This window comes from Stylophora pistillata, unplaced genomic scaffold, assembly GCF_964205215.1.
Source record: "Stylophora pistillata unplaced genomic scaffold, jaStyPist1.2 SCAFFOLD_51, whole genome shotgun sequence".
Classification (NCBI taxonomy): domain Eukaryota; kingdom Metazoa; phylum Cnidaria; class Anthozoa; order Scleractinia; family Pocilloporidae; genus Stylophora; species Stylophora pistillata.
Genome location: NW_028290757.1, coordinates 17,842 through 156,931, shown reverse-complemented (window position 1 = coordinate 156,931; position 139,090 = coordinate 17,842). Strand labels below are relative to the sequence as shown.

The following is a 139,090-nucleotide window of genomic DNA, read 5'->3' as shown; positions in this document are numbered from 1 at the left end:
TGGCAAAGATGGGATACGTTGGCAGGGAGGCTGAAACTCACTGAGCTTGTAGTCCAGCGGGATGGGTATTACGGCGCACAAAGCGCGCGTCTCAAACAATAGGTACGGCCGCGTGGCAGCCCGCAAAATCCGAGAAAACGCGCGCTGGTGGCATGTTGAGAGCCCTGGCAAAGATGGGATACGTGGGCAGGGAGGCTGAAACTCACTGAGCTTGTAGTCCAGCGGGATGGGTATTACGGCGCACAAAGCGCGCGTCTCAAACAATAGGCACGGCCGCGTGGCATGCCCTCAAAATCCGAGAAAACGCGCGCTGGTGGCATGTTGAGAGCCCTGGCAAAGATGGGATACGTTGGCAGGGAGCCTGAAACTCACTGAGCTTGTAGTCCACCCGGATGGGTATTACGGCGCACAAAGCGCGCGTCTCAAACAATAGGCACGGCCGCGTGGCATGCCCGCAAAATCCGAGAAAACGCGCGCTGGTGGCATGTTGAGAGCCCTGGTAAAGATGGGATACGTGGGCAGGGAGGCTGAAACTCACTGAGCTTGTAGTCCAGCGGGATGGGTATTACGGCGCACAAAGCGCGCGTCTCAAACAATAGGCACGGCCGCGTGGCATGCCCGCAAAATCCGAGAAAACGCGCGCTGGTGGCATGTTGAGAGCCCTGGCAAAGATGGGATACGTGGGCAGGGAGGCTGAAACTCACTGAGCTTATAGTCCAGCGGGATGGGTATTACGGCGCACAAAGCGCGCGTCTCAAACAATAGGCACGGCCGCGTGGCATGCCCTCAAAATCCGAGAAAACGCGCGCTGGTGGCATGTTGAGAGCCCTGGCAAAGATGGGATACGTGGGCAGGGAGGCTGAAACTCACTGAGCTTGTAGTCCAGCGAAATGGGTATTACGGCGCGCAAAGCGCGCGTCTCAAACAATAGGCACGGCCGCGTGGCATGCCTGCAAAATCCGAGAAAACGCGCGCTGGTGGCATGTTGAGAGCCCTGGCAAAGATGGGATACGTGGGCAGGGAGGCTGAAACTCACTGAGCTTGTAGTCCAGCGGGATGGGTATTACGGCAGGCAAAGCGCGCGTCTCAAACAATAGGCACGGCCGCGTGGCATGCCTGCAAAATCCGAGAAAACGCGCGCTGGTGGCATGTTGAGAGCCCTGGCAAAGATGGGATACGAGGGCAGGGAGGCTGAAACTCACTGAGCTTGTAGTCCAGCGGGATGGGTATTACGGCGCGCAAAGCGCGCGTCTCAAACAATAGGCACGGCCGCGTGGCATGCCTGCAAAATCCGAGAAAACGCGCGCTGGTGGCATGTTGAGAGCCCTGGCAAAGATGGGATACGAGGGCAGGGACACTGAAACTCACTGAGCTTGTAGTCCAGCGAGATGGGTATTACGGCGCACAAAGCGCGCGTCTCAAACAATAGGCACGGCCGCGTGGCATGCCCGCAAAATCCGAAAAAAACGCGCGCTGGTGGCATGTTGAGAGCCCTGGCAAAGATGGGATACGTGGGCAGGGAGGCTGAAACTCACTGAGCTTGTAGTCCAGCGGGATGGGTATTACGGCGCACAAAGCGCGCGTCTCAAACAATAGGCACGGCCGCGTGGCATGCCCGCAAAGTCCGAGAAAACGCGCGCTGGTGGCATGTTGAGAGCCCTGGCAAAGATGGGATACGTGGGCAGGGAGGCTGAAACTCACTGAGCTTGTAGTCCAGCGAGATGGGTATTACGGCGCACAAAGCGCGCGTCTCAAACAATAGGCACGGCCGCGTGGCATGCCCGCAAAATCCGAGAAAACGCGCGCTGGTGGCATGTTGAGAGCCCTGGCAAAGATGGGATACGTGGGCAGGGAGGCTGAAACTCACTGAGCTCTTAGTCCAGCGGGATGGGTATTACGGCGCACAAAGCGCGCGTCTCAAACAATAGGCACGGCCGCGTGGCATGCCCGCAAAATCCGAGAAAACGCTCGCTGGTGGCATGTTGAGAGCCCTGGCAAAGATGGGATACGTGGGCAGGGAGGCTGAAACTCACCGAGCTTGTAGTCCAGCGGGATGGGTATTACGGCGCACAAAGCGCGCGTCTCAAACAATAGGCACGGCCTCGTGGCATGCCCGCAAAATCCGAGAAAACGCGCGCTGGTGGCATGTTGAGAGCCCTGGCAAAGATGGGATACGTGGGCAGGGAGGCTCAAACTCACTGAGCTTGTAGTCCAGCGGGATGGGTATTACGGCGCACAAAGCGCGCGTCTCAAACAATAGGCACGGCCTCGTGGCATGCCCGCAAAATCCGAGAAAACGCGCGCTGGTGGCATGTTGAGAGCCCTGGCAAAGATGGGATACGTGGGCAGGGAGGCTCAAACTCACTGAGCTTGTAGTCCAGCGGGATGGGTATTACGGCGCACAAAGCGCGCGTCTCAAACAATAGGCACGGCAGCGTGGCATGCCCGCAAAATCCGAGAAACCGCGCGCTGGTGGCATGTTGAGAGCCCTGGCAAAGATGGGATACGTGGGCAGGGAGGCTGAAACTCACTGAGCTTGTAGTCCAGCGAGATGGGTATTACGGCGCACAAAGCGCGCGTCTCAAACAATAGGCACGGCCGCGTGGCATGCCCGCAAAATCCGAGAAAACGCGCGCTGGTGGCATGTTGAGAGCCCTGGCAAAGATGGGATACGTGGGCAGGGAGGCTGAAACTCACCGAGCTTGTAGTCCAGCGGGATGGGTATTACGGCGCACAAAGCGCGCGTCTCAAACAATAGGCACGGCCTCGTGGCATGCCCGCAAAATCCGAGAAAACGCGCGCTGGTGGCATGTTGAGAGCCCTGGCAAAGATGGGATACGTGGGCAGGGAGGCTGAAACTCACTGAGCTTGTAGTCCAGCGAGATGGGTATTACGGCGCACAAAGCGCGCGTCTCAAACAATAGGCACGGCCGCGTGGCATGCCCGCAAAATCCGAGAAAACGCGCGCTGGTGGCATGTTGAGAGCCCTGGCAAAGATGGGATACGTGGGCAGGGAGAATCAAACTCACTGAGCTTGTAGTCCAGCGGGATGGGTATTACGGCGCACAAAGCGCGCGTCTCAAACAATAGGCACGGCCGCGTGGCATGCCCGCAAAATCCGAGAAAACGCGCGCTGGTGGCATGTTGAGAGCCCTGGCAAAGATGGGATACGTGGGCAGGGAGGCTGAAACTCACCGAGCTTGTAGTCCAGCGGGATGGGTATTACGGCGCTCAAAGCGCGCGTCTCAAACAATAGGCACGGCCTCGTGGCATGCCCGCAAAATCCGAGAAAACGCGCGCTGGTGGCATGTTGAGAGCCCTGGCAAAGATGGGATACGTGGGCAGGGAGGCTGAAACTCACTGAGCTTGTAGTCCAGCGGGATGGGTATTACGGCGCACAAAGCGCGCGTCTCAAACAATAGGCACGGCAGCGTGGCATGCCCGCAAAATCCGAGAAACCGCGCGCTGGTGGCATGTTGAGAGCCCTGGCAAAGATGGGATACGTGGGCAGGGAGGCTGAAACTCACTGAGCTTGTAGTCCAGCGAGATGGGTATTACGGCGCACAAAGCGCGCGTCTCAAACAATAGGCACGGCCGCGTGGCATGCCCGCAAAATCCGAGAAAACGCGCGCTGGTGGCATGTTGAGAGCCCTGGCAAAGATGGGATACGTGGGCAGGGAGGCTGAAACTCACCGAGCTTGTAGTCCAGCGGGATGGGTATTACGGCGCACAAAGCGCGCGTCTCAAACAATAGGCACGGCCTCGTGGCATGCCCACAAAATCCGAGAAAACGCGCGCTGGTGGCATGTTGAGAGCCCTGGCAAAGATGGGATACGTGGGCAGGGAGGCTGAAACTCACTGAGCTTGTAGTCCAGCGAGATGGGTATTACGGCGCACAAAGCGCGCGTCTCAAACAATAGGCACGGCCGCGTGGCATGCCCGCAAAATCCGAGAAAACGCGCGCTGGTGGCATGTTGAGAGCCCTGGCAAAGATGGGATACGTGGGCAGGGAGAATCAAACTCACTGAGCTTGTAGTCCAGCGGGATGGGTATTACGGCGCACAAAGCGCGCGTCTCAAACAATAGGCACGGCCGCGTGGCATGCCCGCAAAATCCGAGAAAACGTGCGCTGGTGGCATGTTGAGAGCCCTGGCAAAGATGGGATACGTGGGCAGGGAGGCTGAAACTCACCGAGCTTGTAGTCCAGCGGGATGGGTATTACGGCGCACAAAGCGCGCGTCTCAAACAATAGGCACGGCCTCGTGGCATGCCCGCAAAATCCGAGAAAACGCGCGCTGGTGGCATGTTGAGAGCCCTGGCAAAGATGGGATACGTGGGCAGGGAGGCTAAAACTCACTGAGCTTGTAGTCCAGCGGGATGGGTATTACGGCGCACAAAGTGCGCGTCTCAAACAATAGGCACGGCAGCGTGGCATGCCCGCAAAATCCGAGAAAACGCGCTCTGGTGGCATGTTGAGAGCCCTGGCAAAGATGGGATACGTGGGCAGGGAGGCTGAAACTCACCGAGCTTGTAGTCCAGCGGGATGGGTATTACGGCGCACAAAGCGCGCGTCTCAAACAATAGGCACGGCCGCGTGGCATACCCGCAAAATCCGAGAAAACGCGCGCTGGTGGCATCTTGAGAGCCCTGGCAAAGATGGGATACGTGGGCAGGGAGGCTGAAACTCACCGAGCTTGTAGTCCAGCGGGATGGGTATTACGGCGCACAAAGCGCGCGTCTCAAACAATAGGCACGGCCTCGTGGCATGCCCGCAAAATCCGAGAAAACGCGCGCTGGTGGCATGTTGAGAGCCCTGGCAAAGATGGGATACGTGGGCAGGGAGGCTGAAACTCACTGAGCTTGTAGTCCAGCGGGATGGGTATTACGGCGCACAAAGCGCGCGTCTCAAACAATAGGCACGGCAGCCTGGCATGCCCGCAAAATCCGAGAAAACGCGAGCTGGTGGCATGTTGAGAGCCCTGGGAAAGATGGGATACGTGGGCAGGGAGGCTGAAACTCACTGAGCTTGTAGTCCAGCGGGATGGGTATCACGGCGCACAAAGCGCGCGTCTCAAACAATAGGCACGGCCGCGTGGCATGCCCTCAAAATCCGAGAAAACGCGCGCTTGTGGCATGTTGAGAGCCCTGGCAAAGATGGGATACGTAGGCAGGGAGGCTGAAACTCACTGAGCTTGTAGTCCAGCGGGATGGATATTACGGCGCACAAAGCGCGCGTCTCAAACAATAGGCACGGCCGCGTGGCATGCCCGCAAAATCCGAGAAAACGCGCGCTGGTGGCATGTTGAGAGCCCTGGCAAAGATGGGATACGTGGGCAGGGAGGCTGAAACTCACCGAGCTTGTAGTCCAGCGGGATGGGTATTACGGCGCACAAAGCGCGCGTCTCAAACAATAGGCACGGCCTCGTGGCATGCCCGCAAAATCCGAGAAAACGCGCGCTGGTGGCATGTTGAGAGCCCTGGCAAAGATGGGATACGTGGGCAGGGAGACTGAAACTCACTGAGCTTGTAGTCCATCGGGATGGGTATTACGGCGCACAAAGCGCGCGTCTCAAACAATAGGCACGGCAGCGTGGCATGCCCGCAAAATCCGAGAAAACGCGCGCTGGTGGCATGTTGAGAGCCCTGGCAAAGATGGGATACGTGGGCAGGGAGGCTGAAACTCACTGAGCTTGTAGTCCAGCGAGATGGGTATTACGGCGCACAAAGCGCGCGTCTCAAACAATAGGCACGGCCGCGTGGCATGCCCGCAAAATCCGAGAAAACGCGCGCTGGTGGCATGTTGAGAGCCCTGGCAAAGATGGGATACGTGGGCAGGGAGGCTGAAACTCACTGAGCTTGTAGTCCAGCGGGATGGGTATTACGGCGCACAAAGCGCGCGTCTCAAACAATAGGCACGGCCGCGTGGCATGCCCGCAAAGTCCGAGAAAACGCGCGCTGGTGGCATGTTGAGAGCCCTGGCAAAGATGGGATACGTGGGCAGGGAGGCTGAAACTCACTGAGCTTGTAGTCCAGCGAGATGGGTATTACGGCGCACAAAGCGCGCGTCTCAAACAATAGGCACGGCCGCCTGGCATGCCCGCAAAATCCGAGAAAACGCGCGCTGGTGGCATGTTGAGAGCCCTGGCAAAGATGGGATACGTGGGCAGGGAGGCTGAAACTCACTGAGCTTGTAGTCCAGCGGGATGGGTATTACGGCGCACAAAGCGCGCGTCTCAAACAATAGGCACGGCCGCGTGGCATGCCCGCAAAATCCGAGAAAACGCTCGCTGGTGGCATGTTGAGAGCCCTGGCAAAGATGGGATACGTGGGCAGGGAGGCTGAAACTCACCGAGCTTGTAGTCCAGCGGGATGGGTATTGCGGCGCACAAAGCGCGCGTCTCAAACAATAGGCACGGCCTCGTGGCATGCCCGCAAAATCCGAGAAAACGCTCGCTGGTGGCATGTTGAGAGCACTGGCAAAGATGGGATACGAGGGCAGGGAGGCTAAGACTGACTGAGCTTGTAGTCCAGCGGGATGGGTATTACGGCGCACAAAGCGCGCGTCTCAAACAATAGGCACGGCCGCGTGGCATGCCCGCAAAATCCGAGAAAACGCGCGCTGGTGGCATGTTGAGATCCCTGGCAAAGATGGGATACGTGAGCAGGGAGACTGAAACTCACTGAGCTTGTAGTCCAGCGAGATGTGTATTACGGCGCACAAAGCGCGCGTCTCAAACAATAGGCACGGCCGCGTGGCATGCCCGCAAAATCCGAGAAAACGCGCGCTGGTGGCATGTTGAGAGCCCTGGCAAAGATGGGATACGTGGGCAGGGAAACTGAAACTCACTGAGCTTGTAGTCCAGCGGGATGGGTTTTACGGCGCACAAAGCGCGCGTCTCAAACAATAGGCATGGCCGCGTGGCATGCCCGCAAAATCCGAGAAAACGCGCGCTGGTGGCATGTTAAGAGCCGTGGCAAAGATGGGATACGTGGGCAGGGAGGCTGAAACTCACTGAGCCTGTAATCCAGCGGGATGGGTATTACGGCGCACAAAGCGCGCGTCTCAAACAATAGGCACGGCCGGGTGGCATGCCCCCAAAATCCGAGAAAACGCGCGCTGGTGGCATGTTGAGAGCCCTGGCAAAGATGGGATACGTGGGCAGGGAGGCTGAAACTCACTGAGCTTGTAGTCCAGCGGGATGGGTATTACGGCGCACAAAGCGCGCGTCTCAAACAATAGGCACGGCCGCGTGGCATGCCCTCAAAATCCGAGAAAACGCGCGCTGGTGGCATGTTGAGAGCCCTGGCAAAGATGGGATACGTTGGCAGGGAGGCTGAAACTCACTGAGCTTGTAGTCCAGCGGGATGGATATTACGGCGCACAAAGCGCGCGTCTCAAACAATAGGCACGGCCGCGTGGCATGCCCGCAAAATCCGAGAAAACGCGCGCTGGTGGCATGTTGAGAGCCCTGGCAAAGATGGGATACGTGGGCAGGGAGGCTGAAACTCACTGAGCTTGTAGTCCAGCGGGTTGGGTATTACGGCGCACAAAGCGCGCGTCTCAAACAATAGGTACGGCCGCGTGGCATGCCCGCAAAATCCGAGAAAACGCGCTCTGGTGGCATGTTGAGAGCCCTGACAAAGATGGGATACGTGGGCAGGGAGGCTGAAACTCACTGAGCTTGTAGTCCATTGGAATGGGTATTACGGCGCACAAAGCGCGCGTCTCAAACAATAGGCACGGCCGCGTGGCATGCCCGCAAAATCCGAGAAAACGCTCGCTGGTGGCATGTTGAGAGCCCTGGCAAAGATGGGATACGTGGGCAGGGAGGCTAAAACTCACTGAGCTTGTAGTCCAGCGGGATGGGTATTACGGCGCACAAAGCGCGCGTCTCAAACAATAGGCACGGCCGCGTGGCATGCCCGCAAAATCCGAGAAAACGCGCGCTGGTGGCATGTTGAGAGCCCTGGTAAAGATGGGATACGTGGGCAGGGAGGCTGAAACTCACTGAGCTTGTAGTCCAGCGGGATGGGTATTACGGCGCACAAAGCGCGCGTCTCAAACAATACGCACGGCTGCGTGGCATGCCCGCAAAATCCAAGAAAACACGCGCTGGTGGCATGTTCAGAGCCCTGGCAAAGATGGGATACGTGGGCAGGGAGGCTGAAACTCACTGAGCTTGTAGTCCAGCGAGATGGGTATTACGGCGCACAAAGCGCGCGTCTCAAACAATAGGCACGGCCGCGTGGGATGCCCGCAAAATCCGAGAGAACGCGCGCTGGTGGCATGTTGAGAGCCCTGGCAAAGATGGGATACGTGGGCAAGGAGGCTGAAACTCACTGAGCTTGTAGTCCAGCGGGATGGGTATTACGGCGCACAAAGCGCGCGTCTCAAGCAATAGACACGGCCGCGTGGCATGCCCTCAAAATCCGAGAAAACGCGCGCTGGTGGCATGTTGAGAGCCCTGGCAAAGATGGGATACGTGGGCAGGGAGGCTGAAACTCACCGAGCTTGTAGTCCAGCGGGAGGGGTATTACGGCGCAAAAAGCGCGCGTCTCAAACAATAGGCACGGCCGCGTGGCATGCCCGCAAAATCCGAGAAAACGCGCGCTGGTGGCATGTTGAGAGCCCTGGCAAAGATGGGATACGTGGGCAGGGAGGCTGAAACTCACCGAGCTTGTAGTCCAGCGGGATGGGTATTACGGCGCACAAAGCGCGCGTCTCAAACAATAGGCACGGCCTCGTGGCATGCCCGCAAAATCCGAGAAAACGCGCGCTGGTGGCATGTTGAGAGCCCTGGCAAAGATGGGATACGTGGGCAGGGAGGCTGAAACTCACTGAGCTTGTAGTCCAGCGGGATGGGTATTACGGCGCACAAAGCGCGCGTCTCAAACAATAGGCACGGCAGCGTGGCATGCCCCCAAAATCCGAGAAAACGCGCGCTGGTGGCATGTTGAGAGCCCTGGCAAAGATGGGATACGTGGGCAGGGAGGCTGAAACTCACTGAGCTTGTAGTCCAGCGGGATGGGTATTACGGCGCACAAAGCGCGCGTCTCAAACAATAGGCACGGCCGCGTGGCATGCCCGCAAAATCCGAGAAAACGCGCGCTGGTGGCATGTTGAGAGCCCTGGCAAAGATGGGATACGTGGGCAGAGAGGCTGAAACTCACCGAGCTTGTAGTCCAGCGGGATGGGTATTACGGCGCACAAAGCGCGCGTCTCAAACAATAGGCACGGCCTCGTGGCATGCCCGCAAAATCCGAGAAAACGCGCGCTGGTGGCATGTTGAGAGCCCTGGCAAAGATGGGATACGTGGGCAGGGAGGCTGAAACTCACTGAGCTTGTAGTCCAGCGGGATGGGTATTACGGCGCACAAAGCGCGCGTCTCAAACAATAGGCACGGCAGCGTGGCATGCCCGCAAAATCCCAGAAAACGCGCGCTGGTGGCATGTTGAGAGCCCTGGCAAAGATGGGATACGTGGGCAGGGAGGCTGAAACTCACTGAGTTTGTAGTCCAGCGGGATGGGTATTACGGCGCACAAAGCGCGCGTCTCAAACAATAGGCACGGCCGCGTGGCATGCCCGCAAAATCCGAGAAAACGCGCGCTGGTGGCATGTTAAGAGCCGTGGCAAAGATGGGATACGTGGGCAGGGAGGCTGAAACTCACTGAGCCTGTAGTCCAGCGGGATGGGTATTACGGCGCACAAAGCGCGCGTCTCAAACAATAGGCACGGCCGCGTGGCATGCCCCCAAAATCCGAGAAAACGCGCGCTGGTGGCATGTTGAGAGCCCTGGCAAGGATGGGATACGTTGGCAGGGATGCTGAAACTCACTGAGCTTGTAGTCCAGCGGGATGGGTATTACGGCGCACAAAGCGCGCGTCTCAAACAATAGGCACAGCCGCGTGGCATGCCCGCAAAATCCGAGAAAACGCGCGCTGGTGGCATGTTGAGAGCCCTGGCAAAGATGGGATACGTGGGCAGGGAGGCTGAAACTCACTGAGCTTGTAGTCCAGCGGGATGGGTATTACGGCGCACAAAGCGCGCGTCTCAAACAATAGGCACGGCCGCGTGGCATGCCCGCAAAATCCGAGAAAACGCGCGCTGGTGGCATGTTGAGAGCCCTGGCAAAGATGGGATACGTGGGCAGGGAGGCTGAAACTCACTGAGCTTGTAGTCCAGCGGGATGGGTATTACGGCGCACAAAGCGCGCGTCTCAAACAATAGGCACGGCCGCGTGGCATGCCCTCAAAATCCGAGAAAACGCGCGCTGGTGGCATGTTGAGAGCCCTGGCAAAGATGGGATACGTTGGCAGGGAGGCTGAAACTCACTGAGCTTGTAGTCCAGCTGGATGGATATTACGGCGCACAAAGCGCGCGTCTCAAACAATAGGCACGGCCGCGTGGCATGCCCCCAAAATCCGAGAAAACGCGCGCTGGTGGCATGTTGAGAGCCCTAACAAAGATGGGATACGTGGGCAGGGAGGCTGAAACTCACTGAGCTTGTAGTCCAGCGGGATGGGTATTACGGCGCACAAAGCGCGCGTCTCAAACAATAGGCACGGCCGCGTGGCATGCCCGCAAAATCCGAGAAAACGCGCGCTGGTGGCATGCTGAGAGCCCTGGCAAAGATGGGATACGTGGGAAGGGAGGCTGAAACTCACTGAGCTTGTAGTCCAGCGGGATGGGTATTACGGCGCACAAAGCGCGCGTCTCAAACAATAGGCACGGCCGCGTGGCATGCCCGCAAAATCCGAGAAAACGCGCGCTGGTGGCATCTTGAGAGCCCTGGCAAAGATGGGATACGTGGGCAGGGAGGCTGAAACTCACTGAGCTTGTAGTCCAGCGGGATGGGTCTTACGGCGCACGAAGCGCGCGTCTCAAACAATAGGCACGGCCGCGTGGCATGCCCGCAAAATCCGAGAAAACGCGCGCTGGTGGCATGTTGAGAGCCCTGGCAAAGATGGGATACGTGGGCAGGGAGGCTGAAACTTACTGAGCTTGTAGTCCAGCGGGATGGGTATTACGGCGCACAAAGGGCGCGTCTCAAACAATAGGCACGGCTGCGTGGCATGCCCTCAAAATCCGAGAAAACGCGCGCTGTTGGCATGTTGAGAGCCCTAGCAAAGATGGGATACGTTGGCAGGGAAGCTGAAACTCACTGAGCTTGGTGTCCAGCGGGATGGGTATTACGGCGCACAAAGCGCGCGTCTCAACCAATAGGCACGGCCGCGTGGCATGCCCGCAAAATCCGAGAAAACGCGCGCTGGTGGCATGTTGAGAGCCCTGGCAAAGATGGGATACGTGGGCAGGGAGGCTGAAACTCACTGAGCTTGTAGTCCAGCGGGATGGGTATTACGGCGCACAAAGCGCGCGTCTCAAACAATAGGCACGGCCGCGTGGCATGCCCGCAGAATCCGAGAAAACGCGCGCTGGTGGCATGTTGAGAGCCCTGGCAAAGATGGGATACGTGGGCAGGGAGGCTGAAACTCACTGAGCTTGTAGTCCAGCGGGATGGGTATTACGGCGCACAAAGCGCGCGTCTCAAACAATAGGCACGGCCCCGTGGCATGCCCGCAAAATCCGAGAAAACGCGCGCTGGTGGCATGTTGAGAGCCCTGGCAAAGATGGGATACGTGGGCAGGGAGGCTGAAACTCACTGAGCTTGTAGTCCAGCGAGATGGGTATTACGGCGCACAAAGCGCGCGTCTCAAACAATAGGCACGGCCGCGTGGCATGCCCGCAAAATCCGAGAAAACGCGCGCTGGTGGCATGTTGAGAGCCCTGGCAAAGATGGGATACGTGGGCAGGGAGGCTGAAACTCACTGAGCTTGTAGTCCAGTGAGATGGGTATTACGGCGCACAAAGCGCGCGTCTCAAACAATAGGCACGGCCGCGTGGCATGCCCTCAAAATCCGAGAAAACGCGCGCTGGTGGCATGTTGAGAGCCCTGGCAAAGATGGGATACGTGGGCAGGGAGGCTGAAACTCACTGAGCTTGTAGTCCAGCGGGATGGGTATTACGGCGCACAAAGCGCGCGTCTCAAACAATAGGCACGGCCGCGTGGCATGCCCGCAAAATCCGTGAAAACGCGCGCTGGTGGCATGTTGAGAGCCCTGGCAAAGATGGGATACGTGGGCAGGGAGGCTGAAACTCACTGAGCTTGTAGTCCAGCGGGATGGGAATTACGGCGCACAAAGCGCGCGTCTCAAACAATAGGCACGGCCGCGTGGCATTCCCTCAAAATCCGAGAAAACGCGCGCTGGTGGCATGTTGAGAGCCCTGGCAAAGATGGGATACGTTGCCAGGGAGGCTGAAACTCACTGAGCTTGTAGTCCAGCGGGATGGGTATTACGGCGCACAAAGCGCGCGTCTCAAACAATAGGCACGGCCGCGTGGCATGCCCGCAAAATCCGAGAAAACGCGCGCTGGTGGCATGTTGAGAGCCCTGGCAAAGATGGGATACGTGGGCAGGGAGGCTGAAACTCACTGAGCTTGTAGTCCAGCGGGATGGGTATTACGGCGCACAAAGCGCGCGTCTCAAACAATAGGCACGGCCGCGTGGCATGCCCGCAAAATCCGAGAAAACGCGCGCTGGTGGCATGTTGAGAGCCCTGGCAAAGATAAGATACGTGGGCAGGGAGGCTGAAACTCACTGAGCTTGTAGTCCAGCGGGATGGGTATTACGGCTAACAAAGCGCGCGTCTCAAACAATAGGCACGGCCGCGTGGCATGCCCGCAAAATATGAGAAAACGCGCGCTGGTGGCATGTTGGCAGCCCTGGCAAAGATGGGATACGTGGGCAGGGAGGCTGAAACTCACTGAGCTTGTAGTCCAGCGGGATGGGTATTACGGCGCACAAAGTGCGCGTCTCAAACAATAGGCACGGCCGCGTGGCATGCCCGCAGAATCCGAGAAAACGCGCGCTGGTGGCATGTTGAGAGCCCTGGCAAAGATGGGATACGTGGGCAGGGAGGCTGAAACTCACTGAGCTTGTAGTCCAGCGGGATGGGTATTACGGCGCACAAAGCGCGCGTCTCAAACAATAGGCACGGCCGCGTGGCATGCCCGGAAAATCCGAGAAAACGCGCGCTGGTGGCATGTTGAGAGCCCTGGCAAAGATGGGATACGTGGGCAGGGAGGCTGAAACTCACTGAGCTTGTAGTCCAGCGGGATGGGTATTACGGCGCACAAAGCGCGCGTCTCAAACAATAGGCAAGGCCGCGTGGCATGCCCGCAAAATCCGAGAAAACGCGCGCTGGTGGCATGTTGAGAGCCCTGGCAAAGATGGGATACGTGGGCAGGGAGGCTGAAACTCACTGAGCTTGTAGTCCAGCGGGATGGGTATTACGGCGCACAAAGCGCGCGTCTCAAACAATAGGCACGGCCGCGTGGCATGCCCGCAAAATCCGAGAAAACGCGCGCTGGTGGCATGTTGAGAGCCCTGGCAAAGATAAGATACGTGGGCAGGGAGGCTGAAACTCACTGAGCTTGTAGTCCAGCGGGATGGGTATTACGGCTAACAAAGCGCGCGTCTCAAACAATAGGCACGGCCGCGTGGCATGCCCGCAAAATATGAGAAAACGCGCGCTGGTGGCATGTTGGGAGCCCTGGCAAAGATGGGATACGTGGGCAGGGAGGCTGAAACTCACTGAGCTTGTAGTCCAGCGGGATGGGTATTACGGCGCACAAAGTGCGCGTCTCAAACAATAGGCACGGCCGCGTGGCATGCCCGCAGAATCCGAGAAAACGCGCGCTGGTGGCATGTTGAGAGCCCTGGCAAAGATGGGATACGTGGGCAGGGAGGCTGAAACTCACTGAGCTTGTAGTCCAGCGGGATGGGTATTACGGCGCACAAAGCGCGCGTCTCAAACAATAGGCACGGCCGCGTGGCATGCCCGGAAAATCCGAGAAAACGCGCGCTGGTGGCATGTTGAGAGCCCTGGCAAAGATGGGATACGTGGGCAGGGAGGCTGAAACTCACTGAGCTTGTAGTCCAGCGGGATGGGTATTACGGCGCACAAAGCGCGCGTCTCAAACAATAGGCAAGGCCGCGTGGCATGCCCGCAAAATCCGAGAAAACGCGCGCTGGTGGCATGTTGAGAGCCCTGGCAAAGATGGGATACGTGGGCAGGGAGGCTGAAACTCACTGAGCTTGTAGTCCAGCGGGATGGGTATTACGGCGCACAAAGCGCGCGTCTCAAACAATAGGCAGGGCCGCGTGGAATGCCCGCAAAATCCGAGAAAACGCGCGCTGGTGGCATGTTGAGAGCCCTGGCAAAGATGGGATACGTGGGCAGGGAGGCTGAAACTCACTGAGCTTGTAGTCCAGCGAGATGGGTATTACGGCGCACAAAGCGCGCGTCTCAAACAATAGGCACGGCCGCGTGGCATGCCCTCAAAATCCGAGAAAACGCGCGCTGGTGGCATGTTGAGAGCCCTGGCAAAGATGGGATACGTTGGCAGGGAGGCTGAAACTCACTGAGCTTGTAGTCCAGCGGGATGGGTATTACGGCGCACAAAGCGCGCGTCTCAAACAATAGGCACGGCCGCGTGGTATGCCCGCAAAATCCGAGAAAACGCGCGCTTGTGGCATGTTGAGAGCCCTGGCAAAGATGGGATACGTGGGCAGGGAGGCTGAAACTCACTGAGCTTGTAGTCCATCGGGATGGGTATTACGGCGCACAAAGCGCGCGTCTCAAACAATAGGCACGGCCGCGTGGTATGCCCGCAAAATCCGAGAAAACGCGCGCTGGTGGCATGTTGAGAGCCCTGGCAAAGATGGGATACGTGGGCAGGGAGGCTGAAACTCACTGAGCTTGTAGTCCAGCGAGATGGATATTACGGCGCACAAAGCGCGCGTCTCAAACAATAGGCACGGCCGCGTGGCATGCCCTCAAAATCCGAGAAAACGCGCGCTGGTGGCATGTTGAGAGCCCTGGCAAAGATGGGATACGTTGGCAGGGAGGCTGAAACTCACTGAGCTTGTAGTCCAGCGGGATGGGTATTACGGCGCTTAAAGCGCGCGTCTCAAACAATAGGCACGGCCGCGTGGCATGCCCGCAAAATCCGAGAAAATGCGCGCTGGTGGCATGTTGAGAGCCCTGGCAAAGATGGGATACGTGGGCAGGGAGGCTGAAACTCACTGAGCTTGTAGTCCAGCGGGATGGGTATTACGGCGCACAAAGCGCGCGTCTCAAACAATAGGCACGGCCGCGTGGCATGCCCGCAAAATCCGAGAAAACGCGCGCTGGTGGCATGTTGAGAGCCCTGGCAAAGATGGGATACGTGTGCAGGGAGGCTGAAACTCACTGAGCTTGTAGTCCAGCGCGATGGGTGTTACGGCGCACAAAGCGCGCGTCTCAAACAATAGGCACGGCCGCGTGGCATGCCCTCAAAATCCGAGAAAACGCGCGCTGGTGGCATGTTGAGAGCCCTGGCAAAGATGGGATACGTGGGCAGGGAGGCTGAAACTCACTGAGCTTGTAGTCCAGCAGGATGGGTATTACGGCGCACAAAGCGCACGTCTCAAACAATAGGCACGGCCGCGTGGCATGCCCGCAAAATCAGAGAAAACGCGCGCTGGTGGCATGTTGAGAGCCCTGGCAAAAATGGGATACGTGGGCAGGGAGGCTGAAACTCACTGAGCTTGTAGTCCAGCGGGATGGGTATTACGGCGCACAAAGCGCGCGTCTCAAACAATAGGCACGGCCGCGTGGCATGCCCGCAAAATCCGTGAAAACGCGCGCTGGTGGCATGTTGAGAGCCCTGGCAAAGATGGGATACGTGGGCAGGGAGGCTGAAGCTCACTGAGCTTGTAGTCCAGCGGGATGGGTATTACGGCGCAAAAAGCGCGCGTCTCAAACAATAGGCACGGCCACGTGGCATGCCCTCAAAATCCGAGAAAACGCGCGCTGGTGGCATGTTGAGAGCCCTGGCAAAGATGGGATACGTTGGCAGGGAGGCTGAAACTCACTGAGCTTGTAGTCCAGCGGGATGGGTATTACGGCGCACAAAGCGCGCGTCTCAAACAATAGGCACGGCCGCGTGGCATGCCCGCAAAATCCGAGAAAACGCGCGCTGGTGGCATGTTGAGAGCCCTGGCAAAGATGGGATACGTGGGCAGGGAGGCTGAAACTCACTGAGCTTGTAGTCCAGGGAGATGGGTATTACGGCGCACAAAGCGCGCGTCTCAAACAATAGGCACGGCCGCGTGGCATGCCCGCAAAATCCGAGAAAACGCGCGCTGGTGGCATGTTGAGAGCCCTGGCAAAGATGGGATACGTGGGCAGGGAGGCTGAAACTCACTGAGCTTGTAGTCCAGCGGGATGGGTATTACGGCGCACAAAGCGCGCGTCTCAAACAATAGGCACGGCCGCGTGGCATGCCCGCAAAATCCGAGAAAATGCGCGCTGGTGGCATGTTGAGAGCCCTGGCAAAGATGGGATACGTGGGCAGGGAAGCTGAAACTCACTGAGCTTGTAGTCCAGCGGGATGGGTATTACGGCGCACAAAGCGCGCGTCTCAAACAATAGGCACGGCCGCGTGGCATGCCCTCAAAATCCGAGAAAACGCGCGCTGGTGGCATGTTGAGAGCCCTGGCAAAGATGGGATACGTTGGCAGGGAAGCTGAAACTCACTGAGCTTGTAGTCCAGCGGGATGGGTATTACGGCGCACAAAGCGCGCGTCTCAAACAATAGGCACGGCCGCGTGGCATGCCCGCAAAATCCGAGAAAATGCGCGCTGGTGGCATGTTGAGAGCCCTGGCAAAGATGGGATACGTGGGCAGGGAGGCTGAAACTCACTGAGCTCTTAGTCCAGCGGGATGGGTATTACGGCGCACAAAGCGCGCGTCTCAAACAATAGGCACGGCCGCGTGGCATGCCCGCAAAATCCGAGAAAACGCGCGCTGGTGGCATGTTGAGAGCCCTGGCAAAGATGGGATACGTGTGCAGGGAGGCTGAAACTCACTGAGCTTGTAGTCCAGCGGGATGGGTATTACGGCGCACAAAGCGCGCGTCTCAAACAATAGGCACGGCCGCGTGGCATGCCCGCAAAATCCGAGAAAACGCGCGCTGGTGGCATGTTGAGAGCCCTGGCAAAGATGGGATACGTGGGCAGGGAGGCTGAAACTCACTGAGCTTGTAGTCCAGCGGAATGGGTATTACGGCGCACAAAGCGCGCGTCTCAAACAATAGGCACGGCCGCGTGGCATGCCCTCAAAATCCGAGAAAACGCGCGCTGTTGGCATGTTGAGAGCCCTGGCAAAGATGGGATACGTTGGCAGGGAGGCTGAAACTCACTGAGCTTGTAGTCCAGCGAGATGGGTATTACGGCGCACAAAGCGCGCGTCTCAAACAATAGGCACGGCCGCGTGGCATGCCCGCAAAATCCGAGAAAACGCGCGCTGGTGGCATATTGAGAGCCCTGGCAAAGATGGGATACGTGGGCAGGGAGGCTGAAACTCACTGAGCTTGTAGTCCAGGGGGATGGGTATTACGGCGCACAAAGCGCGCGTCTCAAACAATAGGCACGGCCGCGTGGCATGCCCGCAAAATCCGAGAAAACGCGCGCTGGTGGCATGTTGAGAACCCTGGCAAAGAGGGGATACGTGGGCAGGGAGGCTGAAACTCACTGAGCTTGTAGTCCAGCGGGATGGGTATTACGGCGCACAAAGCGCGCGTCTCAAACAATAGGCACGGCCGCGTGGCATGCCCTCAAAATCCGAGAAAACGCGCGCTGGTGGCATGTTGAGAGCCCTGGCAAAGATGGGATACGTTGGCAGGGAGGCTGAAACTCACTGAGCTTGTAGTCCAGCGGGATGGGTATTACGGCGCACAAAGCGCGCGTCTCAAACAATATGCACGGCCGCGTGGCATGCCCGCAAAATCCGAGAAAACGCGCGCTGGTGGCATGTTGAGAGCCCTGGCAAAGATGGGATACGTGGGCAGGGAGGCTGAAACTCACTGAGCTTGTAGTCCAGGGGGATGGGTATTACGGCGCACAAAGCGCGCGTCTCAAACAATAGGCACGGCCGCGTGGCATGCCCGCAAAATCCGAGAAAACGCGCGCTGGTGGCATGTTGAGAGCCCTGGCAAAGATAAGATACGTGGGCAGGGAAGCTGAAACTCACTGAGCTTGTAGTCCAGCGGGATGGGTATTACGGCTAACAAAGCGCGCGTCTCAAACAATAGGCACGGCCGCGTGGCATGCCCGCAAAATCCGAGAAAACGCGCGCTGGTGGCATGTTGAGAGCCCTGGCAAAGATGGGATACGTGGGCAGGGAGGCTGAAACTCACTGAGCTTGTAGTCCAGCGGGATGGGTATTACGGCGCACAAAGCGCGCGTCTCAAACAATAGGTACGGCCGCGTGGCATGCCCGCAAAATCCGAGAAAACGCGCGCTGGTGGCATGTTGAGAGCCCTGGCAAAGATGGGATACGTGGGCAGGGAGACTGAAACTCACTGAGCTTGTAGTCCAGCGGGATGGGTATTACGGCGCACAAACCGCGCGTCTCAAACAATAGGCACGGCCGCGTGGCATGCCCGCAAAATCCGAGAAAACGCGCGCTGGTGGCATGTTGAGAGCCCTGGCAAAGATGGGAAACGTGGGCAGGGAGGCTGAAACTGACTGAGCTTGTAGTCCAGCGGGATGGGTATTACGGCGCACAAAGCGCGCGTCTCAAACAATAGGCACGGCCGCGTGGCATGCCCGCAAAATCCGAGAAAACGCGCGCTGGTGGCATGTTGAGAGCCGTGGCAAAGATGGGATACGTGGGCAGGGAGGCTGAAACTCACTGAGCTTTTACTCCAGCGGGATGGGTATTACGGCGCGCAAAGCGCGCGTCTCAAACAATAGGCACGGCCGCGTGGCATGCCCGCAAAATCCGAGAAAACGCGCGCTGGTGGCATGTTGAGAGCCCTGGCAAAGATGGGATACGTGGGCAGGGAGGCTGAAACTCACTGAGCTTGTAGTCCAGCGGGATGGGTTTTACGGCGCACAAAGCGCGCGTCTCAAACAATAGGCACGGCCGCGTGGCATGCCCGCAAAATCCAAGAAAACGCGCGCTGGTGGCATGTTGAGAGCCCTGGCAAAGATGGGATACGTGGGCAGGGAGGCTGAAACTCACTGAGCTTGTAGTCCAGCGAGATGGGTATTACGGCGCACAAAGCGCGCGTCTCAAACAATAGGCACGGCCGCGTGGCATGCCCGCAAAATCCGAGAAAACGCGCGCTGGTGGCATGTTGAGAGCCCTGGCAAAGATGGGATACGTGGGCAGGGAGGCTGAAACTCACTGAGCTTGTAGTCCAGCGGGATGGGTATTACGGCGCACAAAGCGCGCGTCTCAAACAATAGGCACGACCGCGTGGCATGCCCTCAAAGTCCGAGAAAACGCGCGCTGGTGGCATGTTGAGAGCCCTGGCAAAGATGGGATACGTTGGCAGGGAGGCTGAAACTCACTGAGCTTGTAGTCCAGCAGGATGGGTATTACGGCGCACAAAGCGCGCGTCTCAAACAATAGGCACGGCCGCGTGGCATGCCCGCAAAATCCGAGAAAACGCGCGCTGGTGGCATGTTGAGAGCCCTGGCAAAGATGGGATACGTGGGCAGGGAGGCTGAAACTCACTGAGCTTATAGTCCAGCGAGATGGGTATTACGGCGCACAAAGCGCGCGTCTCAAACAATAGGCACGGCAGCGTGGCATGCCCGCAAAATCCGAGAAAAAGCGCGCTGGTGGCATGTTGAGAGCTCTGGCAAAGATGGGATACGTGGGCAGGGAGGATGAAACTCACTGAGCTTGTAGTCCAGCGGGATGGGTATTACGGCGCACAAAGCGCGCGTCTCAAACAATAGGCACGGCCGCGTGGCATGCCCTCAAAATTTGAGAAAACGCGCGCTGGTGGCATGTTGAGAGCCCTGGCAAAGATGGGATACGTGGGCAGGGAGGCTGAAACTCACTGAGCTTGTAGTCCAGCGGGATGGGTATTACGGCGCACAAAGCGCGCGTCTCAAACAATAGGCACGGCCGCGTGGCATGCCCGCAAAATCCGAGAAAACGCGCGCTGGTGGCATGTTGAGAGCCCTGGCAAAGATGGGATACGTGGGCAGAGAGGCTGAAACTCACTGAGCTTGTAGTCCAGCGGGATGGGTATTACGGCGCACAAAGCGCGCGTCTCAAACAATAGGCACGGCCGCGTGGCATGCCCTCAAAATCCGAGAAAACGCGCGCTGGTGGCATGTTGAGAGCCCTGGCAAAGATGGGATACGTTGGCAGGGAGGATGAAACTCACTGAGCTTGTAGTCCAGCGGGATGGGTATTACGGCGCACAAAGCGCGCGTCTCAAACAATAGGCACGGCCGCGTGGCATGCCCGCAAAATCCGAGAAAACGCGCGCTGGTGGCATGTTGAGAGCCCTGGCAAAGATGGGATACGTGGGCAGGGAGGCTGAAACTCACTGAGCTTGTAGTCCAGCGGGATGGGTATTACGGCGCACAAAGCGCGCGTCTCAAACAATAGGCACGGCCGCGTGGCATGCCCGCAAAATCCGAGAAAACGCGCGCTGGTAGCATGTTGAGAGCCCTGGCAAAGATGGGATACGTGGGCAGGGAGGCTGAAACTCTCTGAGCTTGTAGTCCAGCGGGATGGGTATTACGGCTAACAAAGCGCGCGTCTCAAACAATAGGCACGGCCGCGTGGCATGCCCGCAAAATCCGAGAAAACGCGCGCTGGTGGCATGTTGAGAGCCCTGGCAAAGATGGGATACGTGGGCAGGGAGGCTGAAACTCACTGAGCTTGTAGTCCATTGGGATGGGTATTACGGCGCACAAAGCGCGCGTCTCAAACAATAGGCACGGCCGCGTGGCATGCCCGCAAAATCCGAGAAAACGCGCGCTGGTGGCATGTTGAGAGCCCTGGCAAAGATGGGATACGTCGGCAGGGAGGCTGAAACTCACTGAGCTTGTAGTCCAGCGGGATGGGTATTACGGCGCACAAAGCGCGCGTCTCAAACAATAGGCACGGCCGCGTGGCATGCTCTCAAAATCCGAGAAAACTAGCGCTGGTGGCATGTTGAGAGCCCTGGCAAAGATGGGATACGTTGGCAGGGAGGCTGAAACTCACTGAGCTTGTAGTCCAGCGGGATGGGTATTACGGCGCACAAAGCGCGCGTCTCAAACAATATGCACGGCCGCGTGGCATGCCCGCAAAATCCGAGAAAACGCGCGCTGGTGGCATGTTGAGAGCCCTGGCAAAGATGGGATACGTGGGCAGGGAGGCTGAAACTCACTGAGCTTGTAGTCCAGCGGGATGGGTATTACGGCGCATATTGCGCGCGTCTCAAACAATAGGCACGGCCGCGTGGCATGCCCGCAAAATCCAAGAAAACGCGCGCTGGTGGCATGTTGAGAGCCCTGGCAAAGATGGGATACGTGGGCAGGGAAGCTGAAACTCACTGAGCTTGTAGTCCAGCGAGATGGGTATTATGGCGCACAAAGCGCGCGTCTCAAACAATAGGCACGGCCGCGTGGCATGCCCGCAAAATCCGAGAAAACGCGCGCTGGTGGCATGTTGAGAGCCCTGGCAAGGATGGGATACGTGGGCAGGGAGGCTGAAACTCACTGAGCTTGTAGTCCATCGGGATGGGTATTACGGCGCACAAAGCGCGCGTCTCAAACAATAGGCACGGCCGCGTGGCATGCCCTCAAAATCCGAGAAAACGCGCGCTGGTGGCATGTTGAGAGCCCTGGCAAGGATGGGATACGTGGGCAGGGAGGCTGAAACTCACTGAGCTTGTAGTCCATCGGGATGGGTATTACGGCGCACAAAGCGCGCGTCTCAAACAATAGGCACGGCCGCGTGGCATGCCCTCAAAATCCGAGAAAACGCGCGCTGGTGGCATGTTGAGAGCCCTGGCAAAGATGGGATACGTGGGCAGGGAAGCTGAAACTCACTGTGGTTGTAGTCCAGCGGGATGGGTATTACGGCGCACAAAGCGCGCGTCTCAAACAATAGGCACGGCCGCGTGGCATGCCCGCAAAATCCGACAAAACGCGCGCTGGTGGCATGTTGAGAGCCCTGGCAAAGATGGGATACGTGGGCAGGGAGGCTGAAACTCACTGAGCTTGTAGTCCAGCGGGATGGGTATTACGGCGCACAAAGCGCGCGTCTCAAACAATAGGCACGGCCGCGTGGCATGCCCGCAAAATCCGAGAATACGCGCGCTGGTGGCATGTTGAGAGCCCTGGCAAAGATGGGATACGTGGGCAGGGAGGCTAAAACTCACTGAGCTTGTAGTCCAGCGGGATGGGTATTACGGCGCACAAAGCGCGCGTCTCAAACAATAGGCACGGCCGCGTGGCATGCCCTCAAAATCCGAGAAAACGCGCGCTGGTGGCATGTTGAGAGCCCTGGCAAAGATGGGATACGTGGGCAGGGAGGCTGAGACTCACTGAGCTTGTAGTCCAGCGGGATAGGTATTACGGCGCACAAAGCGCGCGTCTCAAACAATAGGCACGGCCGCGTGGCATGCCCGCAAAATCCAAGAAAACGCGCGCTGGTGGCATGTTGAGAGCCCTGGCAAAGATGGGATACGTGGGCAAGGAAGCTGTAACTCACTGAGCTTGTAGTCCAGCGGGATGGGTATTACGGCGCACAAAGCGCGCGTCTCAAACAATAGGCACGGCCGCGTGGCATGCCCGCAAAATCCGAGAAAACGCGCGCTGGTGGCATGTTGAGAGCCCTGGCAAAGATGGGATACGTAGGCAGGGAGGCTGAAACTCACTGAGCTTGTAGTCCAGCGGGATGGGTATTTCGGCGCACAAAGCGCGCGTCTCAAACAATAGGCACGGCCGCGTGGCATGCCCGCAAAATCCGAGAAAACGCTCCCTGGTGGCATGTTGAGAGCCCTGGCAAAGATAAGATACGTGGGCAGGGAGGCTGAAACTCACTGAGCTTGTAGTCCAGCGGGATGGGTATTACGGCGCACAAAGCGCGCGTCTCAAACAATAGGCACGGCCGCGTGGCATGCCCGCAAAATCCGAGAAAACGCGCGCTGGTGGCATGTTGAGAGCCCTGGCAAAGATGGGATACGTGGGCAGGGAATCTGAAACTCACTGAGCTTGTAGTCCGGCGGGATGGGTATTACGGCGCACAAAGTGCGCGTCTCAAACAATAGGCACGGCCGCGTGGCATGCCCGCAAAATCCGAGAAAACGCGCGCTGGTGGCATGTTGAGAGCCCTGGCAAAGATGGGATACGTGGGCAGGGAGGCTGAAACTCACTGAGCTTGTAGTCCGGCGGGATGGGAATTACGGCGCACAAAGCGCGCGTCTCAAACAATAGGCACGGCCGCGTGGCATGGCTGCAAAATCCGAGAAAACGCGCGCTGGTGGCATGTTGAGAGCCCTGGCAAAGATGGGATACGTGGGCAGGGAGGCTGAAACTCACTGAGCTTGTAGTCCAGCGGGATGGGTATTACGGCGCACAAAGCGCGCGTCTCAAACAATAGGCACGGCCGCGTGGCATGCCCTCAAAATCCGAGAAAACGCGCGCTGGTGGCATGTGGAGAGCCCTGGCAAAGATGGGATACGTGGGCAAGGAGGCTGAAACTCACTGAGCTTGTAGTCCAGAAAGATGGGTATTACGGCGCACAAACCGCGCGTCTCAAACAATAGGCACAGCCGCGTGGCATGCCCGCAAAGTCCGAGAAAACGCGCGCTGGTGGCATGTTGAGAGCCCTGGCAAAGATGGGATACGTGGGCAGGGAGGCTGAAACTCACTGAGCTTGTAGTCCAGCGGGATGGGTATTACGGCGCACAAAGCGCGCGTCTCAAACAATAGGCACGGCCGCGTGGCATGCCCGCAAAATCCGAGAAAACGCGCGCTGGTGGCATGTTGAGAGCCCTGGCAAAGATGGGATACGTGGGCAGGGAGGCTGAAACTCACTGAGCTTGTAGTCCAGCGGGTTGGGTATTACGGCGCACAAAGCGCGCGTCTCAAACAATAGGCACGGCCGCGTGGCATGCCCGCAAAATCCGAGAAAACGCGCGCTGGTGGCATGTTGAGAGCCCTGGCAAAGATGGGATACGTGGGCAGGGAGGCTGAAACTCACTGAGCTTGTAGTCCAGCGCGATGGGTATTACGGCGCACAAAGCGCGCGTCTCAAACAATAGGCACGGCCGCGTGGCATGCCCGCAAAATCCGAGAAAACGCGCGCTGGTGGCATGTTGAGAGCCCTGGCAAAGATGGGATACGTGGGCAAGGAGGCTGAAACTCACTGAGCTCTTAGTCCAGCGCGATGGGTATTACGGCGCACAAAGCGCGCGTCTCAAACAATAGGCACAGCCGCGTGGCATGCCCGCAAAATCCGAGAAAACGCGCGCTGGTGGCATGTTGAGAGCCCTGGCAAAGATGGGATACGTGGGCAGGGAGACTCAAACTCACTGAGCTTGTAGTCCAGCGGGATGGGTATTACGGCGCACAAAGCGCGCGTCTCAAACAATAGGCACGGCCGCGTGGCATGCCCGCAAAATCCGAGAAAATGCGCGCTGGTGGCATGTTGAGAGCCCTGGCAAAGATGGGATACGTGGGCAGGGAGGCTGAAACTCACTGAGCTTGTAGTCCAGCGGATTGGGTATTACGGCGCACAAAGCGCGCGTCTCAAACAATAGGCACGGCCGCGTGGCATGCCCGCAAAATCCGAGAAAACGCGCGCTGGTGGCATGTTGAGAGCCCTGGCAAAGATGGGATACGTGGGCAGGGAGGCTGAAACTCACTGAGCTTGTAGTCCAGCGAGATGGGTATTACGGCGCACAAAGCGCGCGTCTCAAACAATAGGCACGGCCGCGTGGCATGCCCGCAAAATCCGACAAAACGCGCGCTGGTGGCATGTTGAGAGCCCTGGCAAAGATGGGATACGTGGGCAGGGAGGCTGAAACTCACTGAGCTTGTAGTCCAGCGCGATGGGTATTACGGCGCACAAAGCGCGCGTCTCAAACAATAGGCACGGCCGCGTGGCATGCCCGCAAAATCCGAGAAAACGCGCGCTTGTGGCATGTTGAGAGCCCTGGCAAAGATGGGATACGTGGGCAGGGAAGCTGAAACTCACAGAGCTTGTAGTCCAGCGAGATGGGTATTACGGCGCACAAAGCGCGCGTCTCAAACAATAGGCACGGCCGCGTGGCATGCCCTCAAAATCCGAGAAAACGCGCGCTGGTGGCATGTTGAGAGCCCTGGCAAAGATGGGATACGTGGGCAGGGAGGCTAAAACTCACTGAGCTTGTAGTCCAGCGGGATGGGTATTTCGGCGCACAAAGCGCGCGTCTCAAACAATAGGCACGGCCGCGTGGCATGCCCGCAAAATCCGAGAAATCGCGCGCTGGTGGCATGTTGAGAGCCCTGGCAAAGATGGGATACGTGGGAAGGGAGGCTGAAACTCATTCAGCTTGTAGTCCAGCAGGATGGGTATCACGGCGTACAAAGCGCACGTCTCAAACAATAGGCACGGCCGCGTGGCATGCCCGCAAAATCCGAGAAAACGCGCGCTGGTGGCATGTTGAGAGCCCTGGCAAAGATGGGATACGTGGGCAGGGAGGCTGAAACTCACTGAGCTTGTAGTCCAGCGGGATGGGTATTACGGCGCACAAAGCGCGCGTCTCAAACAATAGGCACGGCCGCGTGGCATGCCCGCAAAATCCGAGAAAACGCGCGCTTGTGGCATGTTGAGAGCCCTGGCAAAGATGGGATACGTTGGCAGGGAGACTGAAACTCACTGAGCTTGTAGTCCAGCGGGATGGGTATTACGGCGCACAAAGCGCGCGTCTCAAACAATAGGCACGGCCGCGTGGCATGCCCGCAAAATCCGAGAAAACGCGCGCTGGTGGCATGTTGAGAGCCCTGGCACAGATGGGATACGTGGGCAGGGAGGCTGAAACTCAGTGAGCTTGTAGTCCAGTGGGATGGGTATTACGGCGCACAAAGCGCGCGTCTCAAACAATAGGCACGGCCGCGTGGCATGCCCGCAAAATCCGAGAAAACGCGCGCTGGTGGCATGTTGAGAGCCCTGGCAAAGATGGGATACGTGGGCAGGGAGGCTGAAACTCACTGAGCTTGTAGTCCACCGGGATGGGTATTACGGCGCACAAAGCGCGCGTCTCAAACAATAGGCACGGCCGCGTGGCATGCCCGCAAAATCCTAGAAAACGCGCGCTGGTGGCATGTTGAGAGCCCTGGCAAAGATGGGATACGTTGGCAGGGAGGCTGTAACTCACTGAGCTTGTAGTCCAGCGGGATGGGTATTACGGCGCACAAAGCGCGCGTCTCAAACAATAGGCACGGCCGCGTGGCATGCCCGCAAAATCCGAGAAAACGCGCGCTGGTGGCATGTTGAGAGCCCTGGCAAAGATGGGATACGTGGATCACTTTCTACACCCATTAAACCACACGACTGTCAATAGAATGAACAATCATTTCAATGTCCTCTTCTGTCAGTTTCGGGAGGTTTTCATGGTTTTCGTAGCCTTTGAAACGGAACTGTCAAAATGCCCCTTTTTTTCGACTTTTTACCTTCTCCAACGCATGCGCATTATAAGGCTCAGTAGATTGAAACACGTGAAGATGTTCCTCTCGACGAGACCTTCCTAACAGTGTATCACATGCTGTGATTCGATGAAATGATGCGTGGCAAGACCTTAGAAACCTGGTAAGCCTAGCACTAACTCTTTGTGGCGGATGGACATCTGATGACAAAATGCACCTAAAATGAAAAGTATGACACGGATTGACGTCAAACTTGCTCCTCGAGATGGAGAGAACGCCATAAGAATCCTGTGAAAATTTCAGAGCTCAACTCTCAGGAATAAAGCTTTTAGCAGGTTTGAGATCAAGCCCTAGTATCAAGGTGAAGTTACAAGTTCAAGTCTTGTGTGGGTGTTATACCTATACCGGACCTTTTTGCTTCGTTCAAAAATGCATGCTTCGCGACGGATTGAGCTGATACTTTTCCCCATAAGAGATCATGCACTTTACAATCTACATGCCAGATTTGGGCAGGACTGAGTTAATTCTAGGGTGATTCCCTTAGACGTGAAGGTGCTAACCCTAACCCCTAGCCTAACCCTAACCCTAGATTGCAACCCTAGCCCTAGATTGCAACCCTAACCCTAGATTGCAACCCTAGCCCTAGATTGCAACCCTAACCCCTAGCCTAACCCTAGCCCTAGATTGCAACCCTAACTAACTGCTGTATCTTAAGGGGTTTCTTAACCTATTGAGTTTTATACATATTAAAGTGTTCCTCTGGCAGAGATCTTCCCAACCATGACTACTTTAGTGTGGTTTGGTGAGATGAAGCTTGACAAACTTAAGGAAAACCACTTTGGTGGACCTCCCCTCGTTTTCGACCTCTTCCGCTGAGCATGCCCATTAAGGAGTTAAGGAGTTTTATACATATCAAAGTGTTCCTCTTGCAGAGACCTTTCTAAGCATGTCTACATTAATGTGCTTTGGGAAAATGGGGCTTGAGAAACTTAAAAAAAGAGCACTTTGGTGGACTTAGACCTCTAGCAGTTTTCTCAATTGATATTGCACTTGTGGCGCCATTACGCAACCCAGGCGAGGCGTGATGTCATCCACTTCATGCCATGATGAGGTGCATGACGTCATACATGACGAGATGCGCACATTTCACTCAAAATTGTGATCTTTTTCTTTCACGCGTGTGGTGCAGTCACGCGTATTTCGTGACGTATGACGTCAGAGTAACGTCAATGACGTCATACTTGAGGAAATACGGCCATCGAAGTCACTATTGTGCTTTTTTTGTGTTTTTGTTCTGTTGTTTTTGTTTCTTTGGTCTTTTCTCTATACGCGTGTATGTCTGTGACGCGTGTTGGGTGACATTTGAAGTCGTTGTGACGTCATTAATGTCACGCTGTCAGGACGTCATGACTTATCCCCTGGGCAGACTTTTGGTAGAAATAGGCAAGTTTTAGGCTAGGGTGAGGGTTAGGGTTAGGGTTGCATGCTATTTTCCAGTTTGAAGGTGATGAGTTGAAGGGTTCCCATGAATATTGTCCAGTTTAGGGCGATACGTTGAATCTACTTACCAAAAGCAAAAAGTTCCCACTTTCCTCCTTCGTAAGGCGTGGACGAAACTCCTTGATGTAATTTGCAAGAACTTTGTACAGCTCGTGGCCAGGCTAAAAAAAGAAGGACAGATCCTTTTTCAGTTGACTTCCCCTTTTTTAGAAAGCGATGGGAAAATTCTTCGCACAGTAATGAGTATGGTGTCTTTGTTCATGTGAAATCGGCAAAATCTACAATGATCCTTCATAATCGTAAGAAAATAAATAAATAACTAGCTACCCAATTCCCTTGCCGGCTGCAACTTGGCAAATGTTAACAACACATGCTGTCCATTTCTTTTTTCCCTTGAGCTGGCATAAAAGCTATATTTTGGAAAGCACATTGTTTGCAAAGACTTTGCAACTGGTACAAATGTTCTTTTCATCAGCGCCACAAGAGCGTTTCGGGCTTTCTTAAAAACTGAGTCCTCATCTCACCTGCAGAGTTAGCTCATCCCGTCCACAGGAGCTTTTGGTTTTGTAATCATTAAAGTGGAGCACAATGGAATCTTCCCTCATCACCAGCAGATTTTGTTCCTTCCGCTGTCGTGCCTCCAAGCTGTCTGGCTCTGTGACAATTCGAAGAGTTCGCATCTCAAGACCCCGGGATGGTGGAATGAAAACATACAGGCTTAAAAGGACCAAGTTGCAGCTTTCCCTGGCTTTCATGTTGACCTCCCAGCTCAATTGAAAGCGTTCGCGTTGGAGTGAGACGGCAGCCACAACCTCGTCCCTAAAAGATTGAACGACGAGGCTGACTTAGAATCAACAAAGAAAGTCCACATAATTGATAGAAAAGTCAAAAATGTTTTTCGTCCTTGTACCTGTAGACACCATTCCTCTACCCCTAAGGTTCAGAGAACATCTCGAGTCAACTTTATCTCGGCTAACTAGGGTAAATAAGTCCCTCTTCATTATGGGTGATTTTCATATAAACTTATTCAATTGTGAAAGTCATCCTGAGTCCAATGATTTCTTGCTAATGCTAAACTCCTTTTCTCTTGTACCTTGCATCTCACAATCAACACGTATTACTTAAAGATCAGCAACCTTCATTGATAATATATTTGCAAATACTCATGCTATGAATGCCATCAGTGGTAATCTAGTCTCTAATCATCTTCCTCAATTCCTGATCGTACACAATCTCAGACTGAATTATTTCAATCACAATTTCATATTTTCCTTGGACTTAAAACTAGGAAGACTGGTAGAATCTCATTCAGTGACAGGACAACATCTGTCATTACTGATGGACTAAAGAATGAAGACTGTAGTGAGATATCTGATTTCACCAATGAACTTTAAGTCAAGTATACAGATAAATGCAAGGTTCTGAAAGCTGAATGCAATCTTGACACATTTTGAACATGAATCAACTAATGTAAGGACTCAAGCAAAGACTAAACAATTGGATTGAGATAAGTACACATGAACCATATTATTCTTGAACTCAAACTGTAAGACATACAATAATAGGTCAAATGTGACATACCAAATCCTCAGTAGAATAGGTCACTACCTTGAGGTTACATGTACTGGAGTTACTTTTTCTGTGACCAAGAGGTTCTGAGCTAGTAAGTGCTGGTCTGGACACTCTGAACTACTGAGTTAAACTAACTAACTGTACTTCTTTTATAAGGAATCGAGCAATAGCAGGAAATTCTCTAGAATTTTGGAAGTTAGGTGTGATCATTCTAAAGGAAATTTATGATGCAAATCCTGTGTGTATGATAATTTGGTTATCATAGGAAATAGTTTCTGAAGATGTAATTCTAAAATTCTAACAAAAAATATTGCAATGTCATGCACAATTGTTAGCCTGCTCACATGTAGACTATATAAAGTTTTAAACTATTATAAAAATGACTTTTCCAAACTCGGTGAAGAGAAATTTATCAATGACTTAATTTTCACGTCTAGATCTGGAATAACATCTCAAGTGATCGTTATAGATGCCAACACTAGATTCAATATTTTGCTATGATCAGATATCTCAACTTGTAAATTATCATGCACCGTGTCGAAAGCTCTCCAAACGCAAAATCAAGTGGTCTACCAAGCCCGGTATCACTAAATGCATTCTTGCCAAAATACAATACAGAGATAAGCTCTATTCCCAGATCTATAGGTGTCCACATTCAAATCCTAATCTGATGTATCTTCGTAAGAACTTCAGCAATAGTGTTGTCAAAGAAAGAAAATTATAGCTAGCAAATCCGATTATTTTAAAAATGACTTTTTGTGTAATAAGATGAATATGAGAAAAACATGGTCTGGAATTAGATATCAATCATCAACATTGGTAAAGTAAAAGCTGATTACATTTCCCAGTATTCTTGAAAGTGGTAAAACTGTTGACAATCCCTGTGCTAGTGCTAACATCTTTAATACTTTCTCTGTGGGAATGTAGCTAGAAAACACTGACAAAGACATTCCATGTGGGAACTGCTCTCCAACTGCTTTTCTGAAGGGCAATTTTCCTGATTCCCCTGTTACTTCAGTTCAAGTTGATTGATACATATCTCAAATGGACAATAACAAATCCATTGGTCCCTACAGTATACCAGTATCATTGCTAAAATTATTAATTTGCCAGTTTACAGGTACTGGCTCAAAAGAAAAAAAGACAACTCACCAGGGTAGCCAGCGATTTAGGGCTTCGAACTCTTCTCGCGACGAAGGCCGTTCTCTGTCGCCTTGCTTTTGAAATATCGTTGCCTGTGCTCTCAACTGACGAATCATTTGTACATCCTTGAAACTGGGACCGTGTTCCTTATGCAGAAACTTCACCGCATAAAGCAGTGAGCTCACGTGGTTTGAAATTGTCGCCGAACTGCATTGCCTCTCGTCCTAGCAACAACATTTGAGTAAATCCAGGTTATTGAAGGTCACGTACAACCAAAAAACAAGTGAGAGAAATTGGCAGAGCTGAGCTGACCGGCGAAGTAGTTCCGGCAGCCATTTTGATTCAAGAGACAAGCATTATGGTCAGCGGTCTAAGGGCGTCATGTCATATTTGTCAAGGTGTCCTTTTTGTCTCAAGCAAGCACGTGCCTCGCCGCGCGAAACGTGACGGCTGCGGGGAGACCAGTAGGGCATTGGCCGAGTTAAAAATATTGCTGACGTTGAACAAGCTGCAAACTTGCAAGACAAGAACGTCTTTTGAAAGCTGGTCAAACAAAAGCAATGAAGCCTGAAAAACTCGAATGATTTATGGGGCACAACGGTTGTATCTTGCTGCACAATTTAAGCCTGAAAATATGGCACAATTTGTGATTTTTCCTTTTCTTTTACCTTTGTTGCCGTCCTATCAGATGGCTTGAGACAGTTTTGCAGTTTTTGTCGGCAAAGTTATTTCCTAAAGGCGACAAGAAACAATTGCCAAAATTCAAATCTGCACTCACCCTGAGAAAGTTGAAATATTGTTCCATGAGACTTAGGCGGAGAAAAACATCTGGTGCTAGGTCCATTCCGAGATATCTCTTCAAAAATCCAAGGTAGCCTTGAGATGAAACAGAAAAACAGAAAATCAGGTCAGGTGTGACGCACGTGTGTGTTGCTTACTTGCTTGCGAGCGAGCGAGATATTTGAATGCGAATAAGCTAGCAAGGTAATTGACTGCGAATAATAAGTGTTCATGTAGTGACTTACACATCATGCGCTCACGCGCTTTGAGGAAAGTGGACTGCGCGACGGCTGCACTTTGTCGTTCAAGGTTCACCGCTCTAGTGAAGTAATTGGAAACAGCATCCAGAAAGACGTCCACATCGGGTGGGATATCTCGCGGACTTAGGGCGTAGGTGAGTTTTTTCCGGGTAGGTGTAGGAGTCAAATGGTGCGGGCTGTCCAATTGGCCAAGGCAATCTGGTTGTGGTGATTTTTGCTGCGTTGCCTGTGCCTCGTGGCTTACAGGCGATAAATTCGAAGTCGAAGTCGAAGTCGGAGGATGTTGCGTGGTTTGATCGTGAAAGTCTAGGATCTGTGATTCGTCGTCGTCGGAAGCATAGCACAGGTCTACGAGAGAGGCCATCTTTTTTTCCCGCTGGTTTTTCTCTCTTAGGATGGGAGAAGAGATTGTTTTAACCCTTGAGTTGTCTTTTGCGGTGTTCAGTCGGCAGCGTTTGGAAGGAATAGAGGCCGATTAGGTGAGATCATGGACTTTTTAAAGTGGGGCTTTGTCGTCCCCTGGGGTTTGACGATTGGACAAAAAGTTGAATTTTTGAGAGCTTAATGCAGGCGCCGCGAGAGAGCTGGGGCTTCCAAAAACTGTTCCCTCAATAGTATAGACAGTGCAGCGCGCGCCTGTCACAGTCTCGTGTTTGTGAAATGCGCTGTTTAATTATGAGAGAATGATAAACTTTGAGGATGAGCTAAAAAGTTGAATTTTTGAGAGCTTAATGCAGCCGCCGCGAGAGAGCTGAGGCTTCGAAAAACTGTTCCCTCAATAGTATAGAAAGTGCAGCGCGCGCCTGTCACACTCTCGTGTTTGTGAAATGCGCTGTTTAATTATGAGAGAATGATAAACTTTGAGGATGAGCTAAAAAGTTGAATTTTTGAGAGCTTAATGCAGCCGCCGCGAGAGAGCTGAGGCTTCGAAAAACTGTTCCCTCAATAGTATAGAAAGTGCAGCGCGCGCCTGTCACACTCTCGTGTTTGTGAAATGCGCTGTTTAATTATGAGAGAATGATAAACTTTGAGGATGAGCTAAAAAGTTGAATTTTTGAGAGCTTAATGCAGGCGCCGCGAGAGAGCTGAGGCTTCGAAAAACTGTTCCCTCAATAGTATAGAAAGTGTAGCGCGCGCCTGTCACACTCTCGTGTTTGTGAAATGCGCTGTTTAATTATGAGAGAATGATAAACTTTGAGGATGAGCTAAAAAGTTGAATTTTTGAGGCCTTGATGCGGCCGCCGCGAGAGGGCTGGGGCTTAGAAAAACTTCCCTCGATAGACTAGAATGAATAATGTATGGCGTGCGGCTGGGAGAATCTGGAGTTTGTGAAAGGCGGTGTTTAGTTATGAGAGAATCATAAAGTTTGATCAGAATTAATAGAGGGAACGGGAAGTGGTTATGAAAGCCGGAGAAGTTCAAAGGATAAGAACAATGGGAGCCCTCTGAGGTTGAAGGTAGAAGTCACATTCAAAACAAGATGGCGCTTGCTATGGGGAGACGATTTGGAAGTTATTTTAGACATTTTAGAAGGTGATGAAAGAGTCAATCAGCAGTTTGTAGCAGCAGTTAAGCAGCATGTAAGTTGCGATTGTGCTAATTTAGGTGTGTAATTTCTTTCTACCGACCCAAAACGTTCGCTCGGTGGTATATTCGGGGCATGGCAAGTTACTGAGTCGAGTCAGCCTTTTAAAAATGTTACAGCCCCAAAAATTGGACTTAGATATACATGTCCTACCTGCAATGACTGATCAGGGTTTTTCTGTAGAAGCTACACTGAATGTCTGGTTTCATATGAGAAGTACTTGCTGGAAACAGCTCACATGGAATTTTATTTATTTATTTATTTATTTATTTATTTATAATAACTTCATTTGCCTAAATAATAAGATAATAATAATAATAATAATAATAATAATAATAATAATACAGACAGATAACAATAGAAATAACATCGAGATGCAAAAAGGCAAAAAGGGTCAAGCCAGAGAGGAACTCAATTCTCATTGACGGCAGCCCCCAGAATAAAAGCAATATGCAATAAAAATAAAACTAAAATGTAAAGGTAAAAATTATTGAAAAAACAAGTTAATTGATAAATGGATATTGGTGCAATATTATTGATATTATTTAAAAATGTGTTCTTTTTTAAACTTACTAGCAGAGCTAGAGCTAACTACTATGTCACTTGGCAAGTCATTCCAGATTTTTATATATTTATACCAAAAAGAGTTCTTGAGGATATTTGTTCGAGCATAAGGCGTCCAGATTTTGACATTGTTGGTAGATCTCGTCCGACTATTGGAGAAAGTTAAGTAATTACATATAAGTCTACTCTTGAAAAACCATTAATGAATTTGAATAATTGCACTAAACTAAGAAATTCACGACGCGAGTCGAGTGTTGGCCAGCCAAGATACTTCAAACGTTCACTATAGCAATATGTTGCACGAATCGTAATTTTTCTTTGTTGGTTGTAGGTCCAGCAACATGAAATGATCTGCAAAGACTGTGTGAACGACACAGCAGTCTTCACCAAGGATCCATTCAGCCTTTGAGCGTCAGCATACTTGCTGAAGTTGTGGCTTCCGCAATCAGGAAATTCAATGAAACTGAATTGTTACAAAAAGCTTGAGGGATGAACTAAGCAAGTATTCTTTTCAACAGCCAGAGGAAAGAGGTTTGGAATTCACTGGTATCAAATCAATGTATGATGGGTTTTTTAAAGAATTGAGACCTGGTGAAGTTTTTCAGAAATATCATGCAACAGTCCCGGTGAAGTCTAGGCAGTTCTTCACTGGACTGTCAAGGAATGCTGCCCCATTATGATGGTGGACTAAAGTTGCCGACTGCCTCATTGCATACTACTGTAAGAGAAGCAAGAACTCTGGTGACAATGATCCCACCACTACAGTACCATCTGAGGGGCAAAAGGGCTGGCTTGCACTACCTAGGAGGTCATGTGCTGCACAATAGTTATTTGTGTGCGAGACACATGCAAGAACCGCTACCGTGCAGAGCCAGCAAGCTATGGCAATACTAAAGGCTGGCAAACTTGACTGTATCAATGATTCAAAGCATGCAAAATCTGATTTCAAGTAATAGAACCGTGGTGGGCTATGGTCAATTACAGAGCCAGCTCCAAGAGTGGTTTCACTAGGAATGGAAACTGTTACAATTATAACTCTCAAAGCTACTAGTGATAGTGATGGATTGATCATAACTGATCAAGGATGTATTGCATGGCATGATTACTTTGTGTGTGTACGGATATGCTCACAATTCTCCTTCCCAAAGGATGTGAGTGAGAAAAACAAGATCGAAATGAAGCACACAGAGGGGAAATTAGTCAGAGTTGCTAATCAAATGAACAAGGGAAGCAAAGTTAAAGTTCTCCATTTCTATTTCACTTACTTTTGTGAACAACAAATAGCAAAGTTGTTTACAACATTATTAAAAGAAGCTAGTTTCTAATGTTTAGTTCCAAACAGTGTGACAATGCCAACTGAAAACTTTCCCATGTGAATGTGGAACTTGGTGTAAATACGATCATAGCTTGTTTGAATGGAATTTGGAGGATTATGGAAAACTACTTATGAATGATTTCATTCTAAAAACGTGTGTTAACCATTGTGTTAATCACTGTTTGATTCTGGAAAAGTGGTCTGTCATCTCATACTGGCATTTGTGGATGGCGTGCCAAAATGTTCTTCTCAATTTCACATTAAAAAAACAAAAAACACTTCCTATGCTTTCTGTCCTCTTACATTTGTTGTAGGACTGCAGAAGCAAGGCTACAACCTAATTGGCATTGTGTAGTTCCAGAAAATGTCCATACTCCGCTTAAAGAGAGGGTTGAAAATTCTTGGGAATGGGGGGAATCTCAAAGGCCAAAAGCCTCAAGGAAATGTATGAACCTTCATTGCAATTTCCAGAGTGTTGGGAGGGGGTCTTAAGAAAAGTCCCCTCTGTGGGGGGGAGGTATGGATAATATTTATAGAAGTACATAGGGCAAAAAAATTCCAACCTCCCAAACGAGGTCTCTAGTTTTAGTCACACAAACTTGACTTTTTCGTTGACCCTGACAAACCTAGAATTGCCATGAAATTTCTAACGAGCAATCTGAAATTCTCTTTCGCTTAAATACGGTAGCATAGCCAGGATATTTAGAAATTCTGTGGCAGTCGTGCTACTACACAGCATTTTTACAGTTTGACCTTTTTTCGGCATGGCCACTTGGCATCGGTAAGCTGTTCCCAAGATTTCTTCCCATCTTTCCTTCCTTTGGTATTGCCACTCTGACATGAAATGGAATGGTGTTACTATTGTAACCAAACTGATGAAGAACTGAAACCTGTAACAAAATGTTGATGACTGATATGGATGATTTAATAACATATGACTTGGAATCATTTGAGTAAGGAGATATTTTAGATTTAATGTTTGAGTTTGGATTTTCTGATTTCAGTATGACTCTTTTTTCATAGATTTGAATGCAATTGCGCTCTGCAATTTTCCAAAAATAATATGTCCAAATCTATTTGCGAAAAAAAAAATAGAAGAAGAGAAGAAAACACCTGTAGATATCAAAAACCCAACCCTTAGAGCAACAATTTAAGATACACACACACACAGTGGTTGTTTTCGTTGTAAAACAAGATTTAATGGAGTGGCTTCAGTTTACAAGCGTCCTCCTGAAATAAAACTAGTAGTAGTAGTAGTAGTAGTAGTAGTAGTAGTAGTAGTAGTAGTAGTAGAATCTTTATTTATACACGATAACAATTCAAGTTAAAAAGCTTGTGGGCTGGTGTACTTAACAAAATAGTATCTAGCCAACTTATGATTATACTGAGACACATTTCAAACTAAATAAGAAGCTATACTACAATAAAACATTCAATTTCCTCTCAAACTTAAAAGTACTTGTAATCAGTTGATCTATTCCTAGCCGTGGAACCTGATGAACTGGTAAAAAGTAAAGCTTGTGAAGTGATTGTTTCTCCTGAGATTCTTAAGGGCGAAACTACCTACATTTTTGACAAGATGGTTAACATAGCTAACATAGTAGCGAACCTCTATATGCTAAAGAGTCCTAGACCGGCGATCGGTCGCGCCGGTGAGTGACGAACAGAACATGACAGCGAGAACGAGGAAGGAAGGAAGGAAGAAAAACAAACTAACCCTAACACAATTGAAAAATCTGAACGCGTGCAAAGTCCAAGTCATTCGCAGGCGCAGTCACTGCCATTTAGAATAGGACACCTTTCAGGTTTGGAGAGAGGGGGTCAGAAAGTCCTTCCAGGAAGAATCGTCGGGCAACCTCTTACGGATGGCTTCCAGAGCCAGCAGTTTTGCCGGTCGACCGCGTTGGGCGATGACCGTGTTTGCTACCCTCCGCAGCTGTTCCCAGAAGGCCGCTCGACCACTGGACAATTGAACGCAGAGCAGCTGGGGCACCAGCAGGGCTAGCTCCCCGATGCGTCGGATGCACTGCAATCTATTTCTCTCCACTTCTAAAAGGGAGCACAGCAAGGCCTTTACAGACTGCTTCCTCGTAATTTTCTGGCCGGGGGGCAATGACTTGGGGACTGCCAGCTCGTAGAGTTGGTGGACGGCCACCGCACTGGCCAGGAGTCGGCTGAAGAGAGCGCCCTTGCTAGTGGAGCTCCTAGCCAGAAGATCGCAGAGATCCAGGTGGCGAGCAAACACCCTGCAGACGGGACATGGTGGTTGTCGCCGACAGGGGTCTGCTGGCTCCATCTGCGGCCAAAATCGACCGGCCTTCAGGGCACAGCTCTCCTCTGGGCAGTCACAGGCAGCGGCGCAGATGACAAAGAGGCTTGCCATCTTCTCGGCCAGCATTTGACGGTGCGCGTCTGCGACTCGCTGGCTGGTGGCCTCTTGCACTGCCTCCGGATCTTCTTTCCAAGCGCGTCCTCCTGCATTTGCCGCTGTGCTGGCCATGGCAGTTTGTAGTTCCTGTTGGGACAGACAACAAGAAGGGGAAACAAGATTGACGATATACATCACCAGTGCGCCAGGAGGCACCACACAAATGATCCAACAGGGTTTAACAGTGATGATCTGATCGGTGATCATGAATGTAAGTTTACCTCTTGGCGAAGTGGCTGGTGGTCTCTGAAGAAGTTTGACACGGCCTGCCACGTTTCCTCGTCGGGGAAATCCTCCATTCGGAGACCCGGCACCGACGAGTGCCTCAGGCCCCAGCGATCCTCTGCCTCTGCTTGCGCTGTCTGCCCTTCGCCTTGGCCTGTGGTCGTCGCTCCTGCTCCAGCTGTCATTTAAAAAGTGAAAAAAAATAAATAAATAAATAATAATAATAAAATAAAATAAAATAAATAAATAGATAAATAGATAAATAAATTAATAAATAAATAATGTGAACAGAAAAAAAAAAAAAAAAAAACCGAACAAAACAGACAATCAAACAAAAGGCAGCAGTTGGTTAACGCGGTTGCTTTTCAGCCTTATCATTACCTGGTTGTCCGCCCTCAGGCAGCGCCCTTTCTTCCGTGCGCGTCGCCTTGGTTCTAGCACCGCCTACAGAGGAAGCCCTTCTCTTTTTTCTCCTGGCAAGGCCGGCGACAGCCGTGGAGGTGGTGGCTTCTGCTGCCCTTTCGGCCCCACCGCCGTCCCCTTCGGACGAGGAGTCACTCTGCTGCCCAGGTTGGCTAGCTAGCCGCGCGAGCAGATCGCAGAGCAGTCTGTCTTTCTCTCGGGAGGACTGGCGTTGCGCAGTGCCGTCGCTGGACGACTTGCCGATTTCCCGCATGACGCTTTGCGGACACTCTATCAGGGGTTCGTCGGCGTCGTCGTCTTCCTCGTTGCTAGGGCTGGATCCCTCCGCGGCTGACGACTCGTCGCCCTCTCTCCAAGCTGGGTTCAGGTTGGAGTGAAGCGTTTCTAAGGTCTCCGGCGATAGGGCTTCAAAGGTGGCAAAGCTCACGCCGTACTCCACCATGGCGGACGCAAGGTACTGCGGACAGAATGTTCCGCTCTGATATCTGATGGCCGCGTACCTGAGGTTTAGGAGTCGCGCCCTGCTGAGACCTGAACCCGCGGTGGTTGCCCGACTTACCAAGCAGGCCACGTCGCACACAGCCAGTCGCCTCAACGTCAGATTACTGGCTTTCGCCGACACTGTTATGTTGCCCGGTAGAAAACCCCCGTGGTCTTGCGTAACGAGCTTCCTGGGAAAGCCGTGCGTGTATTCTGGGCTGGCCAGGGACCAGGGAGGTGCATTCCAGACCATGATATTTCCAAACCTACATGGAGACGAAGGATTACCAAACAAGAATTAAGGAAAGAAATGGATTGATTCATTTACTTAAGTATTTCTACAAAGTGCACGAAAAACAGAGACACAAAACTGAAAGAGAAACCGAAAAAAAAAGAAACAAACAAACAAACTGAAACAAAAAACTAAGCATCCTATTCCCCCTCCATTCCCTAGATCTAATACGCTCACGCAAAAAGGAGGCAAAAACTAGAATCTAAGAGCTACAAACCGAGTGGGTTTGTAGCTCCGACGACATTTAGGACAGATTATTTTAAAAGTGCGATAATGTTCGCCATCAAAGACATGTAAGAGTCTTTTAAAGTCAAAATCCTGAAGCTCGCCCCTAAAAGAGCCAAGGGGCTCTGACTGCCTAGCATCAACTGGAATATGTTTCATATGTTTGTTGTTAATTGGAATATTGTTCCACAAAAGGAATCATTCTAATCGAGTCAAAGTCTCTGCAAGTAGATGCTTTGCTCATATTTGGTTTCATTCAAGGGAAAAGCTGAGCATCCTTCCTAGGCGAGTCTGACTGGCCGGTAACAGGTGATAAAAAATGATCCAAAGGTCCGGCGGGCTAGATCTATCTGTCCACGAAGTCATTTAAAGAAGAGAAAAAAAATAGGAGATCTAAATACTCCGACCATTAGCCAAGGGGTAAGAGTTTAAGCCTAACGCGGAAATCAAATCAAATCATATGAAAATGAAAAAAAGAAAACGACCTACCTGTCCAAGCGAACCAGGTTTAAATTGCTGTCTAAAGGCGCTTGTCTGCTAGTTAGGGCTTCGGTCAACTTTGCCCCGTCACGTCGGAAAAGTTCCCACTTGTTCAGGTCTCTGAGTAGATGTTTGCGACGGGGAGACTTCTGGGTTGGATCAGACGGAGAGGGCAAAGGAAGCGTGTCTTTCCACCCAATCTCTAGGCTGCGTGTGCAGTAACGTATTGCGCTGGCTGCGTCTTCGAAGGTAAGTGCGTTGGAGACCCTCTCCTCGTCAGAGTCGCGAGGCACTATGTGTCTTGGCAGCGTCAGACTGTCCAACAAGAACAAATCAAAGTTGAAGGCTAGAGGCCTGTCCGGGGATTCTGCGAATGCCAAGGGAAAGTATGGCTGTACAGTCTCCGCGTCCCTTTGGACGGAAAGTGCCTCCTGTTTTCGGTAAAAGGACTGACTGCTCTCCTCTACAAGTTCCTCTTCTGGCACTAAAAATGTCCTGTCCCCGGGCGTCTGCACGTCTTCCTCATCATCGTGGTCGTCAGCTCTGTCGGCGCAAAAACCTCCTATTAGACCATTACCCTACGGCTACCAAAAGAGAAAAGGGAAAAAAATGGGCCAAGTAGAGGAGCGATTTGACCCACCTCCTACCACCTTCTGCTGCAGCCTCCGTGTCAAGCAACTGTCTGAAAATCCAAGACAGACACACTTTTTGTTTGTTGTTTTTTTTTTTTTTACACAAGTAACAATGGCAATAGATACAGATTGTGGCCATTTCCAGAACGTACCGAGTGCGCGCGACAAAATTGTACACCAAAGATATATCGCAGATCCTGGGTTACTAAAAACAAACAGAAAACATGAGGATCCTACCTTGCTCCAGCGCCACTGGTTTTTCGACTTCTCTGGTTTTTCCTACACAGAACAAGATACGCGATCGTGTTAAGTTGTCTAGGCTCGTTCCAAATGCATTTGAAATCACGGTGAAATGAACTAGCTACGCCTGCTGCCCCAAGAAGTGAAACCATAGGTTAAGAAGGCATAATCGGCGGTTTGACCAGAATATCCGAGTTCACGTCGAATGCCTTACAAAAGTCAAGTAAGCTATCTTTCTCAAAAGTTTCAGCGTAATAGTGGAATTCTCTCTGAACTCTGTCATGAAAACAGAGAACAGATTTGACGGCTTTACCCTGGTTCCACGTGTCATCATCATTTAGTTGATATCATTTACCTTCTTGGTGGACTCTTGTCGTCTCTGCCACTACCGTCACTCTCTTGCGAGGATCTACGAGAATAATGAGAATCATAATAATAATAATAATAATAATAATAATAATAATAATAATAATAACAATAAAAGGGCTCTAGATTTGCCATTCACCTTTCTCTTTTCTGTATAGTTTTAGATATGCTTTTACTTATCAGATTATTAGACTTTGAATCTGTTCAGATTTGACTCCGTTATCTATAGTTTTCCAGACGCTTTGAAAGAAAAAAAAAAAAGGTGCAGATGTGAGCCGAAAGTGAGTTCTTTTTCATCGTTTTATTCGCTGTTAATATTTTGTATTGCAGAAGATTTGATGGAAATTATTGCTATATAATAGTAAGGGAAATAATAAGGAATCATAGTAAGGCATAATGATAAGGAATAACAGCAAGGCAATGAGAAAGCTATTTCTGGGAATCATAGCTAAAGCCAGGAATACTGAGCCAAGAAGTGTTCAGCATTATTATCATAGCTATCATTATTATGAACCGAGGTGTGTATGCACTCGCTTTTCTTAAATTTTTATCAGACATTTCAATGTATTTTTCGATTTTTAAGCATTTTATCGGAATAATAATAGTTATAAAACAAAAACAAGACAAAACAAAACGGAAACAAAACAAAAGAAAAACCAACAGTTTTTTCGCCCAATGTAAAAGCAAAATAATTATAGTGATCGCTTGAGGCTTTCAGTCGGAATTCGCCAAGTAAATATTTGGCTGTTAGATTCGCTCCGACGAACGAAGGGCTAACGCTCGAAAGGTCAGCTTTTATAATCGTAACGGTGGCCAATTTACCATTTCAACTTTGTTGATATGTTCAAATTATTTCCTTACCCCCACCGACGCAGCCCCAAACATTTTCTTTAGAAACTATCGGCCTTTATTCATTTGGCTGTTAGGTTTGAGACGAGTTTTTCGAAGTGTGTCACCAGATAGCCATTTTATAGTATGGCCACGATCGCATCTTTCGATGGTGAACTAGCTAGAAAACCAAAATAATATTTAGAGTCGCTTGACCTTGCTAAAGAAACATTTAATACTCTCAAGAGGCTTGAAAGATCGAAGCTTTCAGTGAAAATTCGGTGAGATTTTCTGACTGCCGGGCATTTAGTCTATTTAAGACCATTCCCGGCTGCCGGGCATATGTATATAGCCACAGCGAGTTCCGAGTGGAAACAAACAAACAATTCCTCTTGGAAGTGTTACAAGATGCTACAGCGATTTCTACTATTGAAAACAATACTAAATAATGCTTCCCCTACCGAAATAATTCCTGCGAATCTCGTTCCTCGTTCGCTGGACTCGAACTCTTGGATGAAAAATAATCGGAGATCGCAGCTTTCCGGCTCATTTTTAGAGGTTCTCGCTGCGGCTTCAAGTACGTTTCTTTAATATGTATTTATTTTTATTTTGCCAGGGGACACTTATATATAACGGGGGCACCTTACGTCAAATTTCCCAAAATAGATCTTGCCTTACTTTGTTTACCTATTGACGTCAATTTTCTCCAAATAGACGTCCCAAAAAAGCCTCTTGACGTCATTCGAGGATTTTCCCCACGTAGCTATTTTGGTGTTTTGGCCGAGCGAACACTGGAACTTGCCTCGACGGGGCAAGTTCCAGTGCTCCGGCGGCTGCCTGTGCATTCTCGGTGCTCGAATGACTTGGACGGTCGAACTAAATAATAATTGAACAATATGGTATTAAACCGACAATTTCTTTTGATCGATCCAGCCCAAAAGAGTCTCCCTTTGTTTACAGAGCCCTCCTACGCAGCCCCTAGGCCGAGATGATGAACGAAAGCTTCGATTGGACGGCAGATCGCCAAAGCAGTTTCCCATTACCCTTCGAGATCATACGTCAAAATCTAACCAAAATACCTGCAAAAATAAGCACTTTTCCGCGAAGAGAAAGCAAGAATATTTTACCGACAAAAGAAATTCCTGTAAAGAGTGTACAAATCAAATTGAGACGACAAGTGACTTCCTTCAAGCATCTAAAGAGTGTACAGATCCGAAATGAAGCTGACAATTCACTTCTTTCTTCAAGCAAAGAGTCCTTGAGATGAGCCTTTTTTTCTTTTCGTTTCGTTCAGTTTCTCCTCAAAACAATGCTTCCTTTTTCGGTCAATGAGCAAAATCGCCAAGCTGATCAAATGAAATTTCTCACAATCTACTACCTAAGGCTTTTCTCAATGTCTTGGCACATACCAGTCGTGGGTAATTGAAGTACTGGGCTAGCATGAAAAGTCCAGCTTATTATATGAGTCAGGTCAGATCAGAACGACCATTTTAATACATGCTGTTCTTTGTAAATGATGACATCTTCATGTAAGAGAGTTGGTTCTAAGAGAGAGCGGTTGTTATTTCTTTTGAAAGAAGGCAAAGATTCCCAACGACAACCCTTTGAGCCCCCCCCCCCCCCATACCCACTTACAAATTCTCCCTAGTGATCTTTCCATTACCTTCTTCACAGAATTTGATACAATACCCAAACACTTTTCCTGAGCTGATCACTTTAGGAAATCTCATAACTTTCTCTTCTCATCTAGTGATATTGTGGGGGGAAGACTGACTGTGATCACTTTTGTGACTTGAAAGGGTTGTAAAACCCAAACTGATAAAACAGCACAAAACCAACCCCAGGCCTGAAAAGTGCAATTTATCATCTCAGTCAGGTCAGAGGGAATTGAAGCCTTTGCATCTATTTAAGGGGACTCATGTCCTATTGTTTATGTACAAGTACTTTGTACAGATCTTTAAAGGAAACGAGGAAGGCAGTTATTTTATTCAGTTTCCTCTTTCTTGGCTGGTTTTAATCGGGGTAGGGTTTTCTGCCTGAACCATTTTAATGGATGCTGTCCTTTGTAAATGATGACATCTTCATGGAAGAGAGAGTTGGTTTAAGAGAGTGGTTGAAATCTCATAACTTGTTCTTCTGATGATCCATTCATAGGGGAGAGAACTGATTTTGATCACCCCCACAAGTGCAATATCAATTGAGAAAACTGCTAGAGGTCTAAGTCCACCAAACTGCTCTTTTTTTAAGTTTCTCATGCCCCATTTTCCCAAAGCACATTAATGTAGACATGCTTAGAAAGGTCTCTGCAAGAGGAACACTTTGATATGTATAAAACTCTTTAACTCCTTCATGGGCATGCTCAGCGGAAGAGGTCGAAAACGAGGGGAGGTCCACCAAAGTGGTTTTCCTTAAGTTTGTCAAGCTTCATCTCACCAAACCACACTAAAGTAGTCCTGGTTGGGAAGATCATCTCTGCCAGAGGAACACTTTCATACGTATAAAACTCAATAGGTTAAGAAACCCCTTAAGATACAGCAGTTAGTTAGGGTTGCAATCTAGGGCTAGGGGTTAGGGTTGCAATCTAGGGCTAGGGGTTAGGGTTGCAATCTAGGGCTAGGGGTTAGGGTTAGCATCTTCACGTCTAGGGGAATCGCCCTAGAATTAACTCAGTCCTGCCCAAATCTGGCATGAAACTTCCCAAGGCTGGAGGGTTAGCTAACCTGTAATGTGCATTCGAGCATATGCACATGCAATTTGGAATATGCAGGTCCTGCGCTTTTCCTGAGGTGATCATTTCATGAAATCTCATAACTTTTTGCATCTCATGTAGGGATTATTGATCACTTTTGTGACTCGAAAGGGTTGAAGAAACCCCGAAACAGAAGAGCACGAAAGCAAGCAAAAGAATACCTATCCCCCTCTCCCTATCACAATCTTATATGGATAGACCAGCCAACTTCACAGTGACCATCGGTCCCCTGCACCTCCAGTCAAATAGCTATAGTGCTCCATGTAAGGGAATCCAAGATCTTTCTCAGTGGGACTTGATAAATCCAGCACTTCTCAGACCCCCTCACATGGGACAAAGAAGCTATTGTTTTGAAAGCTGTCAGCATTTTGGCATTTCTTTAAAATCAAGCAAACCAATACCAGCTGAGAATATGTAAACACATCGATTTATTTCCTCACAAGACACAACACAATCACTTCAACAACTCACACGTGACAAATGCTATATTCCTTCGCAAACGCTGCCGACACCACTACTTTTGTTTTTCCAAGGGAAACTGTTCATAGAAAGCGATTTTTAAAAGTGAACCGTCTACGAGACAAGCACAAGACTGAATAAATGTCTCTGCAGCCTTGGAGCCAAGTATGAAATACTGGGGTCCCACTCAATTCAAATTGCATACACGTGTGTATGTTGCAGGTCAAAATTCAATTTTCAATTCAGACTCCATTTTTTTTCTTCTTTTTTTTTTCAACTTCCAAAGATATTTTTTGGCGATACAAAATGCCCTTCTTAAAATCCAATCAAATGGCCTGTGAGAACAGCGTGCATGTTGCAGGTCAACATTGCATCGGAGTGATTTTTTTTTTTTTTTTCCAGACCTGGGTTGATTCTCAATTTCATTTGTCTCCTAGCCCTAGTTATTCGAGAGGAAAATCGAGAATCAACCCAACTTGAAAAAAATTCAAATTGTGACCCATAACACACATCACAACCATCACGTCAACAAAACGGCAACACTTTAAAATGGCATGAGATGGATGATCAAGTAACAAAATGAATGTTTGTAGCAATGACACGAAAAAGAGTTGTAGTTCTTCAGTGGACTGAAGATATCCTAATCTGCAAAGACGACCTTGTGTATTTGACGGGGGGAAGTGCACAGTTGATACAACCCCGGTCGATTCTTTGGCGCTTTCACAGTAACAGGCACTAGGCTGTCAACACTCTCCCTCCACTGTCCACTGCCGTGTTGCAGTCTGTAAAAGTTCTTTGAAACATTCTTGTACCAGAGAAGAGAAACCTCACCTTCTTGACCAAGGAAATGGATCTGTCCTATCAAAACCTTTGGGCAGTTAAGCCGGCTATCCTCTTCCACTACTGCCACAAAGTCACCGGGTTTGAAAGGGCAGTCATCGGAACTCTGCGGTTGTGCTTGGCCACCGTCGGATCCGTCGTCCAGACGGTCCTCTGCGTAGTCTCTGGCCAGGTCGACAGCAAGCCTCTTTCGGTCATTGGCGGTGCGGCGGTCGTATGTCCGCTGAGCCTGTTGCCGTGAATGTCTGAGCGCGGCCGCCAATGACGCCTTCAGGGCATCTGTGCAGTCCCTGTGAAATGGAAATCTGGTTTTAGAGATGGCTACATTGACAACACTGAATTTAGTGGGTACTGGTCCAAGTGTAAGTTGCATGTTTAAGTTGAGTTTTCATCTTAAGTTTTTGTTTTGTTTTGGTTGCCTGTGGAATGAATGGCCTTAGTACAAGAGAAAATTATAAATTAAATTACAATATTAAGGTCGGGACACGCACAGAGTTAAACTAGAAATAATTAAGACTAAAGGAAATTTGCAAGTCATGAAAAAAAAAATAAATAAATAAATAAAAAAATAATAAATAAACAAATATATATATATATATATATTGAGGGCCTCCCACAATATATACTTTGCTCTACTTCTATGTATTGAGCACTGTTCTACGAAAATCAAGTCACACTAAATACATATATATATATATGTATAAATTATAAAAGAGCCTAGAGCAACAAATAAATCACAGTAATAGCTATGAAGAAACTGATTACTCTGGTCAAAGCAGAAGACCAGGGTGACATTAATATTGGCACAGTAATTCATTTTTAATTTCTTTTTTTTTTTAAATTTACTGAAAGGGGTTGACTTTATATCTTGGCCAAGAGAGTCCCAGACCTTTGGTCCTTAAAGCGAATATGAAAAATACCATAGTTTGTGCTAGCTCGAGGCAGGTAATAAGATTGATTTGCTGCACTTCGTGTATTGTAGTTGTGGATACTAAGTACTGAATTAAAGAAGCCATCGAGATAAAAACTCCAATTTTCTTAACAATATCTCATGACTGATGGTATCAAACGCCTTACTGACATCTAAGAATATACCGCAAGAAAAATGCCTGTCAATTGCCCATCAATTGCCCTTTGAAATCTATCAACAACACCAAGTGTAGTGTGATGAGTGGACTGCTAAGCCCTAAAACCAAGTTCATTTTCAAAGAACGCTTTTTTTTCCTTTTCAAGGAAATCAACTAATCTATTGCATGCAAGTTTTTCAAGGAATTTATTAAAAACAGACATCAAGCAGATTGGTTGATAATTGGATAGACAAGTGTGGGATCCCTTTTTATAGACTGGAATCACATTTGCTAATTTTAAATTGGCCGGCATTACAACCGGTCTCAAAGGAGGTATTGAACAAGATTTGGTCTTGAAATATCTTTTATAAAATTTACTTTTTTTACTCGAATGGATATTTTGAAATCCTTGGGTTATCCATGGCTTTGACTGAAATTTTAATTCTTTCTTAGGTAAGGTAAGGTCAAGACTTTATCTAACGAGGGTTAACACGAAATAGCCGAGGCTAATAAACTTGCGGCCCTCTAGATAATAAATAATGAGTTCTTAAAGAATTGTTAAATGAAATTGTATGTTTATGTTCTGAGGGCCAAAAGTTGAGGCTATCTGCTGTTGCGATCATTAAATAAAGGCATGACTTATTTGCTGAATTGTATAGTAGTAAAAAAAAAAATGGCCACTTACTCTCTACCATATGACCAGGTAATGAATGCAGATCGAAGCATGTTGATTGTCACCGATTTTCCAGTGAGGCTGCGAAACAAACTTTTCATGTGCGCAGAGAATGCGGGTCCTGAAAAGCTTTCACCCTTCCTGTTCTACAAGGTGCAAGTAAAAAGAAAACATTCATGAATGGACAATGAACAGAAATGAACTATAACCAGTTTTAATTCACAATAATAATTATAGTAATAGTAATAATAATAATAATAATAACAATAATAATAATAACCAGTTCTACCATTTTTTAAGACAAATGTTTGCAATTTTCAAACCACACCTCCCCAGTGGGCAAATCACTCGATCTTTTCCTCAAGACTGAAAATGACATTGAACTTGTAAAAAAAAAAAAAAACAAAACAGTACTGTATGTAGTGGTCAAGCTTTTGCTTTTCTGAGACCCCCTCATGCTGTCCATACCACCATCAGGTTGACACACTGAGTAGAATTAATTTCCAATCCCAGGCACCCCTATGAGGGTGGTTAAGAAATCCCAAGGACCCCTACGAGGGTGCTTAAGAAATCCCATGGACCCCTATGAGGGTGGTTAAGGTTTCAAGGGTAAGACATTTGAGAGATTCACCTTTGAAAGGGTAAGACATTTGAAAGATTCACCCTTAGAAGGGTGAGACATTTGATAGACTCACCCTTTGAAGGGTGAGACATTTGAAATATTCACCCATTTGAAGGGTGAGACATTTGAAAGATTCACCCTTACAAGGGTAAGCAATTTGAAAGATTCACCCTTAGAAGGGTGAGACATTTGAAAAATTCACCCTTTGAAGGGTTAGCAATTTGAAAGATTTAACCGGGTTTTTAGGGGTTAGGGTTAGGGTTAGGGTTAGGGTTAGGGTTAGGGTTAGGGTTAGATTCATTGTTGACCCGGACTCCCTCGATGTTGACTAGGACTCCCTCGATGTTGACCCGGACTCCCTACATGTTGACCCGGACTCCCTATGTTGACCCGGACTCCCTATGTGTTGACCCGGACTCCCTCGATGTTGACCCGGACTCCTTCGAATGTTGACCCGGACTCCCTGTGTTGACCCGGACTCCCTATGTTGACCCGGACTCCCTATGTTGACCCGGACTCCCTCGATGTTGACCCGGACTCCCTCCGATGTTGACCCGGACTCCTTAGGGTTTATCTCGTAAACGGCTAAATGGAATTGCGTCAAATTTTCACACGATGTTTATTGTGTACTTTTCTATGTCTTGTGTCAATATTGTTAGATTTTATCAAGTACTTTAGGCGCTAGCGTCACTTAAAGACCCATTTTATTCGTTGTAGAAAATACTTAAAATTAGACTATGAATATGTCTAACTATGGCTTGTACTATGGTTCTGACTTTGTCTATTGTCTATTCTTAGTCATAGTCATATCTATCGTCAGAGCATCAATCATAATCATAGTCATAGCCTACGTCAAAACCAGTTTTTTCATAGTTAATATCTAAGTCATAGTCCTACTCATAAACCTTAAATGAGTACGACTATGACTCAGATATGACTATGACAAAACTATGGTTGTGACGTAGGCTATGACTATGACTATGATTGATGCTGTGACGATAGATATGACTATGACTAAGAATAGAACAATAGACATAATCATAGCCATAGTACAAGTCATAGTTAGACATAGTCATAGTCTAATTTTTGGTATTTTGTATGACTTAGATAATGACTAGGACGATACTATGGTTGAGATGATGACTATGACTATGGTTATGACTTCGACTATGACTATAACTATGAGTAATACTATGACTATACATATGACTATGACCAAGGGTTAGGCCATAGTCATAGTGGTAGTGATCGTCAAAGGCATAGTCATAGTCGTAGTCATAGCCATAGTCATAGTCATAGTCATAGTCAGAGTCATAGCCATAGTCATAGTCATAGTCATAGTCATAGCCATAGTCAGAGTCATAGTCAGAGTCATAGTCAGAGTCAGTCATAGTCATAGTCAGAGTCAGAGTTATAGTCATAGTCATAGTCAGAGTCATAGTCAGAGTCATAGTCATAGTCATAGTCATAGTCATAGTCCTAGTCATAGTCAGAGTCATAGTCAGAGTCATAGTCATAGTCATAGTCATAGTCAGAGTCAGAGTCATACTCAGTTATAGTCATAGTCATAGTCAGAGTCATAGTCATAGTCATAGTCATAGTCAGAGTCATAGTCAGAGTCATAGTCATAGTCATAGCCATAGTCAGAGTCAGTCAGAGTCATAGTCAGAGTCATAGTCATAGTCATAGTCAGAGTCATACTCAGTCATAGTCATAGTCATAGCCATAGTCAGAGTCATAGTCATAGTCATAGTCAGAGTCATAGTCATAGTCATAGCCATAGTCAGAGTCAGAGTCATAGTGATAGACATAGTCATAGTCAGAGTCATAGTCATAGTCATAGTCCTAGTCATAGTCAGAGTCCTAGTCATAGTCATAGCACCTTAGAACTGGTTTTCTAGCCTTAAGAAGAGTTATTCTGACTTACACCCCTTGGCCCATCTTACACGTTTCTCTTGTCAATCTTTCAACCATCATATCTCAGTTGATTGGAAAGCTAATTACTTCAAACTTCATAGGAAACTAATACCATGCCATGTCTATATCTCAGAGAAATTTCAAGTCAACAGCATGAGAGAATCGGTAGTTATAGCACTTCCCGCGAGGTCACCCCACTTAGTGTCCGCCATCTTGGATTTTTAGGCCAAGGGGTAACATGGCCATTTTGGTCAAAATTTTAAATTTCTCTGAAACTCCCGCTATAGGTTCATTGATGTCCAAAACGAGTCTCTAGCACCTTAAAAGTGGTTTTCTAGCCCTAAGTACAGTTATTCTGCCTTACACCCCTTAGCCCATTTTACACGTTTCACTTGTCAATCTTTCAACTGCCATATCTCTACTGATTCGAAAGCTAATTACTTCAAACCTCATACCAATGTAGTTCCATGCCATGTCTATATCTCACAGAAATTTGAAGTCAAGAGCGAGAGAGAATCAGTAGTTATAGCACTTTCTGCGAGGTGACCCCATTTAGTGTCCGCCATCTTGGATTTTTAGGCTAAGGGGTAACATGGCCATTTTGGTCAAAATTTTAAATTTCTCTGAAACTCCCGCTATAGGTTCATTGATGTCCAAAACGAGTCTGTAGCACCTTAAAAGTGGTTTTCTAGCCCTAAGTACAGCTAAGTACAGCTATTCTGCCTTACACCCCTTAGCCCGTCTTACACGTTTCACTTGTCAATCTTTCAACCGCCATATCTCAATTGATTCGCAAGCTAAATACTTCAAACTTCATACGAAAGTAGTTCTATGCCATTTCTATATCTCACAGAGATCTGAAGTCAAGAGCATGAGATAATCAGTAGTTATAACACTTTCTGCGAGGTGACCCCATTTAGTGTCCGCCATCTTGGATTTTTTGGCTAAGGGGTAACATGGCCATTTTGGTCAAAATTTTAAATCTCTCTGAAACTCGCGCTATAGGTTCATTGATGTCCAAAACGAGTCTGTAGCACCTTAAAAGTGGTTTTCTAGCCCTAAGTACAGCTAAGTACAGCTATTCTGCCTTACACCCCTTAGCCCCTCGTGCACGTTTCAGTTGTCAATCTTTCAACCGCCATATCTCGGTTGATTCGCAAGCTAATTACTTCAAACTTAACAGCAACATACTTCCATTCCATGTATATATCTCAGAGTAATTTCAAGTCAAGAGCGTGAGAGAATCTGTAGTTATAGCACTTCCCGCAAGGTGACCCCATTTAGTGTCCGCCATCTTGGATCTTTAGGCCAAGGGGTAACATGGCCATTTTGCTCCAATTTTGACAAGCGATGGACACGTGTTTTTTCATTAAATAAACTTGATACTTACAGGCATGATAGAATGATCTTTTGCCTTTCTTTTCATATTCTTAAAATATGACAGTGATGTTGATTGACATCTGTCAGTTATTATTGACTTCTGTCAATCAAAGCGAAAATTTAATTATAATTTTTTTTATAGAATTTACATGATTGTAGACGTCATGCCTTGGTCTATGTAATGGTTGTATAATCTAGTCAACACAATTAATTTTAATTTTTTTATAAATTTTCAAAGGCCTACGAGTTAAGCGAAATGTCATAATTTTGAGATGGACAGGCAGTCACTCAATCTACTGTCACTCAATAACTCTAATTGTTAACCAACTTAAAAGTAACAGGTATGACAGTCCAATCCCTTGCCAACCTTGTGATGTTCCTAAATTTGGAAAGTGATGTTGATCGACATATGTCAATCAAGGTTGACTTCTGTCAATCAAAGCGAAAATTTAATTATAAAGTTTTTTATAGAATTTCACACGAAACTAAACGTCATTTCAAGGTTTATTTAATGCTGAAGAAATTATGTCATTTAAGTGGTGTTTAAATTTTTTATAAATTTTAAAAGCTTTATGAGTAAGGCGAAGATGGCATAATTGTGAAATGGACAAACAGTCATTCAATCTACTGTAACTAAAGAACCCTAATTGTCCCAGCCTTCAAACTAGGCAGACAATTGGTGCAGAGATAGCTTTATTGTATGTGTAAGTATGAAGAGAATTGCTCAAAACGCAAAGGATTTATAACGTCTTAAAGAAGACGAAAAGGGTTGAAAAAATCATTTCTTTTTTTTTAATTTCATTTAAAAGTACAAGATATTTTGATTACATTGCTGTAAGTTTCACGAAAAAACGAAAAAAACTGATTTTTTTATGAATTTTTTAAGATAAAAGTGATACTCTGCAAAGTGTACATATGACACCCGTGTTAGCAGAAAATTCGTAAAAAATTTGCAGATAAAGTAATATCTAAGCCAATAACAACAAACTATTGTTAAGTCTATGGACTACCATGTCAATATCATTTGGTGTCAATTCCGTGCGATTTTGATGGCTTTTTAAGCCCTGCAAAAAAGGGTAAAAAAACCCCATTTTTTTGGCTTTTTGGATCTCCAGCGCATGCACATTAATGATTTTTACACTTTTAAATAACTCAAGTTGTAGTTCTTGAAAAGACCTTTCCAACGATATATAATTTGTCTACATTTAATGAAATAGTGCTCAACAAAACGTCAAAAACCCTCTAAGCCTAACCTTATCTTTTCTCAAAATATGCAAATTTGACGAAAAAGGGACATAAAATCAAAACTATTTGACGAGATGACGTCATACTTGGTCTACATAGTACAAAGAGCGCCAGAAACTGTCTGTGAAAGTTTCAGCCCGAAAGACCAAAGAATAAAGGTTTTAGGAGTTTTGCGATCTAGCCCTAGTTTCAAGGTTGAGTTACAAGTCAAAGTCTTGTGTAGGGGTGTTACCTATACTAGATCTTTCGGCCTAGCTCTGGAGTTACCAAATTACAGGGAATCGAACGGTACCAATATCGCTCGACGGGGAATGACCTATACTATGCACATACCAAATTTGGGCATGCCTGGGTTATTTTTAGCTGGACTCCCCCAAAATGTTGACCAGGACTCCCTACCCCTTACCCTAAGTGCAATATTTCCTATTTGCTTTTAATGGAATCATGCCAAATCTTGCACATAGAGAGTTCTATACTAGTACTCTATGTATACCAAAGCACAAGTTAGGATATTATATTTTGAATTTTTTATGAATTTTCTAAGAGGGTAGTGAAAGAGGGAGTCCTGGTCAACATTGAGCAAAGAAATGTTTACGCGGACTCCCTTTCGGGTAATCAATTTTGAATCAAAACGCTGTACGCATTCTCCAAATCCCTGGGGAATCAAAGGGTACTAATATCACTCGACGGGGAATGACGAGACACTAGGTATGATGCTATTTTTAGAACAAAAAAGTTAATTTTTCCCTCATTCCCCAAAATGTTGACCCCGACTCCTTCGTCAACTTTTAAACCCCTATATCTTTATAAATATCTAATAAATATCATTAAAACTCTACACAAACATAGACCAATGACTAAGCTATATATGTATTAAGTTTCATTAAAAATTATTAAAACGCTATTTTATTATGAATTTTTTAGTGATCCCCCAAAAGAGGGAGTCCGGGTCAACACTATCCCCAAAATGTTGACGCGGACTCCCTTATGTTGACCCGGACTCCTTTTCGGGTAATCAATGCATAGGCGCATATGTAATCGATTTTTCGTGGAATTGAGAGTATTCATTGGCCAAATCCCTAGGGAAGCATGGGGTACTAATATCGCTAGACGGGGATTGACGGGGGACTAGCAATGATGCTATTTTTAGAACCCAAAAATGAATTTTTCCCTTAATCCCCTCAAAAGTTGACCCCGACTCCCTCTTCAACTTTGAACTCCCATATCTTAATAAATACTCAACAAATATTATTGAAACTACACACAAACATACACCAATGTATAGACTATACATATACAAAGTTTCAATGAAAACCATTAAAACGCAAATTTTTTATGAATTTTCTACGAGGGTAACTTTCGAGGGAGTCCGGGTCAACATCAAATGAACCTAATTAGGGTTAGGGTTAGGGTTAGGGTTAGGTTAGGGTTAGGGTTAGGGTTAGGGTTAGGGTTAGGGTTAGGGTTAGGGTTAGGGTTAGGGTTAGGGTTAGGGTTAGGGTTAGGGTTAGGGTTAGGGTTAGGGTTAGGGTTAGGGTTAGGGTTAGGGTTAGGGTTAGGGTTAGGGTTTAGGGTTAGGGTTAGGGTTAGGGTTAGGGTTAGCTTCCCTGTTCATTTCCCCTCGTAAGAAATGTTCATTTCCCCTCGGTAATGTTCAGTTCCCCTCGTATGATGTTCATTTCCCCTCTGTTGATGTTGAGTTCCCCTCTGTTTATGTTCAGTTCCCCTCGCTCAATGTTCAGTTCCCCTCGTGAGGGCAATTCAGACCCAGGCGAGAAAGTTGAGTTCCCCTCGTTTATGTTCAGTTCCCCTCGTTGATGTTTAATTTGCCCTGTACGATGAATTCCCCTCGTTAAAATGCCGGGAAGACATGCGTTAGACTCTTCGGAAGTGAAGGGAATCACGTGATGTCTTGCCTGGGTATTAGTTATAACATGAACGTTACTGTGATTAAAATGCAAAGGTTTTCATTTATGTTTAGATGATTTATAGCTTTTTATTAATAAGTGAGACTTAGAAAAGTTTTGACAAAGTTGAGTTCAGCCCCAGATGAGGGCATTTCAGAGCCTTCTGTAATGTTCATTTGCCCTCGGCAGAAATGTTCATTTGCCCTGGTGGGCATTTTTCAGCTGGCCTTGGTGAGAATTTTGGAGAGGGGGGCCTGGGCTGGGTAAGGAGCGGTTGAGGCTTGGGTTCACTTGACTTGGGTTCCCGCTGGGTTGGCTTGGTGAGACCGAGGAGGCATCATGAAGCCTCTAGGTTCCGTAAAGCCCTTACGAGCTCTTCAAAGAATGGAAGGGGTATCTCGGCCAGGGGCCAAGTTTCAGTCTAGTGGATTAGAACCCGAGCGAACAGCCGCTAAGACTCTTGAAGCAACTCTGCTGTTATGTGATGTTGAAATGTAATAAAAAATAAAATGCGTTGAGATTTGGGCTTTGTGGGTGGAATGCGAGTCGGGCGTGTAGCTGGGCTTGGGATTTGCGAGTTGCTTCGGGGACTTAGTAGTTGTTATAGCTTGCAAGAAGGGCTACCTCTCCTCGCCAAATGATTTTGGCATTATGCAAATGAGCTGGCAGCATGTTGTGCGTCTGTTGGCCAAAGGAACGGCTTGAAAGTGCAAATAGAATGGGCCGCTAGGTACAGAATGGACTCTTAAGCTGACTTCGGGTGTCCGTGGGCTGCCTTGGGCTTCTGCTCAGGCCTAAAAGCAGAAAACTAGGATGGCAACTTGCGAATGGCTGCCACCACGTGGTCCGGTTCGGTTTTGCGTTTGTTTGGCAAAGGAAGCGTTTTCTTTGCAAAAAAACTGGGCCAATACATAGAGCGTGGAGAGGCAAGCTGATTTCGGGTGTCCGTGGGCTGGCTTAGGCCTTGGCTTAGGCGATAAAAGCAAAACTACGATCGCATTGTGCAGTCCGCCATTTTGTTTGTTTACTTGTACATGTACAAGTGAAAATCGGTAAGATGGTTATTTTCCAAAATAAAGAGAAAAACCATGCTCGGCAGCTAAAGTGCATGAAAATAGGAGGGGTAAAAGAAGAAAAAGGAGGAAAAAAGCAAAAAAAGCAAAAAAGAGTTTAGTCGCGCACCGGCCGGTATTGAACTCTTGACCCTCCATGACCGCCGCGGGCAGATTACCGAGAATCTGACGGTCCGGGGTTCGATACCGGAGTTGCCCTTTTTTGTCTGTTTCTTTTTTCTTTTGTTCTCTTCCTTTTTCCTCCTTTTTCTCTTTTTCCTGCTGTTTAATGACCACTGACGTTGAAAATACTGTGAGCAGAGCAATTTTTCCATTTTTAATAGGTCGGGGTAAAAGTGAGAAAAAGTTTCAACTTTGACAGAGTGTGGACACGCCAACTTTCATCTCTTTTTATAATTCTAGTGGAAAGTACTTTCAAAGCTAATTGCACCGATGTAAGTTTAACGAGAAACGGATGAAAATTGATTTTTCTACGAATTTTGAAAGCTAAGAAAGATAGGTCTGCAAAGCGTACTTATTTCACCCCGTCAAACAAGAAAATTCGTAGAAAATTCTCCAATGGATCATTTTCTACACCCATTAAACCACACGACTGTCAATAGAATGAACAATCATTTCAATGTCCTCTTCTGTCAGTTTCGGGAGGTTTTCATGGTTTTCGTAGCCTTTCAAACGGAACTGTCAAAATGCCCCTTTTTTTCGACTTTTTACCTTCTCCAACGCATGCGCATTATTAGGCTCAGTAGATTGAAACACGTGAAGATGTTCTTCTCGACGAGACCTTCCTAACAGTGTATCACATGCTGTGATTCGATGAAATGATGCGTGGCAAGACCTTAGAAACCTGGTAAGCCTAGCACTAACTCTTTGTGGCGGATGGACATCTGATGACAAAATGCACCTAGAATGAAAAGTATGACACGGATTGACATCAAACTTGCTCCTCGAGATGGAGAGAACGCCATAAGAATCCTGTGAAAATTTCAGAGCTCAACTCTCAGGAATAAAGCTTTTAGCAGGTTTGAGATCAAGCCCTAGTATCAAGGTGAAGTTACAAGTTCAAGTCTTGTGTGGGTGTTATACCTATACCGGACCTTTTGGCTTCGTTCAAAAATGCATGCTTCGCGACGGATTGAGCTGATACTTTTCCCCATAAGAGATCATGCACTTTACAATCTACATGCCAGATTTGGGCAGGGCTGAGTTAATTCTAGGGTGATTCCCTTAGACGTGAAGGTGCTAACCCTAACCCCTAGCCTAACCCTAACCCTAGATTGCAACCCTAGCCCTAGATTGCAACCCTAACCCTAGATTGCAACCCTAGCCCTAGATTGCAACCCTAACCCCTAGCCTAACCCTAGCCCTAGATTGCAACCCTAACTAACTGCTGTATCCTAAGGGGTTTCTTAACCTATTGAGTTTTATACATATTAAGGTGTTCCTCTGGCAGAGATCTTCCCAACCATGACTACTTTAGTGTGGTTTGGTGAGATGAAGCTTGACAAACTTAAGGAAAACCACTTTGGTGGACCTCCCCTCGTTTTCGACCTCTTCCGCTGAGCATGCCCATTAAGGAGTTAAGGAGTTTTATACATATCAAAGTGTTCCTCTTGCAGAGACCTTTCTAAGCATGTCTACATTAATGTGCTTTGGGAAAATGGGGCTTGAGAAACTTAAAAAAGGAGCACTTTGGTGGACTTAGACCTCTAGCAGTTTTCTCAATTGATATTGCACTTGTGGCGCCATTACGCAACCCAGGCGAGGCGTGATGTCATCCACTTCATGCCATGATGAGGTGCATGACGTCATACATGACGAGATGCGCACATTTCACTCAAAATTGTGATCTTTTTCTTTCACGCGTGTGGTGCAGTCACGCGTATTTCGTGACGTATGACGTCAGAGTAACGTCAATGACGTCATACTTGAGGAAATACGGCCATCGAAGTCACTATTGTGCTTTTTTTGTGTTTTTGTTCTGTTGTTTTTGTTTCTTTGGTCTTTTCTCTATACGCGTGTATGTCTGTGACGCGTGTTGGGTGACATTTGAAGTGGTTGTGACGTCATTAATGTCACGCTGTCAGGACGTCATGACTTATCCCCTGGGCAGACTTTTGGTAGAAATAGGCAAGTTTTAGGCTAGGGTGAGGGTTAGGGTTAGGGTTGGAGTTAGGGGTTAGGGCTAGGTCTTAGGGTTAGGGTTTTGAGAGATTCACCATTAGAAGGGTTAGGGTTAGGGTTAGGGTTAGGGTTAGGGTTAGGGTTAGGGTTAGGGTTAGGGTTAGGGTTAGGGTGGCATGCTATTTTCCAGTTGAAGGTGATGAGTTGAAGGGTTCTCATGAATATTGTCCAGTTTCGGGGGATAAGTTGAATCTACTTACCAAAAGCAAAAAGTTCCCACTTTCCTCCTTTGTAAGGCGTGGACGAAACTCCTTGATGTAATTTGCAAGAACTTTGTACAGCTCGTGGCCAGGCTAAAAAAAGAAGGACAGATCCTTTTTCAGTTGACTTCCCCTTTTTTAGAAAGCGATGGGAAAATTCTTCGCACAGTAATGAGTATGGTGTCTTTGTTCATGTGAAATCGGCAAAATCTACAATGATCCTTCATAATCGTAAGAAAATAAATAAATAAATAACCAGCTACCCAATTCCCTTGCCGGCTGCAACTTGGCAAATGTTAACAACACATGCTGTCCATTTCTTTTTTCCCTTGAGCTGGCATAAAAACTATATGTTTGGAAAGCACATTGTTTGCAAAGACTTTGCAACTGGTACAAATGTTCTTTTCATCAGCGCCACAAGAGCGTTTCGGGCTTTCTTAAAAACTGAGTCCTTATCTCACCTGCAGAGTTAGCTCATCCCGTCCACAGGAGCTTTTGGTTTTGTAATCATTAAAGTGGAGCACAATCGAATCTTCCCTCATCACCAGCAGATTTTGTTCCTTCCGCTGTCGTGCCTCCAAGCTGTCTGGCTCTGTGACAATTCGAAGAGTTCGCATCTCAAGACCCCGGGATGGTGGAATGAAAACATACAGGCTTAAAAGGACCAAGTTGCAGCTTTCCCTGGCTTTCATGTTGACCTCCCAGCTCAATTGAAAGCGTTCGCGTTGGAGTGAGACGGCAGCCACAACCTCGTCCCTAAAAGATTGAACGACGAGGCTGACTTAGAATCGACAAAGAAAGTCCACATAATTGATAGAAAAGTCAAAAATGTTTTTCGTCCTTGTACCTATAGACACCATTCCTCTACCCCTAAGGTTCAGAGAACATCTCGAGTCAACTTTATCTCGGCTAACTAGGGTAAATAAGTCCCTCTTCATTATGGGTGATTTTCATATAAACTTATTCAATTGTGAAAGTCATCCTGAGTCCAATGATTTCTTGCTAATGCTAAACTCCTTTTCTCTTGTACCTTGCATCTCACAATCAACACGTATTACTTAAAGATCAGCAACCTTCATTGATAATATATTTGCAAATACTCATGCTATGAATGCCATCAGTGGTAATCTAGTCTCTAATCATCTTCCTCAATTCCTGATCGTACACAATCTCAGACTGAATTATTTCAATCACAATTTCATATTTTCCTTTGACTTAAAACTAGGAAGACTGGTAGAATCTCATTCAGTGACAGGACAACAACATCTGTCATTACTGATGGACTAAAGAATGAAGACTGTAGTGAGATATCTGATTTCACCAATGAACTTTAAGTCAAGTATACAGATAAATGCAAGGTTCTGAAAGCTGAATGCAATCTTGACACATTTTGAACATGAATCAACTAATATAAGGACTCAAGCAAAGACTAAACAATTGGATTGAGATAAGTACACATGAACCATATTATTCTTGAACTCAAACTGTAAGACATACAATGATAGGTGAAATGTGACATACCAAATCCTCAGTAAAAAAGGTCACTACCTTGAGGTTACATGTACTGGAGTTACTTTTTCTGTGACCAAGAGGTTCTGAGCTAGTAAGTGCTGGTCTGGACACTCTGAACTACTGAGTTAAACTAACTAACTGTACTTCTTTTATAAGGAATCGAGCAATAGCAGGAAATTCTCTAGAATTTTGGAAGTTAGGTGTGATCATTCTAAAGGAAATTTATGATGCAAATCCTGTGTGTATGATAATTTGGTTATCATAGGAAATAGTTTCTGAAGATGTCATTCTAAAATTCTAACAAAAAATATTGCAATGTCATGCACAATTGTTAGCCTGCTCACATGTAGACTATATAAAGTTTTAAACTATTATAAAAATGACTTTTCCAAACTCGGTGAAGAGAAATTTATCAATGACTTAATTTTCACGTCTAGATCTGGAATAACATCTCAAGTGATCGTTATAGATGCCAACACTAGATTCAATATTTTGCTATGATCAGATATCTCAACTTGTAAATTATCATGCACCGTGTCGAAAGCTCTCCAAACGCAAAATCAAGTCGTCTACCAAGCCCGGTATCACTAAATGCATTCTTGCCAAAATACAATACAGAGATAAGCTCTATTCCCAAATCCATAGGTGTCCACATTCAAATCCTAATCTGATGTATCTTCGTAAGAACTTCAGGAATAGTGTTGTCAAAGAAAAAAATTATAGCTAGCAAATCCGATTATTTTAAAAATGACTTTTTGTGTAATAAGATGAATATGAGAAAAACATGGTCTGGAATTAGATATCAATCATCAACATTGGTAAAGTAAAGGCTGATTACATTTCCCAGTATTCTTGAAAGTGGTAAAACTGTTGACAATCCCTGTGCTAATGCTAACATCTTTAATACTTTCTTTGTGGGAACACTGACAAAGACATTCCATGTGGGAACTGCTCTCCAACTGCTTTTCTGAAGGGCAATTTTCCTGATTCCCCTGTTACTTCAGTTCAAGTTGATTGATACATATCTCAAATGGACAATAACAAATCCATTGGTCCCTACAGTATACCAGTATCATTGCTAAAATTATTAATTTGCCAGTTTACAGGTACTGGCTCAAAAGAACAAAAGAGAACTCACCAGGGTAGCCAGCGATTTAGGGCTTCGAACTCTTCTCGCGACGAAGGCCGTTCTCTGTCGCCTTGCTTTTGAAATATCGTTGCCTGTGCTCTCAACTGACGAATCATTTGTACATCCTTGAAACCAGGACCGTGTTCCTTATGCAGAAACTTCACCGCATAAAGCAGTGAGCTCACGTGGTTTGAAATTGTCGCCGAACTGCATTGCCTCTCGTCCTAGCAACAACATTTGAGTAAATCCAGGTCACGTACAACCAAAAAACAAGTGAGAGAAATTGGCAGAGCTAAACTGACCGGCGAAGTAGTTCCGGCAGCCATTTTGATTCAAGAGACAAGCATTATGGTCAGCGGTCTAAGGGCGTCATGTCATATTTGTCAAGGTGTCCTTTTTGTCTCAAGCAAGCACGTGCCTCGCCGCGCGAAACGTGACGGCTGCGGGGAGACCAGTAGGGCATTGGCCGAGTTAAAAATATTGCTGACGTTGAACAAGCTGCAAACTTGCAAGACAAGAACGTCTTTTGAAAGCTGGTCAAACAAAAGCAATGAAGCCTGAAAAACTCGAATGATTTATGGGGCACAACGGTTGTATCTTGCTGCACAATTTAAGCCTGAAAATATGGCACAATTTGTGATTTTTCCTTTTCTTTTACCTTTGTTGCCGTCCTATCAGATGGCTTGAGACAGTTTTGCAGTTTTTGTCGGCAAAGTTATTTCCTAAAGGCGACAAGAAACAATTGCCAAAATTCAAATCTGCACTCACCCTGAGAAAGTTGAAATATTGTTCCATGAGACTTAGGCGGAGAAAAACATCTGGTGCTAGGTCCATTCCGAGATATCTCTTCAAAAATCCAAGGTAGCCTTGAGATGAAACAGAAAAACAGAAAATCAGGTCAGGTGTGACGCACGTGTGTGTTGCTTACTTGCTTGCGAGCGAGCGAGATATTTGAATGCGAATAAGCTAGCAAGGTAATTGACTGCGAATAATAAGTGTTCATGTAGTGACTTACACATCATGCGCTCACGCGCTTTGAGGAAAGTGGACTGCGCGACGGCTGCACTTTGTCGTTCAAGGTTCACCGCTCTAGTGAAGTAATTGGAAACAGCATCCAGAAAGACGTCCACATCGGGTGGGATATCTCGCGGACTTAGGGCGTAGGTGAGTTTTTTCCGGGTAGGTGTAGGAGTCAAATGGTGCGGGCTGTCCAATTGGCCAAGGCAATCTGGTTGTGGTGATTTTTGCTGCGTTGCCTGTGCCTCGTGGCTTACAGGCGATAAATTCGAAGTGGAAGTCGAAGTCGGAGGATGTTGCGTGGTTTGATCGTGAAAGTCTAGGATCTGTGATTCGTCGTCGTCGGAAGCATAGCACAGGTCTACGAGAGAGGCCATCTTTTTTTCCCGCTGGTTTTTCTCTCTTAGGATGGGAGAAGAGATTGTTTTAACCCTTGAGTTGTCTTTTGCGGTGTTCAGTCGGCAGCGTTTGGAAGGAATAGAGGCCGATTAGGTGAGATCATGGACTTTTTAAAGTGGGGCTGTGTCGTCCCCTGGGGTTTGACGATTGGACAAAAAGTTGAATTTTTGAGAGCTTAATGCAGGCGCCGCGAGAGAGCTGGGGCTTCCAAAAACTGTTCCCTCAATAGTATAGACAGTGCAGCGCGCGCCTGTCACAGTCTCGTGTTTGTGAAATGCGCTGTTTAATTATGAGAGAATGATAAACTTTGAGGATGAGCTAAAAAGTTGAATTTTTGAGAGCTTAATGCAGGCGCCGCGAGAGAGCTGAGGCTTCGAAAAACTGTTCCCTCAATAGTATAGAAAGTGCAGCGCGCGCCTGTCACACTCTCGTGTTTGTGAAATGCGCTGTTTAATTATGAGAGAATGATAAACTTTGAGGATGAGCTAAAAAGTTGAATTTTTGAGAGCTTAATGCAGGCGCCGCGAGAGAGCTGAGGCTTCGAAAAACTGTTCCCTCAATAGTATAGAAAGTGTAGCGCGCGCCTGTCACACTCTCGTGTTTGTGAAATGCGCTGTTTAATTATGAGAGAATGATAAACTTTGAGGATGAGCTAAAAAGTTGAATTTTTGAGGCCTTGATGCGGCCGCCGCGAGAGGGCTGGGGCTTAGAAAAACTTCCCTCGATAGACTAGAATGAATAATGTATGGCGTGCGGCTGGGAGAATCTGGAGTTTGTGAAAGGCGGTGTTTAGTTATGAGAGAATCATAAAGTTTGATCAGAATTAATAGAGGGAACGGGAAGTGGTTATGAAAGCCGGAGAAGTTCAAAGGATAAGAACAATGGGAGCCCTCTGAGGTTGAAGGTAGAAGTCACATTCAAAACAAGATGGCGCTTGCTATGGGGAGACGATTTGGAAGTTATTTTAGACATTTTAGAAGGTGATGAAAGAGTCAATCAGCAGTTTGTAGCAGCAGTTAAGCAGCATGTAAGTTGCGATTGTGCTAATTTAGGTGTGTAATTTCTTTCTACCGACCCAAAACGTTCGCTCGGTGGTATATTCGGGGCATGGCAAGTTACTGAGTCGAGTCAGCCTTTTAAAAATGTTACAGCCCCAAAAATTGGACTTAGATATACATGTCCTAGCTGCAATGACTGATCAGGGTTTTTCTGTAGAAGCTACACTGAATGTCTGGTTTCATATGAGAAGTACTTGCTGGAAACAGCTCACATGGAATTTTATTTATTTATTTATTTATTTATTTATTTATTTATAATAACTTCATTTGCCTAAATAATAAGATAATAATAATAATAATAATAATAATAATAATAATACAGACAGATAACAATAGAAATAACATCGAGATGCAAAAAGGCAAAAAGGGTCAAGCCAGAGAGGAACTCAATTCTCATTGACGGCAGCCCCCAGAATAAAAGCAATATGCAATAAAAATAAAACTAAAATGTAAAGGTAAAAATTATTGAAAAAACAAGTTAATTGATAAATGGATATTGGTGCAATATTATTGATATTATTTAAAAATGTGTTCTTTCAGTTTTTTTTTTAAACTTACTAGCAGAGCTAGAGCTAACTACTATGTCACTTGGCAAGTCATTCCAGATTTTTATATATTTATACCAAAAAGAGTTCTTGAGGATATTTGTTCGAGCATAAGGCGTCCAGATTTTGACATTGTTGGTAGATCTCGTCCGACTATTGGAGAAAGTTAAGTAATTACATATAAGTCTACTCTTGAAAAACCATTAATGAATTTGAATAATTGCACTAAACTAAGAAATTCACGACGCGAGTCGAGTGTTGGCCAGCCAAGATACTTCAAACGTTCACTATAGCAATATGTTGCACGAATCGTAATTTTTCTTTGTTGGTTGTAGGTCCAGCAACATGAAATGATCTGCAAAGACTGTGTGAACGACACAGCAGTCTTCACCAAGGATCCATTCAGCCTTTGAGCGTCAGCATACTTGCTGAAGTTGTGGCTTCCGCAATCAGGAAATTCAATGAAACTGAATTGTTACAAAAAGCTTGAGGGATGAACTAAGCAAGTATTCTTTTCAACAGCCAGAGGAAAGAGGTTTGGAATTCACTGGTATCAAATCAATGTATGATGGGTTTTTTAAAGAATTGAGACCTGGTGAAGTTTTTCAGAAATATCATGCAACAGTCCCGGTGAAGTCTAGGCAGTTCTTCACTGGACTGTCAAGGAATGCTGCCCCATTATGATGGTGGACTAAAGTTGCCGACTGCCTCATTGCATACTACTGTAAGAGAAGCAAGAACTCACTCTGGTGACAATGATCCCACCAGTACAGTACCATCTGAGGGGCAAAAGGGCTGGTCATGTGCTGCACAATTTGTGTGTGTGAGAAATATGCAAGAACCGGTACCGTGGAGAGCCAGCAAGCTATGGCAATACTAAAGGCTGGCAAACTTGACTGTATCAATGATTCAAACAAAGCATGCAAAATCTGATTTCAAGTAATAGAACCGTGGTGGGCTATGGTCAATTACAGAGCCAGCTCCAAGAGTGGTTTCACTAGGAATCGAAACTGTTACGATAACTCTCAAAGCTACTAGTGATAGTGATGGATTGATCATAACTGATCAAGGATGTATTGCATGGCATGACTACTTTGTGTGTGTACGGATATGCTCACAATTCTCCTTCCCAAAGGATGTGAGTGAGAAAAACAAGATCGAAGTGAAGCACACAACAGAGGGGAAGTGTCTTTGCAAGGAAATTAGTCAGAGTTGCTAATCAAATGAACAAGGGAAGCAAAGTTAAAGTTCTCCATTTATATTTCACTTACTTTTGTGAACAACAAATAGCAAAGTTGTTTACAACATTATTAAAAGAAGCTAGTTTCTAATGTTTAGTTCCAAACAATGTGACAATGCCAAATGAAAACTTTCCCATGTGAATGTGGAACTTGGTGTCAATACGATCATAGCTTGTTTGAATGGAATTTGGAGGATTATGGAAAACTACTTATGAATGATTTCATTCTAAAAACGTGTGTTAACCATTGTGTTAATCACTGTTTGATTGTGAAAAAGTGGTCTGTCATTTCATACTGGCATTTGTGGATGGCGTGCCAAAATGTTCTTCTCAATTTCACATTAAAAAAAAAAAAAACACTTCCTATGCTTTCTGTCCTCTTACATTTGTTGTAGGACTGCAGAAGCAAGGCTACAACCTAATTGGCATTGTGTAGTTCCAGAAAATGTCCATACTCCGCTTAAAGAGAGGGTTGAAAATTCTTGGGAATGGGGGGAATCTCAAAGGCCAAAAGCCTCAAGGAAATGTATGAACCTTCATTGCAATTTCCAGAGTGTTGGGAGGGGGTCTTAAGAAAAGTCCCTTCTGTGGGGGGGAGGTATGGATAATATTTATAGAAGTACATAGGGCAAAAAAATTCCAACCTCCCAAACGAGGTCTCTAGTTTTAGTCACACAAACTTGACTTTTTCGTGGACCCTGACAAACCTAGAATTGCCATGAAATTTCTAACGAGCAATCTGACATTCTCTTTCGCTTAAATACGGTAGCATAGCCAGTAAACAGTAAACACTCTCGTGTTTGTGAAATGCGCTGTTTAATTATGAGAGAATGATAAACTTTGAGGATGAGCTAAAAAGTTGAATTTTTGAGAGCTTAATGCAGCCGCCGCGAGAGAGCTGGGCCTTAGAAAAACTGTTCCCTCAATAGTATAGAAAGTGCAGCGCGCGCCTGTCACACTCTCGTGTTTGTGAAATGCGCTGTTTAATTATGAGAGAATGATAAACTTTGAGGATGAGCTAAAAAGTTGAATTTTTGAGAGCTTAATGCAGCCGCCGCGAGAGAGCTGGGCCTTAGAAAAACTGTTCCCTCAATAGTATAGAAAGTGCAGCGCGCGCCTGTCACACTCTCGTGTTTGTGAAATGCGCTGTTTAATTATGAGAGAATGATAAACTTTGAGGATGAGCTAAAAAGTTGAATTTTTGAGGGCTTGATGCGGCCGCCGCGAGAGGGCTGGGCCTTAGAAAAACTGTTCCCTCGATAGACTAGAATGAATAATGTATGGCGTGCGGCTGTGAGAATCTGGAGTTTGTGAAAGGCGGTGTTTAACTATGAGAGAATCATAAAGTTTGATCAGAGTTAATAGAGGGAACGGGAAGTGGTTATGAAAGCCGGAGAAGTTCAAACGGTAAGAAGAATGGGAGCCCTCTGAGGTTGAAGGTACAAGTCACATTCAAAACAAGATGGCGCTTGCTATGGGGAGACGATTTGGAAGTTATTTTAGACATTTTAGAAGGCGATGAAAGAGTCAATCAGCAGTTTGTAGCAGCAGTTAAGCAGCATGTAAGTTGCGATTGTGTTAATTGAGGTGTCTAATTTCTTTCTACCGACCCAAAACGTTCGCTCGGAGATATATTCGGGGCATGGCAAGTTACTGAGTCGAGTCAGCCTTTTAAAAATGTTACAGCCCCAAAAATTGGACTTAGATATACATGTCCTAGCTGCAATGACTGATCAGGGTTTTTCTGTAGAAGCTACACTGAATGTCTGGTTTAATATGAGAAGTACTTGCTGGAAACAGCTCACATGGAATTTTTTAGCTGGTTGTAGCAATATGTTGCACGAATCGTAATTTTTCTTTGTTTGTTGTAGGTCCAGCAACATGAAATGATCTGCAAAGCATGCAAAATCTGATTTCAAGTAATAGAACCGTGGTGGGCTATGGTCAATTACAGAGCCAGCTCCAAGAGTGGTTTCACTAGGAATTGAAACTGTTACAATAACTCTCAAAGCTACTAGTGATAGTGATGGATTGATCATAACTGATCAAGGATGTATTGCATGGCACGATTACTTTGTGTGTGTACGGATATGCTCACAATTCTCCTTCCCAAAGGATGTGAGTGAGAAAAACAAGATCGAAATGAAGCACACGACAGAGGGGAAGTGTCTTTGCAAGGAAATTAGTCAGAGTTGCTAATGAAATGAACAAGGGAAGCAAAGTGAAAGTTCTCCATTTCTATTTCACTTACTTTTGTGAACAACAAATAGCAAAGTTGTTTACAACATTATTAAAAGAAGCTAGTTTCTAATGTTTAGTTCCAAACAATGTGACAATGCCAAATGAAAACTTTCCCATGTGAATGTGGAACTTGGTGTCAATACGATCATAGCTTGTTTGAATGGAATTTGGAGGATTATGGAAAACTACTTATGAATTATTTCATTCTAAAAGCGTGTGTTAACCATTGTGTTAATCACTGTTTGATTGTGAAAAAGTGGTCTGTCATTTCATACTGGCATTTGTGGATGGCGTGCCAATGTTCTTCTCAATTTCACATTAAAAAAAAAAAAAAAAAAACACACTTCCTATGCTTTCTGTCCTCTTACATTTGTTGTAGGACTGCAGAAGCAAGGCTACAACCCAATTGGCATTGTGTAGTTCCAGAAAATGTCCATACTCCGCTTAAAGAGAGGGTTGAAAATTCTTGGGAATGGGGGGAATCTCAAAGGCCAAAAGCCTCAAGGAAATGTATGAACCTTCATTGCAATTTCCAGAGTGTTGGGAGGGGGTCTTAAGAAAAGTCCCTTCTGTGGGGGGGAGGTATGGATAATATTTATAGAAGTACATAGGGCAAAAAAATTCCAACCTCCCAAACGAGGTCTCTAGTTTTAGTCACACAAACTTGACTTTTTCGTGGACCCTGACAAACCTAGAATTGCCATGAAATTTCTAACGAGCAATCTGACATTCTCTTTCGCTTAAATACGGTAGCATAGCCAGGATATTTAGAAATTCCTGTAAAGAGTCGTGCTACTACACAGCATTTTTACAGTTTGACTTTTTTTGGGCATGGCCACTTGGCATCGGTAAGCTGTTCCCAAGATTTCTTCCCATCTTTCCTTCCTTTGGTATTGCCACTCTGACATGAAATGGATCTCTCCATTCTAATGGTGTTACTATTGTAACCAAACTGATGAAGAACTGAAACCTGTAACAAAATGTTGATGATTGATATGGATGATTTAATAACATATGACTTGGAATCATTTGAGTAAGGAGATATTTAGATTTAATGTTTGAGTTTGGATTTTCTGATTTCAGTATGACTCTTTTTCATAGATTTGAATGCAATTGCGCTCTGCAATTTTCCAAAAATAATATGTCCAAATCTATTTGCGAAAAAAAAAAAAAAAAAAAAAAAAAAATAGAAGAAGAGAAGAAAACACCTGTAGATATCAAAAAACCCAACCCTTAGAGCAACAATTTAAGATACACACACACACACACACACAGTGGTTGTTTTCGTTGTAAAACAAGATTTAATGGAGTGGCTTCAGTTTACAAGCGTCCTCCTGAAATAAAACTAGTAGTAGTAGTAGTAGAATCTTTATTTATACACGATAACAATTCAAGGTAAAAGGCTTGTGGGCTCGTGTACTTAACAAAATAGTATCTAGCCAACTTATGATTATACTGAGACACATTTCAAACTAAATAAGAAGCTACACTACAATAAAACATTCAATTTCCTCTCAAACTTAAAAGTACTTGTAATCAGTTGATCTATTCCTAGCCGTCGAACCTGATGAACTGGTAAAAAGTAAAGCTTGTGAAGTGATTGTTTCTCCTGAGATTCTTAAGGGCGAAACTACCTACATTTTTGACAAGATGGTTAACATAGCTAACATAGTAGCGAACCTCTATATGCTAAAGAGTCCTAGACCGGCGATCGGTCGCGCCGGTGAGTGACGAACAGAACATGACAGCGAGAACGAGGAAGGAAGGAAGGAAGGAAGAAAAACAAACTAACTCTAACACAATTGAAAAATCTGAACGCGTGCAAAGTCCAAGTCATTCGCAGGCGCAGTCACTGCCATTTAGAATAGGACACTTTTCAGGTTTGGAGAGAGGGGGTCAGAAAGTCCTTCCAGGAAGAATCGTCGGGCAACCTCTTACGGATGGCTTCCAGAGCCAGCAGTTTGGCCTGTCGACCGCGTTGGGCGATGACCGTGTTTGCTACCCTCCGCAGCTGTTCCCAGAAGGCCGCTCGACCACTGGACAATTGAACGCAGAGCAGCTGGGGCACCAGCAGGGCTAGCTCCCCGATGCGTCGGATGCACTGCAACCTATTTCTTTCCACTTCTAAAAGGGAGCACAGCAAGGCCTTTACAGACTGCTTCCTCGTAGTTTTCTGGCCGGGGGGCAATGACTTGGGGACTGCCAGCTCGTAGAGTTGGTGGACGGCCACCGCACTGGCCAGCAGTCGGCTGAAGAGGGCGCCCTTGCTAGTGGAGCTCCTAGCCAGGAGATGGCAGAGATCCAGGTGACGAGCAAACACCCTGCAGACGGGACATGGTGGTTGTCGCCGACAGGGGTCTGCTGGCTCCATCTGCGGCCAAAATCGACCGGCCTTCAGGGCACAGCTCTCCTCTGGGCAGTCACAGGCAGCGGCGCAGATGACAAAGAGGCTTGCCATCTTCTCGGCCACCATTTGACGGTGCGCGTCTGCGACTCGCTGGCTGGTGGCCTCTTGCACTGCCTCCGGATCTTCTTTCCAAGCGCGTCCTCCTGCATTTGCCGCTGTGCTGGCCATGGCAGTTTGTAGTTCCTGTTGGGACAGACAACAAGAAGGGGAAACAAGATTGACGATATACATCACCAGTGCGCCAGGAGGCACACAAATGATCCAACAGGGTTTAACAGTGATGATCTGATCGGTGATCACGAATGTAAGTTTACCTCTTGGCGAAGTGGCTGGTGGTCTCTGAAGAAGTTTGACACGGCCTGCCACGTTTCCTCGTCGGGGAAATCCTCCATTCGGAGACCCGGCACCGACGAGTGCCTCAGGCCCCAGCGATCCTCTGCCTCTGCTTGCGCTGTCTGCCCTTCGCCTTGGCCTGTGGTCGTCGCTCCTGCTCCAGCTGTCATTTAAGAAGTGAAAAAAAAAAAATAATAATAATAATAATAGAATAAAATAAAATAAATAAATAGATAAATAGATAAATAAATTAATAAATAAATAATGTGAACAGAAAAAAAAAAAAAAAAAAAAAAAAAACCGAACAAAACAGACAATCAAACAAAAGGCAGCAGTTGGTTAACGCGGTTGCTTTTCAGCCTTATCATTACCTGGTTGTCCGCCCTCAGGCAGCGCCCTTTCTTCCGTGCGCGTCGCCTTGGTTCTAGCACCGCCTACAGAGGAAGCCCTTCTCTTCTTTCTTCTGGCAAGGCCGGCGACAGCCGTGGAGGTGGTGGCTTCTGCTGCCCCTTCGGCCCCACCGCCGTCCCCTTCGGACGAGGAGTCACTCTGCTGCCCAGGTTGGCTAGCTAGCCGCGCGAGCAGATCGCAGAGCAGTCTGTCTTTCTCTCGGGAGGACTGGCGTTGCGCAGTGCCGTCGCTGGACGACTTGCCGATTTCCCGCATGACGCTTTGCGGACACTCTATCAGGGGTTCGTCGGCGTCGTCGTCTTCCTCGTTGCTAGGGCTGGATCCCTCCGCGGCTGACGACTCGTCGCCCTCTCTCCAAGCTGGGTTCAGGTTGGAGTGAAGCGTTTCTAAGGTCTCCGGCGATAGGGCTTCAAAGGTGGCAAAGCTCACGCCGTACTCCACCATGGCGGACGCAAGGTACTGCGGACAGAATGTTCCGCTCTGATATCTGATGGCCGCGTACCTGAGGTTTAGGAGTCGCGCCCTGCTGAGACCTGAGCCCGCGGTGGTTGCCCGACTTACCAAGCAGGCCACGTCGCACACAGCCAGTCGCCTCAACGTCAGATTACTGGCTTTCGCCGACACTGTTATGTTGCCCGGTAGAAAACCCCCGTGGTCTTGCGTAACGAGCTTCCTGGGAAAGCCGTGCGTGTATTCTGGGCTGGCCAGGGACCAGGGAGGTGCATTCCAGACCATGATATTTCCAAACCTACATGGAGACGAAGGATTACCAAACAAGAATTAAGGAAAGAAATGGATTGATTCATTTACTTAAGTATTTCTACAAAGTACACGAAAAACAGAGACACAAAACTGAAAGAGAAACCGAAAAAAAAAAACTGAAACAAAAAACTAAGCATCCTATTCCCCCTCCATTCCCTAGATCTAATACGCTCACGCAAAAAGGAGGCAAAAACTAGAATCTAAGAGCTACAAACCGAGTGGGTTTGTAGCTCCGACGACATTTAGGACAGATTATTTTAAAAGTGCGATAATGTTCGCCATCAAAGACATGTAAGAGTCTTTTAAAGTCAAAATCCTGAAGCTCGCCCCTAAAAGAGCCAAGGGGCTCTGACTGCCTAGCATCAACTGGAATATGTTTCATATGTTTGTTGTTAATTGGAATATTGTTCCACGAAAGGAATCATTCTAATCGAGTCAAAGTCTCTGCAAGTAGATGCTTTGCTCATATTTGGTTTCATTCAAGGGAAAAGCTGAGCATCCTTCCTAGGCGAGTCTGACTGGCCGGTAACAGGTGATAAAAAATGATCCAAAGGTCCGGCGGGCTAGATCTATCTGTCCACGAAGTCATTTAAAGAAGAGAAAAAAAATAGGAGATCTAAATACTCCGACCATTAGCCAAGGGGTAAGAGTTTAAGCCTAACGCGGAAATCAAATCCAATCATATGAAAATGAAAAAAAGAAAACGACCTACCTGTCCAAGCGAACCAGGTTTAAATTGCTGTCTAAAGGCGCTTGTCTGCTAGTTAGGGCTTCGGTCAACTTTGCCCCGTCACGTCGGAAAAGTTCCCACTTGTTCAGGTCTCTGAGTAGATGTTTGCGACGGGGAGACTTCTGGGTTGGATCAGACGGAGAGGGCAAAGGAAGCGTGTCTTTCCACCCAATCTCTAGGCTGCGTGTGCAGTAACGTATTGCGCTGGCTGCGTCTTCGAAGGTAAGTGCGTTGGAGACCCTCTCCTCATCAGAGTCGCGAGGCACTATGTGTCTTGGCAGCGTCAGACTGTCCAACAAGAACAAATCAAAGTTGAAGGCTAGAGGCCTGTCCGGGGATTCTGCGAATGCCAAGGGAAAGTATGGCTGTACAGTCTCCGCGTCCCTTTGGACGGAAAGTGCCTCCTGTTTTCGGTAAAAGGACTGACTGCTCTCCTCTACAAGTTCCTCTTCTGGCACTAAAAATGTCCTGTCCCCGGGCGTCTGCACGTCTTCCTCATCATCGTGGTCGTCAGCTCTGTCGGCGCAAAAACCTCCTATTAGACCATTACCCTACGGCTACCAAAAGAGAAAAGGGAAAAAAATGGGCCAAGTAGAGGAGCGATTTGACCCACCTCCTACCACCTTCTGCTGCAGCCTCCGTGTCAAGCAACTGTCTGAAAATCCAAGACAGACACACTTTTTGTTTGTTGTTGTTTTTTTTTTTACACAAGTAACAATGGCAATAGATACAGATTGTGGCCATTTCCAGAACGTACCGAGTGCGCGCGACAAAATTGTACACCAAAGATATATCGCAGATCCTGGGTTACTAAAAACAAACAGAAAACATGAGGATCCTACCTTGCTCCAGCGCCACTGGTTTCTCGACTTCTCTGGTTTTTCCTACACAGAACAAGATACGCGATCGTGTTAAGTTGTCTAGGCTCGTTCCAAATGCATTTGAAATCACGGTGAAATGAACTAGCTACGCCTGCTGCCCCAAGAAGTGAAACCATAGGTTAAGAAGGCATAATCGGCGGTTTGACCAGAATATCCGAGTTCACGTCGAATGCCTTACAAAAGTCAAGTAAGCTATCTTTCTCAAAAGTTTCAGCGTAATAGTGGAATTCTCTCTGAACTCTGTCATGAAAACAGAGAACAGATTTGACGGCTTTACCCTGGTTCCACGTGTCATCATCATTTAGTTGATATCATTTACCTTCTTGGTGGACTCTTGTCGTCTCTGCCACTACCGTCGTCACTCTCTTGCGAGGATCTACGAGAATAATGAGAATCATAATAATAATAATCATAATAATAATAATAATAATAATAATAATAATAATAATAATAACAATAATAGGACTCTAGATTTGCCATTCACCTTTCTCTTTTCTGTATAGTTTTAGATATGCTTTTACTTATCAGATTATTAGACTTTGAATCTGTTCAGATTTGACTCCGTTATCTATAGTTTTCCAGACGCTTTGAAAGAAAAAAAAAAAAAAGGTGCAGATGTGAGCCGAAAGTGAGTTCTTTTTCATCGTTTTATTCGCTGTTAATATTTTGTATTGCAGAAGATTTGATGGAAATTATTGCTATATAATAGTAAGGGAAATAATAAGGAATCATAGTAAGGCATAATGATAAGGAATAACAACAAGGCAATGAGAAAGCTATTTCTGGGAATCATAGCTAAAGCCAGGAATACTGAGCCAAGAAGTGTTCAGCATTATTATCATAGCTATCATTATTATGAACCGAGGTGTGTATGCACTCGCTTTTCTTAAATTTTTATCAGACATTTCAATGTATTTTTCGATTTTTAAGCATTTTATCGGAATAATAATAGTTATAAAACAAAAACAAGACAAAACAAAACGGAAACAAAACAAAAGAAAAACCAACAGTTTTTTCGCCCAATGTAAAAGCAAAATAATTATAGTGATCGCTTGAGGCTTTCAGTCGGAATTCGCCAAGTAAATATTTGGCTGTTAGATTCGCTCCGACGAACGGAGGGCTAACGCTCGAAAGGTCAGCTTTTATAATCGTAACGGTGGCCAATTTACCATTTCAACTTTGTTGATATGTTCAAATTATTTCCTTACCCCCACCGACGCAGCCCCAAACATTTTCTTTAGAAACTATCGGCCTTTATTCATTTGGCTGTTAGGTTTGAGACGAGTTTTTCGAAGTGTGTCACCAGATAGCCATTTTATAGTATGGCCACGATCAGATCTTTCGATGGTGAGCTAGCTAGAAAACCAAAATAATATTTAGAGTCGCTTGACCTTGCTAAAGAAACATTTAATACTCTCAAGAGGCTTGAAAGATCGAAGCTTTCAGTGAAAATTCGGTGAGATTTTCTGACTGCCGGGCATTTAGTCTATTTAAGACCATTCCCGGCTGCCGGGCATATGTATATAGCCACAGCGAGTTCCGAGTGGAAACAAACAAACAATTCCTCTTGGAAGTGTTACAAGATGCTACAGCGATTTCTACTATTGAAAACAATACTAAATAATGCTTCCCCTACCGAAATAATTCCTGCGAATCTCGTTCCTCGTTCGCTGGACTCGAACTCTTGGATGAAAAATAATCGGAGATCGCAGCTTTCCGGCTCATTTTTAGAGGTTCTCGCTGCGGCTTCAAGTACGTTTCTTTAATATGTATTTATTTTTATTTTGCCAGGGGACACTTATATATAACGGGGGCACCTTACGTCAAATTTCCCAAAATAGATCTTGCCTTACTTTGTTTACCTATTGACGTCAATTTTCTCCAAATAGACGTCCCAAAAAAGCCTCTTGACGTCATTCGAGGATTTTCCCCACGTAGCTATTTTGGTGTTTTGGCCGAGCGAACACTGGAACTTGCCTCGACGGGGCAAGTTCCAGTGCTCCGGCGGCTGCCTGTGCATTCTCGGTGCTCGAATGACTTGGACGGTCGAACAATATCGTATTAAATAATAATTGAACAATATGGTATTAAACCGACAATTTCTTTTGATCGATCCAGCCCAAAAGAGTCTCCCTTTGTTTACATAGCCCTCCTACGCAGCCCCTAGGCCGAGATGATGAAGGAAAGCTTCGATTGGACGGCAGATGGCCAAAGCAGTTTCCCATTACCCTTCGAGATCATACGTCAAAATCTAACCAAAATACCTGCAAAAATAAGCACTTTTCCGTGAAGAGAAAGCAAGAATATTTTACCGACAAAAGAAATTCCTGTAAAGAGTGTACAAATCAAATTGAGACGACAAGTGACTTCCTTCAAGCATCTAAAGAGTGTACAGATCCGAAATGAAGCTGACAATTCACTTCTTTCTTCAAGCAAAGAGTCCTTGAGATGAGCCTTTTTTTTTCTTTTCGTTTCGTTCAGTTTCTCCACAAAACAATGCTTCCTTTTTCGGTCAATGAGCAAAATCGCCAAGCTGATCAAATGAAATTTCTCACAATCTACTACCTAAGGCTTTTCTCAATGTCTTGGCACATACCAGTCGTGGGTAATTGAAGTACTGGGCTAGCATGAAAAGTCCAGCTTATTATATGAGTCAGGTCAGATCAGAACGACCATTTTAATACATGCTGTTCTTTGTAAATGATGACATCTTCATGTAAGAGAGTTGGTTCTAAGAGAGAGCGGTTGTTATTTCTTTTGAAAGAAGGCAAAGATTCCGAACGACAACCCTTTGAGCCCCCCCCATACCCACTTACAAATTCTCCCTAGTGATCTTTCCATTACCTTCTTCACAGAATTTGATACAATACCCCCCAAACACTTTTCCTGAGCTGATCACTTTAGGAAATCTCATAACTTTCTCTTCTCATCTAGTGATATTGTGGGGGGAAGACTGACTGTGATCACTTTTGTGACTTGAAACCCAAATAAGACAGCACAAAAACCAACCCCAGGCCTGAGAAGTGCAATTTATCATCTCAGTCAGGTCAGAGGGAATTGAAGCCTTTGCATCTATTTAAGGGGACTCATGTCCTATCGTTTATGTACAAGTACTTTGTACAGATCTTTAAAGGAAACGAGGAAGGCAGTTATTTTATTCAGTCTCTTCTTTCTTGGCTGGTTTTAATCGGGGTAGGGTTTTCTGCCTGAACCATTTTAATGGATGCTGTCCTTTGTAAATGATGACATCTTCATGGAAGAGAGAGTTGGTTTAAGAGAGTGGTTGAAATCTCATAACTTGTTCTTCTGATGATCCATTCATAGGGGAGAGAACTGATTTTGATCACCCCCACAAGTGCAATATCAATTGAGAAAACTGCTAGAGGTCTAAGTCCACCAAACTGCTCTTTTTTTAAGTTTCTCATGCCCCATTTTCCCAAAGCACATTAATGTAGACATGCTTAGAAAGGTCTCTGCAAGAGGAACACTTTGATATGTATAAAACTCTTTAACTCCTTCATGGGCATGCTCAGCGGAAGAGGTCGAAAACGAGGGGAGGTCCACCAAAGTGGTTTTTCCTTAAGTTTGTCAAGCTTCATCTCACCAAACCACACTAAAGTAGTCCTGGTTGGGAAGATCTCTGCCAGAGGAACACTTTCATATGTATAAAACTCAATAGGTTAAGAAACCCCTTAAGATACAGCAGTTAGTTAGGGTTGCAATCTAGGGCTAGGCTTAGGCTAGGGGTTAGGGTTGCAATCTAGGGCTAGGGGTTAGGGTTAGCATCTTCACGTCTAGGGGAATCGCCCTAGAATTAACTCAGTCCTGCCCAAATCTGGCATGAAACTTCCCAAGGCTGGAGGGTTAGCTAACCTGTAATGTGCATTCGAGCATATGCACATGCAATTTGGAATATGCAGGTCCTGCGCTTTTCCTGAGGTGATCATTTCATGAAATCTCATAACTTTTTGCATCTCATGTAGGGATTATTGATCACTTTTGTGACTCGAAAGGGTTGAAGAAACCCCGAAACAGAAGAGCACGAAAGCGAGCAAAAGAATACCTATCCCCCTCTCCCTATCACAATCTTATATGGATAGACCAGCCAACTTCACAGTGACCATCGGTCCCCTGCACCTCCAGTCAAATAGCTATAGTGCTCCATGTAAGGGAATCCAAGATCTTTCTCAGTGGGACTTGATAAATCCAGCACTTCTCAGACCCCCTCACATGGGACAAAGAAGCTATTGTTTTGAAAGCTGTCAGCATTTTGGCATTTCTTTAAAATCAAGCAAACCAATACCAGCTGAGAATATGTAAACACATCGATTTATTTCCTCACAAGACACAACACAATCACTTCAACAACTCACACGTGACAAATGCTATATTCCTTCGCAAACGCTGCCGACACCACTACTTTTGTTTTTCCAAGGGAAACTGTTCATAGAAAGCGATTTTTAAAAGTGAACCGTCTACGAGACAAGCACAAGACTGAATAAATGTCTCTGCAGCCTTGGAGCCAAGTATGAAATACTGGGGTCCCACTCAATTCAAATTGCATACACGTGTGTATGTTGCAGGTCAAAATTCAATTTTCAATTCAGACTCAATTTTTTTTCTTCTTTTTTTTTTTCAACTTCCAAAGATATTTTTTTGGCGATACAAAATGCCCTTCTTAAAATCCAATCAAATGGCCTGTGAGAACAGCGTGCATGTTGCAGGTCAACATTGCATCGGAGTGAATTTTTTTTTTTTTCCAGACCTGGGTTGATTCTCAATTTCATTTGTCTCCTAGCCCTAATTATTCGAGAGGAAAATCGAGAATCAACCCAACTTGAAAAAAATTCAAATTGTGACCCATAACACACATCACAACCATCACGTCAACAAAACGGCAACACTTTAAAATGGCATGAGATGGATGATCAAGTAACAAAATGAATGTTTGTAGCAATGACACGAAAAAGAGTTGTAGTTCTTCAGTGGACTGAAGATATCCTAATCTGCAAAGACGACCTTGTGTATTTGACGGGGGGAAGTGCACAGTTGATACAACCCCGGTCGATTCTTTGGCGCTTTCACAGTAACAGGCACTAGGCTGTCAACACTCTCCCTCCACTGTCCACTGCCGTGTTGCAGTCTGTAAAAGTTCTTTGAAACGTTCTTGTACCAGAGAAGAGAAACCTCACCTTCTTGACCAAGGGAATGGATCTGTCCTATCAAAACCTTTGGGCAGTTAAGCCGGCTATCCTCTTCCACTACTGCCACAAAGTCACCGGGTTTGAAAGGGCAGTCATCGGAACTCTGCGGTTGTGCTTGGCCACCGTCGGATCCGTCGTCCAGACGGTCCTCTGCGTAGTCTCTGGCCAGGTCGACAGCAAGCCTCTTTCGGTCATTGGCGGTGCGGCGGTCGTATGTCCGCTGAGCCTGTTGCCGTGAATGTCTGAGCGCGGCCGCCAATGACGCCTTCAGGGCATCTGTGCAGTCCCTGTGAAATGGAAATCTGGTTTTAGAGATGGCTACATTGACAACACTGAATTTAGTGGGTACTGGTCCAAGTGTAAGTTGCATGTTTAAGTTGAGTTTTCATCTTAAGTGTTTGTTTTGTTTTGGTTGCCTGTGGAATGAATGGCCTTAGTACAAGAGAAAATTATAAATTCAATTACAATATTAAGGTCGGGACACGCACAGAGTTAAACTAGAAATAATTAAGACTAAAGGAAATTTGCAAGTCATGAAAAAAAATAAATAAATAAATAAAAAAAAAATAAATAAACAAATATATATATATATATATATATATATATATATATATATATATATATATATTGAGGGCCTCCCACAATATATACTTCGCTCTACTTCTATGTATTGAGCACTGTTCTACGAAAATCAAGTCACACTAAATACATATATATATATATATATATATGTATAAATTATAAAAGAGCCTAGAGCAACAAATAAATCACAGTAATAGCTATGAAGAAACTGATTACTCTGGTCAAAGCAGAACACCAGGGTGACATTAATATTGGCACAGTAATTCATTTTTAATTTCTTTTTTTTTTAAAATTTACTGAAAGGGGTTGACTTTATATCTTGCCCAAGAGAGTCCCAGACCTTTGGTCCTTAAAGCGAATATGAAAAATACCATAGTTTGTGCTTGCTCGAGGCAGGTAATAAGATTGATTTGCTGCACTTCGTGTATTGTAGTTGTGGATACTAAGTACTGAATTAAAGAAGCCATCGAGATAAAAACTCCAATTTTCTTAACAATATCTCATGACTGATGGTATCAAACGCCTTACTGACATCTAAGAATATACCGCAAGAAAAATGCCTGTCAATTGCCCATCAATTGCCCTTTGAAATCTATCAACAACACCAAGTGTAGTGTGATGAGTGGACTGCTAAGCCCTAAAACCAAGTTCATTTTCAAAGAACACTTTTTTTTCCTTTTCAAGGAAATCAACTAATCTATTGCATGCAAGTTTTTCAAGGAATTTATTAAAAACAGACATCAAGCAGATTGGTTGATAATTGGATAGACAAGTGTGGGATCCCTTTTTATAGACTGGAATCACATTTGCTAATTTTAAATTGGCCGGCATTACAACCGGTCTCAAAGGAGGTATTGAACAAGATTTGGTCTTGAAATATCTTTTATAAAATTTACTTTTTTTACTGGAATGGATATTTTGAAATCCTTGGGTTATCCATGGCTTTGACTGAAATTTTAATTCTTTCTTAGGTAAGGTAAGGTCAAGACTTTATCTAACGAGGGTTAACACGAAATAGCCGAGGCTAATAAACTTGCGGCCCTCTAGATAATAAATAATGAGTTCTTAAAGAATTGTTAAATGAAATTGTACGTTTATGTTCTGAGGGCCAAAAGTTGAGGCTATCTGCTGTTGCGATCATTAAATAAAGGCATGACTTATTTGCTGAATTGTATAGTAGTAAAAAAAAAAAATGGCCACTTACTCTCTACCATATGACCAGGTAATGAATGCAGATCGAAGCATGTTGATTGTCACCGATTTTCCAGTGAGGCTGCGAAACAAACTTTTCATGTGCGCAGAGAATGCGGGTCCTGAAAAGCTTTCACCCTTCCTGTTCTACAAGGTGCAAGTAAAAAGAAAACATTCATGAATGGACAATGAACAGAAATGAACTATAACCAGTTTTAATTCACAATAATAATTATAGTAATAGTAATAATAATAATAATAATAATAACAATAATAATAATAACCAGTTCTACCATTTTTTAAGACAAATGTTTGCAATTTTCAAACCACACCTCCCCAGTGGGCAAATCACTCGATCTTTTCCTCAAGACTGAAAATGACATTGAACTTGTAAAAAAAAAAAAAAACAAACAGTACTGTATGTAGTGGTCAAGCTTTTGCTTTTCTGAGACCCCCTCATGCTGTCCATACCACCATCAGGTTGACACACTGAGTAGAATTAATTTCCAATCCCAGGCACCCCTATGAGGGTGGTTAAGAAATCCCAAGGACCCCTACGAGGGTGCTTAAGAAATCCCATGGACCCCTATGAGGGTGGTTAAGAAATCCCATTGACCCCTATGAGGGTGCTAACCTAGGTCTCTGCAGGTGAATCAAGAAAATGTAGTGCTAGGGTTTAGGGTTAGGTTTCAAGGGTAAGACATTTGAGAGATTCACCCTTTGAAAGGGTAAGACATTTGAAAGATTCACCCTTAGAAGGGGGAGACATTTGATAGACTCACCCTTTGAAGGGTGAGACATTTGAAATATTCACCCATTTGAAGGGTAAGACATTTGAAAGATTCACCCTTACAAGGGTAAGCAATTTGAAAGATTCACCCTTAGAAGCGTGAGACATTTGAAAAATTCACCCTTTGAAGGGTTAGCAATTTGAAAGATTCTGAAAGATTCCCTCTTTGACGAGTGAGCAATTTGAAAGATTTAACCGGGTTTCTGAAAGATTCCCTCTTTGAAGAGTGAGCAATTTGAAAGATTTAACCGGGTTTTAGGAGTTTAGGGCTAGGGTGGCATGCTATTTTCCAGTTGAAGGTCATGAGTTGAAGGGTTCTCATGAATATTGTCCAGTTTCGGGGGATAAGTTGAATCTACTTACCAAAAGCAAAAAGTTCCCACTTTCCTCCTTTGTAAGGCGTGGACGAAACTCCTTGATGTAATTTGCAAGAACTTTGTACAGCTCGTGGCCAGGCTAAAAAAAGAAGGACAGATCCTTTTTCAGTTGACTTCCCCTTTTTTAGAAAGCGATGGGAAAATTCTTCGCACAGTAATGAGTATGGTGTCTTTGTTCATGTGAAATCGGCAAAATCTACAATGATCCTTCATAATCGTAAGAAAATAAATAAATAAATAACCAGCTACCCAATTCCCTTGCCGGCTGCAACTTGGCAAATGTTAACAACACATGCTGTCCATTTCTTTTTTCCCTTGAGCTGGCATAAAAACTATATGTTTGGAAAGCACATTGTTTGCAAAGACTTTGCAACTGGTACAAATGTTCTTTTCATCAGCGCCACAAGAGCGTTTCGGGCTTTCTTAAAAACTGAGTCCTTATCTCACCTGCAGAGTTAGCTCATCCCGTCCACAGGAGCTTTTGGTTTTGTAATCATTAAAGTGGAGCACAATCGAATCTTCCCTCATCACCAGCAGATTTTGTTCCTTCCGCTGTCGTGCCTCCAAGCTGTCTGGCTCTGTGACAATTCGAAGAGTTCGCATCTCAAGACCCCGGGATGGTGGAATGAAAACATACAGGCTTAAAAGGACCAAGTTGCAGCTTTCCCTGGCTTTCATGTTGACCTCCCAGCTCAATTGAAAGCGTTCGCGTTGGAGTGAGACGGCAGCCACAACCTCGTCCCTAAAAGATTGAACGACGAGGCTGACTTAGAATCGACAAAGAAAGTCCACATAATTGATAGAAAAGTCAAAAATGTTTTTCGTCCTTGTACCTATAGACACCATTCCTCTACCCCTAAGGTTCAGAGAACATCTCGAGTCAACTTTATCTCGGCTAACTAGGGTAAATAAGTCCCTCTTCATTATGGGTGATTTTCATATAAACTTATTCAATTGTGAAAGTCATCCTGAGTCCAATGATTTCTTGCTAATGCTAAACTCCTTTTCTCTTGTACCTTGCATCTCACAATCAACACGTATTACTTAAAGATCAGCAACCTTCATTGATAATATATTTGCAAATACTCATGCTATGAATGCCATCAGTGGTAATCTAGTCTCTAATCATCTTCCTCAATTCCTGATCGTACACAATCTCAGACTGAATTATTTCAATCACAATTTCATATTTTCCTTTGACTTAAAACTAGGAAGACTGGTAGAATCTCATTCAGTGACAGGACAACAACATCTGTCATTACTGATGGACTAAAGAATGAAGACTGTAGTGAGATATCTGATTTCACCAATGAACTTTAAGTCAAGTATACAGATAAATGCAAGGTTCTGAAAGCTGAATGCAATCTTGACACATTTTGAACATGAATCAACTAATATAAGGACTCAAGCAAAGACTAAACAATTGGATTGAGATAAGTACACATGAACCATATTATTCTTGAACTCAAACTGTAAGACATACAATGATAGGTGAAATGTGACATACCAAATCCTCAGTAAAAAAGGTCACTACCTTGAGGTTACATGTACTGGAGTTACTTTTTCTGTGACCAAGAGGTTCTGAGCTAGTAAGTGCTGGTCTGGACACTCTGAACTACTGAGTTAAACTAACTAACTGTACTTCTTTTATAAGGAATCGAGCAATAGCAGGAAATTCTCTAGAATTTTGGAAGTTAGGTGTGATCATTCTAAAGGAAATTTATGATGCAAATCCTGTGTGTATGATAATTTGGTTATCATAGGAAATAGTTTCTGAAGATGTCATTCTAAAATTCTAACAAAAAATATTGCAATGTCATGCACAATTGTTAGCCTGCTCACATGTAGACTATATAAAGTTTTAAACTATTATAAAAATGACTTTTCCAAACTCGGTGAAGAGAAATTTATCAATGACTTAATTTTCACGTCTAGATCTGGAATAACATCTCAAGTGATCGTTATAGATGCCAACACTAGATTCAATATTTTGCTATGATCAGATATCTCAACTTGTAAATTATCATGCACCGTGTCGAAAGCTCTCCAAACGCAAAATCAAGTCGTCTACCAAGCCCGGTATCACTAAATGCATTCTTGCCAAAATACAATACAGAGATAAGCTCTATTCCCAAATCCATAGGTGTCCACATTCAAATCCTAATCTGATGTATCTTCGTAAGAACTTCAGGAATAGTGTTGTCAAAGAAAAAAATTATAGCTAGCAAATCCGATTATTTTAAAAATGACTTTTTGTGTAATAAGATGAATATGAGAAAAACATGGTCTGGAATTAGATATCAATCATCAACATTGGTAAAGTAAAGGCTGATTACATTTCCCAGTATTCTTGAAAGTGGTAAAACTGTTGACAATCCCTGTGCTAATGCTAACATCTTTAATACTTTCTTTGTGGGAACACTGACAAAGACATTCCATGTGGGAACTGCTCTCCAACTGCTTTTCTGAAGGGCAATTTTCCTGATTCCCCTGTTACTTCAGTTCAAGTTGATTGATACATATCTCAAATGGACAATAACAAATCCATTGGTCCCTACAGTATACCAGTATCATTGCTAAAATTATTAATTTGCCAGTTTACAGGTACTGGCTCAAAAGAACAAAAGAGAACTCACCAGGGTAGCCAGCGATTTAGGGCTTCGAACTCTTCTCGCGACGAAGGCCGTTCTCTGTCGCCTTGCTTTTGAAATATCGTTGCCTGTGCTCTCAACTGACGAATCATTTGTACATCCTTGAAACCAGGACCGTGTTCCTTATGCAGAAACTTCACCGCATAAAGCAGTGAGCTCACGTGGTTTGAAATTGTCGCCGAACTGCATTGCCTCTCGTCCTAGCAACAACATTTGAGTAAATCCAGGTCACGTACAACCAAAAAACAAGTGAGAGAAATTGGCAGAGCTAAACTGACCGGCGAAGTAGTTCCGGCAGCCATTTTGATTCAAGAGACAAGCATTATGGTCAGCGGTCTAAGGGCGTCATGTCATATTTGTCAAGGTGTCCTTTTTGTCTCAAGCAAGCACGTGCCTCGCCGCGCGAAACGTGACGGCTGCGGGGAGACCAGTAGGGCATTGGCCGAGTTAAAAATATTGCTGACGTTGAACAAGCTGCAAACTTGCAAGACAAGAACGTCTTTTGAAAGCTGGTCAAACAAAAGCAATGAAGCCTGAAAAACTCGAATGATTTATGGGGCACAACGGTTGTATCTTGCTGCACAATTTAAGCCTGAAAATATGGCACAATTTGTGATTTTTCCTTTTCTTTTACCTTTGTTGCCGTCCTATCAGATGGCTTGAGACAGTTTTGCAGTTTTTGTCGGCAAAGTTATTTCCTAAAGGCGACAAGAAACAATTGCCAAAATTCAAATCTGCACTCACCCTGAGAAAGTTGAAATATTGTTCCATGAGACTTAGGCGGAGAAAAACATCTGGTGCTAGGTCCATTCCGAGATATCTCTTCAAAAATCCAAGGTAGCCTTGAGATGAAACAGAAAAACAGAAAATCAGGTCAGGTGTGACGCACGTGTGTGTTGCTTACTTGCTTGCGAGCGAGCGAGATATTTGAATGCGAATAAGCTAGCAAGGTAATTGACTGCGAATAATAAGTGTTCATGTAGTGACTTACACATCATGCGCTCACGCGCTTTGAGGAAAGTGGACTGCGCGACGGCTGCACTTTGTCGTTCAAGGTTCACCGCTCTAGTGAAGTAATTGGAAACAGCATCCAGAAAGACGTCCACATCGGGTGGGATATCTCGCGGACTTAGGGCGTAGGTGAGTTTTTTCCGGGTAGGTGTAGGAGTCAAATGGTGCGGGCTGTCCAATTGGCCAAGGCAATCTGGTTGTGGTGATTTTTGCTGCGTTGCCTGTGCCTCGTGGCTTACAGGCGATAAATTCGAAGTGGAAGTCGAAGTCGGAGGATGTTGCGTGGTTTGATCGTGAAAGTCTAGGATCTGTGATTCGTCGTCGTCGGAAGCATAGCACAGGTCTACGAGAGAGGCCATCTTTTTTTCCCGCTGGTTTTTCTCTCTTAGGATGGGAGAAGAGATTGTTTTAACCCTTGAGTTGTCTTTTGCGGTGTTCAGTCGGCAGCGTTTGGAAGGAATAGAGGCCGATTAGGTGAGATCATGGACTTTTTAAAGTGGGGCTGTGTCGTCCCCTGGGGTTTGACGATTGGACAAAAAGTTGAATTTTTGAGAGCTTAATGCAGGCGCCGCGAGAGAGCTGGGGCTTCCAAAAACTGTTCCCTCAATAGTATAGACAGTGCAGCGCGCGCCTGTCACAGTCTCGTGTTTGTGAAATGCGCTGTTTAATTATGAGAGAATGATAAACTTTGAGGATGAGCTAAAAAGTTGAATTTTTGAGAGCTTAATGCAGGCGCCGCGAGAGAGCTGAGGCTTCGAAAAACTGTTCCCTCAATAGTATAGAAAGTGCAGCGCGCGCCTGTCACACTCTCGTGTTTGTGAAATGCGCTGTTTAATTATGAGAGAATGATAAACTTTGAGGATGAGCTAAAAAGTTGAATTTTTGAGAGCTTAATGCAGGCGCCGCGAGAGAGCTGAGGCTTCGAAAAACTGTTCCCTCAATAGTATAGAAAGTGTAGCGCGCGCCTGTCACACTCTCGTGTTTGTGAAATGCGCTGTTTAATTATGAGAGAATGATAAACTTTGAGGATGAGCTAAAAAGTTGAATTTTTGAGGCCTTGATGCGGCCGCCGCGAGAGGGCTGGGGCTTAGAAAAACTTCCCTCGATAGACTAGAATGAATAATGTATGGCGTGCGGCTGGGAGAATCTGGAGTTTGTGAAAGGCGGTGTTTAGTTATGAGAGAATCATAAAGTTTGATCAGAATTAATAGAGGGAACGGGAAGTGGTTATGAAAGCCGGAGAAGTTCAAAGGATAAGAACAATGGGAGCCCTCTGAGGTTGAAGGTAGAAGTCACATTCAAAACAAGATGGCGCTTGCTATGGGGAGACGATTTGGAAGTTATTTTAGACATTTTAGAAGGTGATGAAAGAGTCAATCAGCAGTTTGTAGCAGCAGTTAAGCAGCATGTAAGTTGCGATTGTGCTAATTTAGGTGTGTAATTTCTTTCTACCGACCCAAAACGTTCGCTCGGTGGTATATTCGGGGCATGGCAAGTTACTGAGTCGAGTCAGCCTTTTAAAAATGTTACAGCCCCAAAAATTGGACTTAGATATACATGTCCTAGCTGCAATGACTGATCAGGGTTTTTCTGTAGAAGCTACACTGAATGTCTGGTTTCATATGAGAAGTACTTGCTGGAAACAGCTCACATGGAATTTTATTTATTTATTTATTTATTTATTTATTTATTTATAATAACTTCATTTGCCTAAATAATAAGATAATAATAATAATAATAATAATAATAATAATACAGACAGATAACAATAGAAATAACATCGAGATGCAAAAAGGCAAAAAGGGTCAAGCCAGAGAGGAACTCAATTCTCATTGACGGCAGCCCCCAGAATAAAAGCAATATGCAATAAAAATAAAACTAAAATGTAAAGGTAAAAATTATTGAAAAAACAAGTTAATTGATAAATGGATATTGGTGCAATATTATTGATATTATTTAAAAATGTGTTCTTTCAGTTTTTTTTTTAAACTTACTAGCAGAGCTAGAGCTAACTACTATGTCACTTGGCAAGTCATTCCAGATTTTTATATATTTATACCAAAAAGAGTTCTTGAGGATATTTGTTCGAGCATAAGGCGTCCAGATTTTGACATTGTTGGTAGATCTCGTCCGACTATTGGAGAAAGTTAAGTAATTACATATAAGTCTACTCTTGAAAAACCATTAATGAATTTGAATAATTGCACTAAACTAAGAAATTCACGACGCGAGTCGAGTGTTGGCCAGCCAAGATACTTCAAACGTTCACTATAGCAATATGTTGCACGAATCGTAATTTTTCTTTGTTGGTTGTAGGTCCAGCAACATGAAATGATCTGCAAAGACTGTGTGAACGACACAGCAGTCTTCACCAAGGATCCATTCAGCCTTTGAGCGTCAGCATACTTGCTGAAGTTGTGGCTTCCGCAATCAGGAAATTCAATGAAACTGAATTGTTACAAAAAGCTTGAGGGATGAACTAAGCAAGTATTCTTTTCAACAGCCAGAGGAAAGAGGTTTGGAATTCACTGGTATCAAATCAATGTATGATGGGTTTTTTAAAGAATTGAGACCTGGTGAAGTTTTTCAGAAATATCATGCAACAGTCCCGGTGAAGTCTAGGCAGTTCTTCACTGGACTGTCAAGGAATGCTGCCCCATTATGATGGTGGACTAAAGTTGCCGACTGCCTCATTGCATACTACTGTAAGAGAAGCAAGAACTCACTCTGGTGACAATGATCCCACCAGTACAGTACCATCTGAGGGGCAAAAGGGCTGGTCATGTGCTGCACAATTTGTGTGTGTGAGAAATATGCAAGAACCGGTACCGTGGAGAGCCAGCAAGCTATGGCAATACTAAAGGCTGGCAAACTTGACTGTATCAATGATTCAAACAAAGCATGCAAAATCTGATTTCAAGTAATAGAACCGTGGTGGGCTATGGTCAATTACAGAGCCAGCTCCAAGAGTGGTTTCACTAGGAATCGAAACTGTTACGATAACTCTCAAAGCTACTAGTGATAGTGATGGATTGATCATAACTGATCAAGGATGTATTGCATGGCATGACTACTTTGTGTGTGTACGGATATGCTCACAATTCTCCTTCCCAAAGGATGTGAGTGAGAAAAACAAGATCGAAGTGAAGCACACAACAGAGGGGAAGTGTCTTTGCAAGGAAATTAGTCAGAGTTGCTAATCAAATGAACAAGGGAAGCAAAGTTAAAGTTCTCCATTTATATTTCACTTACTTTTGTGAACAACAAATAGCAAAGTTGTTTACAACATTATTAAAAGAAGCTAGTTTCTAATGTTTAGTTCCAAACAATGTGACAATGCCAAATGAAAACTTTCCCATGTGAATGTGGAACTTGGTGTCAATACGATCATAGCTTGTTTGAATGGAATTTGGAGGATTATGGAAAACTACTTATGAATGATTTCATTCTAAAAACGTGTGTTAACCATTGTGTTAATCACTGTTTGATTGTGAAAAAGTGGTCTGTCATTTCATACTGGCATTTGTGGATGGCGTGCCAAAATGTTCTTCTCAATTTCACATTAAAAAAAAAAAAAACACTTCCTATGCTTTCTGTCCTCTTACATTTGTTGTAGGACTGCAGAAGCAAGGCTACAACCTAATTGGCATTGTGTAGTTCCAGAAAATGTCCATACTCCGCTTAAAGAGAGGGTTGAAAATTCTTGGGAATGGGGGGAATCTCAAAGGCCAAAAGCCTCAAGGAAATGTATGAACCTTCATTGCAATTTCCAGAGTGTTGGGAGGGGGTCTTAAGAAAAGTCCCTTCTGTGGGGGGGAGGTATGGATAATATTTATAGAAGTACATAGGGCAAAAAAATTCCAACCTCCCAAACGAGGTCTCTAGTTTTAGTCACACAAACTTGACTTTTTCGTGGACCCTGACAAACCTAGAATTGCCATGAAATTTCTAACGAGCAATCTGACATTCTCTTTCGCTTAAATACGGTAGCATAGCCAGTAAACAGTAAACACTCTCGTGTTTGTGAAATGCGCTGTTTAATTATGAGAGAATGATAAACTTTGAGGATGAGCTAAAAAGTTGAATTTTTGAGAGCTTAATGCAGCCGCCGCGAGAGAGCTGGGCCTTAGAAAAACTGTTCCCTCAATAGTATAGAAAGTGCAGCGCGCGCCTGTCACACTCTCGTGTTTGTGAAATGCGCTGTTTAATTATGAGAGAATGATAAACTTTGAGGATGAGCTAAAAAGTTGAATTTTTGAGAGCTTAATGCAGCCGCCGCGAGAGAGCTGGGCCTTAGAAAAACTGTTCCCTCAATAGTATAGAAAGTGCAGCGCGCGCCTGTCACACTCTCGTGTTTGTGAAATGCGCTGTTTAATTATGAGAGAATGATAAACTTTGAGGATGAGCTAAAAAGTTGAATTTTTGAGGGCTTGATGCGGCCGCCGCGAGAGGGCTGGGCCTTAGAAAAACTGTTCCCTCGATAGACTAGAATGAATAATGTATGGCGTGCGGCTGTGAGAATCTGGAGTTTGTGAAAGGCGGTGTTTAACTATGAGAGAATCATAAAGTTTGATCAGAGTTAATAGAGGGAACGGGAAGTGGTTATGAAAGCCGGAGAAGTTCAAACGGTAAGAAGAATGGGAGCCCTCTGAGGTTGAAGGTACAAGTCACATTCAAAACAAGATGGCGCTTGCTATGGGGAGACGATTTGGAAGTTATTTTAGACATTTTAGAAGGCGATGAAAGAGTCAATCAGCAGTTTGTAGCAGCAGTTAAGCAGCATGTAAGTTGCGATTGTGTTAATTGAGGTGTCTAATTTCTTTCTACCGACCCAAAACGTTCGCTCGGAGATATATTCGGGGCATGGCAAGTTACTGAGTCGAGTCAGCCTTTTAAAAATGTTACAGCCCCAAAAATTGGACTTAGATATACATGTCCTAGCTGCAATGACTGATCAGGGTTTTTCTGTAGAAGCTACACTGAATGTCTGGTTTAATATGAGAAGTACTTGCTGGAAACAGCTCACATGGAATTTTTTAGCTGGTTGTAGCAATATGTTGCACGAATCGTAATTTTTCTTTGTTTGTTGTAGGTCCAGCAACATGAAATGATCTGCAAAGCATGCAAAATCTGATTTCAAGTAATAGAACCGTGGTGGGCTATGGTCAATTACAGAGCCAGCTCCAAGAGTGGTTTCACTAGGAATTGAAACTGTTACAATAACTCTCAAAGCTACTAGTGATAGTGATGGATTGATCATAACTGATCAAGGATGTATTGCATGGCACGATTACTTTGTGTGTGTACGGATATGCTCACAATTCTCCTTCCCAAAGGATGTGAGTGAGAAAAACAAGATCGAAATGAAGCACACGACAGAGGGGAAGTGTCTTTGCAAGGAAATTAGTCAGAGTTGCTAATGAAATGAACAAGGGAAGCAAAGTGAAAGTTCTCCATTTCTATTTCACTTACTTTTGTGAACAACAAATAGCAAAGTTGTTTACAACATTATTAAAAGAAGCTAGTTTCTAATGTTTAGTTCCAAACAATGTGACAATGCCAAATGAAAACTTTCCCATGTGAATGTGGAACTTGGTGTCAATACGATCATAGCTTGTTTGAATGGAATTTGGAGGATTATGGAAAACTACTTATGAATTATTTCATTCTAAAAGCGTGTGTTAACCATTGTGTTAATCACTGTTTGATTGTGAAAAAGTGGTCTGTCATTTCATACTGGCATTTGTGGATGGCGTGCCAATGTTCTTCTCAATTTCACATTAAAAAAAAAAAAAAAAAAACACACTTCCTATGCTTTCTGTCCTCTTACATTTGTTGTAGGACTGCAGAAGCAAGGCTACAACCCAATTGGCATTGTGTAGTTCCAGAAAATGTCCATACTCCGCTTAAAGAGAGGGTTGAAAATTCTTGGGAATGGGGGGAATCTCAAAGGCCAAAAGCCTCAAGGAAATGTATGAACCTTCATTGCAATTTCCAGAGTGTTGGGAGGGGGTCTTAAGAAAAGTCCCTTCTGTGGGGGGGAGGTATGGATAATATTTATAGAAGTACATAGGGCAAAAAAATTCCAACCTCCCAAACGAGGTCTCTAGTTTTAGTCACACAAACTTGACTTTTTCGTGGACCCTGACAAACCTAGAATTGCCATGAAATTTCTAACGAGCAATCTGACATTCTCTTTCGCTTAAATACGGTAGCATAGCCAGGATATTTAGAAATTCCTGTAAAGAGTCGTGCTACTACACAGCATTTTTACAGTTTGACTTTTTTTGGGCATGGCCACTTGGCATCGGTAAGCTGTTCCCAAGATTTCTTCCCATCTTTCCTTCCTTTGGTATTGCCACTCTGACATGAAATGGATCTCTCCATTCTAATGGTGTTACTATTGTAACCAAACTGATGAAGAACTGAAACCTGTAACAAAATGTTGATGATTGATATGGATGATTTAATAACATATGACTTGGAATCATTTGAGTAAGGAGATATTTAGATTTAATGTTTGAGTTTGGATTTTCTGATTTCAGTATGACTCTTTTTCATAGATTTGAATGCAATTGCGCTCTGCAATTTTCCAAAAATAATATGTCCAAATCTATTTGCGAAAAAAAAAAAAAAAAAAAAAAAAAAATAGAAGAAGAGAAGAAAACACCTGTAGATATCAAAAAACCCAACCCTTAGAGCAACAATTTAAGATACACACACACACACACACACAGTGGTTGTTTTCGTTGTAAAACAAGATTTAATGGAGTGGCTTCAGTTTACAAGCGTCCTCCTGAAATAAAACTAGTAGTAGTAGTAGTAGAATCTTTATTTATACACGATAACAATTCAAGGTAAAAGGCTTGTGGGCTCGTGTACTTAACAAAATAGTATCTAGCCAACTTATGATTATACTGAGACACATTTCAAACTAAATAAGAAGCTACACTACAATAAAACATTCAATTTCCTCTCAAACTTAAAAGTACTTGTAATCAGTTGATCTATTCCTAGCCGTCGAACCTGATGAACTGGTAAAAAGTAAAGCTTGTGAAGTGATTGTTTCTCCTGAGATTCTTAAGGGCGAAACTACCTACATTTTTGACAAGATGGTTAACATAGCTAACATAGTAGCGAACCTCTATATGCTAAAGAGTCCTAGACCGGCGATCGGTCGCGCCGGTGAGTGACGAACAGAACATGACAGCGAGAACGAGGAAGGAAGGAAGGAAGGAAGAAAAACAAACTAACTCTAACACAATTGAAAAATCTGAACGCGTGCAAAGTCCAAGTCATTCGCAGGCGCAGTCACTGCCATTTAGAATAGGACACTTTTCAGGTTTGGAGAGAGGGGGTCAGAAAGTCCTTCCAGGAAGAATCGTCGGGCAACCTCTTACGGATGGCTTCCAGAGCCAGCAGTTTGGCCTGTCGACCGCGTTGGGCGATGACCGTGTTTGCTACCCTCCGCAGCTGTTCCCAGAAGGCCGCTCGACCACTGGACAATTGAACGCAGAGCAGCTGGGGCACCAGCAGGGCTAGCTCCCCGATGCGTCGGATGCACTGCAACCTATTTCTTTCCACTTCTAAAAGGGAGCACAGCAAGGCCTTTACAGACTGCTTCCTCGTAGTTTTCTGGCCGGGGGGCAATGACTTGGGGACTGCCAGCTCGTAGAGTTGGTGGACGGCCACCGCACTGGCCAGCAGTCGGCTGAAGAGGGCGCCCTTGCTAGTGGAGCTCCTAGCCAGGAGATGGCAGAGATCCAGGTGACGAGCAAACACCCTGCAGACGGGACATGGTGGTTGTCGCCGACAGGGGTCTGCTGGCTCCATCTGCGGCCAAAATCGACCGGCCTTCAGGGCACAGCTCTCCTCTGGGCAGTCACAGGCAGCGGCGCAGATGACAAAGAGGCTTGCCATCTTCTCGGCCACCATTTGACGGTGCGCGTCTGCGACTCGCTGGCTGGTGGCCTCTTGCACTGCCTCCGGATCTTCTTTCCAAGCGCGTCCTCCTGCATTTGCCGCTGTGCTGGCCATGGCAGTTTGTAGTTCCTGTTGGGACAGACAACAAGAAGGGGAAACAAGATTGACGATATACATCACCAGTGCGCCAGGAGGCACACAAATGATCCAACAGGGTTTAACAGTGATGATCTGATCGGTGATCACGAATGTAAGTTTACCTCTTGGCGAAGTGGCTGGTGGTCTCTGAAGAAGTTTGACACGGCCTGCCACGTTTCCTCGTCGGGGAAATCCTCCATTCGGAGACCCGGCACCGACGAGTGCCTCAGGCCCCAGCGATCCTCTGCCTCTGCTTGCGCTGTCTGCCCTTCGCCTTGGCCTGTGGTCGTCGCTCCTGCTCCAGCTGTCATTTAAGAAGTGAAAAAAAAAAAATAATAATAATAATAATAGAATAAAATAAAATAAATAAATAGATAAATAGATAAATAAATTAATAAATAAATAATGTGAACAGAAAAAAAAAAAAAAAAAAAAAAAAAACCGAACAAAACAGACAATCAAACAAAAGGCAGCAGTTGGTTAACGCGGTTGCTTTTCAGCCTTATCATTACCTGGTTGTCCGCCCTCAGGCAGCGCCCTTTCTTCCGTGCGCGTCGCCTTGGTTCTAGCACCGCCTACAGAGGAAGCCCTTCTCTTCTTTCTTCTGGCAAGGCCGGCGACAGCCGTGGAGGTGGTGGCTTCTGCTGCCCCTTCGGCCCCACCGCCGTCCCCTTCGGACGAGGAGTCACTCTGCTGCCCAGGTTGGCTAGCTAGCCGCGCGAGCAGATCGCAGAGCAGTCTGTCTTTCTCTCGGGAGGACTGGCGTTGCGCAGTGCCGTCGCTGGACGACTTGCCGATTTCCCGCATGACGCTTTGCGGACACTCTATCAGGGGTTCGTCGGCGTCGTCGTCTTCCTCGTTGCTAGGGCTGGATCCCTCCGCGGCTGACGACTCGTCGCCCTCTCTCCAAGCTGGGTTCAGGTTGGAGTGAAGCGTTTCTAAGGTCTCCGGCGATAGGGCTTCAAAGGTGGCAAAGCTCACGCCGTACTCCACCATGGCGGACGCAAGGTACTGCGGACAGAATGTTCCGCTCTGATATCTGATGGCCGCGTACCTGAGGTTTAGGAGTCGCGCCCTGCTGAGACCTGAGCCCGCGGTGGTTGCCCGACTTACCAAGCAGGCCACGTCGCACACAGCCAGTCGCCTCAACGTCAGATTACTGGCTTTCGCCGACACTGTTATGTTGCCCGGTAGAAAACCCCCGTGGTCTTGCGTAACGAGCTTCCTGGGAAAGCCGTGCGTGTATTCTGGGCTGGCCAGGGACCAGGGAGGTGCATTCCAGACCATGATATTTCCAAACCTACATGGAGACGAAGGATTACCAAACAAGAATTAAGGAAAGAAATGGATTGATTCATTTACTTAAGTATTTCTACAAAGTACACGAAAAACAGAGACACAAAACTGAAAGAGAAACCGAAAAAAAAAAACTGAAACAAAAAACTAAGCATCCTATTCCCCCTCCATTCCCTAGATCTAATACGCTCACGCAAAAAGGAGGCAAAAACTAGAATCTAAGAGCTACAAACCGAGTGGGTTTGTAGCTCCGACGACATTTAGGACAGATTATTTTAAAAGTGCGATAATGTTCGCCATCAAAGACATGTAAGAGTCTTTTAAAGTCAAAATCCTGAAGCTCGCCCCTAAAAGAGCCAAGGGGCTCTGACTGCCTAGCATCAACTGGAATATGTTTCATATGTTTGTTGTTAATTGGAATATTGTTCCACGAAAGGAATCATTCTAATCGAGTCAAAGTCTCTGCAAGTAGATGCTTTGCTCATATTTGGTTTCATTCAAGGGAAAAGCTGAGCATCCTTCCTAGGCGAGTCTGACTGGCCGGTAACAGGTGATAAAAAATGATCCAAAGGTCCGGCGGGCTAGATCTATCTGTCCACGAAGTCATTTAAAGAAGAGAAAAAAAATAGGAGATCTAAATACTCCGACCATTAGCCAAGGGGTAAGAGTTTAAGCCTAACGCGGAAATCAAATCAAATCATATGAAAATGAAAAAAAGAAAACGACCTACCTGTCCAAGCGAACCAGGTTTAAATTGCTGTCTAAAGGCGCTTGTCTGCTAGTTAGGGCTTCGGTCAACTTTGCCCCGTCACGTCGGAAAAGTTCCCACTTGTTCAGGTCTCTGAGTAGATGTTTGCGACGGGGAGACTTCTGGGTTGGATCAGACGGAGAGGGCAAAGGAAGCGTGTCTTTCCACCCAATCTCTAGGCTGCGTGTGCAGTAACGTATTGCGCTGGCTGCGTCTTCGAAGGTAAGTGCGTTGGAGACCCTCTCCTCATCAGAGTCGCGAGGCACTATGTGTCTTGGCAGCGTCAGACTGTCCAACAAGAACAAATCAAAGTTGAAGGCTAGAGGCCTGTCCGGGGATTCTGCGAATGCCAAGGGAAAGTATGGCTGTACAGTCTCCGCGTCCCTTTGGACGGAAAGTGCCTCCTGTTTTCGGTAAAAGGACTGACTGCTCTCCTCTACAAGTTCCTCTTCTGGCACTAAAAATGTCCTGTCCCCGGGCGTCTGCACGTCTTCCTCATCATCGTGGTCGTCAGCTCTGTCGGCGCAAAAACCTCCTATTAGACCATTACCCTACGGCTACCAAAAGAGAAAAGGGAAAAAAATGGGCCAAGTAGAGGAGCGATTTGACCCACCTCCTACCACCTTCTGCTGCAGCCTCCGTGTCAAGCAACTGTCTGAAAATCCAAGACAGACACACTTTTTGTTTGTTGTTGTTTTTTTTTTTACACAAGTAACAATGGCAATAGATACAGATTGTGGCCATTTCCAGAACGTACCGAGTGCGCGCGACAAAATTGTACACCAAAGATATATCGCAGATCCTGGGTTACTAAAAACAAACAGAAAACATGAGGATCCTACCTTGCTCCAGCGCCACTGGTTTCTCGACTTCTCTGGTTTTTCCTACACAGAACAAGATACGCGATCGTGTTAAGTTGTCTAGGCTCGTTCCAAATGCATTTGAAATCACGGTGAAATGAACTAGCTACGCCTGCTGCCCCAAGAAGTGAAACCATAGGTTAAGAAGGCATAATCGGCGGTTTGACCAGAATATCCGAGTTCACGTCGAATGCCTTACAAAAGTCAAGTAAGCTATCTTTCTCAAAAGTTTCAGCGTAATAGTGGAATTCTCTCTGAACTCTGTCATGAAAACAGAGAACAGATTTGACGGCTTTACCCTGGTTCCACGTGTCATCATCATTTAGTTGATATCATTTACCTTCTTGGTGGACTCTTGTCGTCTCTGCCACTACCGTCGTCACTCTCTTGCGAGGATCTACGAGAATAATGAGAATCATAATAATAATAATCATAATAATAATAATAATAATAATAATAATAATAATAATAACAATAATAGGACTCTAGATTTGCCATTCACCTTTCTCTTTTCTGTATAGTTTTAGATATGCTTTTACTTATCAGATTATTAGACTTTGAATCTGTTCAGATTTGACTCCGTTATCTATAGTTTTCCAGACGCTTTGAAAGAAAAAAAAAAAAAAGGTGCAGATGTGAGCCGAAAGTGAGTTCTTTTTCATCGTTTTATTCGCTGTTAATATTTTGTATTGCAGAAGATTTGATGGAAATTATTGCTATATAATAGTAAGGGAAATAATAAGGAATCATAGTAAGGCATAATGATAAGGAATAACAACAAGGCAATGAGAAAGCTATTTCTGGGAATCATAGCTAAAGCCAGGAATACTGAGCCAAGAAGTGTTCAGCATTATTATCATAGCTATCATTATTATGAACCGAGGTGTGTATGCACTCGCTTTTCTTAAATTTTTATCAGACATTTCAATGTATTTTTCGATTTTTAAGCATTTTATCGGAATAATAATAGTTATAAAACAAAAACAAGACAAAACAAAACGGAAACAAAACAAAAGAAAAACCAACAGTTTTTTCGCCCAATGTAAAAGCAAAATAATTATAGTGATCGCTTGAGGCTTTCAGTCGGAATTCGCCAAGTAAATATTTGGCTGTTAGATTCGCTCCGACGAACGGAGGGCTAACGCTCGAAAGGTCAGCTTTTATAATCGTAACGGTGGCCAATTTACCATTTCAACTTTGTTGATATGTTCAAATTATTTCCTTACCCCCACCGACGCAGCCCCAAACATTTTCTTTAGAAACTATCGGCCTTTATTCATTTGGCTGTTAGGTTTGAGACGAGTTTTTCGAAGTGTGTCACCAGATAGCCATTTTATAGTATGGCCACGATCAGATCTTTCGATGGTGAGCTAGCTAGAAAACCAAAATAATATTTAGAGTCGCTTGACCTTGCTAAAGAAACATTTAATACTCTCAAGAGGCTTGAAAGATCGAAGCTTTCAGTGAAAATTCGGTGAGATTTTCTGACTGCCGGGCATTTAGTCTATTTAAGACCATTCCCGGCTGCCGGGCATATGTATATAGCCACAGCGAGTTCCGAGTGGAAACAAACAAACAATTCCTCTTGGAAGTGTTACAAGATGCTACAGCGATTTCTACTATTGAAAACAATACTAAATAATGCTTCCCCTACCGAAATAATTCCTGCGAATCTCGTTCCTCGTTCGCTGGACTCGAACTCTTGGATGAAAAATAATCGGAGATCGCAGCTTTCCGGCTCATTTTTAGAGGTTCTCGCTGCGGCTTCAAGTACGTTTCTTTAATATGTATTTATTTTTATTTTGCCAGGGGACACTTATATATAACGGGGGCACCTTACGTCAAATTTCCCAAAATAGATCTTGCCTTACTTTGTTTACCTATTGACGTCAATTTTCTCCAAATAGACGTCCCAAAAAAGCCTCTTGACGTCATTCGAGGATTTTCCCCACGTAGCTATTTTGGTGTTTTGGCCGAGCGAACACTGGAACTTGCCTCGACGGGGCAAGTTCCAGTGCTCCGGCGGCTGCCTGTGCATTCTCGGTGCTCGAATGACTTGGACGGTCGAACAATATCGTATTAAATAATAATTGAACAATATGGTATTAAACCGACAATTTCTTTTGATCGATCCAGCCCAAAAGAGTCTCCCTTTGTTTACATAGCCCTCCTACGCAGCCCCTAGGCCGAGATGATGAAGGAAAGCTTCGATTGGACGGCAGATGGCCAAAGCAGTTTCCCATTACCCTTCGAGATCATACGTCAAAATCTAACCAAAATACCTGCAAAAATAAGCACTTTTCCGTGAAGAGAAAGCAAGAATATTTTACCGACAAAAGAAATTCCTGTAAAGAGTGTACAAATCAAATTGAGACGACAAGTGACTTCCTTCAAGCATCTAAAGAGTGTACAGATCCGAAATGAAGCTGACAATTCACTTCTTTCTTCAAGCAAAGAGTCCTTGAGATGAGCCTTTTTTTTTCTTTTCGTTTCGTTCAGTTTCTCCACAAAACAATGCTTCCTTTTTCGGTCAATGAGCAAAATCGCCAAGCTGATCAAATGAAATTTCTCACAATCTACTACCTAAGGCTTTTCTCAATGTCTTGGCACATACCAGTCGTGGGTAATTGAAGTACTGGGCTAGCATGAAAAGTCCAGCTTATTATATGAGTCAGGTCAGATCAGAACGACCATTTTAATACATGCTGTTCTTTGTAAATGATGACATCTTCATGTAAGAGAGTTGGTTCTAAGAGAGAGCGGTTGTTATTTCTTTTGAAAGAAGGCAAAGATTCCGAACGACAACCCTTTGAGCCCCCCCCATACCCACTTACAAATTCTCCCTAGTGATCTTTCCATTACCTTCTTCACAGAATTTGATACAATACCCCCCAAACACTTTTCCTGAGCTGATCACTTTAGGAAATCTCATAACTTTCTCTTCTCATCTAGTGATATTGTGGGGGGAAGACTGACTGTGATCACTTTTGTGACTTGAAACCCAAATAAGACAGCACAAAAACCAACCCCAGGCCTGAGAAGTGCAATTTATCATCTCAGTCAGGTCAGAGGGAATTGAAGCCTTTGCATCTATTTAAGGGGACTCATGTCCTATCGTTTATGTACAAGTACTTTGTACAGATCTTTAAAGGAAACGAGGAAGGCAGTTATTTTATTCAGTCTCTTCTTTCTTGGCTGGTTTTAATCGGGGTAGGGTTTTCTGCCTGAACCATTTTAATGGATGCTGTCCTTTGTAAATGATGACATCTTCATGGAAGAGAGAGTTGGTTTAAGAGAGTGGTTGAAATCTCATAACTTGTTCTTCTGATGATCCATTCATAGGGGAGAGAACTGATTTTGATCACCCCCACAAGTGCAATATCAATTGAGAAAACTGCTAGAGGTCTAAGTCCACCAAACTGCTCTTTTTTTAAGTTTCTCATGCCCCATTTTCCCAAAGCACATTAATGTAGACATGCTTAGAAAGGTCTCTGCAAGAGGAACACTTTGATATGTATAAAACTCTTTAACTCCTTCATGGGCATGCTCAGCGGAAGAGGTCGAAAACGAGGGGAGGTCCACCAAAGTGGTTTTTCCTTAAGTTTGTCAAGCTTCATCTCACCAAACCACACTAAAGTAGTCCTGGTTGGGAAGATCTCTGCCAGAGGAACACTTTCATATGTATAAAACTCAATAGGTTAAGAAACCCCTTAAGATACAGCAGTTAGTTAGGGTTGCAATCTAGGGCTAGGCTTAGGCTAGGGGTTAGGGTTGCAATCTAGGGCTAGGGGTTAGGGTTAGCATCTTCACGTCTAGGGGAATCGCCCTAGAATTAACTCAGTCCTGCCCAAATCTGGCATGAAACTTCCCAAGGCTGGAGGGTTAGCTAACCTGTAATGTGCATTCGAGCATATGCACATGCAATTTGGAATATGCAGGTCCTGCGCTTTTCCTGAGGTGATCATTTCATGAAATCTCATAACTTTTTGCATCTCATGTAGGGATTATTGATCACTTTTGTGACTCGAAAGGGTTGAAGAAACCCCGAAACAGAAGAGCACGAAAGCGAGCAAAAGAATACCTATCCCCCTCTCCCTATCACAATCTTATATGGATAGACCAGCCAACTTCACAGTGACCATCGGTCCCCTGCACCTCCAGTCAAATAGCTATAGTGCTCCATGTAAGGGAATCCAAGATCTTTCTCAGTGGGACTTGATAAATCCAGCACTTCTCAGACCCCCTCACATGGGACAAAGAAGCTATTGTTTTGAAAGCTGTCAGCATTTTGGCATTTCTTTAAAATCAAGCAAACCAATACCAGCTGAGAATATGTAAACACATCGATTTATTTCCTCACAAGACACAACACAATCACTTCAACAACTCACACGTGACAAATGCTATATTCCTTCGCAAACGCTGCCGACACCACTACTTTTGTTTTTCCAAGGGAAACTGTTCATAGAAAGCGATTTTTAAAAGTGAACCGTCTACGAGACAAGCACAAGACTGAATAAATGTCTCTGCAGCCTTGGAGCCAAGTATGAAATACTGGGGTCCCACTCAATTCAAATTGCATACACGTGTGTATGTTGCAGGTCAAAATTCAATTTTCAATTCAGACTCAATTTTTTTTCTTCTTTTTTTTTTTCAACTTCCAAAGATATTTTTTTGGCGATACAAAATGCCCTTCTTAAAATCCAATCAAATGGCCTGTGAGAACAGCGTGCATGTTGCAGGTCAACATTGCATCGGAGTGAATTTTTTTTTTTTTCCAGACCTGGGTTGATTCTCAATTTCATTTGTCTCCTAGCCCTAATTATTCGAGAGGAAAATCGAGAATCAACCCAACTTGAAAAAAATTCAAATTGTGACCCATAACACACATCACAACCATCACGTCAACAAAACGGCAACACTTTAAAATGGCATGAGATGGATGATCAAGTAACAAAATGAATGTTTGTAGCAATGACACGAAAAAGAGTTGTAGTTCTTCAGTGGACTGAAGATATCCTAATCTGCAAAGACGACCTTGTGTATTTGACGGGGGGAAGTGCACAGTTGATACAACCCCGGTCGATTCTTTGGCGCTTTCACAGTAACAGGCACTAGGCTGTCAACACTCTCCCTCCACTGTCCACTGCCGTGTTGCAGTCTGTAAAAGTTCTTTGAAACGTTCTTGTACCAGAGAAGAGAAACCTCACCTTCTTGACCAAGGGAATGGATCTGTCCTATCAAAACCTTTGGGCAGTTAAGCCGGCTATCCTCTTCCACTACTGCCACAAAGTCACCGGGTTTGAAAGGGCAGTCATCGGAACTCTGCGGTTGTGCTTGGCCACCGTCGGATCCGTCGTCCAGACGGTCCTCTGCGTAGTCTCTGGCCAGGTCGACAGCAAGCCTCTTTCGGTCATTGGCGGTGCGGCGGTCGTATGTCCGCTGAGCCTGTTGCCGTGAATGTCTGAGCGCGGCCGCCAATGACGCCTTCAGGGCATCTGTGCAGTCCCTGTGAAATGGAAATCTGGTTTTAGAGATGGCTACATTGACAACACTGAATTTAGTGGGTACTGGTCCAAGTGTAAGTTGCATGTTTAAGTTGAGTTTTCATCTTAAGTGTTTGTTTTGTTTTGGTTGCCTGTGGAATGAATGGCCTTAGTACAAGAGAAAATTATAAATTCAATTACAATATTAAGGTCGGGACACGCACAGAGTTAAACTAGAAATAATTAAGACTAAAGGAAATTTGCAAGTCATGAAAAAAAATAAATAAATAAATAAAAAAAAAATAAATAAACAAATATATATATATATATATATATATATATATATATATATATATATATATATTGAGGGCCTCCCACAATATATACTTCGCTCTACTTCTATGTATTGAGCACTGTTCTACGAAAATCAAGTCACACTAAATACATATATATATATATATATATATGTATAAATTATAAAAGAGCCTAGAGCAACAAATAAATCACAGTAATAGCTATGAAGAAACTGATTACTCTGGTCAAAGCAGAACACCAGGGTGACATTAATATTGGCACAGTAATTCATTTTTAATTTCTTTTTTTTTTAAAATTTACTGAAAGGGGTTGACTTTATATCTTGCCCAAGAGAGTCCCAGACCTTTGGTCCTTAAAGCGAATATGAAAAATACCATAGTTTGTGCTTGCTCGAGGCAGGTAATAAGATTGATTTGCTGCACTTCGTGTATTGTAGTTGTGGATACTAAGTACTGAATTAAAGAAGCCATCGAGATAAAAACTCCAATTTTCTTAACAATATCTCATGACTGATGGTATCAAACGCCTTACTGACATCTAAGAATATACCGCAAGAAAAATGCCTGTCAATTGCCCATCAATTGCCCTTTGAAATCTATCAACAACACCAAGTGTAGTGTGATGAGTGGACTGCTAAGCCCTAAAACCAAGTTCATTTTCAAAGAACACTTTTTTTTCCTTTTCAAGGAAATCAACTAATCTATTGCATGCAAGTTTTTCAAGGAATTTATTAAAAACAGACATCAAGCAGATTGGTTGATAATTGGATAGACAAGTGTGGGATCCCTTTTTATAGACTGGAATCACATTTGCTAATTTTAAATTGGCCGGCATTACAACCGGTCTCAAAGGAGGTATTGAACAAGATTTGGTCTTGAAATATCTTTTATAAAATTTACTTTTTTTACTGGAATGGATATTTTGAAATCCTTGGGTTATCCATGGCTTTGACTGAAATTTTAATTCTTTCTTAGGTAAGGTAAGGTCAAGACTTTATCTAACGAGGGTTAACACGAAATAGCCGAGGCTAATAAACTTGCGGCCCTCTAGATAATAAATAATGAGTTCTTAAAGAATTGTTAAATGAAATTGTACGTTTATGTTCTGAGGGCCAAAAGTTGAGGCTATCTGCTGTTGCGATCATTAAATAAAGGCATGACTTATTTGCTGAATTGTATAGTAGTAAAAAAAAAAAATGGCCACTTACTCTCTACCATATGACCAGGTAATGAATGCAGATCGAAGCATGTTGATTGTCACCGATTTTCCAGTGAGGCTGCGAAACAAACTTTTCATGTGCGCAGAGAATGCGGGTCCTGAAAAGCTTTCACCCTTCCTGTTCTACAAGGTGCAAGTAAAAAGAAAACATTCATGAATGGACAATGAACAGAAATGAACTATAACCAGTTTTAATTCACAATAATAATTATAGTAATAGTAATAATAATAATAATAATAATAACAATAATAATAATAACCAGTTCTACCATTTTTTAAGACAAATGTTTGCAATTTTCAAACCACACCTCCCCAGTGGGCAAATCACTCGATCTTTTCCTCAAGACTGAAAATGACATTGAACTTGTAAAAAAAAAAAAAAACAAACAGTACTGTATGTAGTGGTCAAGCTTTTGCTTTTCTGAGACCCCCTCATGCTGTCCATACCACCATCAGGTTGACACACTGAGTAGAATTAATTTCCAATCCCAGGCACCCCTATGAGGGTGGTTAAGAAATCCCAAGGACCCCTACGAGGGTGCTTAAGAAATCCCATGGACCCCTATGAGGGTGGTTAAGAAATCCCATTGACCCCTATGAGGGTGCTAACCTAGGTCTCTGCAGGTGAATCAAGAAAATGTAGTGCTAGGGTTTAGGGTTAGGTTTCAAGGGTAAGACATTTGAGAGATTCACCCTTTGAAAGGGTAAGACATTTGAAAGATTCACCCTTAGAAGGGGGAGACATTTGATAGACTCACCCTTTGAAGGGTGAGACATTTGAAATATTCACCCATTTGAAGGGTAAGACATTTGAAAGATTCACCCTTACAAGGGTAAGCAATTTGAAAGATTCACCCTTAGAAGCGTGAGACATTTGAAAAATTCACCCTTTGAAGGGTTAGCAATTTGAAAGATTCTGAAAGATTCCCTCTTTGACGAGTGAGCAATTTGAAAGATTTAACCGGGTTTCTGAAAGATTCCCTCTTTGAAGAGTGAGCAATTTGAAAGATTTAACCGGGTTTTAGGAGTTTAGGGCTAGGGTTTGAGTTAGGGGTGAGGGCTAGCTAGGTGTTAGGGTTAGGGTTTTTCAGAGATTGACCATTAGAAGGGTAAAGGGTTAGAGAGATTCACCCTTAGAAGGGTGAGAGATTTGAAAAATTCACCCTTTGAAGGGTTAGCAATTTGAGAGATTCACCCTTAGAAGGGTGAGAGATTTGGAAAAATCACCCTTTGAGGGGTTAGCAATTTGAAAGATTCACCCTTAGAATCCCTGTCTAAAGAGTGAGCAATTTCAAAGATTTAACCGGGTCAAACCCAGGTTTTAGGTTACCCTAGCTGTTTTTCTAACTAACCCTAACTCTATATCTTGCTTTAAGAGCAGTCTTAAGCGTCAGGTAAGGGTTAATTGAAATAAAAGGCAATAGCCTACCATGCAAGTAGTGTAGGCCTTGCAAAGCTGTCAAGGTGCAAAGTCTCCATAGGAATGAAGTCATAACTAATGAACGGAGGCGAGCGTTAGAGAAAATCAACAGCAAAAGGTCTTTTACAGCAGGAAAAAGGATAGAAGGAACAGTGTTGTTGATTTTCCCTCGGCAGTGTTCAGTTGCCCTCGGCAGAAATGTTCATTTGCCCTGGTGGGCATTTTTCAGCTGGCCTTGGTGAGAATTTTGAAGAGGGGGGCCTGGGCCTGGGCTGGGTAAGGAGCGGTTGAGGCTTGGGTTCACTTGGCTTGGGTTCCCGCTGGGTTGGCTTGGTGAGACCGAGGAGGCATCATGAAGCCTCTAGGTTCCGTAAAGCCCTTAGGAGCTCTTCAAAGAATGGAAGGGGTATCTCGGCCAGGGGCCAAGTTTCAGTCTAGTGGATTAGAACCCGAGCGAACAGCCGCTAAGACTCTTGAAGCAACTCTGCTGTTATGTGATGTTGAAATGTAATAAAAAAATAAAATGCGTTGAGATTTGGGCTTTGTGGGTGGAATGCGAGTCGGGCGTGTAGCTGGGCTTGGGATTTGCGAGTTGCTTCGGGGACTTAGTAGTTGTTGTAGCTTGCAAGAAGGGCTACCTCTCCTCGCCAAATGATTTTGGCATTATGCAAATGAGCTGGCAGCATGTTGTGCGTCTGTTGGCCAAAGGAACGGCTTGAAAGTGCAAATAGAATGGGCCGCTAGGTACAGAATGGACTCTTAAGCTGACTTCGGGTGTCCGTGGGCTGCCTTGGGCCTCTGCTCAGGCCTAAAAGCAGAAAACTAGGATGGCAACTTGCGAATGGCTGCCACCACGTGGTCCGGTTGGGTTTTGCGTTTGTTTGGCAAAGGAAGCGTTTTCTTTGCAAAAAAACTGGGCCAATACATAGAGCGTGGAGAGGCAAGCTGATTTCGGGTGTCCGTGGGCTGGCTTAGGCCTTGGCTTAGGCGATAAAAGCAAAACTACGATCGCATTGTGCAGTCCGCCATTTTGTTTGTTTACTTGTACATGTACAAGTGAAAATCGGTAAGATGGTTATTTTCAAAAATAAAGAGAAAAACCATGCTCGGCAGCTAAAGTGCATGAAAATAGGAGGGGTAAAAGAAGAAAAAGGAGGAAAAAAGCAAAAAAAGCAAAAAAGAGTTTAGTCGCGCACCGGCCGGTATTGAACTCTTGACCCTCCATGACCGCCGCGGGCAGATTACCGAGAATCTGACGGTCCGGGGTTCGATACCGGAGTTGCCCTTTTTTGTCTGTTTCTTTTTTCTTTTGTTCTCTTCCTTTTTCCTCCTTTTTCTCTTTTTCCTGCTGTTTAATGACCACTGACGTTGAAAATACTGTGAGCAGAGCAATTTTTCCATTTTTAATAGGTCGGGGTAAAAGTGAGAAAAAGTTTCAACTTTGACAGAGTGTGGAGACGCCAACTTTCATCTCTTTTTATAATTCTAGTGGAAAGTACTTTCAAAGCTTATTGCATCGATGTAAGTTTAACGAGAAACGGATGAAAATTGATTTTTCTACGAATTTTGAAAGCTAAGAAAGATAGGTCTGCAAAGCGTACTTATTTCACCCCGTCAAACAAGAAAATTCGTAGAAAATTTTCCAATGGATCATTTTCTACACCCATTAAACCACACGACTGTCAATAGAATGAACAATCATTTCAATGTCCTCTTCTGTCCGTTTCGGCAGGTTTTCATGGTTTTCGTAGCCTTTCAAACGGAACTGTCAAAATGCCCCTTTTTTTCGACTTTTTACCTTCTCCAACGCATGCGCATTATTAGGCTCAGTAGATTGAAACACGTGAAGATGTTCTTCTCGACGAGACCTTCCTAACAGTGTATCACATGCTGTGATTCGATGAAATGATGCGTGGCAAGACCTTAGAAACCTGGTAAGCCTAGCACTAACTCTTTGTGGCGGATGGACATCTGATGACAAAATGCACCTAAAATGAAAAGTATGACACGGATTGACGTCAAACTTGCTCCTCGAGATGGAGAGAACGCCATAAGAATCCTGTGAAAATTTCAGAGCTCAACTCTCAGGAATAAAGCTTTTAGCAGGTTTGAGATCAAGCCCTAGTATCAAGGTGAAGTTACAAGTTCAAGTCTTGTGTGGGTGTTATACCTATACCGGACCTTTTTGCTTCGTTCAAAAATGCATGCTTCGCGACGGATTGAGCTGATACTTTTCCCCATAAGAGATCATGCACTTTACAATCTACATGCCAGATTTGGGCAGGACTGAGTTAATTCTAGGGTGATTCCCTTAGACGTGAAGGTGCTAACCCTAACCCCTAGCCTAACCCTAACCCTAGATTGCAACCCTAGCCCTAGATTGCAACCCTAACCCTAGATTGCAACCCTAGCCCTAGATTGCAACCCTAACCCCTAGCCTAACCCTAGCCCTAGATTGCAACCCTAACTAACTGCTGTATCTTAAGGGGTTTCTTAACCTATTGAGTTTTATACATATTAAAGTGTTCCTCTGGCAGAGATCTTCCCAACCATGACTACTTTAGTGTGGTTTGGTGAGATGAAGCTTGACAAACTCAAGGAAAACCACTTTGGTGGACCTCCCCTCGTTTTCGACCTCTTCCGCTGAGCATGCCCATTAAGGAGTTAAGGAGTTTTATACATATCAAAGTGTTCCTCTTGCAGAGACCTTTCTAAGCATGTCTACATTAATGTGCTTTGGGAAAATGGGGCTTGAGAAACTTAAAAAAAGAGCACTTTGGTGGACTTAGACCTCTAGCAGTTTTCTCAATTGATATTGCACTTGTGGCGCCATTACGCAACCCAGGCGAGGCGTGATGTCATCCACTTCATGCCATGATGAGGTGCATGACGTCATACATGACGAGATGCGCACATTTCACTCAAAATTGTGATCTTTTTCTTTCACGCGTGTGGTGCAGTCACGCGTATTTCGTGACGTATGACGTCAGAGTAACGTCAATGACGTCATACTTGAGGAAATACGGCCATCGAAGTCACTATTGTGCTTTTTTTGTGTTTTTGTTCTGTTGTTTTTGTTTCTTTGGTCTTTTCTCTGTACGCGTGTATGTCTGTGACGCGTGTTGGGTGACATTTGAGGTGGTTGTGACGTCATTAATGTCACGCTGTCAGGACGTCATGACTTATCCCCTGGGCAGACTTTTGGTACAAATAGGCAAGTTTTAGGCTAGGGTGAGGGTTAGGGTTAGGGTGGCATGCTATTTTCCAGTTGAAGGTGATGAGTTGAAGGGTTCTCATGAATATTGTCCAGTTTCGGGGGATAAGTTGAATCTACTTACCAAAAGCAAAAAGTTCCCACTTTCCTCCTTTGTAAGGCGTGGACGAAACTCCTTGATGTAATTTGCAAGAACTTTGTACAGCTCGTGGCCAGGCTAAAAAAAGAAGGACAGATCCTTTTTCAGTTGACTTCCCCTTTTTTAGAAAGCGATGGGAAAATTCTTCGCACAGTAATGAGTATGGTGTCTTTGTTCATGTGAAATCGGCAAAATCTACAATGATCCTTCATAATCGTAAGAAAATAAATAAATAACTAGCTACCCAATTCCCTTGCCGGCTGCAACTTGGCAAATGTTAACAACACATGCTGTCCATTTCTTTTTTCCCTTGAGCTGGCATAAAAACTATATGTTTGGAAAGCACATTGTTTGCAAAGACTTTGCAACTGGTACAAATGTTCTTTTCATCAGCGCCACAAGAGCGTTTCGGGCTTTCTTAAAAACTGAGTCCTTATCTCACCTGCAGAGTTAGCTCATCCCGTCCACAGGAGCTTTTGGTTTTGTAATCATTAAAGTGGAGCACAATGGAATCTTCCCTCATCACCAGCAGATTTTGTTCCTTCCGCTGTCGTGCCTCCAAGCTGTCTGGCTCTGTGACAATTCGAAGAGTTCGCATCTCAAGACCCCGGGATGGTGGAATGAAAACATACAGGCTTAAAAGGACCAAGTTGCAGCTTTCCCTGGCTTTCATGTTGACCTCCCAGCTCAATTGAAAGCGTTCGCGTTGGAGTGAGACGGCAGCCACAACCTCGTCCCTAAAAGATTGAACGACGAGGCTGACTTAGAATCGACAAAGAAAGTCCACATAATTGATAGAAAAGTCAAAAATGTTTTTCGTCCTTGTACCTATAGACACCATTCCTCTACCCCTAAGGTTCAGAGAACATCTCGAGTCAACTTTATCTCGGCTAACTAGGGTAAATAAGTCCCTCTTCATTATGGGTGATTTTCATATAAACTTATTCAATTGTGAAAGTCATCCTGAGTCCAATGATTTCTTGCTAATGCTAAACTCCTTTTCTCTTGTACCTTGCATCTCACAATCAACACGTATTACTTAAAGATCAGCAACCTTCATTGATAATATATTTGCAAATAGTCATGCTATGAATGCCATCAGTGGTAATCTAGTCTCTAATCATCTTCCTCAATTCCTGATCGTACACAATCTCAGACTGAATTATTTCAATCACAATTTCATATTTTCCTTGGACTTAAAACTAGGAAGACTGGTAGAATCTCATTCAGTGACAGGACAACATCTGTCATTACTGATGGACTAAAGAATGAAGACTGTAGTGAGATATCTGATTTCACCAATGAACTTTAAGTCAAGTATACAGATAAATGCAAGGTTCTGAAAGCTGAATGCAATCTTGACACATTTTGAACATGAATCAACTAATATAAGGACTCAAGCAAAGACTAAACAATTGGATTGAGATAAGTACACATGAAGCATATTATTCTTGAACTCAAACTGTAAGACATGCAATAATAGGTCAAATGTGACATACCAAATCCTCAGTAGAATAGGTCACTACCTTGAGGTTACATGTACTGGAGTTACTTTTTCTGTGACCAAGAGGTTCTGAGCTAGTAAGTGCTGGTCTGGACACTCTGAACTACTGAGTTAAACTAACTAACTGTACTTCTTTTATAAGGAATCGAGCAATAGCAGGAAATTCTCTAGAATTTTGGAAGTTAGGTGTGATCATTCTAAAGGAAATTTATGATGCAAATCCTGTGTGTATGATAATTTGGTTATCATAGGAAATAGTTTCTGAAGATGTAATTCTAAAATTCTAACAAAAAATATTGCAATGTCATGCACAATTGTTAGCCTGCTCACATGTAGACTATATAAAGTTTTAAACTATTATAAAAATGACTTTTCCAAACTCGGTGAAGAGAAATTTATCAATGACTTAATTTTCACGTCTAGATCTGGAATAACATCTCAAGTGATCGTTATAGATGCCAACACTAGATTCAATATTTTGCTATGATCAGATATCTCAACTTGTAAATTATCATGCACCGTGTCGAAAGCTCTCCAAACGCAAAATCAAGTGGTCTACCAAGCCCGGTATCACTAAATGCATTCTTGCCAAAATACAATACAGAGATAAGCTCTATTCCCAGATCCATAGGTGTCCACATTCAAATCCTAATCTGATGTATCTTCGTAAGAACTTCAGGAATAGTGTTGTCAAAGAAAAAAATTATAGCTAGCAAATCCGATGATTTTAAAAATGACTTTTTGTGTAATAAGATGAATATGAGAAAAACATGGTCTGGAATTAGATATCAATCATCAACATTGGTAAAGTAAAAGCTGATTACATTTCCCAGTATTCTTGAAAGTGGTAAAACTGTTGACAATCCCTGTGCTAATGCTAACATCTTTAATACTTTCTCTGTGGGAATGTAGCTAGAAAACACTGACAAAGACATTCCATGTGGGAACTGCTCTCCAACTGCTTTTCTGAAGGGCAATTTTCCTGATTCCCCTGTTACTTCAGTTCAAGTTGATTGATACATATCTCAAATGGACAATAACAAATCCATTGGTCCCTACAGTATACCAGTATCATTGCTAAAATTATTAATTTGCCAGTTTACAGGTACTGGCTCAAAAGAACAAAAGAGAACTCACCAGGGTAGCCAGCGATTTAGGGCTTCGAACTCTTCTCGCGACGAAGGCCGTTCTCTGTCGCCTTGCTTTTGAAATATCGTTGCCTGTGCTCTCAACTGACGAATCATTTGTACATCCTTGAAACCAGGACCGTGTTCCTTATGCAGAAACTTCACCGCATAAAGCAGTGAGCTCACGTGGTTTGAAATTGTCGCCGAACTGCATTGCCTCTCGTCCTAGCAACAACATTTGAGTAAATCCAGGTCACGTACAACCAAAAAACAAGTGAGAGAAATTGGCAGAGCTGAGCTGACCGGCGAAGTAGTTCCGGCAGCCATTTTGATTCAAGAGACAAGCATTATGGTCAGCGGTCTAAGGGCGTCATGTCATATTTGTCAAGGTGTCCTTTTTGTCTCAAGCAAGCACGTGCCTCGCCGCGCGAAACGTGACGGCTGCGGGGAGACCAGTAGGGCATTGGCCGAGTTAAAAATATTGCTGACGTTGAACAAGCTGCAAACTTGCAAGACAAGAACGTCTTTTGAAAGCTGGTCAAACAAAAGCAATGAAGCCTGAAAAACTCGAATGATTTATGGGGCACAACGGTTGTATCTTGCTGCACAATTTAAGCCTGAAAATATGGCACAATCTCTGATTTTTCCTTTTCTTTTACCTTTGTTGCCGTCCTATCAGATGGCTTGAGACAGTTTTGCAGTTTTTGTCGGCAAAGTTATTTCCTAAAGGCGACAAGAAACAATTGCCAAAATTCAAATCTGCACTCACCCTGAGAAAGTTGAAATATTGTTCCATGAGACTTAGGCGGAGAAAAACATCTGGTGCTAGGTCCATTCCGAGATATCTCTTCAAAAATCCAAGGTAGCCTTGAGATGAAACAGAAAAACAGAAAATCAGGTCAGGTGTGACGCACGTGTGTGTTGCTTACTTGCTTGCGAGCGAGCGAGATATTTGAATGCGAATAAGCTAGCAAGGTAATTGACTGCGAATAATAAGTGTTCATGTAGTGACTTACACATCATGCGCTCACGCGCTTTGAGGAAAGTGGACTGCGCGACGGCTGCACTTTGTCGTTCAAGGTTCACCGCTCTAGTGAAGTAATTGGAAACAGCATCCAGAAAGACGTCCACATCGGGTGGGATATCTCGCGGACTTAGGGCGTAGGTGAGTTTTTTCCGGGTAGGTGTAGGAGTCAAATGGTGCGGGCTGTCCAATTGGCCAAGGCAATCTGGTTGTGGTGATTTTTGCTGCGTTGCCTGTGCCTCGTGGCTTACAGGCGATAAATTCGAAGTCGAAGTCGAAGTCGGAGGATGTTGCGTGGTTTGATCGTGAAAGTCTAGGATCTGTGATTCGTCGTCGTCGGAAGCATAGCACAGGTCTACGAGAGAGGCCATCTTTTTTTCCCGCTGGTTTTTCTCTCTTAGGATGGGAGAAGAGATTGTTTTAACCCTTGAGTTGTCTTTTGCGGTGTTCAGTCGGCAGCGTTTGGAAGGAATAGAGGCCGATTAGGTGAGATCATGGACTTTTTAAAGTGGGGCTGTGTCGTCCCCTGGGGTTTGACGATTGGACAAAAAGTTGAATTTTTGAGAGCTTAATGCAGGCGCCGCGAGAGAGCTGGGGCTTCCAAAAACTGTTCCCTCAATAGTATAGACAGTGCAGCGCGCGCCTGTCACAGTCTCGTGTTTGTGAAATGCGCTGTTTAATTATGAGAGAATGATAAACTTTGAGGATGAGCTAAAAAGTTGAATTTTTGAGAGCTTAATGCAGGCGCCGCGAGAGAGCTGAGGCTTCGAAAAACTGTTCCCTCAATAGTATAGAAAGTGCAGCGCGCGCCTGTCACACTCTCGTGTTTGTGAAATGCGCTGTTTAATTATGAGAGAATGATAAACTTTGAGGATGAGCTAAAAAGTTGAATTTTTGAGAGCTTAATGCAGGCGCCGCGAGAGAGCTGAGGCTTCGAAAAACTGTTCCCTCAATAGTATAGAAAGTGCAGCGCGCGCCTGTCACACTCTCGTGTTTGTGAAATGCGCTGTTTAATTATGAGAGAATGATAAACTTTGAGGATGAGCTAAAAAGTTGAATTTTTGAGAGCTTAATGCAGGCGCCGCGAGAGAGCTGAGGCTTCGAAAAACTGTTCCCTCAATAGTATAGAAAGTGTAGCGCGCGCCTGTCACACTCTCGTGTTTGTGAAATGCGCTGTTTAATTATGAGAGAATGATAAACTTTGAGGATGAGCTAAAAAGTTGAATTTTTGAGGCCTTGATGCGGCCGCCGCGAGAGGGCTGGGGCTTAGAAAAACTTCCCTCGATAGACTAGAATGAATAATGTATGGCGTGCGGCTGGGAGAATCTGGAGTTTGTGAAAGGCGGTGTTTAGTTATGAGAGAATCATAAAGTTTGATCAGAATTAATAGAGGGAACGGGAAGTGGTTATGAAAGCCGGAGAAGTTCAAAGGATAAGAACAATGGGAGCCCTCTGAGGTTGAAGGTAGAAGTCACATTCAAAACAAGATGGCGCTTGCTATGGGGAGACGATTTGGAAGTTATTTTAGACATTTTAGAAGGTGATGAAAGAGTCAATCAGCAGTTTGTAGCAGCAGTTAAGCAGCATGTAAGTTGCGATTGTGCTAATTTAGGTGTGTAATTTCTTTCTACCGACCCAAAACGTTCGCTCGGTGGTATATTCGGGGCATGGCAAGTTACTGAGTCGAGTCAGCCTTTTAAAAATGTTACAGCCCCAAAAATTGGACTTAGATATACATGTCCTAGCTGCAATGACTGATCAGGGTTTTTCTGTAGAAGCTACACTGAATGTCTGGTTTCATATGAGAAGTACTTGCTGGAAACAGCTCACATGGAATTTTATTTATTTATTTATTTATTTATTTATTTATTTATAATAACTTCATTTGCCTAAATAATAAGATAATAATAATAATAATAATAATAATAATAATACAGACAGATAACAATAGAAATAACATCGAGATGCAAAAAGGCAAAAAGGGTCAAGCCAGAGAGGAACTCAATTCTCATTGACGGCAGCCCCCAGAATAAAAGCAATATGCAATAAAAATAAAACTAAAATGTAAAGGTAAAAATTATTGAAAAAACAAGTTAATTGATAAATGGATATTGGTGCAATATTATTGATATTATTTAAAAATGTGTTCTTTCAGTTTTTTTTTTAAACTTACTAGCAGAGCTAGAGCTAACTACTATGTCACTTGGCAAGTCATTCCAGATTTTTATATATTTATACCAAAAAGAGTTCTTGAGGATATTTGTTCGAGCATAAGGCGTCCAGATTTTGACATTGTTGGTAGATCTCGTCCGACTATTGGAGAAAGTTAAGTAATTACATATAAGTCTACTCTTGAAAAACCATTAATGAATTTGAATAATTGCACTAAACTAAGAAATTCACGACGCGAGTCGAGTGTTGGCCAGCCAAGATACTTCAAACGTTCACTATAGCAATATGTTGCACGAATCGTAATTTTTCTTTGTTGGTTGTAGGTCCAGCAACATGAAATGATCTGCAAAGACTGTGTGAACGACACAGCAGTCTTCACCAAGGATCCATTCAGCCTTTGAGCGTCAGCATACTTGCTGAAGTTGTGGCTTCCGCAATCAGGAAATTCAATGAAACTGAATTGTTACAAAAAGCTTGAGGGATGAACTAAGCAAGTATTCTTTTCAACAGCCAGAGGAAAGAGGTTTGGAATTCACTGGTATCAAATCAATGTATGATGGGTTTTTTAAAGAATTGAGACCTGGTGAAGTTTTTCAGAAATATCATGCAACAGTCCCGGTGAAGTCTAGGCAGTTCTTCACTGGACTGTCAAGGAATGCTGCCCCATTATGATGGTGGACTAAAGTTGCCGACTGCCTCATTGCATACTACTGTAAGAGAAGCAAGAACTCACTCTGGTGACAATGATCCCACCAGTACAGTACCATCTGAGGGGCAAAAGGGCTGGTCATGTGCTGCACAATTTGTGTGTGTGAGAAATATGCAAGAACCGGTACCGTGGAGAGCCAGCAAGCTATGGCAATACTAAAGGCTGGCAAACTCGACTGTATCAATGATTCAAACAAAGCATGCAAAATCTGATTTCAAGTAATAGAACCGTGGTGGGCTATGGTCAATTACAGAGCCAGCTCCAAGAGTGGTTTCACTAGGAATCGAAACTGTTACGATAACTCTCAAAGCTACTAGTGATAGTGATGGATTGATCATAACTGATCAAGGATGTATTGCATGGCATGACTACTTTGTGTGTGTACGGATATGCTCACAATTCTCCTTCCCAAAGGATGTGAGTGAGAAAAACAAGATCGAAGTGAAGCACACAACAGAGGGGAAGTGTCTTTGCAAGGAAATTAGTCAGAGTTGCTAATCAAATGAACAAGGGAAGCAAAGTTAAAGTTCTCCATTTATATTTCACTTACTTTTGTGAACAACAAATAGCAAAGTTGTTTACAACATTATGAAAAGAAGCTAGTTTCTAATGTTTAGTTCCAAACAATGTGACAATGCCAAATGAAAACTTTCCCATGTGAATGTGGAACTTGGTGTCAATACGATCATAGCTTGTTTGAATGGAATTTGGAGGATTATGGAAAACTACTTATGAATGATTTCATTCTAAAAACGTGTGTTAACCATTGTGTTAATCACTGTTTGATTGTGAAAAAGTGGTCTGTCATTTCATACTGGCATTTGTGGATGGCGTGCCAAAATGTTCTTCTCAATTTCACATTAAAAAAAACAAAAAAACACTTCCTATGCTTTCTGTCCTCTTACATTTGTTGTAGGACTGCAGAAGCAAGGCTACAACCTAATTGGCATTGTGTAGTTCCAGAAAATGTCCATACTCCGCTTAAAGAGAGGGTTGAAAATTCTTGGGAATGGGGGGAATCTCAAAGGCCAAAAGCCTCAAGGAAATGTATGAACCTTCATTGCAATTTCCAGAGTGTTGGGAGGGGGTCTTAAGAAAAGTCCCTTCTGTGGGGGGGAGGTATGGATAATATTTATAGAAGTACATAGGGCAAAAAAATTCCAACCTCCCAAACGAGGTCTCTAGTTTTAGTCACACAAACTTGACTTTTTCGTGGACCCTGACAAACCTAGAATTGCCATGAAATTTCTAACGAGCAATCTGACATTCTCTTTCGCTTAAATACGGTAGCATAGCCAGTAAACAGTAAACACTCTCGTGTTTGTGAAATGCGCTGTTTAATTATGAGAGAATGATAAACTTTGAGGATGAGCTAAAAAGTTGAATTTTTGAGAGCTTAATGCAGCCGCCGCGAGAGAGCTGGGCCTTCGAAAAACTGTTCCCTCAATAGTATAGAAAGTGCAGCGCGCGCCTGTCACACTCTCGTGTTTGTGAAATGCGCTGTTTAATTATGAGAGAATGATAAACTTTGAGGATGAGCTAAAAAGTTGAATTTTTGAGAGCTTAATGCAGGCGCCGCGAGAGAGCTGGGCCTTCGAAAAACTGTTCCCTCAATAGTATAGAAAGTGCAGCGCGCGCCTGTCACACTCTCGTGTTTGTGAAATGCGCTGTTTAATTATGAGAGAATGATAAACTTTGAGGATGAGCTAAAAAGTTGAATTTTTGAGAGCTTAATGCAGCCGCCGCGAGAGAGCTGGGCCTTAGAAAAACTGTTCCCTCAATAGTATAGAAAGTGCAGCGCGCGCCTGTCACACTCTCGTGTTTGTGAAATGCGCTGTTTAATTATGAGAGAATGATAAACTTTGAGGATGAGCTAAAAAGTTGAATTTGTGAGGGCTTGATGCGGCCGCCGCGAGAGGGCTGGGCCTTAGAAAAACTGTTCCCTCGATAGACTAGAATGAATAATGTATGGCGTGCGGCTGGGAGAATCTGGAGTTTGTGAAAGGCGGTGTTTAACTATGAGAGAATCATAAAGTTTGATCAGAGTTAATAGAGGGAACGGGAAGTGGTTATGAAAGCCGGAGAAGTTCAAACGGTAAGAAGAATGGGAGCCCTCTGAGGTTGAAGGTACAAGTCACATTCAAAACAAGATGGCGCTTGCTATGGGGAGACGATTTGGAAGTTATTTTAGACATTTTAGAAGGCGATGAAAGAGTCAATCAGCAGTTTGTAGCAGCAGTTAAGCAGCATGTAAGTTGCGATTGTGTTAATTGAGGTGTCTAATTTCTTTCTACCGACCCAAAACGTTCGCTCGGAGATATATTCGGGGCATGGCAAGTTACTGAGTCGAGTCAGCCTTTTAAAAATGTTACAGCCCCAAAAATTGGACTTAGATATACATGTCCTAGCTGCAATGACTGATCAGGGTTTTTCTGTAGAAGCTACACTGAATGTCTGGTTTAATATGAGAAGTACTTGCTGGAAACAGCTCACATGGAATTTTTTAGCTGGTTGTAGCAATATGTTGCACGAATCGTAATTTTTCTTTGTTTGTTGTAGGTCCAGCGACATGAAATGATCTGCAAAGCATGCAAAATCTGATTTCAAGTAATAGAACCGTGGTGGGCTATGGTCAATTACAGAGCCAGCTCCAAGAGTGGTTTCACTAGGAATTGAAACTGTTACAATAACTCTCAAAGCTACTAGTGATAGTGATGGATTGATCATAACTGATCAAGGATGTATTGCATGGCACGATTACTTTGTGTGTGTACGGATATGCTCACAATTCTCCTTCCCAAAGGATGTGAGTGAGAAAAACAAGATCGAAATGAAGCACACGACAGAGGGGAAGTGTCTTTGCAAGGAAATTAGTCAGAGTTGCTAATGAAATGAACAAGGGAAGCAAAGTGAAAGTTCTCCATTTCTATTTCACTTACTTTTGTGAACAACAAATAGCAAAGTTGTTTACAACATTATGAAAAGAAGCTAGTTTCTAATGTTTAGTTCCAAACAATGTGACAATGCCAAATGAAAACTTTCCCATGTGAATGTGGAACTTGGTGTCAATACGATCATAGCTTGTTTGAATGGAATTTGGAGGATTATGGAAAACTACTTATGAATGATTTCATTCTAAAAGCGTGTGTTAACCATTGTGTTAATCACTGTTTGATTGTGAAAAAGTGGATGGCGTGCCAATGTTCTTCTCAATTTCACATTAAAAAAAAAAAAAAAAACACACTTCCTATGCTTTCTGTCCTCTTACATTTGTTGTAGGACTGCAGAAGCAAGGCTACAACCCAATTGGCATTGTGTAGTTCCAGAAAATGTCCATACTCCGCTTAAAGAGAGGGTTGAAAATTCTTGGGAATGGGGGGAATCTCAAAGGCCAAAAGCCTCAAGGAAATGTATGAACCTTCATTGCAATTTCCAGAGTGTTGGGAGGGGGTCTTAAGAAAAGTCCCTTCTGTGGGGGGGAGGTATGGATAATATTTATAGAAGTACATAGGGCAAAAAAATTCCAACCTCCCAAACGAGCTCTCTAGTTTTAGTCACACAAACTTGACTTTTTCGTGGACCCTGACAAACCTAGAATTGCCATGAAATTTCTAACGAGCAATCTGACATTCTCTTTCGCTTAAATACGGTAGCATAGCCAGGATATTTAGAAATTCCTGTAAAGAGTCGTGCTACTACACAGCATTTTTACAGTTTGACTTTTTTTGGGCATGGCCACTTGGCATCGGTAAGCTGTTCCCAAGATTTCTTCCCATCTTTCCTTCCTTTGGTATTGCCACTCTGACATGAAATGGATCTCTCCATTCTAATGGTGTTACTATTGTAACCAAACTGATGAAGAACTGAAACCTGTAACAAAATGTTGATGATTGATATGGATGATTTAATAACATACGACTTGGAATCATTTGAGTAAGGAGATATTTAGATTTAATGTTTGAGTTTGGATTTTCTGATTTCAGTATGACTCTTTTTCATAGATTTGAATGCAATTGCGCTCTGCAATTTTCCAAAAATAATATGTCCAAATCTATTTGCGAAAAAAAAAAAAAAAAAAAAAATAGAAGAGAAGAAAACACCTGTAAGATATCAAAAACCCAACCCTTAGAGCAACAATTTAAGATACACACACACACACACAGTGGTTGTTTTCGTTGTAAAACAAGATTTAATGGAGTGGCTTCAGTTTACAAGCGTCCTCCTGAAATAAAACTAGTAGTAGTAGTAGTAGAATCTTTATTTATACACGATAACAATTCAAGGTAAAAAGCTTGTGGGCTCGTGTACTTAACAAAATAGTATCTAGCCAACTTATGATTATACTGAGACACATTTCAAACTAAATAAGAAGCTACACTACAATAAAACATTCAATTTCCTCTCAAACTTAAAAGTACTTGTAATCAGTTGATCTATTCCTAGCCGTCGAACCTGATGAACTGGTAAAAAGTAAAGCTTGTGAAGTGATTGTTTCTCCTGAGATTCTTAAGGGCGAAACTACCTACATTTTTGACAAGATGGTTAACATAGCTAACATAGTACCGAACCTCTATATGCTAAAGAGTCCTAGACCGGCGATCGGTCGCGCCGGTGAGTGACGAACAGAACATGACAGCGAGAACGAGGAAGGAAGGAAGGAAGGAAGGAAGAAAAACAAACTAACCCTAACACAATTGAAAAATCTGAACGCGTGCAAAGTCCAAGTCATTCGCAGGCGCAGTCACTGCCATTTAGAATAGGACACTTTTCAGGTTTGGAGAGAGGGGGTCAGAAAGTCCTTCCAGGAAGAATCGTCGGGCAACCTCTTACGGATGGCTTCCAGAGCCAGCAGTTTGGCCTGTCGACCGCGTTGGGCGATGACCGTGTTTGCTACCCTCCGCAGCTGTTCCCAGAAGGCCGCTCGACCACTGGACAATTGAACGCAGAGCAGCTGGGGCACCAGCAGGGCTAGCTCCCCGATGCGTCGGATGCACTGCAACCTATTTCTTTCCACTTCTAAAAGGGAGCACAGCAAGGCCTTTACAGACTGCTTCCTCGTAGTTTTCTGGCCGGGGGGCAATGACTTGGGGACTGCCAGCTCGTAGAGTTGGTGGACGGCCACCGCACTGGCCAGCAGTCGGCTGAAGAGGGCGCCCTTGCTAGTGGAGCTCCTAGCGAGGAGATGGCAGAGATCCAGGTGGCGAGCAAACACCCTGCAGACGGGACATGGTGGTTGTCGCCGACAGGGGTCTGCTGGCTCCATCTGCGGCCAAAATCGACCGGCCTTCAGGGCACAGCTCTCCTCTGGGCAGTCACAGGCAGCGGCGCAAATGACAAAGAGGCTTGCCATCTTCTCGGCCACCATTTGACGGTGCGCGTCTGCGACTCGCTGGCTGGTGGCCTCTTGCACTGCCTCCGGATCTTCTTTCCAAGCGCGTCCTCCTGCATTTGCCGCTGTGCTGGCCATGGCAGTTTGTAGTTCCTGTTGGGACAGACAACAAGAAGGGGAAACAAGATTGACGATATACATCACCAGTGCGCCAGGAGGCACCACACAAATGATCCAACAGGGTTTAACAGTGATGATCTGATCGGTGATCACGAATGTAAGTTTACCTCTTGGCGAAGTGGCTGGTGGTCTCTGAAGAAGTTTGACACGGCCTGCCACGTTTCCTCGTCGGGGAAATCCTCCATTCGGAGACCCGGCACCGACGAGTGCCTCAGGCCCCAGCGATCCTCTGCCTCTGCTTGCGCTGTCTGCCCTTCGCCTTGGCCTGTGGTCGTCGCTCCTGCTCCAGCTGTCATTTAAAAAGTGAAAAAAAATAAATAAATAAATAATAATAATAAAATAAAATCAAATAAATAAATAGATAAATAGATAAATAGATAAATAAATTAATAAATAAATAATGTGAACAGAAAAAAAACCAAAAAAAAACCGAACAAAACAGACAATCAAACAAAAGGCAGCAGTTGGTTAACGCGGTTGCTTTTCAGCCTTATCATTACCTGGTTGTCCGCCCTCAGGCAGCGCCCTTTCTTCCGTGCGCGTCGCCTTGGTTCTAGCAGCGCCTACAGAGGAAGCCCTTCTCTTCTTTCTTCTGGCAAGGCCGGCGACAGCCGTGGAGGTGGTGGCTTCTGCTGCCCTTTCGGCCCCACCGCCGTCCCCTTCGGACGAGGAGTCACTCTGCTGCCCAGGTTGGCTAGCTAGCCGCGCGAGCAGATCGCAGAGCAGTCTGTCCGTCTCTCGGGAGGACTGGCGTTGCGCAGTGCCGTCGCTGGACGACTTGCCGATTTCCCGCATGACGCTTTGCGGACACTCTATCAGGGGTTCGTCGGCGTCGTCGTCTTCCTCGTTGCTAGGGCTGGATCCCTCCGCGGCTGACGACTCGTCGCCCTCTCTCCAAGCTGGGTTCAGGTTGGAGTGAAGCGTTTCTAAGGTCTCCGGCGATAGGGCTTCAAAGGTGCCGAAGCTCACGCCGTACTCCACCATGGCGGACGCAAGGTACTGCGGACAGAATGTTCCGCTCTGATATCTGATGGCCGCGTACCTGAGGTTTAGGAGTCGCGCCCTGCTGAGACCTGAGCCCGCGGTGGTTGCCCGACTTACCAAGCAGGCCACGTCGCACACAGCCAGTCGCCTCAACGTCAAATTACTGGCTTTCGCCGACACTGTTATGTTGCCCGGTAGAAAACCCCCGTGGTCTTGCGTAACGAGCTTCCTGGGAAAGCCGTGCGTGTATTCTGGGCTGGCCAGGGACCAGGGAGGTGCATTCCAGACCATGATATTTCCAAACCTACATGGAGACGAAGGATTACCAAAGAAGAATTGAGGAAAGAAATGGATTGATTCATTTACTTAAGTATTTCTACAAAGTACACGAAAAACAGAGACACAAAACTGAAAGAGAAACCGAAAAAAAAAAAAAAAAAAAAAACTGAAACAAAAAACTAAGCATCCTATTGCCCCTCCATTCCCTAGATCTAATACGCTCACGCAAAAAGGAGGCAAAAACTAGAATCTAAGAGCTACAAACCGAGTGGGTTTGTAGCTCCGACGACATTTAGGACAGATTATTTTAAAAGTGCGATAATGTTCGCCATCAAAGACATGTAAGAGTCTTTTAAAGTCAAAATCCTGAAGCTCGCCCCTAAAAGAGCCAAGGGGCTCTGACTGCCTAGCATCAACTGGAATATGTTTCATATGTTTGTTGTTAACTGGAATATTGTTCCACAAAAGGAATCATTCTAATCGAGTCAAAGTCTCTGCAAGTAGATGCTTTGCTCATATTTGGTTTAATTCAGGGGAAAAGCTGAGCATCCTTCCTAGGCGAGTCTGACTGGCCGGTAACAGGTGATAAAAAATGATCCAAAGGTCCGGCGGGCTAGATCTATCTGTCCACGAAGTCATTTAAAGAAGAGAAAAAAATAGGAGATCTAAATACTCCGACCATTAGCCAAGGGGTAAGAGTTTAAGCCTAACGCGGAAATCAAATCCAATCATATGAAAATGAAAAAAAAACCAGCGACCTACCTGTCCAAGCGAACCAGGTTTAAATTGCTGTCTAAAGGCGCTTGTCTGCTAGTTAGGGCTTCGGTCAACTTTGCCCCGTCACGTCGGAAAAGTTCCCACTTGTTCAGGTCTCTGAGTAGATGTTTGCGACGGGGAGACTTCTGGGTTGGATCAGACGGAGAGGGCAAAGGAAGCGTGTCTTTCCACCCAATCTCTAGGCTGCGTGTGCAGTAACTTATTGCGCTGGCTGCGTCTTCGAAGGTAAGTGCGTTGGAGACCCTCTCCTCATCAGAGTCGCGAGGCACTATGTGTCTTGGCAGCGTCAGACTGTCCAGCAAGAACAAATCAAAGTTGAAGGCTAGAGGCCTGTCCGGGGATTCTGCGAATGCCAAGGGAAAGTATGGCTGTACAGTCTCCGCGTCCCTTTGGACGGAAAGTGCCTCCTGTTTTCGGTAAAAGGACTGACTGCTCTCCTCTACAAGTTCCTCTTCTGGCACTAAAAATGTCCTGTCCCCGGGCGTCTGCACGTCTTCCTCATCATCGTGGTCGTCAGCTCTGTCGGCGCAAAAACCTCCTATTAGACCATTACCCTACGGCTACCAAAAGAGAAAAGGGAAAAAAATGGGCCAAGTAGAGGAGCGATTTGACCCACCTCCTACCACCTTCTGCTGCAGCCTCTGTGTCAAGCAACTGTCTGAAAATCCAAGACAGACACACTTTTTGTTTGTTGTTTTTTGTTTTACACAAGTAACAATGGGAATAGATACAGATTGTGGCCATTTCCAGAACGTACCGAGTGCGCGCGACAAAATTGTACACCAAAGATATATCGCAGATCCTGGGTTACTAAAAACAAACAGAAAACATGAGGATCCTACCTTGCTCCAGCGCCACTGGTTTTTCGACTTCTCTGGTTTTTCCTACACAGAACAAGATACGCGATCGTGTTAAGTTGTCTAGGCTCGTTCCAAATGCATTTGAAATCACGGTGAAATGAACTAGCTACGCCTGCTGCCCCAAGAAGTGAAACCATAGGTTAAGAAGGCATAATCGGCGGTTTGACCAGAATATCCGAGTTCACGTCGAATGCCTTACAAAAGTCAAGTAAGCTATCTTTCTCAAAAGTTTCAGCGTAATAGTGGAATTCTCTCTGAACTCTGTCATGAAAACAGAGAACAGATTTCACGGCTTTACCCTGGTTCCACGTGTCATCATCATTTAGTTGATATCATTTACCTTCTTGGTGGACTCTTGTCGTCTCTGCCACTACCGTCGTCACTCTCTTGCGAGGATCTACGAGAATAATGAGAATCATAATAATAATAATCATAATAATAATAATAATAATAATAATAATAATAATAATAATAACAATAATAGGACTCTAGATTTGCCATTCACCTTTCTCTTTTCTGTATAGTTTTAGATATGCTTTTACTTATCAGATTATTAGACTTTGAATCTGTTCAGATTTGACTCCGTTATCTATAGTTTTCCAGACGCTTTGAAAGAAAAAAAAAAAAAAAGGTGCAGATGTGAGCCGAAAGTGAGTTCTTTTTCATCGTTTTATTCGCTGTTAATATTTTGTATTGCAGAAGATTTGATGGAAACTATTGCTATATGATAGTAAGGGAAATAATAAGGAATCATAGTAAGGCATAATGATAAGGAATAACAGCAAGGCAATGAGAAAGCTATTTCTGGGAATCATAGCTAAAGCCAGGAATACTGAGCCAAGAAGTGTTCAGCATTATTATCATAGCTATCATTATTATGAACCGAGGTGTGTATGCACTCGCTTTTCTTAAATTTTTATCAGACATTTCAATGTATTTTTCGATTTTTAAGCATTTTATCGGAATAATAATAGTTATAAAACAAAAACAAGACAAAACAAAACGGAAACAAAACAAAAGAAAAACCAACAGTTTTTTCGCCCAATGTAAAAGCAAAATAATTATAGTGATCGCTTGAGGCTTTCAGTCGGAATTCGCCAAGTAAATATTTGGCTGTTAGATTCGCTCCGACGAACGAAGGGCTAACGCTCGAAAGGTCAGCTTTTATAATCGTAACGGTGGCCAATTTACCATTTCAACTTTGTTGATATGTTCAAATTATTTCCTTACCCCCACCGACGCAGCCCCAAACATTTTCTTTAGAAACTATCGGCCTTTATTCATTTGGCTGTTAGGTTTGAGACGAGTTTTTCGAAGTGTGTCACCAGATAGCCATTTTATAGTATGGCCACGATCGCATCTTTCGATGGTGAACTAGCTAGAAAACCAAAATAATATTTAGAGTCGCTTGACCTTGCTAAAGAAACATTTAATACTCTCAAGAGGCTTGAAAGATCGAAGCTTTCAGTGAAAATTCGGTGAGATTTTCTGACTGCCGGGCATTTAGTCTATTTAAGACCATTCCCGGCTGCCGGGCATATGTATATAGCCACAGCGAGTTCCGAGTGGAAACAAACAAACAATTCCTCTTGGAAGTGTTACAAGATGCTACAGCGATTTCTACTATTGAAAACAATACTAAATAATGCTTCCCCTACCGAAATAATTCCTGCGAATCTCGTTCCTCTGCTTGACTCGAACTCTTGGATGAAAAATAATCGGAGATCGCTGCTTTCCGGCTCATTTTTAGAGGTTCTCGCTGCGGCTTCAAGTACGTTTCTTTAATATGTATTTATTTTTATTTTGCCAGGGGACACTTATATATAACGGGGGCACCTTACGTCAAATTTCCCAAAATAGATCTTGCCTTACTTTGTTTACCTATTGACGTCAATTTTCTCCAAATAGACGTCCCAAAAAAGCCTCTTGACGTCATTCGAGGATTTTCCCCACGTAGCTATTTTGGTGTTTTGGCCGAGCGAACACTGGAACTTGCCTCGACGGGGCAAGTTCCAGTGCTCCGGCGGCTGCCTGTGCATTCTCGGTGCTCGAATGACTTGGACGGTCGAACTAAATAATAATTGAACAATATGGTATTAAACCGACAATTTCTTTTGATCGATCCAGCCCAAAAGAGTCTCCCTTTGTTTACAGAGCCCTCCTACGCAGCCCCTAGGCCGAGATGATGAACGAAAGCTTCGATTGGACGGCAGATGGCCAAAGCAGTTTCCCATTACCCTTCGAGATCATACGTCAAAATCTAACCAAAATACCTGCAAAAATAAGCACTTTTCCGCGAAGAGAAAGCAAGAATATTTTACCGACAAAAGAAATTCCTGTAAAGAGTGTACAAATCAAATTGAGACGACAAGTGACTTCCTTCAAGCATCTAAAGAGTGTACAGATCCGAAATGAAGCTGACAATTCACTTCTTTCTTCAAGCAAAGAGTCCTTGAGATGAGCCTTTTTTTCTTTTCGTTTCGTTCAGTTTCTCTACAAAACAATGCTTCCTTTTTCGGTCAATGAGCAAAATCGCCAAGCTGATCAAATGAAATTTCTCACAATCTACTACTACCTAAGGCTTTTCTCAATGTCTTGGCACATACCAGTCGTGGGTAATTGAAGTACTGGGCTAGCATGAAAAGTCCAGCTTATTATATGAGTCAGGTCAGGTCAGATCAGAACGACCATTTTAATACATGCTGTTCTTTGTAAATGATGACATCTTCATGTAAGAGAGTTGGTTCTAAGAGAGAGCGGTTGTGATTTCTTTTGAAAGAAGGCAAAGATTCCAAACGACAACCCTTTGAGCCCCCCCCCCCCCCCCCCATACCCACTTACAAATTCTCCCTAGTGATCTTTCCATTACCTTCTTCACAGAATTTGATACAATACCCAAACACTTTTCCTGAGCTGATCACTTTAGGAAATCTCATAACTTTCTCTTCTCATCTAGTGATATTGTGGGGGGAAGACTGACTGTGATCACTTTTGTGACTTCAAAAGGGTTGTAAAACCCAGATAAAACAGCACAAAACCAACCCCAGGCCTGAAAAGTGCAATTTATCATCTCAGTCAGGTCAGAGGGAATTGAAGCCTTTGCATCTATTTAAGGGAACTCATGTCCTATTGTTTATGTACAAGTACTTTGTACAGATCTTTGAAGGAAACGAGGAAGGCAGTTATTTTATTCAGTCTCTTCTTTCTTGGCTGGTTTTAATCGGGGTAGGGTTTTCTGCCTGAACCATTTGAATGGATGCTGTCCTTTGTAAATGATGACATCTTCATGGAAGAGAGAGTTGGTTTAAGAGAGTGGTTGAAATCTCATAACTTGTTCTTCTGATGATCCATTCATAGGGGAGAGAACTGATTTTGATCACCCCCACAAGTGCAATATCAATTGAGAAAACTGCTAGAGGTCTAAGTCCACCAAACTGCTCTTTTTTTAAGTTTCTCATGCCCCATTTTCCCAAAGCACATTAATGTAGACATGCTTAGAAAGGTCTCTGCAAGAGGAACACTTTGATATGTATAAAACTCTTTAACTCCTTCATGGGCATGCTCAGCGGAAGAGGTCGAAAACGAGGGGAGGTCCACCAAAGTGGTTTTCCTTAAGTTTGTCAAGCTTCATCTCACCAAACCACACTAAAGTAGTCCTGGTTGGGAAGATCTCTGCCAGAGGAACACTTTCATATGTATAAAACTCAATAGGTTAAGAAACCCCTTAAGGTACAGCAGTTAGTTAGGGTTGCAATCTAGGGTTAGGGTTGCAATCTAGGGCTAGGGGTTAGGGTTGCAATCTAGGACTAGGGGTTAGGGTTAGCATCTTCACGTCTAGGGGAATCGCCCTAGAATTAACTCAGTCCTGCCCAAATCTGGCATGAAACTTCCCAAGGCTGGAGGGTTAGCTAGCCTGTAATGTGCATTCGAGCATATGCACATGCAATTTGGAATATGCAGGTCCTGCGCTTTTCCTGAGGTGATCATTTCATGAAATCTCATAACTTTTTGCATCTCATGTAGGGATTATTGATCACTTTTGTGACTCGAAAGGGTTGAAGAAACCCCGAAACAGAAGAGCACGAAAGCAAGCAAAAGAATACCTATCCCCCTCTCCCTATCACAATCATATATGGATAGACCAGCCAACTTCACAGTGACCATCGGTCCCCTGCACCTCCAGTCAAATAGCTATGGTGCTCCATGTAAGGGAATCCAAGATCTTTCTCAGTGGGACTTGATAAATCCAGCACTTCTCAGACCCCCTCACATGGGACAAAGAAGCTATTGTTTTGAAAGCTGTCAGCATTTTGGCATTTCTTTAAAATCAAGCAAACCAATACCAGCTGAGAATATGTAAACACATCGATTTATTTCCTCACAAGACACAACACAATCACTTCAACAACTCACACGTGACAAATGCTATATTCCTTCGCAAACGCTGCCGACGCCACCACTTTGGTTTTTCCAAGGGAAACTGTTCATAGAAAGCGATTTTTAAAAGTGAACCGTCTACGAGACAAGCACAAGACTGAATAAATGTCTCTGCAGCCTTGGAGCCAAGTATGAAATACTGGGGTCCCACTCAATTCAAATTGCATACACGTGTGTATGTTGCAGGTCAAAATTCAATTTTCAATTCAGACTCAATTTTTTTTCTTCTTTTTTTTTTCAACTTCCAAAGATATTTTTTGGCGATACAAAATGCCCTTCTTAAAATCCAATCAAATGGCCTGTGAGAACAGCGTGCATGTTGCAGGTCAACATTGCATCGGAGTGAATTTTTTTTTTTTTGTCCAGACCTGGGTTGATTCTCAATTTCATTTGTCTCCTAGCCCTAATTATTCGAGAGGAAAATCGAGAATCAACCCAACTTGAAAAAAATTCAAATTGTGACCCATAACACACATCATAACCATCACGTCAACAAAACGGCAACACTTTAAAATGGCATGAGATGGATGATCAAGTAACAAAATCAATGTTTGTAGCAATGACACGAAAAAGAGTTGTAGTTCTTCAGTGGACTGAAGATATCCTAATCTGCAAAGACGACCTTGTGTATTTGACGGGGGGAAGTGCACAGTTGATACAACCCCGGTCGATTCTTTGGCGCTTTCACAGTAACAGGCACTAGGCTGTCAACACTCTCCCTCCACTGTCCACTGCCGTGTTGCAGTCTGTAAAAGTTCTTTGAAACATTCTTGTACCAGAGAAGAGAAACCTCACCTTCTTGACCAAGGGAATGGATCTGTCCTATCAAAACCTTTGGGCAGTTAAGCCGGCTATCCTCTTCCACCACTGCCACAAAGTCACCGGGTTTGAAAGGGCAGTCATCGGAACTCTGCGGTTGTGCTTGGCCACCGTCGGATCCCTCGTCCAGACGGTCCTCGGCGTAGTCTCTGGCCAGGTCGACAGCAAGCCTCTTTCGGTCATTGGCGGTGCGGCGGTCGTATGTCCGCTGAGCCTGTTGCCGTGAATGTCTGAGCGCGGCCGCCAATGACGCCTTCAGGGCATCTGTGCAGTCCCTGTGAAATGGAAATCTGGTTTTAGAGATGGCTACATTGACAACACTGAATTTAGTGGGTACTGGTCCAAGTGTAAGTTGCATGTTTAAGTTGAGTTTTCATCTTAAGTGTTTGTTTTGTTTTGGTTGCCTGTGGAATGAATGGCCTTAGTACAAGAGAAAATTATAAATTAAATTACAATATTAAGGTCGGGACACGCACAGAGTTAAACTAGAAATAATTAAGACTAAAGGAAATTTGCAAGTCATGAAAAAAAAATAAAAAAATAAATAAAAAATAAATAAATAAACAAATATATATATATATATATTGAGGGCCTCCCACAATATCTACTTCGCTCTACTTCTATGTATTGAGCACTGTTCTACGAAAATCAAGTCACACTAAATACATATATATATATATATATATATATATATATATATATATATATTGAGGGCCTCCCACAATATATACTTCGCTCTACTTCTATGTATCGAGCACTGTTCTACGAAAATCAAGTCACACTAAATACATATATATATATATATATATATATATATGTATAAATTATAAAAGAGCCTAGAGCAACAAATAAATCACAGTAATAGCTATGAAGAAACTGATTACTCTGGTCAAAGCAGAAGACCAGGGTGACATTAATATTGGCACAGTAATTCATTTTTAATTTCTTTTTTTTTTTAAATTTACTGAAAGGGGTTGACTTTATATCTTGGCCAAGAGAGTTCCAGACCTTTGGTCCTTTAAAGCGAATATGAAAAATACCATAGTTTGTGCTAGCTCGAGGCAGGTAATAAGATTGATTTGCTGCACTTCGTGTATTGTAGTTGTGGATACTAAGTACTGAATTAAAGAAGCCATCGAGATAAAAACTCCAATTTTCTTAACAATATCTCATGACTGATGGTATCAAACGCCTTACTGACATCTAAGAATATACCGCAAGAAAAATGCCTGTCAATTGCCCATCAATTGCCCTTTGAAATCTATCAACAACACCAAGTGTAGTGTGATGAGTGGACTGCTAAGCCCTAAAACCAAGTTCATTTTCAAAGAACACTTTTTTTTCCTTTTCAAGGAAATCAACTAATCTATTGCATGCAAGTTTTTCAAGGAATTTATTAAAAACAGACATCAAGCAGATTGGTTGATAATTGGATAGACAAGTGTGGGATCCCTTTTTATAGACTGGAATCACATTTGCTAATTTTAAATTGGCCGGCATTACAACCGGTCTCAAAGGAGGTATTGAACAAGATTTGGTCTTGAAATATCTTTTATAAAATTGACTTTTTTTACTGGAATGGATATTTTGAAATCCTTGGGTTATCCATGGCTTTGACTGAAATTTTAATTCTTTCTTAGGTAAGGTAAGGTCAAGACTTTATCTAACGAGGGTTAACACGAAATAGCCGAGGCTAATAAACTTGCGGCCCTCTAGATAATAAATAATGAGTTCTTAAAGAATTGTTAAATGAAATTGTATGTTTATGTTCTGAGGGCCAAAAGTTGAGGCTATCTGCTGTTGCGATCATTAAATAAAGGCATGACTTATTTGCTGAATTGTATAGTAGTAAAAAAAAAAAATGGCCACTTACTCTCTACCATATGACCAGGTAATGAATGCAGATCGAAGCATGTTGATTGTCACCGATTTTCCAGTGAGGCTGCGAAACAAACTTTTCATGTGCGCAGAGAATGCGGGTCCTGAAAAGCTTTCACCCTTCCTGTTCTACAAGGTGCAAGTAAAAAGAAAACATTCATGAATGGACAATGAACAGAAATGAACTATAACCAGTTTTAATTCACAATAATAATTATAGTAATAGTAATAATAATAATAATAATAATAACAATAATAATAATAACCAGTTCTACCATTTTTTAAGACAAATGTTTGCAATTTTCAAACCACACCTCCCCAGTGGGCAAATCACTCGATCTTTTCCTCAAGACTGAAAATGACATTGAACTTGTAAAAAAAAAAAACAAAAAAACAGTACTGTATGTAGTGGTCAAGCTTTTGCTTTTCTGAGACCCCCTCATGCTGTCCATACCACCATCAGGTTGACACACTGAGTAGAATTAATTTCCAATCCCAGGCACCCCTATGAGGGTGGTTAAGAAATCCCAAGGACCCCTACGAGGGTGCTTAAGAAATCCCATGGACCCCTATGAGGGTGGTTAAGAAATCCCATTGACCCCTATGAGGGTGCTAACCTAGGTCTCTGCAGGTGAATCAAGAAAATGTAGTGCTAGGGTTTAGGGTTAGGTTTCAAGGGTAAGACATTTGAGAGATTCACCCTTTGAAAGGGTAAGACATTTGAAAGATTCACCCTTAGAAGGGGGAGACATTTGATAGACTCACCCTTTGAAGGGTGAGACATTTGAAATATTCACCCATTTGAAGGGTAAGACATTTGAAAGATTCACCCTTACAAGGGTAAGCAATTTGAAAGATTCACCCTTAGAAGCGTGAGACATTTGAAAAATTCACCCTTTGAAGGGTTAGCAATTTGAAAGATTCTGAAAGATTCCCTCTTTGACGAGTGAGCAATTTGAAAGATTTAACCGGGTTTCTGAAAGATTCCCTCTTTGAAGAGTGAGCAATTTGAAAGATTTAACCGGCTTTTAGGAGTTTAGGGCTAGGGTGGCATGCTATTTTCCAGTTGAAGGTGATGAGTTGAAGGGTTCTCATGAATATTGTCCAGTTTCGGGGGATAAGTTGAATCTACTTACCAAAAGCAAAAAGTTCCCACTTTCCTCCTTTGTAAGGCGTGGACGAAACTCCTTGATGTAATTTGCAAGAACTTTGTACAGCTCGTGGCCAGGCTAAAAAAAGAAGGACAGATCCTTTTTCAGTTGACTTCCCCTTTTTTAGAAAGCGATGGGAAAATTCTTCGCACAGTAATGAGTATGGTGTCTTTGTTCATGTGAAATCGGCAAAATCTACAATGATCCTTCATAATCGTAAGAAAATAAATAAATAACTAGCTACCCAATTCCCTTGCCGGCTGCAACTTGGCAAATGTTAACAACACATGCTGTCCATTTCTTTTTTCCCTTGAGCTGGCATAAAAACTATATGTTTGGAAAGCACATTGTTTGCAAAGACTTTGCAACTGGTACAAATGTTCTTTTCATCAGCGCCACAAGAGCGTTTCGGGCTTTCTTAAAAACTGAGTCCTTATCTCACCTGCAGAGTTAGCTCATCCCGTCCACAGGAGCTTTTGGTTTTGTAATCATTAAAGTGGAGCACAATGGAATCTTCCCTCATCACCAGCAGATTTTGTTCCTTCCGCTGTCGTGCCTCCAAGCTGTCTGGCTCTGTGACAATTCGAAGAGTTCGCATCTCAAGACCCCGGGATGGTGGAATGAAAACATACAGGCTTAAAAGGACCAAGTTGCAGCTTTCCCTGGCTTTCATGTTGACCTCCCAGCTCAATTGAAAGCGTTCGCGTTGGAGTGAGACGGCAGCCACAACCTCGTCCCTAAAAGATTGAACGACGAGGCTGACTTAGAATCGACAAAGAAAGTCCACATAATTGATAGAAAAGTCAAAAATGTTTTTCGTCCTTGTACCTATAGACACCATTCCTCTACCCCTAAGGTTCAGAGAACATCTCGAGTCAACTTTATCTCGGCTAACTAGGGTAAATAAGTCCCTCTTCATTATGGGTGATTTTCATATAAACTTATTCAATTGTGAAAGTCATCCTGAGTCCAATGATTTCTTGCTAATGCTAAACTCCTTTTCTCTTGTACCTTGCATCTCACAATCAACACGTATTACTTAAAGATCAGCAACCTTCATTGATAATATATTTGCAAATAGTCATGCTATGAATGCCATCAGTGGTAATCTAGTCTCTAATCATCTTCCTCAATTCCTGATCGTACACAATCTCAGACTGAATTATTTCAATCACAATTTCATATTTTCCTTGGACTTAAAACTAGGAAGACTGGTAGAATCTCATTCAGTGACAGGACAACATCTGTCATTACTGATGGACTAAAGAATGAAGACTGTAGTGAGATATCTGATTTCACCAATGAACTTTAAGTCAAGTATACAGATAAATGCAAGGTTCTGAAAGCTGAATGCAATCTTGACACATTTTGAACATGAATCAACTAATATAAGGACTCAAGCAAAGACTAAACAATTGGATTGAGATAAGTACACATGAAGCATATTATTCTTGAACTCAAACTGTAAGACATGCAATAATAGGTCAAATGTGACATACCAAATCCTCAGTAGAATAGGTCACTACCTTGAGGTTACATGTACTGGAGTTACTTTTTCTGTGACCAAGAGGTTCTGAGCTAGTAAGTGCTGGTCTGGACACTCTGAACTACTGAGTTAAACTAACTAACTGTACTTCTTTTATAAGGAATCGAGCAATAGCAGGAAATTCTCTAGAATTTTGGAAGTTAGGTGTGATCATTCTAAAGGAAATTTATGATGCAAATCCTGTGTGTATGATAATTTGGTTATCATAGGAAATAGTTTCTGAAGATGTAATTCTAAAATTCTAACAAAAAATATTGCAATGTCATGCACAATTGTTAGCCTGCTCACATGTAGACTATATAAAGTTTTAAACTATTATAAAAATGACTTTTCCAAACTCGGTGAAGAGAAATTTATCAATGACTTAATTTTCACGTCTAGATCTGGAATAACATCTCAAGTGATCGTTATAGATGCCAACACTAGATTCAATATTTTGCTATGATCAGATATCTCAACTTGTAAATTATCATGCACCGTGTCGAAAGCTCTCCAAACGCAAAATCAAGTGGTCTACCAAGCCCGGTATCACTAAATGCATTCTTGCCAAAATACAATACAGAGATAAGCTCTATTCCCAGATCCATAGGTGTCCACATTCAAATCCTAATCTGATGTATCTTCGTAAGAACTTCAGGAATAGTGTTGTCAAAGAAAAAAATTATAGCTAGCAAATCCGATGATTTTAAAAATGACTTTTTGTGTAATAAGATGAATATGAGAAAAACATGGTCTGGAATTAGATATCAATCATCAACATTGGTAAAGTAAAAGCTGATTACATTTCCCAGTATTCTTGAAAGTGGTAAAACTGTTGACAATCCCTGTGCTAATGCTAACATCTTTAATACTTTCTCTGTGGGAATGTAGCTAGAAAACACTGACAAAGACATTCCATGTGGGAACTGCTCTCCAACTGCTTTTCTGAAGGGCAATTTTCCTGATTCCCCTGTTACTTCAGTTCAAGTTGATTGATACATATCTCAAATGGACAATAACAAATCCATTGGTCCCTACAGTATACCAGTATCATTGCTAAAATTATTAATTTGCCAGTTTACAGGTACTGGCTCAAAAGAACAAAAGAGAACTCACCAGGGTAGCCAGCGATTTAGGGCTTCGAACTCTTCTCGCGACGAAGGCCGTTCTCTGTCGCCTTGCTTTTGAAATATCGTTGCCTGTGCTCTCAACTGACGAATCATTTGTACATCCTTGAAACCAGGACCGTGTTCCTTATGCAGAAACTTCACCGCATAAAGCAGTGAGCTCACGTGGTTTGAAATTGTCGCCGAACTGCATTGCCTCTCGTCCTAGCAACAACATTTGAGTAAATCCAGGTCACGTACAACCAAAAAACAAGTGAGAGAAATTGGCAGAGCTGAGCTGACCGGCGAAGTAGTTCCGGCAGCCATTTTGATTCAAGAGACAAGCATTATGGTCAGCGGTCTAAGGGCGTCATGTCATATTTGTCAAGGTGTCCTTTTTGTCTCAAGCAAGCACGTGCCTCGCCGCGCGAAACGTGACGGCTGCGGGGAGACCAGTAGGGCATTGGCCGAGTTAAAAATATTGCTGACGTTGAACAAGCTGCAAACTTGCAAGACAAGAACGTCTTTTGAAAGCTGGTCAAACAAAAGCAATGAAGCCTGAAAAACTCGAATGATTTATGGGGCACAACGGTTGTATCTTGCTGCACAATTTAAGCCTGAAAATATGGCACAATCTCTGATTTTTCCTTTTCTTTTACCTTTGTTGCCGTCCTATCAGATGGCTTGAGACAGTTTTGCAGTTTTTGTCGGCAAAGTTATTTCCTAAAGGCGACAAGAAACAATTGCCAAAATTCAAATCTGCACTCACCCTGAGAAAGTTGAAATATTGTTCCATGAGACTTAGGCGGAGAAAAACATCTGGTGCTAGGTCCATTCCGAGATATCTCTTCAAAAATCCAAGGTAGCCTTGAGATGAAACAGAAAAACAGAAAATCAGGTCAGGTGTGACGCACGTGTGTGTTGCTTACTTGCTTGCGAGCGAGCGAGATATTTGAATGCGAATAAGCTAGCAAGGTAATTGACTGCGAATAATAAGTGTTCATGTAGTGACTTACACATCATGCGCTCACGCGCTTTGAGGAAAGTGGACTGCGCGACGGCTGCACTTTGTCGTTCAAGGTTCACCGCTCTAGTGAAGTAATTGGAAACAGCATCCAGAAAGACGTCCACATCGGGTGGGATATCTCGCGGACTTAGGGCGTAGGTGAGTTTTTTCCGGGTAGGTGTAGGAGTCAAATGGTGCGGGCTGTCCAATTGGCCAAGGCAATCTGGTTGTGGTGATTTTTGCTGCGTTGCCTGTGCCTCGTGGCTTACAGGCGATAAATTCGAAGTCGAAGTCGAAGTCGGAGGATGTTGCGTGGTTTGATCGTGAAAGTCTAGGATCTGTGATTCGTCGTCGTCGGAAGCATAGCACAGGTCTACGAGAGAGGCCATCTTTTTTTCCCGCTGGTTTTTCTCTCTTAGGATGGGAGAAGAGATTGTTTTAACCCTTGAGTTGTCTTTTGCGGTGTTCAGTCGGCAGCGTTTGGAAGGAATAGAGGCCGATTAGGTGAGATCATGGACTTTTTAAAGTGGGGCTGTGTCGTCCCCTGGGGTTTGACGATTGGACAAAAAGTTGAATTTTTGAGAGCTTAATGCAGGCGCCGCGAGAGAGCTGGGGCTTCCAAAAACTGTTCCCTCAATAGTATAGACAGTGCAGCGCGCGCCTGTCACAGTCTCGTGTTTGTGAAATGCGCTGTTTAATTATGAGAGAATGATAAACTTTGAGGATGAGCTAAAAAGTTGAATTTTTGAGAGCTTAATGCAGGCGCCGCGAGAGAGCTGAGGCTTCGAAAAACTGTTCCCTCAATAGTATAGAAAGTGCAGCGCGCGCCTGTCACACTCTCGTGTTTGTGAAATGCGCTGTTTAATTATGAGAGAATGATAAACTTTGAGGATGAGCTAAAAAGTTGAATTTTTGAGAGCTTAATGCAGGCGCCGCGAGAGAGCTGGGGCTTCCAAAAACTGTTCCCTCAATAGTATAGACAGTGCAGCGCGCGCCTGTCACAGTCTCGTGTTTGTGAAATGCGCTGTTTAATTATGAGAGAATGATAAACTTTGAGGATGAGCTAAAAAGTTGAATTTTTGAGAGCTTAATGCAGGCGCCGCGAGAGAGCTGAGGCTTCGAAAAACTGTTCCCTCAATAGTATAGAAAGTGCAGCGCGCGCCTGTCACACTCTCGTGTTTGTGAAATGCGCTGTTTAATTATGAGAGAATGATAAACTTTGAGGATGAGCTAAAAAGTTGAATTTTTGAGGCCTTGATGCGGCCGCCGCGAGAGGGCTGGGGCTTAGAAAAACTTCCCTCGATAGACTAGAATGAATAATGTATGGCGTGCGGCTGGGAGAATCTGGAGTTTGTGAAAGGCGGTGTTTAGTTATGAGAGAATCATAAAGTTTGATCAGAATTAATAGAGGGAACGGGAAGTGGTTATGAAAGCCGGAGAAGTTCAAAGGATAAGAACAATGGGAGCCCTCTGAGGTTGAAGGTAGAAGTCACATTCAAAACAAGATGGCGCTTGCTATGGGGAGACGATTTGGAAGTTATTTTAGACATTTTAGAAGGTGATGAAAGAGTCAATCAGCAGTTTGTAGCAGCAGTTAAGCAGCATGTAAGTTGCGATTGTGCTAATTTAGGTGTGTAATTTCTTTCTACCGACCCAAAACGTTCGCTCGGTGGTATATTCGGGGCATGGCAAGTTACTGAGTCGAGTCAGCCTTTTAAAAATGTTACAGCCCCAAAAATTGGACTTAGATATACATGTCCTACCTGCAATGACTGATCAGGGTTTTTCTGTAGAAGCTACACTGAATGTCTGGTTTCATATGAGAAGTACTTGCTGGAAACAGCTCACATGGAATTTTATTTATTTATTTATTTATTTATTTATTTATAATAACTTCATTTGCCTAAATAATAAGATAATAATAATAATAATAATAATAATACAGACAGATAACAATAGAAATAACATCGAGATGCAAAAAGGCAAAAAGGGTCAAGCCAGAGAGGAACTCAATTCTCATTGACGGCAGCCCCCAGAATAAAAGCAATATGCAATAAAAATAAAACTAAAATGTAAAGGTAAAAATTATTGAAAAAACAAGTTAATTGATAAATGGATATTGGTGCAATATTATTGATATTATTTAAAAATGTGTTCTTTCAGTTTTTTTTTTAAACTTACTAGCAGAGCTAGAGCTAACTACTATGTCACTTGGCAAGTCATTCCAGATTTTTATATATTTATACCAAAAAGAGTTCTTGAGGATATTTGTTCGAGCATAAGGCGTCCAGATTTTGACATTGTTGGTAGATCTCGTCCGACTATTGGAGAAAGTTAAGTAATTACATATAAGTCTACTCTTGAAAAACCATGAATGAATTTGAATAATTGCACTAAACTAAGAAATTCACGACGCGAGTCGAGTGTTGGCCAGCCAAGATACTTCAAACGTTCACTATAGCAATATGTTGCACGAATCGTAATTTTTCTTTGTTGGTTGTAGGTCCAGCAACATGAAATGATCTGCAAAGACTGTGTGAACGACACAGCAGTCTTCACCAAGGATCCATTCAGCCTTTGAGCGTCAGCATACTTGCTGAAGTTGTGGCTTCGGCAATCAGGAAATTCAATGAAACTGAATTGTTACAAAAAGCTTGAGGGATGAACTAAGCAAGTATTCTTTTCAACAGCCAGAGGAAAGAGGTTTGGAATTCACTGGTATCACATCAATGTGTGATGGGTTTTTTAAAGAATTGAGACCTGGTGAAGTTTTTCAGAAATATCATGCAACAGTCCCGGTGAAGTCTAGGCAGTTCTTCACTGGACTGTCAAGGAATGCTGCCCCATTATGATGGTGGACTAAAGTTGCCGACTGCCTCATTGCATACTACTGTAAGAGAAGCAAGAACTCACTCTGGTGACAATGATCCCACCAGTACAGTACCATCTGAGGGGCAAAAGGGCTGGTCATGTGCTGCACAATTTGTGTGTGTGAGAAATATGCAAGAACCGGTACCGTGGAGAGCCAGCAAGCTATGGCAATACTAAAGGCTGGCAAACTTGACTGTATCAATGATTCAAACAAAGCATGCAAAATCTGATTTCAAGTAATAGAACCGTGGTGGGCTATGGTCAATTACAGAGCCAGCTCCAAGAGTGGTTTCACTAGGAATCGAAACTGTTACGATAACTCTCAAAGCTACTAGTGATAGTGATGGATTGATCATAACTGATCAAGGATGTATTGCATGGCATGACTACTTTGTGTGTGTACGGATATGCTCACAATTCTCCTTCCCAAAGGATGTGAGTGAGAAAAACAAGATCGAAGTGAAGCACACAACAGAGGGGAAGTGTCTTTGCAAGGAAATTAGTCAGAGTTGCTAATCAAATGAACAAGGGAAGCAAAGTTAAAGTTCTCCATTTATATTTCACTTACTTTTGTGAACAACAAATAGCAAAGTTGTTTACAACATTATGAAAAGAAGCTAGTTTCTAATGTTTAGTTCCAAACAATGTGACAATGCCAAATGAAAACTTTCCCATGTGAATGTGGAACTTGGTGTCAATACGATCATAGCTTGTTTGAATGGAATTTGGAGGATTATGGAAAACTACTTATGAATGATTTCATTCTAAAAACGTGTGTTAACCATTGTGTTAATCACTGTTTGATTGTGAAAAAGTGGTCTGTCATTTCATACTGGCATTTGTGGATGGCGTGCCAAAATGTTCTTCTCAATTTCACATTAAAAAAAACAAAAAACACTTCCTATGCTTTCTGTCCTCTTACATTTGTTGTAGGACTGCAGAAGCAAGGCTACAACCTAATTGGCATTGTGTAGTTCCAGAAAATGTCCATACTCCGCTTAAAGAGAGGGTTGAAAATTCTTGGGAATGGGGGGAATCTCAAAGGCCAAAAGCCTCAAGGAAATGTATGAACCTTCATTGCAATTTCCAGAGTGTTGGGAGGGGGTCTTAAGAAAAGTCCCTTCTGTGGGGGGGAGGTATGGATAATATTTATAGAAGTACATAGGGCAAAAAAATTCCAACCTCCCAAACGAGGTCTCTAGTTTTAGTCACACAAACTTGACTTTTTCGTGGACCCTGACAAACCTAGAATTGCCATGAAATTTCTAACGAGCAATCTGACATTCTCTTTCGCTTAAATACGGTAGCATAGCCAGTAAACAGTAAACACTCTCGTGTTTGTGAAATGCGCTGTTTAATTATGAGAGAATGATAAACTTTGAGGATGAGCTAAAAAGTTGAATTTTTGAGAGCTTAATGCAGCCGCCGCGAGAGAGCTGGGCCTTCGAAAAACTGTTCCCTCAATAGTATAGAAAGTGCAGCGCGCGCCTGTCACAGTCTCGTGTTTGTGAAATGCGCTGTTTAATTATGAGAGAATGATAAACTTTGAGGATGAGCTAAAAAGTTGAATTTTTGAGAGCTTAATGCAGGCGCCGCGAGAGAGCTGGGCCTTCGAAAAACTGTTCCCTCAATAGTATAGAAAGTGCAGCGCGCGCCTGTCACACTCTCGTGTTTGTGAAATGCGCTGTTTAATTATGAGAGAATGATAAACTTTGAGGATGAGCTAAAAAGTTGAATTTTTGAGAGCTTAATGCAGCCGCCGCGAGAGAGCTGGGCCTTAGAAAAACTGTTCCCTCAATAGTATAGAAAGTGCAGCGCGCGCCTGTCACACTCTCGTGTTTGTGAAATGCGCTGTTTAATTATGAGAGAATGATAAACTTTGAGGATGAGCTAAAAAGTTGAATTTGTGAGGGCTTGATGCGGCCGCCGCGAGAGG

At 44.5% G+C, this 139,090-nt stretch overlaps 9 protein-coding genes and 6 long non-coding RNA genes across 19 annotated transcripts; 6 read left to right on the top strand and 9 right to left on the bottom strand.

Annotated features, from left to right (window-relative positions):
• Positions 1-28,078: 28,078 nt before the first annotated feature.
• On the bottom strand, positions 28,079-31,648 carry LOC148716005 (uncharacterized). The gene is made up of 4 exons (XM_088746185.1): positions 31,531-31,648; positions 30,762-30,976; positions 28,562-28,856; positions 28,079-28,198 (listed from the first exon to the last, which is right to left on the bottom strand). Exons 1-4 carry the CDS (start codon positions 31,594-31,596, stop codon positions 28,079-28,081), a joined length of 696 nt encoding a protein of 231 aa, XP_088602311.1. The 5' UTR covers positions 31,597-31,648.
• A 4,145-nt stretch (positions 31,649-35,793) lies between these two features.
• LOC148716004 (uncharacterized) lies at positions 35,794-40,667 on the bottom strand. Its single transcript, XM_088746171.1, has 5 exons — positions 40,659-40,667; positions 39,819-40,387; positions 38,291-39,078; positions 37,906-38,087; positions 35,794-37,771 (listed from the first exon to the last, which is right to left on the bottom strand). The coding sequence occupies exons 1-5, from the start codon at positions 40,665-40,667 to the stop codon at positions 37,058-37,060; spliced, it is 2,262 nt and encodes a 753-aa protein (XP_088602297.1). The 3' UTR covers positions 35,794-37,057.
• Positions 40,668-45,029: 4,362 nt separating this feature from the next.
• On the bottom strand, positions 45,030-61,712 carry LOC148716003 (uncharacterized). 2 transcript variants are annotated; one of them, XM_088746178.1, is made up of 6 exons: positions 61,598-61,712; positions 60,839-61,053; positions 58,650-58,944; positions 58,189-58,281; positions 47,676-47,809; positions 45,030-46,213 (listed from the first exon to the last, which is right to left on the bottom strand). In XM_088746178.1, the coding sequence occupies exons 1-6, from the start codon at positions 61,661-61,663 to the stop codon at positions 45,724-45,726; spliced, it is 1,293 nt and encodes a 430-aa protein (XP_088602304.1). In that variant the 5' UTR covers positions 61,664-61,712; the 3' UTR covers positions 45,030-45,723. The 2 variants fall into 2 exon arrangements, with proteins under 2 accessions (XP_088602304.1, XP_088602305.1); XM_088746179.1 differs by lacking the exon at positions 61,598-61,712 and adding an exon at positions 61,132-61,170.
• Positions 61,713-62,905: 1,193 nt separating this feature from the next.
• LOC148716002 (uncharacterized) lies at positions 62,906-65,452 on the top strand. The gene is made up of 2 exons (XR_015995724.1): positions 62,906-63,272; positions 64,184-65,452. It is a non-coding gene; the product is annotated as an uncharacterized LOC148716002 (long non-coding RNA).
• A 929-nt stretch (positions 65,453-66,381) lies between these two features.
• LOC148716001 (uncharacterized) lies at positions 66,382-68,362 on the top strand. The gene is made up of 2 exons (XR_015995720.1): positions 66,382-66,650; positions 66,960-68,362. It is a non-coding gene; the product is annotated as an uncharacterized LOC148716001 (long non-coding RNA).
• An 803-nt stretch (positions 68,363-69,165) lies between these two features.
• LOC148716000 (uncharacterized) lies at positions 69,166-74,792 on the bottom strand. Its single transcript, XM_088746174.1, has 8 exons — positions 74,490-74,792; positions 73,173-73,229; positions 72,815-72,856; positions 72,586-72,627; positions 71,955-72,488; positions 70,441-71,228; positions 70,051-70,232; positions 69,166-69,919 (listed from the first exon to the last, which is right to left on the bottom strand). The coding sequence occupies exons 1-8, from the start codon at positions 74,576-74,578 to the stop codon at positions 69,206-69,208; spliced, it is 2,448 nt and encodes an 815-aa protein (XP_088602300.1). The 5' UTR covers positions 74,579-74,792; the 3' UTR covers positions 69,166-69,205.
• Positions 74,793-77,160: 2,368 nt separating this feature from the next.
• LOC148715999 (uncharacterized) lies at positions 77,161-84,507 on the bottom strand. Of its 2 annotated transcripts, none has more exons than XM_088746181.1 (6): positions 84,393-84,507; positions 83,634-83,848; positions 81,445-81,739; positions 80,984-81,076; positions 79,844-79,977; positions 77,161-78,344 (listed from the first exon to the last, which is right to left on the bottom strand). In XM_088746181.1, the coding sequence occupies exons 1-6, from the start codon at positions 84,456-84,458 to the stop codon at positions 77,855-77,857; spliced, it is 1,293 nt and encodes a 430-aa protein (XP_088602307.1). In that variant the 5' UTR covers positions 84,459-84,507; the 3' UTR covers positions 77,161-77,854. The 2 variants fall into 2 exon arrangements, with proteins under 2 accessions (XP_088602307.1, XP_088602308.1); XM_088746182.1 differs by lacking the exon at positions 84,393-84,507 and adding an exon at positions 83,927-83,965.
• A 1,193-nt stretch (positions 84,508-85,700) lies between these two features.
• Positions 85,701-88,244, top strand: LOC148715998 (uncharacterized). Its single transcript, XR_015995719.1, has 2 exons — positions 85,701-86,067; positions 86,976-88,244. It is a non-coding gene; the product is annotated as an uncharacterized LOC148715998 (long non-coding RNA).
• Positions 88,245-89,173: 929 nt separating this feature from the next.
• Positions 89,174-91,154, top strand: LOC148715997 (uncharacterized). The gene is made up of 2 exons (XR_015995722.1): positions 89,174-89,442; positions 89,752-91,154. It is a non-coding gene; the product is annotated as an uncharacterized LOC148715997 (long non-coding RNA).
• An 803-nt stretch (positions 91,155-91,957) lies between these two features.
• Positions 91,958-97,581, bottom strand: LOC148715996 (uncharacterized). Its single transcript, XM_088746175.1, has 8 exons — positions 97,279-97,581; positions 95,965-96,021; positions 95,607-95,648; positions 95,378-95,419; positions 94,747-95,280; positions 93,233-94,020; positions 92,843-93,024; positions 91,958-92,711 (listed from the first exon to the last, which is right to left on the bottom strand). Exons 1-8 carry the CDS (start codon positions 97,365-97,367, stop codon positions 91,998-92,000), a joined length of 2,448 nt encoding a protein of 815 aa, XP_088602301.1. The 5' UTR covers positions 97,368-97,581; the 3' UTR covers positions 91,958-91,997.
• A 2,368-nt stretch (positions 97,582-99,949) lies between these two features.
• LOC148715995 (uncharacterized) lies at positions 99,950-110,927 on the bottom strand. Of its 2 annotated transcripts, none has more exons than XM_088746183.1 (6): positions 110,817-110,927; positions 110,058-110,272; positions 107,859-108,153; positions 107,402-107,494; positions 102,633-102,766; positions 99,950-101,133 (listed from the first exon to the last, which is right to left on the bottom strand). In XM_088746183.1, the coding sequence occupies exons 1-6, from the start codon at positions 110,880-110,882 to the stop codon at positions 100,644-100,646; spliced, it is 1,293 nt and encodes a 430-aa protein (XP_088602309.1). In that variant the 5' UTR covers positions 110,883-110,927; the 3' UTR covers positions 99,950-100,643. The 2 variants fall into 2 exon arrangements, with proteins under 2 accessions (XP_088602309.1, XP_088602310.1); XM_088746184.1 differs by lacking the exon at positions 110,817-110,927 and adding an exon at positions 110,351-110,389.
• A 1,364-nt stretch (positions 110,928-112,291) lies between these two features.
• Positions 112,292-114,764, top strand: LOC148715994 (uncharacterized). Its single transcript, XR_015995721.1, has 2 exons — positions 112,292-112,658; positions 113,567-114,764. It is a non-coding gene; the product is annotated as an uncharacterized LOC148715994 (long non-coding RNA).
• A 3,237-nt stretch (positions 114,765-118,001) lies between these two features.
• Positions 118,002-122,652, bottom strand: LOC148715993 (uncharacterized). Its single transcript, XM_088746172.1, has 5 exons — positions 122,118-122,652; positions 121,487-122,020; positions 119,962-120,749; positions 119,569-119,750; positions 118,002-119,434 (listed from the first exon to the last, which is right to left on the bottom strand). The coding sequence occupies exons 1-5, from the start codon at positions 122,243-122,245 to the stop codon at positions 118,721-118,723; spliced, it is 2,346 nt and encodes a 781-aa protein (XP_088602298.1). The 5' UTR covers positions 122,246-122,652; the 3' UTR covers positions 118,002-118,720.
• Positions 122,653-126,708: 4,056 nt separating this feature from the next.
• LOC148715992 (uncharacterized) lies at positions 126,709-134,156 on the bottom strand. 2 transcript variants are annotated; one of them, XM_088746176.1, is made up of 6 exons: positions 134,047-134,156; positions 133,288-133,502; positions 131,089-131,383; positions 130,632-130,724; positions 129,491-129,624; positions 126,709-127,892 (listed from the first exon to the last, which is right to left on the bottom strand). In XM_088746176.1, the coding sequence occupies exons 1-6, from the start codon at positions 134,110-134,112 to the stop codon at positions 127,403-127,405; spliced, it is 1,293 nt and encodes a 430-aa protein (XP_088602302.1). In that variant the 5' UTR covers positions 134,113-134,156; the 3' UTR covers positions 126,709-127,402. The 2 variants fall into 2 exon arrangements, with proteins under 2 accessions (XP_088602302.1, XP_088602303.1); XM_088746177.1 differs by lacking the exon at positions 134,047-134,156 and adding an exon at positions 133,581-133,619.
• A 1,365-nt stretch (positions 134,157-135,521) lies between these two features.
• Positions 135,522-137,984, top strand: LOC148715991 (uncharacterized). The gene is made up of 2 exons (XR_015995718.1): positions 135,522-135,888; positions 136,787-137,984. It is a non-coding gene; the product is annotated as an uncharacterized LOC148715991 (long non-coding RNA).
• Positions 137,985-139,090: the final 1,106 nt, after the last annotated feature.

Excerpts from the sequence above, each read along its gene's own strand:
- LOC148716004 (XM_088746171.1), bottom strand. Across the intron at positions 38,088-38,290 it reads GCCTGAGGGCGGACAACCAG|CTGGAGCAGGAGCGACGACC; the intron begins GTAATGATAAGG and ends TTTAAATGACAG. Across the intron at positions 37,772-37,905 it reads ACCAGCCACTTCGCCAAGAG|GAACTACAAACTGCCATGGC; the intron begins GTAAACTTACAT and ends CTGTCCCAACAG.
- LOC148715993 (XM_088746172.1), bottom strand. The coding sequence starts at position 122,245 with ATGGCCACAATCTGTATCTATTCCCATTGTTACTTGTGTAAAACAAAA. Across the intron at positions 122,021-122,117 it reads GCAGCAGAAGGTGGTAGGAG|AGCTGACGACCACGATGATG; the intron begins GTGGGTCAAATC and ends TTGCGCCGACAG. Across the intron at positions 119,435-119,568 it reads ACCAGCCACTTCGCCAAGAG|GAACTACAAACTGCCATGGC; the intron begins GTAAACTTACAT and ends CTGTCCCAACAG.
- LOC148716005 (XM_088746185.1), bottom strand. The coding sequence starts at position 31,596 with ATGGACCTAGCACCAGATGTTTTTCTCCGCCTAAGTCTCATGGAACAA. Across the intron at positions 30,977-31,530 it reads AATATTTCAACTTTCTCAGG|GACGAGAGGCAATGCAGTTC; the intron begins GTGAGTGCAGAT and ends TGTTGTTGCTAG. Across the intron at positions 28,857-30,761 it reads CTAAATCGCTGGCTACCCTG|GGACGAGGTTGTGGCTGCCG; the intron begins GTGAGTTGTCTT and ends TCAATCTTTTAG.
- LOC148715995 (XM_088746183.1), bottom strand. The coding sequence starts at position 110,882 with ATGGACCTAGCACCAGATGTTTTTCTCCGCCTAAGTCTCATGGAACAA. Across the intron at positions 107,495-107,858 it reads GGGATGAGCTAACTCTGCAG|CCTGGCCACGAGCTGTACAA; the intron begins GTGAGATAAGGA and ends TTCTTTTTTTAG. Across the intron at positions 101,134-102,632 it reads ACCTGGTCATATGGTAGAGA|GGACTGCACAGATGCCCTGA; the intron begins GTAAGTGGCCAT and ends TCCATTTCACAG.
- LOC148715992 (XM_088746176.1), bottom strand. The coding sequence starts at position 134,112 with ATGGACCTAGCACCAGATGTTTTTCTCCGCCTAAGTCTCATGGAACAA. Across the intron at positions 133,503-134,046 it reads AATATTTCAACTTTCTCAGG|GACGAGAGGCAATGCAGTTC; the intron begins GTGAGTGCAGAT and ends TGTTGTTGCTAG. Across the intron at positions 130,725-131,088 it reads GGGATGAGCTAACTCTGCAG|CCTGGCCACGAGCTGTACAA; the intron begins GTGAGATAAGGA and ends TTCTTTTTTTAG.
- LOC148715996 (XM_088746175.1), bottom strand. The coding sequence starts at position 97,367 with ATGAGCCGGAAAGCTGCGATCTCCGATTATTTTTCATCCAAGAGTTCG. Across the intron at positions 95,420-95,606 it reads ACCAGTGGCGCTGGAGCAAG|ACAGTTGCTTGACACGGAGG; the intron begins GTAGGATCCTCA and ends TTGGATTTTCAG. Across the intron at positions 95,281-95,377 it reads GCAGCAGAAGGTGGTAGGAG|AGCTGACGACCACGATGATG; the intron begins GTGGGTCAAATC and ends TTGCGCCGACAG.
- LOC148716003 (XM_088746178.1), bottom strand. The coding sequence starts at position 61,663 with ATGGACCTAGCACCAGATGTTTTTCTCCGCCTAAGTCTCATGGAACAA. Across the intron at positions 58,945-60,838 it reads CTAAATCGCTGGCTACCCTG|GGACGAGGTTGTGGCTGCCG; the intron begins GTGAGTTCTCTT and ends TCAATCTTTTAG. Across the intron at positions 47,810-58,188 it reads GTGGGAACTTTTTGCTTTTG|AACAGGAAGGGTGAAAGCTT; the intron begins GTAAGTAGATTC and ends TGCACCTTGTAG.
- LOC148715999 (XM_088746181.1), bottom strand. The coding sequence starts at position 84,458 with ATGGACCTAGCACCAGATGTTTTTCTCCGCCTAAGTCTCATGGAACAA. Across the intron at positions 79,978-80,983 it reads GTGGGAACTTTTTGCTTTTG|AACAGGAAGGGTGAAAGCTT; the intron begins GTAAGTAGATTC and ends TGCACCTTGTAG. Across the intron at positions 78,345-79,843 it reads ACCTGGTCATATGGTAGAGA|GGACTGCACAGATGCCCTGA; the intron begins GTAAGTGGCCAT and ends TCCATTTCACAG.
- LOC148716000 (XM_088746174.1), bottom strand. The coding sequence starts at position 74,578 with ATGAGCCGGAAAGCTGCGATCTCCGATTATTTTTCATCCAAGAGTTCG. Across the intron at positions 70,233-70,440 it reads GCCTGAGGGCGGACAACCAG|CTGGAGCAGGAGCGACGACC; the intron begins GTAATGATAAGG and ends CTTAAATGACAG. Across the intron at positions 69,920-70,050 it reads ACCAGCCACTTCGCCAAGAG|GAACTACAAACTGCCATGGC; the intron begins GTAAACTTACAT and ends CTGTCCCAACAG.